Source organism: Oncorhynchus mykiss, chromosome 12, assembly GCF_057628025.1.
Source record: "Oncorhynchus mykiss isolate SJ-2025 chromosome 12, ASM5762802v1, whole genome shotgun sequence".
NCBI classification, from domain to species: Eukaryota; Metazoa; Chordata; class Actinopteri; order Salmoniformes; family Salmonidae; genus Oncorhynchus; species Oncorhynchus mykiss.
Genome location: NC_143033.1, coordinates 82,065,434 through 82,182,757, shown reverse-complemented (window position 1 = coordinate 82,182,757; position 117,324 = coordinate 82,065,434). Strand labels below are relative to the sequence as shown.

The window sequence follows — 117,324 nt, the reverse complement described above, 5'->3', positions numbered from 1 at the left end:
CATTATTTTCATTCAGCCTCACGTGTCCCTCTTACTGTGTTCCCTCATTCTTTCTCTGCTTGTTTTCCCTTAGCGCTCTCCTTATCATCTCCTTTCTCCATCAATACAAGTGGGCTCAGACAGTTTGGCAGGCCACTCAGACACCAGGATCATGTGAAGGGAATGTCTTGGGATTTAGAAACCTCTTCTCTATCTACCTGTATCTTCTCGCTCTCTCTTTCTCTCTCTCTCTGCTACACCTATACAGACAGCCAACAGTCACCATGCCACACACTTTTCCTAAAATCCAGACCACAGATGCTCTTCAGTCCTTCAGCAGCACCTGATTTACCACTGAGAGTGGCTATACCGTCTGTGTGTCATGCTGCTAGATCCCAGTCTATAAACTCTGTAATTGTGTGACCTTTGCAGTGACAGTGTGTCTGTCAGAACAGTGACAGATGCAGAATGAATAGACTGGTCCTGGATCTGCCAGTTGGCCCGAGCTGCACAGACTCACCTGCTGATGGGTATGTCTTCTGGCCTCAGCTCCTTTCCACTGTCAGTTAGCTAGAGCTCAAGCCGTAAAGGTGTGTGGAATGATAGCTAGAGCTCAAGCCGTAAAGGTGTGTGCTATCATTCCACACACCTTTACGGCTTGAGCTCTAGCTATCATTCCACACACCTTTACGGCTTGAGCTCTAGCTATCATTCCACACACCTTTACGGCTTGAGCTCTATCTATCATTCCACGCACAACTATTTTGGGTGGGTAGCATGCGTGCAGGATGGCATGCACCACTGAGCTTGCTTGATCGGATAGCATGTACCATAGTATATGTCAGTGACCAGGCTGAGTGACATCAACCATAGATGACAACAGAAGAGGAGTGAAAGGGCATTTTGAGTGAGTGGGCTGATATTTGAGGGCATTTTCTTGGAGAGCCTATTTCCTCAGCTCTGTAGAAGACTTTGCTGCCTCTCTAACTTTGGAAAATATGAATGTGTAAATATAATACATAAAGCCCAGAGAGAGGTATCCAAAATGAGAATGATTGGTGAATATCCCCTTCCAGATTAGTTTTAGCCCATCATTTCAGGCCAAATGAACTTTAACAGTAGTTGTGATTTGAAAATCTCTGCACTCGCTACCGAGTCAAACGCCTTGGATATGACCCTGAGCAGGGAAGCAATTAAGTCAGCCAGGATGGAGACTGCATTAGCCAATGTGATTACCACCTTACATATGAAAATAACCCCCATCCGTAGAGGTGAACTGCCCAAGTGTCTGGTGGGGTGACTGACAGATTGCTAATGAGGTGAAGAGGCAGAGACACGGTCGGGTCCAAACCCAACCTTCCTCTTTTCGGATGCCTCTGGGCAGACTCAGCACCAGTGGCCCAGATCTGGATGATACTACCCAGCTAGCACATTTGGTTCCTTGGGAGTTGTGGGAAAGTATGTTTTTGGTTTCATGTTGGTTCTGGGAACAAAGCCATATGTTTTCATATCATTTCTTCATTTCTGGGAGGTTAATTAACCCTTTGAGAACCGAAATGATAGATTATTTGGAGGTTATGAATAACTTTCAATAACACAACTAGCTTATTTCCTCAGGCATTAATAATGCAAACATTTATTTTTTTGTGACACGGCATCAGTGAAATTCAAACCTATAGTCATCTGTCCTCTATCCATGGAATTAGTCCACTGCACCACCAGGATGGAGCTAGAATGCAATTTTTTTTGTTGCATACAAAGCTGTTCCTTTTAGTCATTAAAACAGACCCCATTTCAAAGGGAAACAAGCATTCATTAAGATCAGGTGTGGCCAATTAGTGTTTTTTATGGAAAGTTTTCTTAACATTCTTGGAACAATTTGAGAACATGACTTAAAGTAGAACCATGAGGCAACCAGTAGGAAACGTTATAATGTACTGAAATTCCGTTGTTCCTTAACGTTCTCTAAACTATTTGAAAACATTCCCAATGTCAAACCAGTTGGAGAATGTTTCTAAAACATTACCAGAATTGAAATTAAATGTAACCATGTTTGAACCTTTAGGAAATGTTCTGTTAAACATTCTTGGCGCACCCATCCCGTAAGCGTTATCATTTTCGTCAACATCTGCTGAATTGCAGAGTGCCAAATTCAAATTAAATTACTAAAAATATTTAATTTTCATGAAATCACAAGTGCAATATAGCAAAACACAGCTTAGTGTGTTGTTAATCCCCTGGCGTGTCAGGTTTCAAAAAAGATTTACAGCGAAAGCAAACCAAGCGTTTATGTGAGGACATCTCTCTCAGCAGACAAAACATTACAAACAGCTAGCAGCCAAGTAGATTGGTCACGAAAGTCAGAAAAGCAATAAAATGAATCGCTTACCTTTGATGATCTTCGGATGTTTGCACTCACGAGACTCCCAGTTACACAATAAATGTTCCTTTTGTTCGACAAATATTATTTTTATATCCAAAAACCTCCATTTGGTTGTCGCGTTATGTTTAGTAATCCACAGGCTCGTAGGTCACGACGGGCAGACGAAGAATTCCAAATAGTATCCGTAAAGTTCAAAGAAACATGCCAAATGTTTTTTATAATCAATCCTCAGGTTGTTTTTACAATAAATAATTGATAATATTTCAACCAGACCGTAGCTTTTTCAATAGGAGAGAGAGAGAGAATGTCTGCTCCAAACTGTTGGCGCATGCAAAACTCTGCTGGTACTCAGCCATCCACTGGCGCGATGTGATCGTTCTCGCTCATTTTTCAGAATAAAAGGCTGAAACTATGTCTAAAGACTGTTTACACCATGTGGAAACCATAGGGAAAGGAGTCTGGTTGATATCCCTTTAAATGAAGGGAAGGCATGCAATGGAACAGGGAGTTTTCAAAATAAGAGTCACTTCCTTGTTGGATTTTCCTCAGGTTTTTGCCTGCAATATCTGTTCTGTATTACTCCCAGACAATATTTTGACAGTTTTGGAAACTTTAGAGTGTTTTCTATCCTAACCTGAAAATTATATGCATATTCTATTTCTGGGCCTGAGAAATAGGCAGTTAATTTGGATACGTTTTTCATCCAATCATCAAAATACTGCCCCCTACACTCAACAGGTTACAGTAATGAAATACCAAAAAAATATATATATTTTTGTCAAGTTCCTTAAATGTGCTGAGAATGTTCCAAAGCCAAGCAACTATCCTGCACCATTCCCAGAAAGTTGTGGGAAGGTTGTATGCTAAATAACCATAGAACATCCTGGCTCTCACCAAGCTCTAAGAAACATATGGTTCTCAGAACGTTACATGCTAGCTGGGTATATAGTCTAGAGCTGGTTCCCCCCTGTTTAGACTGCTCTCTCTCTACCTACCTGCCTGCCATGTGTCTTGCCTCTGGCAAATACAGACAGACAGGGATTGTGTCTGCATACTCTGGGTCCTGCATTTTTATACATGCTATAAATGTTTTGGTGAGAATCACATTACTGTATACGTTATGTACATATGTGGGTGTGCATGAATATGCAATATCCTAATTTGCATTTGGGGTATTTTTCTACACACTGACTTTTAATGAGCTCTGCCCCCCAAAAATACCAAATTTGGTTCATCAAGACTGGACCGAATCTGAATCAATCATATATTTCACAAGTTTGGACATCAAAGTACAGCACAGTAGACCTTAGTACAGGACAGCACAGCACAAAACAGAGTAGAGTTTAGTTTAGTACATTATAGTGTACTCAACTCTAGTGTTCTCTACTGTGTACTGTACTGAACTCTACTCTACTGTACTGTCCAATTGTGTACTGTGCTGTCCAAACTTGTGAACCCAACTGTGGTTTGTGACTACTATGATTTCCCATTGTAGGCCATTTAATTTGGAGTTTGAAGTGGTTAATAATTGCTTAACAAAATTGATATCAGTACAAACACTAACTAATTGATAGGTCTACTTTTACTTGTTACTTCTATGAACTTTCATTATCCCTCCTCATGAGTGAGGGAAATTAGAAAATATCTTGGTAATGGAATTTCAAGGCACAAGGCAACGTATACAGAAGGCAGAAACATTTCTTTGAAATGAAATATAAGTTTTGATATTAGTTGGGTATTGTTATGATGTATTTCTAATGCCTTTTTAAGACTTTTTCTGCTAGATTTTTCCATCTGTTTGACCAAAAATCAAAGGATTTGCTTATTCCAATTTTTTTGCATGGAAAATGGTTGAAAAATGTATATATACAGTGCCTTCCGAAAGTATTCGGCCCCCTTGAACTTTGCGACCTTTTGCCACATTTCAGGCTTCAAACATAAAGATATAAAACTGTATTTTTTTGTGAAGAATCAACAACAAGTGGGACACAATCATGAAGTGGAACAACATTTATTGGATATTTCAAACGTTTTTTAACAAATCAAAAACTGAAAAATTGGGCGTGCAAAATTATTCAGCCCCCTTAAGTTAATACTTTGTAGCGCCACCCTTTGCTGCGATTACAGCTGTAAGTCGCTTGGGGTATGTCTCTATCAGTTTTGCACATCGAGAGACTGAATTTTTTTCCCATTCCTCCTTGCAAAACAGCTCGAGCTCTGTGAGGTTTAATGGAGAGCATTTGTGAACAGCAGTTTTCAGTTCTTTCCACAGATTCTCGATTGGATTCAGGTCTGGACTTTGACTTGGCCATTCTAACACCTGGATATGTTTATTTTTGAACCATTCCATTGTAGATTTTGCTTTATGTTTTGGATCATTGTCTTGTTGGAAGACAAATCTCCGTCCCAGTCTCAGGTCTTTTGCAGACTCCATCAGGTTTTCTTCCAGAATGGTCCTGTATTTGGCTCCATCCATCTTCCCATCAATTTTAACCATCTTCCCTGTCCCTGCTGAAGAAAAGCGGGCCCAAACCATGATGCTGCCACCACCATGTTTGACAGTGGGGATGGTGTGTTCAGGGTGATGACCTGTGTTGCTTTTACGCCAAACATAACGTTTTGCATTGTTGCCAAAAAGTTCAATTTTGGTTTAATCTGACCAGAGCACCTTCTTCCACATGTTTGGTGTGTCTCCCAGGTGGCTTGTGGCAAACTTTAAACGACACTTTTTATGGATAACTTTAAGAAATGGCTTTCTTCTTGCCACTCTTCCATAAAGGCCAGATTTGTGCAATATATGACTGATTGTTGTCCTATGGACAGAGTCTCCCACCTCAGCTGTAGATCTCTGCAGTTCATCCAGAGTGATCATGGGCCTCTTGGCTGCATCTCTGATCAGTCTTCTCCTTGTATGAGCTGAAAGTTTAGAGGGACGGCCAGGTCTTGGTAGATTTGCAGTGGTCTGATACTCCTTCCATTTCAATATTATCGCTTGCACAGTGCTCCTTGGGATGTTTAAAGCTTGGGAAATCTTTTTGTATCCAAATCCGGCTTTAAACTTCTTCACAACAGTATCTCGGACCTGCCTGGTGTGTTCCTTGTTCTTCATGATGCTCTCTGCGCTTTTAACGGACCTCTGAGACTATCACAGTGCAGGTGCATTTATACGGAGACTTGATTACACACAGGTGGATTGTATTTATCATCATTAGTCATTTAGGTCAACATTGGATCATTCAGAGATCCTCACTGAACTTCTGGAGAGAGTTTGCTGCACTGAAAGTAAAGGGGCTGAATAATTTTGCACGCCCAATTTTTCAGTTTTTGATTTGTTAAAAAAGTTTGAAATATCCAATAAATGTCGTTCCACTTCATGATTGTGTCCCACTTGTTGTTGATTCTTCACAAAAAAATACAGTTTTATATCTTTATGTTTGAAGCCTGAAATGTGGCAAAAGGTCGCAAAGTTCAAGGGGGCCGAATACTTTCGCAAGGCACTGTATACACCTTATTTTCCGAAAAATATACTCTTAGCTTTCATTTGACACACACACACCACACACACACACACACACACACACACTGTGTATATATATAAAAAAAAATCTCCTTCATTTTTCCAGGTAAGTTGACTGAACACATTCTCATTTACAGCAACGACCTGTGGAATAGTTACAGGGGAGGAGGGGTGAGTGAGTAAGCCAATTGGAAGCTGAGGATGATTAGGTGGCTATGAGGGCCAGGACACCGGGGTTAACACCCCTACTCTTCGAGTGCCATGTGATCTTTAGTGATCACAGAGAGCCAGGACACCCGTTTAACGTCCCATCTGAAAGACTGAACCCTACACAGGGCAATATCACCAATCACTGCCCTGGGGGATTGGGATATTTTTGGGGGGATCATAGGAAAGAGGGCCGCCTACTGGTCCTCCAACACCACTTCCAGCAGCATCTGGTCTCGTAATTAGGGACCGACCAGGACCAACCATTCTTAGCTTCAGAGGCAAGCCAGCATTGGGATGCAGGGCGGTGTGCTGCTGGAATATGAACTTCACATGTTGGTGTTGGGTCTTTTTACATGGAAATGACCAGCAGCAAACCATAGCTCATTAAGTAACACTAAGAAAAACAGGCCAATTTCCCTCCCCCAATGCACGCTTTACTCAGAGAGAGCCAGACCAGTCACCCTCCATTAAGAAAAGGCAGGAAGTGAACCAATTTCATTGTAGACGCTTTGCCAATTAAAGTATGTGAGAGAAGACATACAGACACGTGAGTCAGATTCATTTTAGAGAGGAGGTGAGGAAGCCATTAGGGGAGTGTGTTGCATTAATCAAAAGGGAAGGCTGCTGGTAGGGGACATGAGGAAGCAGCTTTAACCCTACTGTCATGCAAAGAAAAGCACCACAGAAACCAGAGCGAGGAGAAGAGAGTGGGAGGCCTGGCCAGCAGTTTAGATAAAGGTGATTAATCCTAGCCTGTGACTCTCTGTGGGGAAGTTGGCCTCCCTCGCTTTGAATCATGCCGTTTCATGGCCACTGTATGGGCTAATTCACTGATGGAGAAAACACATTCAACTGGTTGACCGGTGGCTGTCCACTCTACTTTATACTGAGCTTACATATGGTTCCTTACCTACAGTGCAGCCAGTACACCATGTTCTGTATCTCTTTTCATTTATTTTATATTTCATACTGAAAGCCTTGGATTAAGGGTTCTGATTATTACTGATTACTATTACCATTATGTATTATCCTGTTACTAGTCACTTTCTACCTCTGTTCACATGTAGATAACACTCTCAATTGCCCCAGTACCCCTGCACATTGTAATAATGGTACTGGCGCTGACCTGGATATAACTTCCATTCTCCTGTTTTTTCTTCTTCTCTTATTTCTTGTGTGTTTTCCTCATTTATATTATTACTGTATTGTTGGAAAGAGCTGCAAGGAAGCATTTCACTGTGCTGTTATACACCTGCTGTATTCTGTGCGTGTGACAATACAACTTTGAAACTGAAGGCTAGAACAATTGTTTTTTTAAGGACGGGACACGGACGCATACAAGAAGTCCTGCTGCAACCTCCGTCAAGCCATCAAACTTCTGAGCTTCTGAGTTGACCTTTATATTTTCTTCTTATGCACACTCACATTCCAACACGCATACAAACTCACTCTATCATTTGCTCTCACACACATAATATGCACATACATTTACACTGACTTTACACATGCCCACTCACATACAATCATCACATACGCTGCAACTACTCTGTTTTATCACATATCCTGATGCCTAGTCACCTAGTGGAGCTAGGCGACAACTAACTGTAAGCTCACAGAACGGGACAGCCAAGTGCTGAAGCAAGTAGTGAGTAAAAATTGTTTGTCCTCGGTTGCAACACTCACTACCGAGTTCCAAACTGCCTCTGGATTCAACATCAGCAAAATAACTGTTCGTTGGAAACTTCCTCCAATGGGTTTCCATGGCCGAGCAGCCGCACACAAGCCTGAGATCACCATGCGCAATGCCAAGAGTCGGCTGGAGTGGTGTAAAGCTTGCCGCCATTGAATTCTGGAGCAGTGGAAACGTACTCTCTGGAGTGATGAATCAGGTTTTACCATCTGGCAGTCCAATGGGCTAATCTGGGTATGGCGGATGCCAAGAGAATGCTACCTGCCCTAATGCATAGTTAACTAGTCAACTGTAAAGTTTGGTAGTGGATGAATAATGGTCTGGGGCTGTTTTTCATGGTTTGGGCTAGGGCCCTTAGTTCCATTGAAGGGAAATCTTAACACTACAGCGTACAATGGCATTCTAGATGATTCTCTACTTTTAACTTTATGGCAACAGTTTGGGGAAGGCCCTTTCCTGTTTCAGCATCACAATGCCCCCGTGCACAAAGTGAGGACCATACAGAAATGGTTTGTCGAGATTGGTGTGTGGAAGAACTTGACTGGCCTGCACAGAGCCCTGACCTCAATCCCATTGAGCACCTTTGGGATGAATTGGAACGTCGACTACGGGCCCAATCGCCCATCATCAGTACCCGACTTCACTAATGCTCTTGTGGATGAATGGAAGCAAGTCCCCGCTGCAATGTTCCAACATCTAGTGGACAGCCTTCCCAGAAGAGTGGAAGTTGTTGTAACATCGAAGGTGGGACCAACTCCATATTAACAGTATATACATATGAGATTAATAATGTAGGGTATGTAAACAGCATATAAAGTGGCATTGTTTAAAGTGGCTAGTGATACATTTTTTACATCAATTTCTCCATTATTAAAGTGGCTGGAGTTGAGTCAGTATGTTGGCAGCAGCCACTCAATGTTAGTGGTGGCTGTTTAACAGTCTGATAGCCTTGAGATTGAAAAACAGCTTCTGTCTCTCGGTCCCCGCTTTGATGCACCTGTACTGACCTCGCCTTCTGGATGATAGCAGGGGGAACAGGCAGTGGCTCGGGTGGTTGTTGTCCTTGATGATCTTTTTGGCCTTCCTGTGACATACGGTGGTGTAGGTGTCCTGGAGGGCAGGTAGTTTGCCCCCGGTGATGCGTTGTGCAGACCTCACTACCCTCTGAAGAGCCTTATGGTTATGGGCGGAGCAGTTGCCGTACCAGGCGGTGATACAGCCAGACATGATGCTCACGATTGTGCATCTGTAAAAGTTTGTGATGGTTTTTGGTGACAAGCCAAATTTCTTCAGCCTCCTGAGGTTGAAGAGGCGCGGCTGCGCCTTCTTCACCACACTGTCTGTGTGGGTGGACCAATTCAGTTTGTCCGTGATGTGTACGCCGAGGAACTTAAAACTTTCCACCCTCTCCACTACTGTCCCGTCGATGTGGATAGGGGGCTGCTCCCTCTGCTGTTTCCTGAAGTCCACAATCCATTATTTTGGAATGATATAATCGATGAGCAGGTGTCCACATCATTTTGGTAATGTACTGTATCTACCTCGATCACTCAAGTATCCCTGCACATTGTAAATATGGTACTGGAACTGACCCTGTATATGGTATGCTTACTTACTTTATTGTGTTTGTCTTATCTTATTTTTATATCTTGTGTTTTTGTTGTACCTTGTTATTTTTAGTATTACATTTTTATTGATTACTGCATTGTTGGGGTTAGAGCTTGCAAGAAAGGCATTTGACTGTACTTGTGCATGTGACATTAAAACTTGAAAAATGAAAAACACAGCAAAAGGACAATACTGGAACAAAATGGAATCCTACTACAACGACTCCAACACTTGTCAGATGTGGTGTCACGCCCTGACCTTAGTTATCTTTGTTTTCTTTATTATTTCGGTTAGGTCAGGGTGTGACGAGGGTGGTATGTGTGTTTTTTGTCCTGTCTAGGGTTTTTTGTATATCTATGGGGTTTTGGTATGTCTAGGTAAATGTAGGTCTTTGGTGGCCTGAATTGGTTCCCAATCAGAGACAGCTGTTTATCGTTGTCTTTGATTGGGGATCCTATTTAGGTTGCCATTTTCCATGTTGGTTTTGTGGGTTATTGTCTATGTATCGTTGCCTGTGTCAGCACTAGTGTTTATAGCTTCACGGTCCTTTTATTAGTTTGTTTAAGTGTTATTTCTTTAATAAAGAGGAATGTATTCGTATCACGCTGCGCTTTGGTCTCCTCGTTACAACGAGCGTGACAGAATAACCCACCAAACCAGGACCAAGCAGCGTGAAAAGGAGGAACAGCGATTAATGGGGAAATGAGGAACAGTGACAATATGAGAATAGAGGAACAGTGACAATATGAAGGTACACGGCTAGCACGGAAGCCCGAGAGGCAGCCCCAATCATTTTTGGGGAGGCGGCACACGAGGAGATTGGCTGAGTCAGGTAGGAGACCTGAGCCAAGTCCTCGTGCTTACCGCAGGGAGTGTGTATCTGGTCAGGCACCGTGTTATGCAGAGATGCGCACGGTGTCTCCAGTGAGCTATTCTAGCCCGTGGTCTCCAGTATACTGTACCTCCTTGGACCAGGATATCCTGTGCCGGCTTTGCGTACTGTGTCTCCGGTGAGTCTGCACAGCCCTGTGCCAGTGCCCTGCATTTGCGGGGCGAAAAGAAACATCCAGCCAGGACGGGTTGTGTCAGCTCTACACTCCAGACCAGTACGCCTCCACAGTCCAGTACGTCCTGTGCCTTCTCCCCGCACTCGCCCTGAGGTGCGTGTCCCCAGCCCGGTACCACCAGTTCCGGCACCACGCACCAGGCCTCCAGTGCGCCTCCAGGGTCCAGTACTCCCTGTTCCTGCTCCTCGCACTCGCCCTGAGGTGCGTGTACCCAGCCCTGTACCACCAGTGCCGGAACCACATACCAGGCCTACAGTGCGCCTTGGCAGTCCAGTACGCCCTGTTCCTCCTCCCCGCACTCGCCATGAGGTACGTGTCCCCAGCCCGGTACCACCAGTGCCGGCACCACGCACCAGGCCTACAATGCGCCTCGCCAGTCCAGAGCGTCCGGTGACAGTACCCAGTCCAGAGCTTCCTGCGACAGTTCACAGGCCGGAACCTCCCACGACGGGCCACAGTTCGGAATCGCCCACGACGGTTCCCAGCCCGGAATCTCCCGCAACGGATCCCAGCCCGGGGTCTCCAGCGACGGTCCCCAGCCCGGGATCTCCAGCGATGGTCCCCAGCCCAGCCCTCAGTGTAAAGAAGGAGGGCGGCGTCCAGAACCTAAGCCGCCACCAAGGTTAGATGCCCACCCAGACCCTCCCATATAGGTTTAGGTTTGCGGCCGGGAGTCCGCACCTTTGGGAGGGGGGGGGGGGGGTTGCCATTTTCCATGTTGGTTTTGGGGGTTATTGTCTATGTATAGTTGCCTGTGTCATCACTAGTGTTTATAGCTTCACGGTCCTTTTGTTAGTTTGTTTAAGTGTTCTTCCTTTAATAAAGAGGAATGTATTCGTATCACGCTACGCCTTGGTCTCCTCGTTACAACGAATGTGACATGTGGCAAGGCTTGCAGACTATTACAGATTACAAAGGAAGACCCAACAGTGAGTTGCCCAATGATTCCTCCTTCCATGACGAGCTAAATGCCTTATGGCTCATGTTGTTTACCTCAAAGCGAGCATAGGTGTGAGGGTTCCCACTGTTCCAGGCGACTATGCCATCTAGCCCTCTATGGCGCAAGGGGGGTAAGACATTTAGAAGGGTTAACATTTGCAAGGCCAGGGACCAGACACAATACCAGGTCATGTGCTCAGAGCATCCACACCCCACGCCCATTGGGGCTGTAGTGGGAGTTCCTTGGTGTACACATATCTTAGTGAACATGGTCCATACACACCCACACAGTCGTGAAGAGGGCACAAGAGCACCTTTTCTCCCTCCAGAGGCTGAAAAGGTTTGTCATTGGCCACCAGATCCCCAAGAGGACTTACAGCTGCACCACCGCAAGGCTCTATAGAGAGTGGAGCGGACGGCCCAGTTCATCACTGGGGCCGAACTCCCTGCCATCCAGGACCTTTATACCAGGCAGTGTCTGTGGAAGGCCCAGAAAATTGCAAAAGACTTCAGCCACCCAAGCCATGGACTGTTCTCTCTGCTACCATCTGGCATGCAAGTGGTACCATAGCATGTTCCGAGACAGCTTCTGTCTCCAAGCAATAAGACTGCTGAACAGCCAATCAATGGCTATCCGGACTATCTGCACGGACTCTATGCGCACACTCACACTGACACACACATATTGACGCCACACACATAACACACACATACTGATGCCACACACACGATCACACATCATATACGCTGCTGCTACTTTTTACTCTTATTATTATCTATCCTGATGCCTAGTTACTTTACCCCTGCCTACATGTCCAAATCTACCTTAACTACCATGTATGCCTGCACATTTAGATGTTATTGGTACTCCTTGTACAGTGCATTTGGAAAGTATTCAGACTTTTTGCACATTTAGTTACGTTACAGCCGTATTCAAAAAAAGTCCTCATCAATCTACACACAATACCCCATAATGAGAAGCAAAAACAGTTTTTTAGACATTTGTGCAAATGTATTAAAAATAAAAACAGAAATAACTTATGTGCTATTGAAATTGATTTCCAATGGTCATCCTTGAGATGTTTCTAAAACTTGAGTCCACCTGTGGTAAATTAAGTTGATTGGACATGATTTGGAAAGGCACACACCTGTCTATATAAGGTCTGTTGAAAGTGCATGTCAGAGCAAAAACCAAGCAATGAAGTCGAAGGAATCGTCCATCGAGCTCCGAGACAGGATTGTGTCGAGGCACAGATCTGGGGAAGGGTACCAAAACATTTCTGCAGCATTGAAGGTCCCCAACAACACAGTGGCCTCCATCATTCTTAAATTGAAGAAGTTTGGAACCACCGACACTCTTCCTAGAGCTGGCCACCCCGCGAAACTGAGCAATCGGGGAGAAGGGCCTTGGTCAGGGAGGTGACCAAGAACCTGGTGGTCACTCTGACAGAGCTCCAGAGTTCCTCTGTGGAGATGTGAGAATCTTCCAGAAGGACAACCATTTCTGCAGCACTCCACCAATTAAGACTTTCTGGTAGAGTGGCCAGATGGAAGGTACCTAACGACTCTCAGACCATGAGAAACCACATTCTTTGGACTTATGAAACCAACATTGAACTATTTGGCCTGAATGGAGGAAACCTGGCACCATCCCTGCGATAAAGCATACCACCATGCTTCATCGTAGTAGAATGGTAGAATCATGCTTTGGGGATGTTTTTCAGCGGCAGGACTGGGAGACTAGTCAGGATCGAGGGAATGATGAACGGAGCAAAGTACAGACAGATCCTCGATGAAAACCTGCTCCAGAGCACTCCGCCCCAATCTAAGGTCCTAAGGTTCACCTTCCAACAGGACAACAACCCTAAGCACACAGCCAAGACAACGCAGGTGTCACGATTATTGTTTTAAGAATCGGACCAAAATGCAGCGTGGTTTCGCTTCATCATTATTATTTAACGTGAACCGGCAAAAAACAAGAAAGAAGAAAGAAACGAACGTGAAGCTATGTAGTGCTAACCAGCAACTATACACAAAACAAGATCCCACAACCAACAAGTGGGAAAAGGCTGCCTAAGTATGATCCCCAATCAGAGACAATGAAAGACAGCTGCATCTGACTGGGAACCATACCAGGCCAACCTAGAAATAAAGAAACTAGAATGCCAAAATGCCAAAACCCAAAATAGAGAATAAAGGATCTCTAAGGTCAGAGCGTAACAGCAGGAGTGGCTTCGGGACGGCTCTCTGAATGTCTTTGAGTGGCCCGGCCAGGACCCGGATTTGAACCCAATCTAACATCTCCGGAGAAACCTGAAAATAGCTGTGCAGCGACACTCCCCATCCAACCTGACAGAGCTTGAGAGGATCTGCAGAGAAGAACGTGAGAAACTCCCCAAATACAGGTGTGCCAAGCTTGTAGCGTCATACCCATGAAGACTTGAGACTATAATCACTGCCAAAGTTGCTTCAACAAAGTACTGAGTATAGGGTCTGTATATTTATGTAAATGTGATATTTCAGTTTCTCGTATTATAAATTTGCAAACAATTCTAAAAACCTGTTTTGCTTTGTCATTTTGAGGTATTGTGTTTAGATTGACAAGGGGAAAAAACTATTTAATCCATTTTAGAATAAGGCTGAACATTTAAAATAAGTCAAGGGGTCTGAATACTTTCTGAATGCACTGTACAGTGGTAAGAAAAAGTATGTGAACCCTTTGGAAATACCTGCATTTCTGCATAAATTGGTCAGCAAATTTGATCTGATCTTCAACAATAGACAAAATATAGTGTGCTTAAACTAATACCACACATTGTATTGTATTTTTCGTCACTATACTGAATACATCATTTAAACATTCAGTGTAGGTTGGAAAAAGTATGTGAACCCCTAGGCTAATGAGATGGGAGATGTTGGTTAGAGCTGCCTTGCCCTATAAAAAACACTTAGAGAATTTGAGTTTGCTATTCACAAGAAACATTGCCTGATGTGAACCATGCCTCAAACAAAGAGACTTCAGAAGACCTAAGATTAAACATTTTGACTTGCATAAAGCTGGAAAGGGTTACAAAAGTATCTCTAAAAGTCTTGATGTTCATCAGTCTACAGTAAGACAAATTATCTATAAATGGAGAAAGTTCAGCACTGTTTCTACTCTCCCTAGGAATGGCCTTCCTGCAAAGATGACTGCAAGAGCACTGAGCAGAATGCTCAATGAGGTTAAGAAGAATCCTAGTGTCAGTTAAAGACTTACCGAAATCTCTGGAACATGCTAACATCTCTGTTGACGAGTCTACGATACGTAAAACACGAAAGAATGGTGTTCATGGGAGGACACCACAGAAGAAGCCCCTGCTGTCCAAAAAAACATTGCTGCACATCTGAAGTTTGCAAAAGTGCACCTGGATGTTCCACAGTGCTACTAGGAAAATATTCTGTGGACAGATGAAACTACAGTTGAGTTGTTTGGAAGGAACACACAACACTGTGTGTAGAGAAAAAAAAGGCACAGCACACCAACATCAAAGCCTCATCCCAACTGTAAGGTATGGTGGAGGGAGCATCATGGTTTGGGGCTGCTTTGCTGCCTCAGGGCCTGGACAGCTTGCTATCATCGACGGAAAAATGAATTCCCAAGTTAGGCTATCTGTCCACCAATTGAAGCTCAATGGAAGTTGGGTGATTCAACAGGATAACGACCCAAAACACAGAAGTAAATCAACAGAATGGCTTCAACAGAAAAAAATATGCCTTCTGGAGTGGTTCAGTCAGAGTCCTGACCTCAACCCAATTGCGATGCTGTGGCATGACCTCAAGAGAGCAGTTCACACCAGACATCCCAAGGATATTGCTTAGATGAAACAGTTTTGTGAAGAGAAATGATCCAAAATTCCTCTTGACCGTTGTGAAGGTCTGATCTGTAACTACTGAAAACTTTTGGTTGAGATTATTGCTGCCAAAGGAGGGTCAATCAGTTATTAAATCCAAGTGTTCACATACTTTTCCCACCCTGCACTGTGAATGTTTACATGGTATGTTCAATAAAGACATGAAAAAGTATAATTGTTTGTGTGTTATTAGTTTAAGCAGACTGTGTTTGTCTATTGTTGTGACCTAAATGAAAATCAGATACATTTTTATGATCAATTTCTGCAGAAATCCAGGTATTTCCAAAGGGTTCATATACTTTTTCTTGCCACTGTATGAAGCTTCATTCTTGTGTGTTTAATTTCTCATGTGTTTTTATTTTCTGTGTTGTTGAGGAAGAGCTTGTAAGCATTTCACTGTGAGGTCTACCTGTTGTATTCAGCGCATATGACAAATACAATTTGTTTTGATAAGACCTGTACAGTAAGCTGAAGGAGGGAGTTAAGTGAGCCAGAACTACTGCATGGCATTCAAATGACCCTTTCTGCGTTTGGTTCTTGACCATGACCGTTGAACACTCTCCAGAAAACAACACAGGTATAAATTCAAAGACAGCCTCTTGAGAGTCAAGATGCTCCAACCTGTGCTGTTGGCTTTCTACAGTCTAATCCTCTTATCTCCTGACCAGCAGAGATACACTGTAGCTTATGAGATAACAATACATTATAGACCTCTCTGCTTTTTCAGTCCACTTTCACCTCGCAAAGTCATAGTTAGACCGTTGCTGAACACATGGAGTTACACCAGCTGGGAAATGTGAACTGGCTATTACCTGCAGCATTAGAGAAACATCTATGGTCTGTAAAATAGTTATGTCATTGGCAAAGGTAGTGTGAGGGGATGGGGTTTTTCTTTAGTGACTACAGAGTCAGGACCTCAGATTAACATCTCAATCAAAAGGACGGTTGAGCGAAGGGAGAGCCTCCCCACTGGGCACAGACGTCAGTCAGTCTAGTTTTGATTTACATTTGGTTGAATTGTCAACTAACATGAATTCAACGTGAACTCAACAAAAAATATCACCATGTCATTGAATTTAGGTTCAAAGTTAGGAACAGGAAAAGCTCATCGGCTCCCTTGCCCCGTTCCCATCTCTATCCTCTCCTCCTCGCCATCCTTCAGTTCTCACTCCTGTCTGTGCTTTTTCAAGATAAAGTTCAACTTGAGTTCACAGACAGGAAAATGATTAGAATGGGCTTAAATGTGTCTCTCCATTAAACTCAGGTGACAATGGAGTATAAGCACCTTCATTAAGCTGGCAAATTCCAATCATCTTCTCTCAACATATCTCATTAAAACCTCTCTTATCTTGGCCAAGAGTGTTCAGCATTTCTGGAGCAGGTATGATGAGAATGTCTTTCACATCACCTCAGCCATTTTGTGCATGTCAGGCTAGCGTGGTAGAAAAAGTTGGCGGATTAATTCTGGCACTATAAAATGTTGTCATTAATTCCCATATCACCTAAATCATGTGACAAAAACATACCGTACAATATGCCGCACCAAGTCAACAAAGCAGTGTACTGTAGTTGTGATTCAAGTCAGTAGTAGATATATGTACTGGACAAAACATTAAAGGAAGAAAGATCCAATTGGAAAAAGTTTCTCATTGCAGATTGAAATGCACTTCAGAATGCACATATTTCACCATTCCATTAAAAAATGTACACTGTTGGACAGAATGAGCCATTTTCCTTTTTAATATCTGATGGACTGCCACAAAACACTTGTGCAGACATGACGTTGGCGATAAAAGTTTGATATAGCTCTCAGGACTATGAATGGCCTGGTTCCCAACTCTGTATGGTAGACACCTGTTTGAAGTTAGAGCTTGCAGGTTTGCCTGTAGACATCTTCCCCCTCTCTTTTCAGCCCTGAAGGTAGGTTCATCTTTCTAATTTCTACCGTCTCTATGTTCCCCCTGCAGAGTTTGCGAGGCTCTCTGTTACCTCCAGAGAGGAGTGATACACAACCTGGTAATGGCATCTTAATCAGGACAACCACAGGAGGGAGAAGACCATTGGAGGACAAACAGGATTTTGGAACTAAAACTTTGTTTGGTAATCAGAGCAGATTGTCTGATGTGTCAGTTAATGTCATTCTCTGAAATGATAGAATCAGTTATGTGTTTCAGTGTCTTCCATGTGTTTTATGAAAGAGTGATCTACTTGTCTATACCAGTGGAAGAATCGTAAAATTCACATCAGATGTTGTAGAAATGTCTCCGTCAGTTTCCTCACTAAATCCATATTGGTGCCTCTATATCAAAATATATGTAAATGAATACGAGTACATTATTGGCAGCCTCAACAAGTCAATGATGACGTTCATTTTACACCCAGGTCAGGGAATGGGAAATACTGATGAGAGCCATCAACCCTGTTGATTGCAAAGGGATAATTGAATGATTGTCTACAGTATATGGGCTTTCTCAACATCTACCTCCAGCTCAATCTCCCTCAGACAGACTGGGGCATGGACCGTCTCCCCTGCAAACTCACTTTACTGGGTCTCATCATGATATTGGGGTATGGCAACTGTGGAGTATAAGTTTGTGTTTGACGGTTACTTCAGTAAATCATTGGTGTCTACAAGACTGAAAATCCTAAGTCAGACAGACAAAAATAGCAAAGAACTGTAGAGCTGCTGTTTGTGGTGAGATGAGTGAGAGGTGGGATCTATTGCACCAAGAGCCATGGATAAGCCAACACTACTCTCCGTCCCAACAGAACTCTGCACCATCTAAATGCAGCCTTCCACCCACTGGCAACCTTCTCACAATTTGTCTGTGGGTATTTAGGCACCACTCCATGAACTGAATGAGTCCAAGCCAACAGTGCCTGCAGAGAAATCACTAGCTCTGAAAGAAGTCATTAGAACATTATTTTCCATTTGGCTTTGTGAAATTGACCATAAAAGATGGATGACAGCTTTACACTCAATTGCTTTTCTAAATCTACAGACTCATTCATGTCTCAAGACGTAACCTGGCTCTGTTTTAGAGTTGTACCAGAGAAGAGTTGTACCAGAATGTTTCAATTGTCTTTTTTATTAATCAACACGTATGTACAAATATACTAATGTATGAGACATGGAAAATATTACATCTAGTAGTGCATCTACTGTACAAATATCCCAACTGCATTATGATCAAAGTATTTCACAGAACATTACATTCCATACAGTATCTGCATGTCACTTGAAGCAATGCAGATATTAGCAACTATAGCATTGCAGTACAATTATCAGGGATATCTTTTTGAATCCCCCCATTTCTGTGTTCCTCATAACTCCACCCCCTAACATTCCTGTTGTTGGACCCAATGTAGTCCATAAAGACTATTGTAAAACGTTCACCTTATAGCAGCGTCATCACTTTAGCAGGGTACAGTACAATCATGCATTTCCCTGAGATGCATTATGTCAGCCACACGTCTTGTTTGGCAGCAATTTTGTGGGTTTGGCGACCAGGTATTCTAGTCATTTCAGAATTGCCAATGCACTGAGCCTCCAGTCAGAGCAGCAGATAGGGAGTCTCATTGTAACATTATCCAGCTGTCCAGTTCCGTGAAGCATTCCCCCCTGTGCTATAATGATACCAGCAGTAATCTTTTGTACAGCTGCTCCTCTACCCCATGGCGACCGACCCTACTAGTTCCTCTGTGTCACCCACATTGACCTCCAGCAGGGGCCATCCTCCTCAGTGTCCCTCCCACCTATAAAAAGGGCCCCTGGGATGGCCAAGGCTGAGGGAGTGGTGGCAGGTCATCTTCCCCCAGGTGCTGGTCACAGTCATAAGCAGTCCCTGCACAGCGCCACCTGGCCCTTACGGTAGTCCCTGCAGGGACAGAGGCGGTGGTACTTGGTGTTGGCCCCGGCACAGCTGAACAGCAGAGGGTCTTTCTGGAGGCCACACTCACTACTCTCCACTGAGAAAGCTGGGAAGATGTGGTTGATCTCAGCCTCCACCCCATCACACTGCACCTCCAGCCTGGGCGGAGACACCAGAGAGATATTTCTTTATATATCATTATTCATATTAAGTGATGTGATTTACATTATAATCAATGTTTTAAAAAAGGCTTCATAAATGACTATCAATATTCATTACACCAAAGCACATTGGGTAGTGCATTAGAATGAGGGAGGATATTCATAAGAATTTAAGATGCTCATATTCATTGTTTGTTTCCTCAGTGATTGTGCTGTATAATATGCTGAATGTTAAATTACAAGATGAATGTTGTGTAACAGATGGTGGTGCGATCACATGGTGGTGGAGGGAGGAAGCAGCAGCTCACCCACTGAAGGCCTCTTTGATATTGACGAAGCGGTAGAAGGCGGGCTCACAGATCAGGCCTGCGCTCTGGCACGCATCTATACATGACTGGCCCTCCAGGGAGGCCAGCAGCCTCAGGGCGCTAAGCGGGGGCCAGGAGGGGGGATTGCTGATGTTGGAGGCCCAGGCCAGGGCACTGGAGTTGGGCAGCAGGACAAAGGGGCTGGGGGGGCTGCCTGGCCAACTGCTGGAGGTATTCGCTGAGGGAAATGGAGCTTCGGGTGCACAGAATTCCTGCAGAGTACAATACAACAGAATAACTACACAATCTGGCTATTGTGTAGTTAGTTAATCTGGCTATTCAGCATTACATTCATCAATCAATTCTACTGTAGCCTACATTCAGCATTGAAGCGGCAGGTAGCCTCGTGGTTAGAGCGTTGAGCCAGTAACCAAAATACCCAAGCCGACAAGGTGAAAAATCTGTCGGTGCCGTTGAGCAAGGCTTAACCCTAATTTGCTCCAGGTGGGCTGTACTAATATGACTGACCCTGTAAAACAACACATTTCACTGCACCTGTCCTGTGTGTAATTCAGCTGTGAACTATACATTCATTTATTTGCTATACATTCTGATGGGTTCTGATTTTTACAGAATAATAAAAGCAACATCACCATAGCTCTTATGACATACACATTGCCTTCCAGCCTCCTGGAATAATATGAATATACAGTACCAGTCAAAAGTTTAGACACACCTAATCATTCAAAGGTTTCTTTATTTTTACTATTTTCTACACAAGTAAAATAGTGAAGACATCAAAACCAGGAAATAACACATATGGAATCATGCAGTAAACAAATCAAAATATATTTTATATTTGAGATTCTTCAAAGTAGCCACCCTTTGCCTTGACAGCTTTGAAAACTATTGGCATTCTCTCAACCAGCTCATGAGGTAGACACCTGGAATGCATTTCAATTAACAGGTGTGTGTTGTTAATTTGTGGAATTTCTTTCCTTCTTAATGCGTTTGAGTCAATCAGTTGTGTTGTGACAAGTTAGGGGTGGTATACAGAAGATAGCCTTATTTGGTAAAAGACCAAATCCATATTATGACAAGAACAGCTCAAATAAGCAAAGAGAAACGACAGTCCATCATTACTTTAAAACATGAAGGTCAGTCAATACGTAAAATTAATAACTTTTAAAGTTTCTTAAGTGTAGTCACATAAACCATCAAGCACTATGATGAAACTGGCTCTCATGAGGACCGCCACAGGAAAGGAAGACCCAGAGTTACCTCTGCTGCATTAGAGTTAACTGCACCTCAGATTGCAGCCCAAATAAATGCTTCCAAGTTCAAGTAACAGACACATCTCAACAACTGTTCAGAGGAGACTGGGTGAATCAGGCCATTGTCGAATTGCTGCAAAGAAACCACTACTAAAGGACACCAATAAGAAAAAGAGACTTGCTTGGACCAAGAAACATGAGCAATGGACATTAGACTGGTGCAAATCTGGCCTTTGGTCAAATCCAAATTTGCGAGTTTTGTTTCCAGCCGCCATGTCTTTGTGAGACACAGAGTAAGTGAACGGATGATCTCTGCATGTGGGGTTCCCACCGTGAAGCATGGAGGAGGTGGTGTGATGGTGCTTTGTTGGTGACACCGTCTGTGATTTATTTTGAATTCAAGACACACTTAACCTGCATGGCTAACATAGCATTCTGCTGCGATATGCCATCCCATCTGGTTTGCATTGAGGGGGACTATCATTTGTTTTTCAACAGGACAATGACCCAAGACACCTCCAGGCTGTGTGAGAGTTATTTGACTAAGAAGGTGAGTGATGGAGTGCTGCGTCAGATGACCTGGCTTCCACAATCACCCAACCTCCACCCAATTGAGATGGTTTGGGATGAGTTGGACCGCAAAGGGAAATAAAAGGCCTCAGCATATGTGAGAACTCCTTCAAGACTGTTGGAAAAGCATTCCAGGTGAAGCTGCTTGAGATAATGCCAAGAGTATGCAAAGCTGTCATCAAGAATCTAAAATATATTTTGATTTGATTAACACTTTTTGGTTTACTACATGATTCTATATATGTTATTTCATTATTTTCTACATTGTAAAAACTAAGAAAAACTCATGAATGAGTAGGTGTGTCAGAACTTTTGACTGGTACTGTATATACACACATACCGGTATACATCATTTTGATAGCAGGACACTGTAAAGTCCATTATCCCTCTGAAGAGTATGAATCCTAAGCAACCTGCCTACACATAGTTTGAAGAACAACATAGCTACTGTAGTAGGTCGAAGCTGTATGCTGGAAACCCTAGGTAGAGCATGGGTGAAAAAGGCAATGTGGTGCTCATGGGAATTTCCTTTATTTTTTCAGCTTTCAGACCAATGCCTTTTCTCACTTAAAACCTTGTTTTTAAATTCCAAGGTTTTTACACTGGAAGGTGATTATGCAACATTATTACACAACATAATTAAGCAATAAGGCCCGGGAGGGTGTGGTATATGGCCAATATACCACAGCTAAGGACTGTTCAACATCTCATCCACTATTTGTATCAGTTTGAATCACTTTCAATGGGGGCATTTATTTGGAAGGTGAACCGCAAATTCCACTATTGTGGCTAGCTTCACACAGGTGTCCGAGACAGAGTTGAAAAATATCCAACACTTGGCAGAGTTGTTAGTTTGGCACTGTGTAAGAGTGTCCTGGAATGTATTATGGATATTAAAGTGATGAGTTTCTCTGATGCTAGCAAGAATGGATTTGCACCGCTTACATATTCTTTCAGAAATGCTACAAGAAGGTAGCATCTTTGGCACTTAACGGACAGAAATGAGCACATGAGAGCGATAAATGATAAATTGACAAAAAAAACTGTTACACCTACAAAATGTAGTCAATCTGGCATTTTTTAAATCCCGATGGTCGCTTTATGGACGCTATAGTCCCGTTTTAATCCAACGTCTAGAATTTTAGCTAGGTAGGCACAAGACATACTCTGTTATGTGGTTCTCAGTAATGGCTCATGACAAGAGGCGTGTTGAGTACCTCCAATCAAGTTGATTTGCGAATTTTCATTGAGATTGGTGTCATATTGGCTTAGATATGATGGTTGGGAGATTTGAATTTAACACTGAACTATCGTCATGTCTACAATACAGTTATGCCACCAATAATTAAATGAGTTTCAGGCAGGAATCAACCCTGGGAGAGCACCTCCCCCAGTCGGTCCTATTCATAAGAAACAGGTAATAATATTTCTGCGACATCTTCCTCTGACCCCCAGTCCGGTTTATTAAACAGGCTCCCAGCGCCCTGCTGCAATAACCAGGCCTCTTCCACTCCACCACACCACAGCCCCCCAGCCCTGGGCTACTGCTCAACAGGAAAACAGGGCGAGCGATCAGACACCTCATCCGGAATCTGTGTGTGTGTGTGTGTGTGTGTGTGTGTGTGTGTGTGTGTGTGTGTGTGTGTGTGTGTGTGTGAGAAAGCAGTATAAAAATTCTCAATAAAGAATCCGTGAGGATCATGGGGGTCAGTGCTGCCCACGGAGGAGGATAGAAGGGTTGTCGCTGATTGGGAGTCTGGGCTCGTACATGCCAGGCGGGCAGTCTCAGTCAGTCACAGCCCACTGAGCACACTACTCTGTGTGTGATGGACAGATGGGGGAGTGGATCAGAGCTGGGCATAGGCCACCCTATTTCCCCTTTTCTCCCACTGCCTTAACCAGACTGGAAGACAAGCCCCTCGGTGCATCGCACAAATCATCTCAGCATGATGAACGTACTGGAGCATGACAATGTGTGTAATTGTGCAAAGAAATATTAAAAGGCTTTTAGTGTGTGCGTGGTTGTGTGTGTGGACGTGTTTAACTATACTTGTGGGAAGCAGAAGTCCCCACAAGATTAATAAACAAAAACATTTGACCGACTGGGGACATTTTGTTCATCCCCACAAGGTCAAATGCTATTTCTAGGTGGTTTGGGTGTAAGGTTAGAATTAGTGTTAGGTTTAGAATTAGGTTCAGGGTTTGGAGCTAGGGTTAGTTTTAGGGTTAGGGAAAATAAGATTTTGAATGAACTGAATTATGTGTCCCCACGAGGTTAGTTAAACAGGACTGTGTGTGTGTGCGTTGGCTCTTTTATATGTATACAGTACAGTGTGACTTCATCTTGCCTGTGCATAAATAAATGTGGATGAGGTTGGCTGCACCATCTCCGGGGTAATGAAGGCCGGTGTATGCAACACAAACCCACCTGGTTCTGGATGTAAGCATGCACTCTCTCCAGCATCCCCTCACAGGTGTACTCATAGGGCAGATATGGCTCCACCTGCAGAAAGGAAATCATACACCGTCACACACCATCGGCTTTAGACCTCCAACACCACAGCCATAATAGTACTGCAACGGTTTACCGTTAATCAAAGCTGACGTATTCATTAAGGTCACTGTGAACGGCTTCATTATGAGCTGCTTCATATTATAACCAATGACCTCATACATCACAGGTGACAGCCTTTGACTTGATTTCATTACTCTATTAACATGGACTACATCAATATGACAAACAATGGATTATTAAGCTGACAATCGCCCACAGGTTATGTACGAGCTGCTAAACCGAATGTCTGAATCTTTTTAACAACTCACTGGGAGGATGTGATGACCATCCCACTTTTGACCTTTACCAGATGATGTGAAAACTTTCTCCAGAGCAGGCACATTTCATAGAGTTACAGGTGAGAACGTATGTTACATACACGACAGATGCTGTGACACTGCAGTGAAAACAGCACAGAGAAGGCATCTCTTTTCAATGCAGCAGCAAACACACGTTAGTCATCAGTGTCAAAGGATGAAGCCTGCAGGTCAATGCTTTCTATTTTGCTGTTAGCCAAAGCCTATTTGGGTTAGATTACATAAATAAGTATGATACATGGAGGAGTGGGAAATGTTCAATCAGTGTGATGGTACTGTAGTCCCATTCCACATCACCTAACCTAAGATGTCTGTGCCATTTAAAAGAGATCTCATTGTTTACCATCAGGCCTCTCAGAGGCACTTGGGCTTTTAAACTGATAAACGGTTCCTTTTAGCATTCACTTCCTTTTAGCTCTCACTTACTCGTTTATTTCATCTGAGTTTAATGAAATGTATCTGGCACCTCATCATCTATTCCAGAATGCAATTTGCCTTTTGGGCATCTTTATATAATGGAAAGAAAGGAACAGGAAAAAAACTGCTCTCCAGGGAGTCGGAATTGAATTCAGCTTTAGAATACATGAACATCTCTAAACCGACCGCATTTACTGCATACATACTTATCATGTCTGACCAGTATACCTGATTACAATATCTCCAGTGGTGTAAAGTACTTAAGTAAAAATACTACAAAGTACTACTTAAGTCGTTCTTTTATGGGGTATCTGTACTTTAATTTACTATTTAAAGAAAATAAAAGAATGTACTTTTTACTCCATACATTTTCCCTGACACCTAAAAGTACGAGTTACATTTCAAATGCTTAGCAGGACAGACATATTTGCCAATTCACACACTTATCATGAGAACAACCCTGGTTATCCCTACTGCTTCTGCCTCAGTAAACACAAATGCTTGGTTTATGAATTATGTCTGAGTGTTGAGGTGTGCCCCTGGCTATCTGTAAAATAATAAAACAAGAAAATCATGCCATCTGGTTTGCTTAATATAAGGAATGTGAAATTATATATAAGTATAATTAAAACCAAATCATTTTAGACTTTTACTGGGTGACTTTCACTTTTACTAGTCATTTTCTATTTAAGTATCTTTACTTTTACTCAAGTATGACAATTGGGTACTTTTTACACCAGTGAATACCACAGGGATTAGTATAGTTGTTCACCCACATTGGATCAAAGAGGGGACATGTTTTTCTTCACCTTCAGTGTGTACTGTATAGCACAGTGCATTTGGAAAGTATTCAGACCCCTTGACTTTTTCCTCATTTTGATACAGCCTTATTCTAAAATGTATTACATTAATTTCCCCTAATCAATCTACACACAATACCCCATAATGACAAATTAAAAACAGATTTTTAGACATTTTTGCAAATGTACAATTTTTTTTTTTTTTTTTTGGGGGGGGGGGGGGGGGGGGGAATATCACATTTACATAAGTATTCAGACCCTGTTTTACTCAGTACTTTGTTGAAGCATCTTTGGCAGTGATTACAGCCTTCCGTCTTCTTGGGTATGATGCTATAAGCTTGGCACACAAGTATTTGGGGAGTTCCTACCACTTCTCTGCAGATTCACTCAAGCTCTGTCAGGTTGGTTGGGGAGCATCGCTGCATAGCTATTTTCAGGTCTCTCCAAAGATGTTTGATGGGGTTCATGTCCGGGCTCTGGCTGGGCCACTCAAGGACATTCAGAGACGTGTCCCGAAGCCACTCCTGCGTTGTCTTGGCTGTGTGCTTAGGGTCGTTGTACTGTTGGAAGGTGAACCTTCACCCCCAGTCTGAAGGTCCTGAGGGCTTTGGAGCAGGTTTTGATCAAGGATCTCTCTGTACTTTTCTCTGTTCATCTTTCCCTCGATCCTGACTAGTCTCCCAGTCCCTGCTGCTGAAAAACATCCCCACAGCATGATGCTGCCATCACCATGCTTCACCGTAGGGATGGTGCCAGGTTTCCTCCAGGCTTGGCATTCAGGCCAAAGAATTCAATCTTGGTCTCATCAGACCAGAGAATCTTGTTCCCCATGGTCTGAGAGTCCTTTAGGTGCCTTTTGGCAAACTCTAAGCCGGCTGTCATTTGTCTTTTACTGAGGAGTGGCTTCCGTCTGGCCACTCTACCACAAAGGCCTAATTGGCGGAGCGCTCCAGAGATGGTTGGCCACTGTGTTCTTGGGGACCTTCAATGCTACATCATTTTTTTGGTATCCTTCCCCAGATCTGTGCCTCGACACAATCCAGTCTCGGAGCTCTACGGACAATTCCTTTGACCTCAGGGCTTGATTTTTGCTCTGACTTGCACTGTCAACTGTGGGACCTTACTGTATATAAACAGGTTTGTGCCTTTCCAAATCATGTCCAATCAATTTAATTTGCCACAGGTAGACTCCAATCAAGTTGTAGAAACATCTCAAGGATGATCAATGGAAACAGGATGCACCTAAGCTCAATTTCGAGTCTCATAGCAAAGGGTCTGAATACTTGTAAATGTAAAATGTGACATGTTTTTATTTGTAATAAACTTGCTAACATAAAAAACTGTTTTCACTTTGCCATTATGGGGTATTGTGTGTAGATTGATGAGGAAACTAATTTATTTAATACATTTTAGAATAAGGCTGTAATGTAACAAAATGTGGAAAAAGTCAAGGGGTCTGGGGCCTCCCGGGAGGCGCAAAGGTTACCCAAGGCATCACTACAGACCCGGGTTCGATCCTAGGCTGTATCACAACCAGCCGTGAACGGGAGTCCCATAGGGCGGCGCACAATTGGCCCAGTGTCGTCCAGGTTAGGGAGGGTTTGACACTTTGCTCATTGCACTCTAGTGACTTCTTGTGGCGGGCCAGGTGCCTACAGCCTGACTTCGGTCATCAGTTGAACGGTGTTTCCTCCAACACATTGGTGTGGATGGCGTCCGGGTTTAGTGGGCGGGTGTTAAGGAGCGTGGTTTGGCGGGTCATGATTCGCCTCTCCCGAGCTCGTTGAGGAGTTGCAGCGATGAGACAAGATCGTAATGGGATATGACGGAAAAAAGTGGGGTAAAAAATTCATATTACAAAAAATGTCAAAGTCAAGGGGTCTAAATACGTTCTGAATGCACTGTATATCAACATAATGAGAAGTGCTTGTGTCCTGTATTATTTTGTTGTTTTGTTTTCCTCCTGCCCTTCTCCTCCACTCCTAACCCATTACATGCACGTGTTCTACCACAGCATTACGTCAAGTAGATGCTCCATTTTGGTTCCCTCAGCAGCAAGTCTGGGCTATTTTTTAACCTACCATTATTCCCCGCGTGGTGGGGGATCGATTGGACGTACCTTGCATGTTGGCCTGGTGACAGATTGAGCACAGCATGATAGATTAATATCATCTCCAGTAGACAATGGTTAGTGCCTGGAGAAGACAGTATGGGCCCTCTGGAAGACTGCCATACTAACCCAGGTGTCTGCTGCCCAGTTTACCTACTAAGCAACTCCATCTCTGAGGCAATTAGGACTAAAGTCCTTGGAAGGAGCCAGCTATGCAGTTTGCAGTTACACTGGATCCTGTGACTAACAGCTCAATTAGCAATGTGAGAGAGAAGTGGGTCACAACTGGAAATACAGTCTGTGGGAGAGGAGATTATATACCTCCACGGCACCATTAATCATATGCGTAGGTAATGTTAATACTCAAGACTTTCTTTGACATGAGATGCAGTGAAGATAATACATCTGAAAGGTCATTTGTCTCTGAACAGCCACGCTTATCTCAGTGAAAATCATGTGGTCCTCTGTAGCCAGAATAGTGGGTTTGATTCCCGGGACCATCCATACTTAAAATGTATACACACATGACTAAGTCGCTTTGGATAAAAGCGTCTGCTAAATGGCATATATTATATTATCATCTCAAGTAAAATTAGCATACTAACTTTGGTCCTCATGATGTCCCGTATGGCAGACTCAAACTCTTGGGAGTTGTTGAAATCCACCGTGATGACATGTGGCCTGCCTATATACTGCTCAGCATAGGGATGCTGTGAGGAGACCTGATGGAGGAATTAACACAATACTATATCAGTCAATACAGTCTCCATCCAGACAATACATGGACACAGCCACGAGCAGAGAAGCACACGAATCAGGTTGAGGCCTACCTTGCACTAATTCACTGACTAACATTCATTTTCTCAACAGTATGGAGACAGTCCAATGCCACCACAGAGACAACCTGCTCACCTGTCTGGAAGTGGGCTTCCCTCTGAAGAACTCATGGTTGAGGGAACTGTGGGACGGCTTAAACTTGGGCTGCAGGAAGATGCAGCCGTTGGCTATGGCCTCTAAAGGGGCTGGCCCTTCGTATGGGAAGCCAAACCCAATGAAGAGCTTGTTTGAGAGAGGAAAAGAAAAAGATGAACCAAACTGCTGCTGTTTACTGGCAACTTGTACTTGAAGTATATTATATATAAAAAGGTATTGAAACCCTCCATACCTTGGCCTTTCTGAGCAGCTGCTGCAGCTCTTGTTGGGGCAGCAGGCCGTGGTTTTTGACAAAAGCAGGCACCTCTGGAGGGCGCTGTGTCTCATAATAGACAGTCCCATGGATATCCATGTAGCGGTGCAGAATGGCCAGGAACCTTTCCTTACCCTATGAGCCAATGGAACAAATGGTTAGGACGGACTGGGCACACAGTATAATCTACCTGTCAAATCTACCCCAAATATGCAGAATGTAACTCCTTTTTTGAACCAATTCTGTAAGAATTCAAAGGTCTTCTCAAACATAAAGTTATGTTCAGTGTGTTGGTTGCAGGCATAACCAAGACAGGGGCAAACATGTTATTCATGACATTGGCTGTCAGCCTCTTCCACTTAGAGATTCCTCCATATTATCTGTGTCACCCTCCTGGGACTGAAGAGCAAGGGAGAATGTGCTCAACCTGTGAAGACTACAGTAGCATGGAGGTCATCTCTCTAAAGAGTTTAAAAAAAACTTGACTGATAGGCCTCTCACCCTGGAGAGCTTCTGATTGGTGCAGGGCAGTGTGGACAGAAGCCTGTATGACTGACTGTTACTAGGATTAGTGGGGTGGCTACTGTAACCTCTGGTGCATATAGTCTGGCATAGCCAATTAGAGGGGTGATCTGACTTCCTACACCAAGCAACAGCAGCACCAGGGGCAAATGACACGAGAATGACCATAGAGTGTGAAGAGAAAGCATGGGTATCACCTTGGCTACAGCAGCACACTGGTCACTGATCATAGAGATGTATTGGGTGAGCATTATTTACATATAGTGGTGAGAATGTTGTATCCTTCAAATCTTCAGTGGCATACTTAGCCTAACATAGAACATTTGTGCTGAAAAACAATAGAAATAAATATGCATGAGCTTTCCCTCTGTAGACTAAGAACCCTTCTACCAACAGTTGTAAATAGAACCACTGATGTCATTGCAGATGCTCCATATAAAAGAGCACACAAAGTAAAACTATCATTAGTAGAGAGCTGACATTCTGAGTATTGATTAAAACTACACCTTTTGTATTTTCCTAAACCTGTTATAGGGCAGCAGTTTATTGATCTGACAGGGGGGTGACAGAAGATGCAGATAGACCAGGATGAACGCATAACAAACCTCAGGCCTTTTTATAAAAACCCTTGTCTCTTTATGGTAGATAAAGATGATTCACCTGAAACATCTTTCTGTGTCTGAAGAGCTAAAGCTGCTGACTCATTCCAAAATAATTGTAGTTAACTGTCTGGCACATTTAATGGAACATTAACGCATTCATTGTGCATGAACAGTATCAATCTCTATAATAGGAATCTGCAAGGAAACCAAACACCAGGGACAGTCCATACTACGGCTCAATGTAAAACAAAGTTTCAGAGGGTGTTCAAAATGTCAATCATTGACAGGAAGTGCAGGTATCCTTACTTGGAGCTGGAGATGATCCATCAACATGACATGAGAGCAGAATAGGAGGAAACCATGTGGGAAGGAGAAAAGACAAGAGAGAGTGAGTGGGAGAGATAAAATGATAGTCATGTTGTCTCCTTGTGGACATACAGCTGTAGTACAACACATAGCTGACAAGCATGTGAACCGGAGAGCTGAGGATGATGCCAGAAGCAGTGAGGGGTAGTCAGTGTCGAGGGAGGGCCAGACACAGATGGCATTCACACTCATAAATATTATACCTCGCACGCCGTACCTCAGACTGTTCAGAGTGAGGGGGAATTCAATAAGCGTAGAGAGTGAGAGAACAAATGCAGCTGATTCAACCACGGGGAGGCGGCCAGACACATGAATAAGTGATGCCTTTTTCCTGTAGCTTGGACGGAGAATTTACGCTAAACAAAAACAATTGCCGCTTCCACAACACTCACACCTCTCTGGGTGTACATCCATATACCTGGTGGATTGAAGTGTCATGCTTGGCAGATAGGAGAGAATAACTTAGGCACGTTTCAGCTTGTCTCTGGAAGTGGGGTGCACTCCATTTATCACATCATGACAGAATACACTGCAGTGTATAACAGACTGCTGACTGTTGTGTAAATATGTTGAGACGCCACCTCAACTGGACTGCACATCTTAGTAGGGAAAAAAGTCATTTGTTTGTTGATATCTTGTAGACAGGAGCAGGTGATACGCCCATTGGGGTGTCAGTCAAATGCACTCAGCAATATGGTTTTCTTTAGAGGTTCTAGAAATTGAACATTTATATCCATATGATCACCTTCCACATGCTGGCCTCTTTGCCGTACACCACTGCCATGCTGTCCACCTTGTTCCTCTGGATGCTCAGCCTCTCTGTGTCGTTCAGCTCCTCAGCCACAAAACCCATGAAGGAGTTGTCGGGAGTGTGCGCTGTAAGGGACGAACATAGCAAAGTGTCAAGCTCAATAAGTCAAAGTAACAACGTGCTCTGAGAGTCGGGAAGCAAGTGCAGGGAGTGAGTGTTTTAATAAAATAAACAGAACATAATACAAATACAAAACAAGAAAAACTAACTGCACACAGACATGAAACAGAAACAATAACGCCTGGGGAAGTAACCAAAGGAAGTGACATACAGTTGAAGTCGGAAGTCTACATACACTTAGGTTGGAGTCATTAAAACTCAAACCACCCCACAAATGTCTTGTTTACAAACTATAGTTTTGGCAAGTCAGTTAGGACATCTTACTTTGCACATGACACAAGTAATTGTTCCAACAATTGTTACAGACAGATTATTTCACTGTATCACAATTCCAGTGGGTCAGAAGTTTACATACACTAAGTTGGCTGTGCCTTTTAACAGTTTGGAAAACTCCAGCAAATTATATCATGACTTTAGATGCTTCTGATAGGCTAATTGACATCATTTGAGTCAATTGGAGGTGTACCCGTGGATGTATTTCAAGGCCTACCTTCAAACTCAGTGCCTGTTTGCATGACACATGGGAAAATCAAAAGAACTCGCCCCAAAAAATTGTAGACCTCCACAATTCTGGTTCATCCTTGGGAGCAATTTCCAAATGCCTGAAGGTACCACGTTCATCTGTACAAACAATAGTACGCAAGTATAAACACCATGGGACCACGCAGCCGTCACATCACTTAGGAAGGAGACGCGTTCTGTCTCCTAGAGATGAACCTACTTTGGTGCGAAAAGTGCAAATCAATCCCAGAACAACAGTAAAGGACCGTGTGAAGATTCTGGAGGAAACAGGTACAAAAGTTTCTATATCCACAGTAAAATGAGTCCTATATCGACATAACCTGAAAGGCCACTCAGCAAGGAAGAAGCCACTGCTCCAAAACCGCCATTAAAAAGCCAGACTACGGTTTGTAACTGCACATGGGGACAAAAGGGGGATGCTTGCAAGCTCAAGAACACCATCCCAACCGTGAAGCACGGGGTTGGCAGCATCATGTTGTGGGGGTGCTTTGCTGCAGGATGGACTGGTGCACTTCACAAAATAGATGGCATCATGAGGAAGTAAAATGATGTGGATATATTGAAGCAACATCTCAAGACATCAGTCAGGAAGTTAAAGCTTGGTCACAAATGGGTCTTCCAAATGGACAATGACCCCAAGCATACTTCCAAAGTTGTGGCAAAATGGCTGAAGGACAACAAAGTCAAGATATTGGAGTGGCCATCACAAAGGCCTGACCTCAATGTGTGGGAAGGAACTGAAAAAGTGTGTGCGAGCGAGGAGGCCTACAAACCTGACCTCGTTACATCAGCTCTGTCAGGAGGAATGGGCCAAAATTCACCCAATTTATTGTGGGAGGCTTGTGGTAGGCTACCTGAAACGTTTGACCCAAGTTAAAATTATTTAAGGCAATACACTCAATTAGTATTTGGTAGCATGTAAACTTCTGACCAACTGGGAATGTGATGAAATAAATGAAAGCTGAAATAAATCATTCTCTCTACTATTATTCTGACATTTCACATTCTTAAAATAAAGTGGTGATCATAACTGACCTAAGACAGGGAATTTTTACTAGGATTAAATGTCAGGAATTGTGAAAAACTAAGTTTAAATGTATGTAAACTTCCAACTTCAACTGTATATAGGGCAGGTAATCAAGAAAGTGATGGAGTCCAGGTGAGTCTGAAGACCTGCAGGTGCACGTAACGATGGTGACAGGTGTGCGCCATAACGAGCAGCCTGGTGATCTAGAGGCCGGAAAGGGAGCACACGTGACAGCCAAACACTAAACTAAATATTGACATTCAGTTTCAGATGAAAGTCAGAAGCATGTTGAGTAAGTTGTAGGAATATAGAGACAGTGGTTAAAGGAATTGATTGGGCCAGCTGGGACCACATCACCTAAGAGAAGGACAGTGGTCACTCTATAAACCAGGAAACAAAGCAAGGCCTGAGTATTCCCAGTAAACGTAAAAAACAAAATAGCCATGAGAATCATATATATATATATATATATATATATATATATATATATATATATATATATATATATATATATATATATATATATATATATATATATATATATATATATATATATATATATATAAATATATATATATAAATAACGTGTTCCTATTTCAAACCCAATATGAGTGTGGCTTGCAATTACAATGTGTTTTTCCAAAACGGCAATACTTCCACAGAAGCTATGCTCACTGAGTTAATTGGAAGAGCACAAACACAGCTGAAGTCTCCTCTCCTTCCACTGATCCCAGCTGGATGTTTGAGCTCTGCGTGCGTGCGTGCCAGTGAGAGCCTATGGTGCTAAGTTCTAGTGTCTAGCTCTAGGCATCTGTTTGGCCACAACTGCTGTTACCCTCCCAAGCTCCTTCTCGTCTCTCTGACCCTGAGCTTCCACTATGAGAGGCCAGAGGCCCACACAAGTGCCCCACAACATCTGTGCCCACACACACACACTCCAAAAGCCAAACCTCCACTAAAATCCCTATTACCCTTTCCTACTTTCTCTCTTTCTGAGGTTGATACCTGATAAACAAGCGCAACACCATTCCCCTCACATCCAGTGTCAAAAGAGAGATTATGCTCAGAGTTCACTCACGGAACATGGTCATGTACTGCCTGCAGTTGAGGTTCCAGTAGCCCCAGTTGGTCCTGTAGCCGTGCAGGGTGGCGTAGTCCTCATGGTTGTATGCCGGCTCTGTGCCAAATGTGTCAATCACACGGATGTGGCACCTGAGAGACAGAGGAAAGAGGTGGGAGAATGAATGGGTTCTGTATGTCAAAATAGCAGAACATAGATAGACATTGCCTCCTGTTGCGATGAAAATAATATTTATCTGGTAAAAGCCCATAACAAGCAGTGGTATGGGAACCAAGCCCAGGAGACTTGAACCGTAAAGTAGTCAAAGGTGATGGATGTCACCGTGCCTCTCCTCTCCCTCAGTGTGCTGGGCTCAGCCTGCCCTCCAGGTGGGGGGAAATTGACTTCAAATCACAAGCTGCTAGGCTACTATACACCACAGGGGAGATAAATGGAGAGCTCTTACTCACAGCAATGCAACCACCTCCAAACACAGCAAGGATACCTCCCTTCTTTGGTGGGTCTCTGACATTGCTGGGGCATAATGTGTGAGGGGCTGCTTCCTAATAGTCGGCTCTTAATAATGGCTGGAACAGAGCAAATGGAATGGCATCAAACACTTTGGAAACCGCTCCAGCCATTATCATGTGGTCATCCTCCCCTATTAAGGTGCCACCAACCTCCTGTGTTGGACAATGGATGAACATACTCCAAACTTTTAACATTTTTATAATCCATCAGATATTGACTGAATTATAGCTCATAAAACAGTATAGCTTCCGTCCCTCTCCTCGCTCCTCCCTGGGCTCGAACCAGGAACACATCGACAACAGCCACCCTCGAAGCAGCGTTACCCATGCAGAGCAAGGGGAACAACTACTCAAAGTCTCAGAGCGAGTGACGTTTGAAACGCTATTAGCGCGCACCCCGCTAACTAGCTAGCCATTTTACATCGGTTACACCTGCCATTAGGCTGATAGGCTTGAAGCCATAAACAGCGCGGTGCTTGCGAAGAGCTGCTGGCAAAACGTACAGAAGTGCTGTTTGAATGAATGCTTACGAGCCTGCTGGTGCCTACCCTCAGTCAGACTGCTCTATCAAATCATAGACTTAGTTATAATATAATAACACAGAAATACGAGCCTTTGGTCATTAATATGGTCGAATCCGGAAACTATCATTTCGAAAACAAAACGTTTATTATTTCAGTGAAATACGGAACCCTTAAGTATTTTATCTAAGGGTTGGCATCCATTAGTCTAAATATTCCTGTTACATTGCACAACCTTCAATGTTATGTCATAATTACGTAAAATTCTGGCAAATTAGTTCGCAATGAGCCAGGCTGCCCAAACTGTTGCATATACCCTGACTCTGCGCGCAATGAACGCAAGAGAAGTGACACAATTTCACCTGGTTAATATTGCCTGCTAACCTTTCTTTTAGCTAAATATGCAGGTTTAAAAATATATACTTCTGTGTATTGATTTTAAGAAAGGCATTGTGGTTAGGTACAGTCGTACAATGATTGTGCTTTTTTTGCAAATGCGCTTTTGTTACATCATCCCCTGCGTTGCATCGATTATATGCAACGCAGGACACGCTAGATAAACTAGTAATATCATCAACCATGTGTAGTTAATTAACTAGTGATTATGATTGATTGATTGTTTTTTATAAGATACGTTTAAATGCTAGCTAGCAACTTACCTTGGCTTCTACTGCATTCGCGTAACAGGCAGGCTCCTCATGGAGTGCAATGAGAGGCAGGTGGTTAGAGCGCTGGTCTAGTTAACTGTAAGGTTGCAAGATTGAGTCCCCCGAGCTGACAAGGTAAAAATCTGCCGTTCTGCCCCTGAACAAGGCAGTTAAACCCACCGTTCCTAGGCCGTCATTGAAAATAAGAATGTGTTCTTAACGGACTTGCCTAGATTAAAAAAATCTGCAAAATCGGTGTCCAAAAATACCGATTTACAATTGTTATGAAAACTTGAAATCGGCTCTAATTAATCAGCCATTCCGATTAATCGGTCGACCTCTAATCCAGAGCATCCCAAACATGCTCAATGGGTGACATGTCTGGTGAGTATGCAGGCCATGGAAGAACTGGGACATTTTCTAGGAAATGTGTAAAGATCCTTGTAACATGGGGCTGTGCATCATCATGCTGAAACATGAGAGGTGGATGAATGGCATGACAATGGGCCTCAAGATCTCGTCACGGTATCTCTGTCCATTCAAATTACTATCGATAAAATGCAATTGTGTTCTTTGTCCGTAGCTTATGCCTGCCCATACCATAACCCCATCGCCACCATGGGGCCCTCTGTTCACAATGTGAACAGCAAACTGCTCGCCCTCATAACGCCATACACGTGGTCTGTGGTTGTGAAGCCGATTGGCCGTACTGCCAAATTCTCAAAAATGACTTTGGAGGCGGCTTATGGTAGATAACATAAAAATGTATCTGGCAACCACTCTGGTGGATATTCCTGCAGTCATTGCACGGTCCCTCAAAACTTGAGACACCTATGGCATGGCATTGTGTGACAAAACTGCACATTTTAGAGTGGCCTTTTATTGTCCCTAGCACAAGGTGCACCTGTGTAATGATCATGATATTTAATCAGCTTCTTAATATACCATACCTGTCAGGTGGATGGAGTATATTTGCAAAGGAGAAATGCTAACTAACAGGGATTTAAACAAATTTGTGCAAAACATTTCAGAGAAATAAGCTTTTTGTGCGTATGGAAAATGTATGGGATCTTTAATTTCAGCTCATGAAACATTGGACCAACACTTTACATGTTGTGTTTATATTTTTCTTCAGTGTATGAATGCATCAACATAAAAGGTGAGGAACAGGGCTGCAACCACCAAACACTTGCTCTGTCTACCCTACCTGCTCTGTCTACCCTATCTGCACCCACCTGCTCTGTCTACCCTATCTGCACCCACCTGCTCTGTCTACCCTATCTGCACCCACCTGCTCTGTCTACCCTATCTGCACCCACCTGCTCTGTCTACCCTATCTGCACTCACCTGCACTGTCTAGACTGCCTGATTAATAACGGTTGTTGTCACATTCTCTTGCATAATTCAGCAAGTGTGTCAATAGCAGGTTACCCTCGGATAAAAGGGTATCAACACGATTACGCCTATCTAAACATACTTTACATTGTTTGCGAGATCAGACATAATATCACTATAATCTGAGTTCATTTTCAGAAATTGCTTTCATTTCAGTGCATCTAATTTGTAAACATTTCAACTGTATTAAATTAGAACTTTTTTCAATTCCACAAAAAAACGTACACCTATCAAAATAAAGTTATCTTCTCTTTCTTGTGATGTGTCGAGACGATACGTTCAATTCCAGATGAAGCTTTAGTGTTCTTCTCGATTCAACTAACAGCCAATGTATCCCATTGAGCCCATTTCAGCCATTACCGGGGTGTGTTTGACATGTCTTTACAAACATTTCCGTTGTCGTAACATTAACGGGGAAAAAACGACAGGTGCAAGCAAGAGTATGATCAGTCACAAAAAACAATCAGTCCACAGAGATTTATGTAACAAGTGGATTTTGCAGCCCTCAAACACAGGAAATAGATGGCTGAAAAAAACAGATCCTCAGATGGGTGGGGCATGCGCTTCGCTACTTTAGATTAGATGAAAAAATAAGAAAATAGGAAGGATAGGGAAAGAAAGAAGGACAAGGATAGGGAAAGGAAGGATAGGGAAAGGAAGGATAGGGAAAGGAAGAAGGGGGATAGGAAAAGGAAGGATAGGGAAAGGAAGAAGGGGGATAGGAAAAGGAAGGATAGGGAAAGGAAGAAGGGGGATAGGGAAAGGAAGAGAACGGAATGGGAAAGGAAGAGGAAGGATAGGGAAAGGAAGGATAGGGAAAGGAAGAAGGGGGATAGGGAAAGGAAGGATAGGGAAAGAAAGAAGGACAAGGAAAGGAAGAGGATGGACAGGGAAAGGAAAAGGAAGGATAGGGAAAGGAAGGATAGGGAAAGGAAGGATAGGGAAAGGAAGGATAGGGAAAGGAAGAGGACGGAATGGGAAAGGAAGAGGAAGGATAGGGAAAGGAAGGATAGGGAAAGGAAGAAGGGGGATAGGGAAAGGAAGAGGACGGAATGGGAAAGGAAGAGGAAGGATAGGGAAAGGAAGGATAGGGAAAGGAAGAAGGGGGATACGGAAAGGAAGGATAGGGAAAGGAAGAAGGGGGATAGGGAAAGGAAGAGGACGGAATGGGAAAGGTTGAGGAAGGATAGGGAATGGAAGAAGGGGGATAGGGAAAGGAAGAGGACGGAATGAGAAAGGTTGAGGAAGGATAGGGAATGGAAGCCATTTGAGAATACTGAGAGGGTGAGTCGAGCATGGAGCATTGTTTTATCTCCCAGCTTCCTCAGCTCTGCATATCCAGACTGAAGGAATCAAGGGATATTATCAGATCTGGTTGATTTATCAGTGTCCTGCATCTAAGCAGTCTGGGGGCCTGCAGAGGAAATTAAAGTATTAGCCTGGACAGTTGATACACATCGGCTAATCACGTGACCTTGAGTGAGCTTCATTGTGTGATCGCAAACAATAGTGTGTGCACTACAAATATTGTGCTGTGTTTGCCTCTATCACAGGAGGCTGCTGAGGGGAGAACGGCTCATAACAATGGCCGTGAAAAGGAGCAGAGGGTTAGCAGGTGTATGATGCCATTCCATGTGTTTGATGTATTTGATACTATTCCACTCATTCCGCTCCAGTCATTACCACGAGCCCGTCCTCCCCAGTTAAGGTGCCACCAACCTCATGTGGTCTCTATAATAATATTAGTGTGTTTGTGTGTGTGTGGGCGCGAGATAGGGTAGGGCAGTACCCAGATTTGCACACCTTCATACCGTTCCTGTACCATACCGGGGTATACTGTGCTACAGGCAGTGCACACAGTAGATGGAGCCCTGAGCTGTAGAAAATGCATTTGGCTCATCTTAGATAGTTAAAGGTAGACTGAGTGAAATTATGTTGCCACGAGCAGCATCGCAGATAATGCGATGAGCGAGATGCACGACTTTGCTTTCACACAGTCACACAAAGCATCTGTGCATGTGCACAGGTTCACCTCCCACTTTTGTAATGTGGTAGCCACAGGACAAAAAAGGAGAAGTTGAGACTCACGCTTCAAAGCTCTTAGTTGTCGTGGAAATTGACCACTATGCTGTATTCTTTCTGCATCTATGACATATTAATGTCTACTTTTAACTTATAGTTAATTATAAGCAGTGGGGTAGCTTTAGGGTTCACATGCAAGTGTGCTGATGTTTGAGTGCATGCATGTGTATAATGAGCTAAATGGAGGTTGTGGAACAGGAAATTGAATATGCAGCTAGGGACAAAACAGACTGGGACACTACTCCACAGTATAATGTAATATAACAGAACAGATTTATCACACCCCAGACATATTAGTTTCTCTCCAACCAAGAAATAGAAACATTATCATTTTCACTTTTACAATCCTATCACTTAAAATTGTCATGCAATAACTAGGACCAATAATTACATGTTTTATTTGCTTAGTCGACACTTTGTGGGCCTCGGGCAAATTCCTGTACATTGCAAAGTTCAAAATGTATCCAGAGAACTCAGGGGCTTTAAGCGGTGCCATTTCTCCACTGTGCTATTTCGCATTGCTATTAGTCAATCTGGGACTCATTATTTACCCAATTGATCACTGTGTGGGCTGCTCTCATGCAGATTCCCCCTGGAAGTGCTATGGTGACTCACAGGGGACCAACCAGCTGACCAAATACCAGCCAATAAGGGCATCAGGCCAATAAGCCAATGATTAATCAGCACAACAGAAATGCCAGCAACAAAGAAACACACAGACAGTTTAACTTACGCATCTTATGGACAAGTCTGTTCCTCCCCCAGAAGAGATGAATTCATATTTGATATGGTGCATTGTACATTCCATGCCTACACTCACAGTAAGCACACACCCACAAACACACATACAGTTGTGGTCAAATATTTTGGCACCCTTGCACGATTTACTAATTCTTCTAAAATAAGACTAATATTTCTTTGATTTAGAACTGCACAGGACCAAGAAAGAAAAAAATCTAAACTGAAATTGCGATTTTTCTCTTCAAGTAAAAAAAATAATGGCCTGGACTAACTTATAAAATATTCTAATTAATTTTGTGTGTGATTCTCGTTTTTGTGTAATCTATCTCACCTGTGGTAAGTTGCAGGTGCCTACAGGGTAAAAATTGCCATTCAACCAGTTTTGAAAAGAGAAATCAGAACATTCTGCTCCATTGCACTGCATTGTAAAGTGCAGATTTTTGACCGCAACTGCATATAAAAATATATTATAAAAACCCACTGACTTGTGCTTCCTCAGAGAGAGACCCATGTGCTGCCTCATCTGCTGCAGGCCATGGTAGTCTGTGTAGATGAGGTCAAAGGGCAGAGGTCCTGTCAGGGGGCAGCTTCCTCTTCCAGGGGGGACCCCAAGAAACCTGCACACACACACAGAAGCTCAGCTTAGACACCGCAAACACGTCACAACACAACTTCATCACTGTAGATACAGTACCAGTCAAAAGTTTGGACACACCTACTCATTCAAGGGTTTTTCTTTATTTTTAACATTTTTTCCATTGTATTATAATAGTGAAGACATCACAACTATGAAATATCACATATGGAATCATGTAGTAATTAAAAAACTGTTAAACAAATCAAAATATATTTGAGATTTGAGATTCGTCAAAGTAGCCACCCTTGGCCTTGATGACAGCTTTGCACACTCTTGGCATGTGTTACTTCATAGGTTTGATGTCTTCACATTTATTCTACAATGTAGAAAATAGTCAAAAGAAAGAAAAACCCTTGAATGAGTAGGTGTGTCCAAACTTTTGACTGGTACTGTATATCCACTGTCAATATGAGAGGAATGTATATTAACAATCGACACGGAGAATAACAACAGACTTGGAAAATAAATACTACACATTGTCCAGTTCCCTATAATATAAGTAAGACTGCATATCCACACAATGAAGGGAACAAGACACAGTAAAAAAGCAGCTGAAATACTCTGCTCCCGTAAAAAGCAGTGACATCCTCTGCTCCCGTAAAAAGCAGGGACATCCTCTGCTCCCGTAAAAAGCAGGGACATACTCTGCTCCCGTAAAAAGCAGGGACATACTCTGCTCCCGTAAAAAGCAGGGACATACTCTGCTCCCGTAAAAAGCATGGACATACTCTGCTCCCGTAAAAAGCAGGGACATACTCTGCTCCCGTAAAAAGCATGGACATACTATGCTCCCGTAAAAAGCAGGGACATACTCTGCTCCCGTAAAAAGCATGGACATACTCTGCTCCCGTAAAAAGCAGGGACATACTCTTCTCCCGTAAAAAGCAGGGACATACTCTGCTCCCGTAAAAAGCAGGGACATACTCTGCTCCCGTAAAAAGCAGGGACATACTCTGCTCCCGTAAAAAGCAGGGACATACTCTGCTCCCGTAAAAAGCATGGACATACTCTGCTCCTTTAAAAAGCAGCGGACATACTCTGCTCCTTTAAAAAGCAGCGGACATACTCTGCTCCCGTAAAAAGCAGGGACATACTCTGCTCCCGTAAAAAGCAGGGACATACTCTGCTCCTTTAAAAAGCAGCGGACATACTCTGCTCCTATAAAAAGCAGGGACATACTCTGCTCCTTTAAAAAGCAGCGGACATACTCTGCTCCTATAAAAAGCAGGGACATACTCTGCTCCTTTAAAAAGCAGGGACATACTCTGCTCCTTTAAAAAGCAGCGGACATACTCTGCTCCTTTAAAAAGCAGCGGACATACTCTGCTCCTTTAAAAAGCAGCGGACATACTCTGCTCCTATAAAAAGCAGCGGACATACTCTGCTCCTATAAAAAGCAGGAACATACTGTGCTCCTATAAAAAGCAGGGACATACTCTGCTCCTTTAAAAAGCAGCGGACATACTCTGCTCCTGTAAAAAGCAGCGGACATACTCTGCTCCTGTAAAAAGCAGCGGACATACTCTGCTCCTATAAAAAGCAGCGGACATACTCTGCTCCTGTAAAAAGCAGCGGACATACTCTGCTCCTGTAAAAAGCAGCGGACATACTCTGCTCCTTTAAAAAGCAGTGGACATACTCTGCTCCTATAAAAAGCAGCGGACATACTCTGCTCCTGTAAAAAGCAGGGACATACTCTGCTCCTGTAAAAAGCAGCGGACATACTCTGCTCCTATAAAAAGCAGCGGACATACTCTGCTCCTATAAAAAGCAGCGGACATACTCTGCTCCTATAAAAAGCAGCGGACATACTCTGCTCCTATAAAAAGCAGGAACATACTCTGCTCCTATAAAAAGCAGGGACATACTCTGCTCCTTTAAAAAGCAGGAACATACTCTGCTCCTATAAAAAGCAGCGGACATACTCTGCTCCTTTAAAAAGCAGCGGACATACTCTGCTCCTTTAAAAAGCAGGAACATACTCTGCTCCTATAAAAAGCAGGGACATACTCTGCTCCTTTAAAAAGCAGGAACATACTCTGCTCCTTTAAAAAGCAGCGGACATACTCTGCTCCTTTAAAAAGCAGCGGACATACTCTGCTCCTTTAAAAAGCAGCGGACATACTCTGCTCCTTTAAAAAGTAGCGGACATACTCTGCTCCTTCAAAAAGCAGCGGACATACTCTGCTCCTATAAAAAGCAGCGGACATACTCTGCTCCTATAAAAAGCAGCGGACATACTCTGCTCCTTTAAAAAGCAGGAACATACTCTGCTCCTTTAAAAAGCAGGAACATACTCTGCTCCTTTAAAAAGCAGGGACATACTCTGCTCCTTTAAAAAGCAGGGACATACTCTGTTCCTTTAAAAAGCAGGGACATACTCTGCTCCTTTAAAAAGCAGGGACATACTCTGCTCCTTTAAAAAGCAGGGACATACTCTGCTCCTTTAAAAAGCAGGGACATACTCTGCTCCTATAAAAAGCAGCGGACATACTCTGCTCCTATAAAAAGCAGCGGACATACTCTGCTCCTATAAAAAGCAGCGGACATACTCTGCTCCTATAAAAAGCAGGAACATACTCTGCTCCTTTAAAAAGCAGCGGACATACTCTGCTCCTATAAAAAGCAGCGGACATACTCTGCTCCTATAAAAAGCAGGGACATACTCTGCTCCTTTAAAAAGCAGCGGACATACTCTGCTCCTTTAAAAAGCAGGGACATACTCTGCTCCTGTAAAAAGCAGGGACATACTCTGCTCCTATAAAAAGCAGCGGACATACTCTGCTCCTGTAAAAAGCAGGGACATACTCTGCTCCTATAAAAAGCAGGGACATACTACGTTGCTGTAAAAAGCTGAAATGCCTTAAGGGGGGTAATTCTAATGCTCTGAAATGGCCTGGAAGTTTCCATAAATGTTGTGTGCCATCTCCCAAGTGGTGTGTGTGAGAGAGAGATGAGGAGCCCCAGCCGTCAGAGCTTCCAGCTCTAGTCACGTCAACTAAATGTGCCGGGTGTAAGGGAAATGATACCAGAAGTCTGATAGGTGGAGGTGCAGAAATGTTCCTAATTCAGCCACTGCTTTGCTACTCGCTCTATGTGCAATTAGTAGAGAAATTAAAAGGTGTATGTGTTGCCGTGAGCAATAAAACAAGCAATGCATCTCAGCTCACCTCAAGAGGTCTAAGCTTTTTAGACTTTCCACACTAAAAATGTATTTTCATGAAAACAATCACTTGCTTGCCAAAATGCAAACAAACACATTTTAATTTATTTCCCTTTGTAAAACCTTCTCTACACCACCCACCTGGCTCGGAAAAACACCTGCAGTCTTTGTAAAATGGCCAAAGGAATTTTAAATAAATGTTTCAAAACAGAGGGTGGACCCTGCCTGTTATTCACATATTCTGATGTCTGTCAACACAATATTACCTGACTCTCTCATAGGAGTGACTCTCTCAATAACCATTGATGTTGTTGATTATTAAGCCATATCAGTGACCCACAATCACCTCAGAGAGATAACGGATAGGCAGGCAGTATGTACAGGGATATCTAAATACTTGATTTACCATATCATTGCTGTCCGTAATGCATGGCTGAGTAGGGAGAAGCTTCCAAATGACACCGTGGGCAAGAGGTAGTGAGGCATTGGAATGAAAATGACAGCTATCTGCCTCCTATCCAGACTTTTATCTCTCTGGCTGTCAGAAATGCACACAGTTCTACAGCTACAACTTATGCTAATGACCGTAACACCAAGAATTGGAGTCCAGGAAATTGGCCACTCGTTACAATTTCCAGAAATAGCTGGGGGGAAACAATAATGACAGTCTTCGTGTTCTCTGACTGACTGTGAAACAGTCTAAGTTTTGCTATTCAGCTTAGGAGCCTCAAATCAAGCACCACACACACTGACATTAGTCCAGGATACAAGGTAAACATGTTAATTACAGGTCTTGATTAATTCCTCCAGATTCCACTTTACAGAGTGGCTAGGTTTCTAATGTTGGAGTGTTCTTCAGATGCAGGGAGATTGCACTAGTCAGCAGCCAGAGTAATTGCTTCCCTTTGCTAGAGCTGAAGTTTCAGGAGGTTGTCAGACACAAAATGGCCCCTGCAATCAAACGGTTTTCAGCTGAATTATGTCTGCCTCCAAATTATACGATTTTTTTGTGATTGCACAGCAGACGGGAATATTGTCAACACATTGCCTTTTTAAAGGGAGATGGACAGCCTCTGGGAGAGGAAATGTAATTGCAGGGGGAGACAGGGAGAGCAGTTCTGTAAATGACATGGTATAAGCAGAGGTAGAGATAATGGTAGCTAAAAGATGAGATGTTATCCACCTCAAAATTCAATGCAACTTATTTGTATACTATCAAACTAGTTGAGTTTGTTGAATAGTTGAATTTGACCCAGATCTGGTCCATACAGCACAACACATTTGTCCATAATGTGCATTCTGCACACAAAATCTTGTTAACATATTAACCTGATTGCACAATTTCCAGGCTAAGTTGTATAGATCTATGTAGATGAAGGATGACAGTGTTTGTGTGGTTGATTTAGATGCTTTGCTGTGTGGTCTTCTGAATGTGTTCATGCTCACAGCTGTTCTAGCGGGGCTTTGCGATAACAGCAGAAAGGCTTAGACTGCTATTGTATAAACAGTGTGAATAAACAGACACAAACAGTCAACACACACACACACACACACCTGCAAATAAAAGCTATCGATTTTGCTTTTGTTTGCTCAACTGATTTAGTCGGAATTGCAAACTGGTGGAAACAGGCACGGTAGAATGTTCCTCTGCAGTAGATTTGATAATGAGCAGAGAGTCTTTGTCAGCCATCCCTGCTTTAGACTAGAGCTTCATCAGTCAATTGTATTGTCATGACGTTGCCCTCTTTGGACACAGTGAGCACCACCCCCCTACCTCTGCACCATCTCTCTCTGTCTCCTTACACCCAGGCTGCTGTGGTCAGAGAGGTCGTAAATTCCTGGAGGAGACTATCTCCTCATGGCCACCGTATAGAGAGTGCGTTTTCATAGAGAGAACAAAGGAATTTCTTCCACCTCACAGAACTGGAGGTCCAAACAATATTTATGTGCCACCAGAGACTCTGGGTTCGCGCCCAGGCTTTGTCGCAGCCGGCCGCGACCGGGAGGTCCGTGGGGTGTCTCATCGCGCACTAGCGACTCCTGTGGCGGGCCAGGCGCAGTGCACGCTAACCAGGTCGCCAGGTGCACGGTGTTTCCTCCGACACATTGGTGCGGCTGGCTTCCGGGTTGGATGGGCGCTGTGTTAAGAAGCAGTGCGGCTTGGTTGGGTTGTGTTTTGGAGATCGCATGACTTTCGACCTTAGTCTCTCCCAAGCCCGTACGGGAGTTGTAGCAATGAGACAAGATAGTAACTACTAACAATTGGATACCACGAAATTGGGGAGAAAAGGGGGGTAAAATTCAACAACAAAAAATATATATATTTATGTTCTGGAGAAGGTATAAAAGATCAGTGAAGAATCCAGCTACGAACTGGTCCGTTTGGTACAATTTTGTGAAACTCATGAGAGACTGCCACATTACCATAACGCTGTTTATACAATAGCCTCAGTTATGAGGCTTACATCTCGTTGTTGTACAACATGAATGAGTAAAGATGATACTATTTGTGAAATGACGGGTGCTATGTAATGATGTTAATGTGAGAGAATTGTATTTCTGTTTAAAGTTTCACTAAGTCATTGACACACTCCCAGGGGCACAGACAGGACCTGGCGTCATGAGACAGCCCTTTTCGATGTTCCGAATAAAACCCCCACCTGGGTTTTCTATCACTAGACCAGCTTACCTCGATAACGAGAGGGCCAAGGTTTGAGACCATACCAGTACCTCTACCACAGAGGGAAATAAGGGTTTGAATAGATTGCTGAATCTTTTAACCATCCCACATGGTTAAACTCTTAGACTATCGATAGCGACAGAATAAGGACAAGTCTTTGATATTAATTACTAGTCTGCAACTAGGAATTCGGTAGCATTGAACGCGAAGACCGACAACCGCCGAAACAACTATTCTATAACGACATGAATGAATGTCACTCTGAACTAGCCATTATAACCAGGGCAGAGAGAGAGAGCGAGAGAGAGAGAGAGGACAAACTCTCCAACAGAAACAAACTTTTCAACAGAGATCCCGACGACACACTGAGCGTAAATATATATATTGATTGCAATTATTCCCGAATGAGTGAGCGTTCATGTGCAAAGGATTAGCATTTCAATTGTTATAATTATCAACTGTGTGTTGTCTCATCTCAGTTGACCCCCACTTCCCTTTTGTCCACCAAGCCGCGTTACCGGTTTATCCCACTAGGGAAACTCCGTTATCATTTCCTTGTAACTATCTACTGTTTGTTTATGCATTTCTGTGAATTACTTAGTTAGGAAATAAATGATTTAAGACAATTGATGTATTGATGACTCATAGTGAAGACTGGGTTCGTGCAGATAACCAACAATTTACAACGTTTGGAATGAGACTAACGTGAGGTAAAGAATAATTCATTAATTCGAGGATGAATTGATCAGATAATAAATATCTTAAAGTTATATTAGGAAAATGATAACTTTGTAATCTGAATATTTTCTTTGGTGCCCAGACGTCCTAGTTATTTACAGTTACATTATTAATCAGCTTAATCGTGTAACAATAATTACAGAGAGTTATTTGATAAATAGTTTTAGTGATGGCAAAGACACGACAGTATAAAGGCGTACAAAAACAAAAAGGGGTCTTCACTCAAGAGTGGATTCAATTCTCTTTGCCTGCACCTCACTCAGGAATACAGAGCACTAGTCAAGCCACTTGTATGGATGTATGCCTGTGTGTGCATCCAAACAGCACCCAAACACAAGCCTTGTACACTTCACCTGACTGAAATTAATCTTATTGCAGTGTGGGCCTGCATAGTAACCCAAAGACCTACAGTAAAATCATACCCTGTGTCTGGCATTCAAATAACTCAACTTGGACAGTTTGCATTTTTGTCGGGTAGTGGCATGTTTTACTATTGGAAATGAACACGCCAGGCTTAATTTCAAGCATGACTGCTCCTAAATGGGATGATTTGCCCCCACTATGGTCTACTGTGGCAAACTTTCACTCCCAAAATGGCATTGGCATTCCTCACCCTTCTTTGTGTGTGTGTGTGTGTGTGTGTGTGTGTGTGTGTGTGTGTGTGTGTGTGTGTGTGTGTGTGTGTGTGTGTGTGTGTGTGTGTGTGTGTGTGTGTGTGGAGGGATTTGCTCTGTATTTTATTAAGGACAGATATACTGTAGCAAAGTCAGAATGGTCAATCTAATACACTCCCGCAAGGGAAGTGAAGGAGCTGCGAGACATTCTCTCACCTTGAAAAGATAGAGAAGTCATTTAACCTCACCATGGCTCAAGCAGTGGCATACCTACCTTCCCTGGGGGCAACAGTAGATTTAACAATATACAGCTTTCTATTCTATATCATTACACATGTAGTGTATCTGACAGCAACATACTGTTCTAAATACTGTGGCTTCACCTGTGTATAGGGCCTTGTGTCATGTAAAAATCTCCCCTGCATGAAAAAGTTCCCAATCGTTCTGATTGTGACATCATGTTGTAAAATTCCGTGCAGCGTCAAAATGTTCCCAGTTTAAGAATTAAAAGGCTGAGCTCGTTTCTGATGTCTCTCTAACACACCCATGATACCTTGCAGCAGTTCAGACAGGTGGAACTCATCTAACCCACTGAAAAGTGGCATTTATAACCTTGAATATCACATTTAATTTAATTGTATTAGTCACATGCTTTGTAAACAACAGGTGTGGACAACAGTGAAATGCTTACCTTCCCAACAACGCAGAGAGAAAGAAAATAGTGAAATAATAGAAAAGTTAAAACACGTAATAATAAAAGTATTAATAAATACATAACGAGTGACAACTTGGCTATATACACAGTACCAGTACCGAGTCGATGTGCTGGGGTATGAGGTAATTGAGGTAGATATTTAAATATAACTAGGAATAAAAAACATATAAACAGTAGCAGAAGCATATGTGATAAGTCAAAGTTCAATGCAGATAGTTAAATAGTTAACCACATCGCTACCCGGACTAACTATTTAGCAGTCTTATGGCTTGTGGGTAGAAGCTGTTCAGGGTCCTGTTGTTTCCAAACTTGGTGCATCAGCACAGCTTGCAGTGCGGTAGCACAGAGAACAGTCTATGACTTGGATGTCTTGAGTCTGACAATTTTTAGGGCTTTCCACTGACACCGCCTGGTATAGTGGTCCTGGATGGCAGCTAGCTCGGGTCCAGTGATGTACTGGCCAGTAAGCACTACCCTCTGTAGCGCCTTATAGTCAGGTGCCAAGCAGTTGCAATACCAAGTGGTGATGCAGCTCTAGAACTTTCTAAGAATCTGAGGACCCGTGCCAAATCTTTTCAGCCTCCTGAGGGGGAAGAGGTATTGTTGTGCCCTCATCACGACTGGGTTGGTGTGTACATCCTTAGCTATGTGGACACAGAGTAACTCGACGCACTCTACTACAAGCCCCGTTGATGTGAATGGGGGAGTGTTCGGCCCTCCATTCCCTGTAGTCCACAATCAGGTCTTTTGTCTTGCTGACATTGAGGGAGAGGTTTTTCTCCTGGCACCCCACTGCCAAGTCTCTGACCTCCTCCCTATAGGTTCTCATCGTCGTCAGTGATCAGGCCTACCACCGTTGTGTCACCAAAAACATAATGATGGTGTTGGAGTTGTGTGCAGCCACACAGTCGTGGGTGAACAGGGAGTACATGAGTGGACTAAGCACGCCTCCCTGAGGGGCCCCCGTGTTGAGGGTCTGCGTGGCGGATGTGATGTTGCCTACCCTCACTGCCTGGGGAGGCCTGTTAGGAAGTCCAGGATCCAGTTGCAGAGAGAGGTGTTCAATCGCAGGGTCCTTAGCAATGAGCTTGGAGGGCACTTTGGTCTTGAACGCTAAGCTGTAGTCAATGAACAGCATTCTCACAAATGTGTTCCTCTTGCACAGGTGAGAAAGGGCAGTGTGGAGGGCAGTGTGGAGTGCAATAGAGATCCCCTCATCTGTGGATCTGTTGGAGCGGTATGCAAATTGGAGTAGCTCCAAGGTGTCTGGGATGATGGTGTTGATGTGAGCCATGACCAGCCAAGCATTTCATGCCTACAGATGTGAGTGCTACAGGGCGATAGTCATTTAGACAGGTAACCTTGGCGTTCTTGGGCACAGGTATGGTAGTCTGCTTGAACATGTACAGTATGTATTACAGACTGGGTCAGAGAGTGGTTGAAAATGTCAATGAAGACACTTGCCAGCTCGTCAGCACATGCTCTGAGTATGCATCCTGGTAATCCATTTGGCCCTGCGGCCTTGTGAATGTTAACCTGTTTAAAGGTTTTACTCACATTGGCTACGGAGAGAGAGATCACACAGTCGTCCAGAACAGCTGGTGCTCTCATGCATGGTTCAGTGTTGTCTCCTCGAAGCAAGCATAGAAGGCATTCAGCTCATCTGGTAGGCTCGTGTCACAGAGCAGCTCTTGGCTGGGTTTCCCTTTGTACTCCGTTATAGTTTGCAAGCCCTGCCACATCCGACAAGCATCAGAGCCTATTCGATCTGTTGTATTGACGCATTTCCTGTTTGATGGTTCATCGGAGGGCATAGCGGGATTTCTCATAAGCGTCCGGATTCGTGTCCCGCTCCTTGAAAGCGTTAGCTCTAGCTTTTAGCACATTGCGGAGATTGCCTTTAATCCCTCTTCTGGTTGGGATATGTGCCTACGTACATGCGGTCACTGTGGGGATGTCATTGTGCACTTATTAATGAAGCCGGTGACTGATGTGGTAAACTTCTCAATGCCATCAGATAAATCCCGGAATATATTCCTGTAGCTTAGCAGCCACTTCACGGACCACTGGTACTTCCTTTTTGAGTTTTTATTTAAAGCATGAATCAGGAGGATTAAGTTATGGTCAGATTAGCCAAATGGGGGGTGAGGGACAGCTTTGTATGTGTTTCTGTGTGTGGAGTAAAGGTGATCTAGAGTTTTTTTGCCTCTAGTTGCACAAGTGACATGCTGGTAGAAATTAGGTAAGAGGGATTTCAGATTTCCTGCATTAAAATCACTTGCCACTAGGAGCACCGTTTCTGGATGAGCATTTTCTTGTTTGCTTATGGCCATATACAGCTTGTTAAGTGTGGTCTTAATGCCAGCACTGGTTTGATGTGGTAAATAGACAGCTACGAAAAATATAGGTGAAAGCTCTTGCTAAATAGAGTTTACAGCTGATCATGAGGTATTCTTACTCAGGAGAGCAGAATCTTTAATATTACAGATCGCGCGCCAACTGTTGTTAACGAAGAGACACGCACCTCCCTCTGAGTTTACCCGACACTGCCGTTCTGTCCTGCCGATGCATAGAAAAAAACAGCTAAATGTATATTGTCCATGTCCTAGTTCAGCCACAACTCAGAGAAAGACATATTACAGTTCTTCAGGTCCCGTTGAAAGTATAGTCTCAAATGGAACTCATCCAGTTTGTTCTCCAGCGATTGTACGTTCGCCAATAGAACGGAGGTACTGTATTTATTAGAACATATAAAACAATGATTTAAGGGATAGATCAGATAAAAGATGTGGTGTGATAATGTGAGAACAAATGTATAATAATTGCATTATGTGACCCCATGAGGCAGTATTGCACACAAATGCACTAAAATATGCTGTGTTCAGGGCTTTAATTGGATATATGCAAATCCCTGCACACATTTGTAGAGAACAGGGGGATTACATTTGCAGTTATGGAGCTGAAAATGAGCAGCAGTTGAATAAGAAGCAACACATGCACGCACGTGCACACCAACAAACACACACACACTAGAGTCTGACGCACACACTAGAGGAAAGACATCTGGGGCTGACTGTCCTGCTGTGAGTTCGGCAGGAGTGGAAGAGAGTAGGTGAAGAAAGGGGGAGGGAGGGAGAGAGAAGGAGCGGAAGAAGAGGAGGGGAGGATGGACTGGCACCCCATGAGAAAAGAACCAGCTACATGCACCAGGCCATCTTGGTGTATCCCACGGAGTGGACTGGCAACCTGCACCGTGCTGCCAGATATCAGAGCGAGAACCTTATACTGTAGCTGAGCAGAAGTCTATCTCACAGAGAGGAGGAAGTCAGACGGTGAGGAGAATTGGCCGTGGCAGATGCCGTGCCACATTCACAGGAAGGAGGCCGGGGTGAGGCCATGGGGTGCAGAGGGCTCAGTGTGGAAGAAAAGAAACAGGCAGAGAGAGGGTAGTGGCAGCGTGGAGACCTGCTTGGCAGAGCAGAGCCAGGCATAGTAATGAGCCAGTTGCGAGAGTTGGGCATAAGAGACTGAGAAGCTGCCTCCTTCAACAACAAAAGCACAGCTTCCTCTTAATGTGGAACACCCACTTGTTATGCTATTTCCGCACTTTTATTCACTGATTGCTTATTGTTAGTGTTGAATGTCGACCGCCCACTTGTTGGCTCTGCACAGTCAGTCCAGTCAAAACCTAAATGTGGAGAAGACTGAGTGGAGCTAGCAGACACTACTGCAGCTACTGTGAACTGTGTTTGAGCTCTCCTGCTCCATGTCGACTGCAAGATGTATACAGTATACAACGGCTGTTCATATTTGGTCCAATTTTTCAAAATACAGGGTGTGTCCAATTAAATGTCACAATGTTCAAGTGGAACAAATCAAAGAGCAATGTTACAATGTAAAACTCAGCAAAAAAATAAATGTCCTCTCACTGTGAACTGCGTTCATTTTCAGCAAACTTAACATGTGTAAATATTTGTATGAACATAACAAGATTCAACAACTGAGACATAAACTGAACACGTTCCACAGATATCAAAATCAATATCTGGTGTGGCCACCAGCTGCAAGTACTGCAGTGCATCTGCACCTCATGGACTGTACCAGATTTGCCCGTTCTTGCTGTGAGATGTTACCCCACTCTTCCACCAAGGGACCTGCAAGTTCCCGGACATTTCTGGGGGGAATGACCCTAGCCCTCACCCCCCGATCCAACATGTCCCAGGCGTGCTCAATGGGATTGAGATCTGGGCTCTTTGCTGGCCATGGTAAAACACTGACATATCTGTCTTGCAGGAAATCACACACAGAACGAGCAGTATGGCTGGTGGCATTGTCATGCTGGAGGGTCATGTCAGAATGGGCCTGCAGGAAGGGTACCACATGAGGAAGGAGGATGTCTTCCCTGTAACACACAGCATTGAGATTGTCTGCAATGACAACAAGTGCAGTCCGATGATGCTGTGACACACCACCCCAGACTATGACGGACCCTCCACCTCCAAATCGATCCCGCTCCAGGGTACAGGCCTCGGTGTAATGCCTCCTTGCAGCATGCCATAAGGTATGTTCACGCAGATGAGCAGGGACCCTGGGCACCTTTCTTTTGATGTTTTTCAGAGTCAGTAGAAATGCCTCTTTAGTGTCCTACGTTTTCATAACTGTGACCTTAATTGCCTACCGTCTGTAAGCTGTTAGTGTCTTAATGACCGTTCCACAGGTGCATGTTGATTAATTGTTTATGGTTCATTGAACAAGCATGGGAAACAGTGTTTAAACCCTTTACAATTAAGATCTGTGAAGTTATTTGGATTTATACAAATTATCCTGAAAAAGGGACTTTTCTTTTTTTTGCCGAGTTTACAATACAGCATATAGTAGAGGGAACTAGCAGCGATTGCAAAATCTTGCATCCATATGTTGCTTACTGTAGCGATTCAAACTGGATGAAAACTGACATGCAACACTCAAAAACACACCATGTAGTCCTTTGCTCTCAATCTCATTTAGGCATCACGCTACGACTCTTGGATGAAGTCGAATCCCTCTCGCTGCAGCTAAATCAAGTCACATGATTCTATCATGTTATCGTGCCGTGACCCAAATGCTTTGATCACTGCGAACGATAAAACTCTGCCCTCAACTCTGATTCTGTAAAAGTGCTGCGCACTGCAACATATTGTAAACACACAGCAATCTGTTTTTAACAGGGATGCTTTAGATTGGCTTTTCAAAGCTGAGAAACAAAAGCACATCCTTGGAAAGGCTGGAGGGTGAGAGAGCGCAGTAGCACTTGCAGGCACACACAGCAGCCCCCATTCTGGAAGCCTAATCAGCCTCAAAGGGTGATTTGATAGGGGTAAAACGACAGGGAGAGTTATGTTTCTTAGTGCCTCCTTCCCAAACACATAGTGGCTGTGCTCTTATCGATGCTATTTCTGATTCCAGATCAGTTTGAACTCACTCGTAATTTATTGCACGACTCTATCATGCTTCTGATTGGACTCGTGCTGAAGGTTCAAATGATGTATGTTCCTCATATTGTGGAATCACCCCCTCCCTTTCCCCCTCTCTCGCTCCTACTGGTCTCAGAGAGCTGCTGTAGCAGGGGGGTTCTCAGTATTCTCCTGGCCCTGTCGTCACTGCAGAGCCAGCCAGCCAGCTCTGTCAGGCTGTTATCCCCTCCCTCTCTCCTCTCCCTTTCTCCTCCTCGGGTGTTGATAAGCCATGCTCTGGTGCTGGCTCATTACTCACGTCGCACTGGGAGGAACAGGGGGGAGATCCCCTAGAGGAAGTGACAGCTGTCTGCACTGCTTGGCTAACCGCCGCCGGGCACCTTTAAGCACATGTGATGCTGTTCCCGACAAATATGATGCCACAACCACTGAGGCTCCCCCTTCAATTAACCTCACCTCCCTTGACAGAGACTGGAGCCTCATCACTTCCTCCCATCCCCACTCTCAGCCCAGTGACTCATCTGCCCGTCAAGGCAACACAGCAGAGGAAGAAGGTGACCAATAATGGGATGTTTCCATTTTTTTTAATGTTAGTCATTTAGCAGAAGCTCTTCTCCAGAGTGACTTACACTGTAACATAGAAAAACACACTGCGCCATCCCCAACTACTACCACAACGTGACCTACCGCAACAGAAAAATGGGCTTACATTAATCATGGAAATATACAGATGGAACAGTCCTTGGAGAATGTCTTTTCCAGCTGTTTTTCTGTGCGAAGGCGGACTTGATGAATCTGTCTGCATGCAGAGGAGCGTCCTCCTCTCTGTCCCAAAATATCACTCAAAATACACCAAAGCAGCTTAGTTAAGCATCCGCAAGCGACGTGAGCCAGAAGCTTAAACCGAGAAAACAGACCCTCAGCTGAAGTAGCGAGTGGAACGGAGACGTCTGAATAAAAAAGATTGTATGAAAAAAAGAGAGCCAGAGGACTAGTCCATAAAGCTGGCAGGGGAAGTGACAACCACTCAAGCAAACTGCTGGTTTCATCCAAACCGCCAGGTACTGTAGCTACTACTAATCTATATCTAACTTAGAGTAGTGGTAGCTACAGTATCTGGTGGTTTGGATGAAACCAAGCAACCCATGATCTGCAAAACAACAATATCAACCATCGTCCTCTCATAACAGCCGCTGCAGATCATGGGCTATTAGGATGACATGTTTCCCAGGCTGAGTGGGGGAGATAGGAGGATGAAATCTAAATAGATACAACCCTGGGGGAATCTGTGGGAGCTCAACCCATATAGCAATCTGTCAACTTAATAGTGGAGAGAAATGTCAGATTTTCCTATTCATTAATGATCCTGGAAAGAAATGTATTGGACATTCAGCATCTCTTCTATTGGCCAATTTGAGAAGATAGGATCATAAAAAGAGTGGGAAATGTACTGCGTCTCTTTTCTCTGCAAGAAAAAGGGGGAAATGGTCTGTCTGATAAATCCAATAGGCTCCAATTTCAACCTTCTATTATATTTTCTCTAAGGCTGCACATTCCATTTCCTGACAAATAGAGAGCTGCATGGGCCTTACAGTAGACCATCACATTCACATATACCAATAAACAAACACACTAGAACACATGAACACACACACACACTTTCAACCTTTGGAAACAGAGCCTCTTGGCTTTAGCACAGCTCCAATTTGTTTCTGATTGACAATTACTGTCAGTCTCATGCGGTTTCATCAACATTCACAAGACACATTCCCTGTGGTGACTGAATGCAGTAATTCAATACTCCATGACACCAATTAGTGAGGTAAATAATAGCGTGGGCAGAAGAGGCAGAATCCCATCCGCTCTCACTGATCTCTAGTCTACCCTTATCAAAGCCGCTTTCTTCAAAACTCCAATTTGAGATCACAGGGAAGCTCTAACTCTGACGCTTCCCCACAGTGAGGAATATGTGTTCAATAACAGAAGCCACACCATATGCTGCTGCTGCTTGTCCAATTTCTCTCAGCCTCACGTCTGCACTGGCAGGAATCGACAATATCCAATATCTCCAGTCCGACTTAAACACTGCAATTTAGACCAGGCCGGGTGAAACTGGGAAAGGGTAAAAGATAAAAGGAGAGGCAGGGACTGGGTCCTCCAAGACGTTTATGGCATTTACTCCCAGATTGAACCATCTGCTCTCTTAACTCCAGCAGTCACACCTGGCCGATTTGAAAATCAATAGCGTTATCTTTTCAGATGGATAAATAAAGCCTTGGTTAGACCGGATGTTGCTCTGTGGCCCAGCCAGCCACTGCTATCAGTCTAGGGTCAGTGAGCTGGGAGAGGAACACATAAACGCTGTCTGTCTGGGGTCAGTGAGCTGGGAGAGGAACACATAAACGCTGTCTGTCTGGCTGGAACTCCAGTCCACAGGGAGACAGGTGGCTTATCAGGGTGAGACCAAACACACTGTGTGGAAATGAACCCTAAGATGGGCTGCCTTATACATGGTTACACATCACCTAAAAAGGTAAGACGGTATAAATAGATGGGTTTATGAGATATGTATGACATGAGTGCCAGATAATTTAAGCTTGTTTGTTCATGCAAAAAAACATCTCAAAGTGGGAAAAATATCATGATGTCATGACAAATCACATGACTCTCAATAAATATATGTCACAGGACTAGAGCATTCGTGAGGGGATTAAGAATTGACAGAACAGTTTGAATTGCCACAGTAAGGTTCTCCCTGGAGCTATCCATGGTGCTGAAAAAGTCCTCTCTCATGCATGACTTTATATAATCTGAGCCAGAGGAAGAAGTTCTGAACCACTAGACTCAGTCTGAATACTGTGATAGGTCCCATCCTTACATATTGATATAGACATAGATAGAACATGACATCATCTGACTCACCCCTGCAGCTCCTTGAGCGAGACAGAGATCTTGAGGTTGTGTCCCAGGATGTGCAGGGCTGTGAGGATGTCGGCCCACTGGACCATCTCCCCCAGAGGACCTCCCTTCAGGACCTTGGGGCTGAACACGTCCCCTGACTCCTCTGTCAGGAAGCCTACGTGCACCAGGATCTGAGAAAAAAACAGAGGGTTGAGGGGTTGGAACCATAGGATTGAATTGTTTTCAGTCTCATTCTGATGAGCTCCCAACTAATAGGACTGATCCATGGTTCTTATCCATAGCTATCTATATTAGCTTCATTCATGTCTGTACATCTCAGATCCCCCCCAAAACCATTGGTCTTTGAATAGAGATAAGAGAAATGAATTGCAACAAACTGAATATTTATACTAAAAAGACAGGAAGAGCCATGAAACATTCATCCCCAAGCAAATCTTGAAAAACACAATTTCTGAATCTGAATAGTGATTGATCTGCTGAAGATAATTAATATGCCTAATGGTACAAGACTGTTTTAATTGCTGATGGGAGAGGATGGGACTTCCAGCCTGTTAACTGTGTAATGAAATCAGGCTGTGTGATTTCTCAACAGATGGCAGCGTTTAATTCTTCCCCAGTTACTTTTGACTCACAAAACTTTCTCATCTTACTTCTAAAGAGTAAAGTAGCTAACCTCTCTGGGTTTCGTGCTCCAAACTAGTTTAACCATTCTCACTAAAGATGGAAGAAAACGAAGGACTCAGTGAAGGCAGCCAACACAGACCCATTGAATATTGCACAATGCAGGGAAATTGCTAGAGGACAAGATGACTGCACAGTGCACGCTCAATACAAAGAGGGAAATCGATGACAATCAATTGCGATTTATTGCTCTGCTTTCGTTAAGAGTGGACGCAACACAAATGCCTCACCAGGCAGAAGTACCGCAACAGGCCCCCTGCATCTATGATGCCAGTGAATCCTCATGTCACTGTAGTGCCATGGTACTCATGCCAGCCACACAATACTTGTCACATCACCATAACTACATGAAATAATTCATTTTCAAATGACTGCAAAAGGAATTGGAAGTTTAAAAAGTTGTCTACAGCAATTTTGCCTTTATGAAAGTACAGTTCAGTGTAGAGAGAAAAAGACAGAGAAAAATCAAGGTTGCAGACAGAGAGGAGAGAGACAGGTGGGGTAGACGGCTGCTGTCTAGTTCCACTCCTCCGTGAAGTCTCCCTTCAACGAGTCTATTTCTATCGGCAGATTATCGTTCTCTCATCTGCGTTTTCACAGCAGCGCAGCAGTTTCTCCTCTTCTGTTTTCTAAACACTGTTCTGTCAGAGACGCTGCAGCCCAGCCCAGAGGGGCCAGTTAATGGACAGAAACTATTACTGTTGAACACACCGTTAAAAAAAGAACAAAGAGACTCTTCTTTTTGGAGGCTGATCAAGGAACAGGCTTGGGAAGGATGCTGTGTGTTGACAGCGCTGGTGCTGGCTTATCCAAGCTAATAGTTCTCTAAAGAGAGACTGATGAAAAGAAGAATCCTATATGTTCTGAAAGCATCTCTTGGCCAAAGACCAGACTGGCCTGCTTTCCCAAAGCAAAGCAAACACCTATCCATCCCTGCGTCTCATGTTCACTCAGGCGTTTGAAGTTATGAGCCTCTTTTTAACTAGAGAAGGATTAAAGGAGTGGGGTTTGCACAAAGAGAATGCTCGGAGTGGTAAACTCAAAGAATACTGCAGTCAATCTATACCTTTCCCAGCCTTGGTTTTGTGAATAATTCAAGCTTCAAGTTTTTAACGCCATGTGCACAAGTACAGTGAAATGCCTTTCTTGCAAATCCAGCAATATAGTAATCAATATCATTATAGCACTAAAAATAACAAGGTAGAACAGAAACCCATGAGAAATAAAAATAGAAAGAACACAGTTTATAAAGGGTCAGTTCCAATACCATATTTCCAATGTGCAGGGATACTGGAGTGAAATAGGTAGATATAGAGGTAAGATGACTAGACATCAGGATGATAGAGTAGCAGCAGCGCAAATTATGATTGTATGTGAGTGTGTGTGCATGTTGTGTGTGTGTGTTGGAGAGTCAGTGTGCATGAGTGTGTGGAGTCCTGTGAGTGTGCATAGGTGTCAGTCTTGATGCCCCGGTACCGCTTGCCGTGCAGAAGCAGAGAGAACAGTCTATGGCTTGGGTTGCTGGAGTCTTTAATGATATTCCGAGCCTTCTTTTCATACTGCCTGTAGAACCTTTTGAGGATCTATCATGAGGGCCCATGCCTAACCTTTTCAACCTCCTCCCTTCTCTCAGCACACATCCAAGCTGCAGGTTAAGGTTAAATCTAGACTTGGTTTCCTCTATCGTAATCGCTCCTCTTTCACCCCAGCTGCCAAACTAACCCTGATTCAGATTACCATGCTACCCATGGTAGATTACGGAGATGTCATTTATAGATTGGCAGGCAAGGGTGCTCTCGAGCAGCTAGATGTTCTTCATCCATCAGATTTGCCACCAATACTCCTTATAGGACACATCACTGCATTCTATACTCCTCTGTAAACTGTATACCCGGCGCAAGACCCACTGGTTGATGCTTATTTATAAAACCCTGTTAGGCCTCACTCCCCCCTATCTGAGATACCAACTGCAACCCTCATCTTCCACATACAACACCCGTTCTGCCAGTCACATTATGTTAACGGTCCCTAAAGCACACTCATCCCTGGGTCACTCCTCTTTTCAGTTTGCTCAAGCTAGCGACTGGAAAGAGCTGCAACAAACACTCAAACTGGACGGTTTTATCTCAATCTCTACTTTAAAGACTCAATCATGGACACTCTTACTGACACTTGTGGCTGCTTTGTCTTCTATGCCTAACAAAGTTTGTGCTTCTGCTATGTTGTTGCTAGGTTGTGTTATGTTTTTTTTTAACCTTTTACTTAACTATTTAAATAGGCAAGTCAGTTAAGAACAAATTCAGTCTACCGGAGAACAGTGGGTTAAACAACCTTGTTCAGGAGCAGAACAACATATTTTTACCTTGTCAGCTCTGGGATTCGATCCAGCAACCTTTTGGGTACTGGTCCAACGCTCTAACCACTAGGCTACCTGCCAGCCCTGCTGTGTTGTTACCATGTTGTGTTGTCGTCATGTGTTGTTACCATGTGTTGTTACCATGTTGTGTTGCTGCCATGTTGTGTTGTTACCATGTTGTGTTGCTGCCATGTTGTGTTGCTGCCATGTTGTGTTGCTGCCATGTTGTCTTGCTGCCATGTTGTCTTGCTGCCATGTTGTCTTGCTGCCATGTTGTGTTGTCTTAGGTCTCTCTTTATGTAGTGTTGTCTCTCTTGTCGTGATGTGTGTTTTGTCCCCGCAAGAGGCCTTTTGCCTCTTGGTAATCCATCATTGTAAATAGGAATTTGTTCTTAATTAACTTGCCTAGTTAAATAAAGATTCAATAAAAATATGTAAATAAAAAGGTGGAAGAGGCAATGTTGCGCCTTCTTCACGACTGTGCATGTGTGAATGGACCATTTTAAAGTCCTTAGTGAGTTGGACACAGAGGAATCTGAAGCTCTCGACCCGCTCCACTGCAGCTCCATCGATGTGTTGATCAGCTCCTTGGTCTTACTGTCGTTGAGGGAGAGATTGTTGTCCCGGCAACACACTGCCAGGTCCCTGACCTCCTCCCTGTAGGCTGTCTCATCAACGCCAGTGATCAGGCCTACCAACGTTGTGTCGTCAGCAAACTTGATGGTGTTGGAGTCGTGCATGGCCACGCAGTCGTGGGTGAACAGGTAGTACAGGAGGGGACTAAGCACACACCCATGTGGGGCCCCCATGTTGAGGGTCAGCATGGCAGAGGTAATGTTGCCTACCCTCACCACCTGGGGGCGGCCCGTCAGGTGTTCAGTCCCAGGGTCCTTAGCTTGGTGACAAACTTTTAGTGGACAATTTTGAACGCCGAGCTGTAGTCAGTGAACAGCATTCTCACATAGGTATTCCTCTTATCTAGGTGGATGAGGGCAGTGTGGAGTGCAATTGAGATTAAGTTGTCTTTGGATCTGTTGGGGCGGAATGCAAATTGGGGTGGGTCTAGGGTGTCTGGGATGATGGAGTTGATGTGTGCCATAACTAGCCTTTCAAAGCACTTCAGGGCGGTAGTCATTATGGCTTGAAGCCTTAGAGTTCTTGGGAACAGGAACGATGATAGTGAATATGCCTGCCAGCGGATCTGCGCATGCTCTGAGAACATGCCCTTGAGTACTGTCTGGCCCCGCGTCCTTGAGAGTGTTGACCTGATTAAAGATCTTACTCACGTTGGCCTCGGAGAGTGAGATAACCCAGTTCTCTGGGATGGTCGGGGGCCCTCGCGCATGAAACGGTGTTGTTATGGTCGAAGCGTGCATAAAATGCAATGGGTTCATCTGGAAGAGAGGCATGGTTGGACAGAGCACGTCTTCCTTTGGAATCCGTAATGGACTGTAGCTCCTGGTGTCGGAGCCTGTGTAGTATTATTCCACCTTATAGTCCTTTTGATATTTTGTGTAGCGAGACTTCTTGCACTTGTTCCTTTCCTCAGCCGTAGCCTCAGGGTTGTAGCCGTAGCCTCTGCGATAGCCCTGTGTGCGGTATCCTTTGTCCCCCATCCTTTCTCTTAGCGCCAACCTCCGTGTTAATCCAGGGCTTTTGTTTGGGGAAGCAACGACCCTTCACTATGGGGACAACGTCGCCGATGCATTTCCTTATGAAGCCGGTGACGGAGGTGGTTAGCTCGTCAATCTAATGTTATTCACTTCACTGTGAAAGGAAAATCTGCACAGGTACTGTTTAATCCATCTAGTGCACTGCAGACAAGCACAGACATGTAAACACACACGCCAATATTATTCTGAGGTTGATTTATAACCTTTTATGACATTACGAAAAGGTTTTCGACACAAAGGGCAGGCTTGGGGAGGTTTTACAGTCATTGCCATTTCATCAGTGATGGTAAAGCAGTGTTCCTCTATTCAGGCTCCTCCACCACTCTTTGAAAATGTCCCTATAAATGTTAGGCTGGTTAAAGAGCACTAAAGACAATATTTCCCAGGCCTGCTCTTCTGATAACGGCTGGTAAGTCTCCTCCTTACAAATCTACTTCTCTCAGCCATTCACAGTAACACCACTCACAGCAAATGGGTCCGTAATCGCTAGTGGAGAAAGACGTCACCACTGTAATGTTCATGAAGGCCACCTCGTCTTGATCCATCTTTTGTCAACCTTCCATCTTGTTGTTGTCAGTTGTGTGTCTGCCTACTTTTTCGGGAATCAAATATAGCAAACCAAAATGGGCACCTACCTGTACAACATATTACTGGCCTGCACTGTCATGGGAAGAGATATGAGTTAACTGTCAACCTTTTGACTCATAGCAGAGACACAGAAACTCTCTCTCCCTCCACAGTCACCACACACTCACCCTCTTCTGCTCCCTCCATTGACTCCTCAGACGGTCATCTAGCCTGCGTGAAGCCGAGGCCCACTGTGCAGCCAGCCTGCGCATCCTTCTCTTCATGAAACTCAGAGACTCCTTCCCCGTACCCACCTGCTCCAGGAGGGCCCCGATGTCTGACCGGAATGCCGCCTGGAGGACAGGAAAATCGGAAAAAAAAATTATCCCCTTACTATGTTAATCACTTTGAGCACATAGAAAAAGCTATGTATTAGTCCAATACATTAAACACGTAATACATTAAACACCTCCCCAAACCTGTACAAAACAGCCACATGGTAACCACTAATATCCAGCAGCCCTACTTGGAGTTGAGTGGAGATGGGTGTTATAGGAGTACAGCTCTCCCTGTCATACCCATTCCCCCTGGAGGCAGGGCTCCCAGATAGTGTTGCCTGAGGGACTCCTGCCTCATGCTCATAAACAGGCTGCCTTCATTTCACTCCGCGTGTTTCCCAGCCTTTTATAATCGCTGGATCACAGTGCAATCCGAGCAGCCAAGTGCTAATCAATGTTGTAACTGCATAAGGGAGCACAGAGGACTTATAAATGGCACACAGACAGTCACACAAACCTCTCTGTCGCTCTCTCTCACACACACAGTGGGGACACACAATCCCTCTTTCCTTCCACACACATTCTCTTGCTTAGGCACCCATACAAAATCAATATGAGATGCATTACGTTCGCACTACAAGTTAATTATTGTTTGGAAAGCAACTTGTAGGTGCTTCTGTGAACGCAGAGGAACACCTGAGAGAAGTCACAGGATTAGTCCAGCTGGATCCAGGCAGGTAATTAGAATCCATGATTAAGCTGCACAGATCATTCAAATGAGCAGCCGACCCATTGGTGTGTAGTGTACAGCGCTCCGGGGAGCAGCAACTAACTAGAACACCTGGCCCTGGTGGACCCAGAAATAACTGGAATGCTGCTCTCACAAGAAAAACAGCAACAGCCATGATTCAAGGCAGAGGGAGACTAGACTCTGTGAGTGACTGTATATCCCCACTCCCCTCCCAGGAGACTGTGTGCCAGTCGGATACAGGGAAATTAGAGTGGAGATGAAATACAAAGACTAGTATCATAGACACAAACTCTGTACACACACACATACACACTATAGCAGCCCTGTAAACAGCCCATGCCAACCCAGCTATCCCACCTGTCTCTTGGGGAAAGGTTTGTGCGTGGGTGTGGTGGTCTGGTTCCTCCAGGTCAGAGGGGGGCAGAACCACTCCACCTCACTCAGGTAGATGAGGAAGGAGCAGTCGGAGCCGTCCACCCCATAGAAGGCATAGCAGGGGTCTGAGGTCCAGCGGGCACGCATCCACTGAGGGAAAAGGTCAATGGAGACTCAAGTAATGATACATATATACAGTATCTCTATGTATCAAAGGAGGTCAAAGGGGTCAAATGTCAGTGTAGAAATGAATGTATTATAGCTAAGGAACCCATGAAATCTGACTTGGACTTGGTCAAGGTCCTTTCATTGATCTGAACACGGCACTAGACATTGATCCAGGGTTGATTGAAGCTGATCGTAAAGCTGGAGTTGCAGGGTAATAAACAGTCCAAGAGCAAAAGGACATAGGATCAGGAAAACCACTGTGAAATTGCATGACATGCGGACTTACATCCACCTTGCTGGGGCAGTCTGGGTAGTGAGGGTCTTTGGGCACCTCACACTGTCCTGTTGCGCCATCCTTAACTGTGGGACAAAAACACATGTATTAACAACAAACACGTCCCTATGGGCAGAATCCTTAAAATACCTACTTTGCTATTCAGCCCTATGAGGATAGTGTGGAGCAGTTGGGGCAGAAACCAGACAAGCTTTTCAACGGGTCATACCTAAAAGGGAGCATATATTGACTTTAGCACGAGTCTCTTGTATTAGAACAGAACTCTCATGGCCATGGGGTTTGAACAGAGCGCTAGACAGACTGTTGGGTTAGTTAACTCTCCTGGCCATGGGGATAGAACAGAGCGCTAGACAGACTGTTGGGTTAGTTAACTCTCCTGGCCATGGGGATAGAACAGAGCGTTAGACAGACTGTTGGGTTAGTTAACTCTCCTGGCCATGGGGATAGAACAGAGCGTTAGACAGACTGTTGGGTTAGTTAACTCTCCTGGCCATGGGGATAGAACAGAGCGTTAGACAGACTGTTGGGTTAGTTAACTCTCCTGGCCATGGGGATAGAACAGAGCGTTAGACAGACTGTTGGGTTAGTTAATAGCCACTTCTGAAAGCCTGGCTTCCCTTGCTGATCTCTGATCCCTACTGAGAACAGTGGATAGACAACACTGCGTGGGCTTGATTGATAAAATCCCCTCTCTCCCCCACGTTCTCACTCCTTCGCTCCCTGTCTCCCTCCTTCGTTCCCGCTCTCCCCAGTCTCACTCCTTCGTTCTCTCTCTCCCCAGTCTCACTCCTTCGTTCCCTCTCTCCCTAGTCTCACTCCTTCGTTCCCTCTCTCCCTAGTCTCACTCCTTCGTTCCCTCTCTCCCTAGTCTCACTCCTTCGTTCCCTGTCTCCCTCCTTCGTTCCCGCTCTCCCCAGTCTCACTCCTTCGTTCTCTCTCTCCCTAGTCTCACTCCTTCGTTCCCTCTCTCCCCAGTCTCACTCCTTCGTTCCCTCTCTCCCTAGTCTCACTCCTTCGTTCCCCCTCTCCCTAGTCTCACTCCTTCGTTCCCTCTCTCCCTAGTCTCACTCCTTCGTTCCCTCTCCCCAGTCTCACTCCTTCATTCCCTCTTTCCCTCTCTCCCTAGTCTCACTCCTTCATTCCCTCTTTCCCTCTCTCCCCAGTCTCACTCCTTCATTCCCTCTCTCCCCAGTCTCACTCCTTCATTCCCTCTCTCCCCAGTCTCACTCCTTCATTCCCTCTCTCCCCAGTCTCACTCCTTCATTCCCTCTCTCCCCAGTCTCAATCCTTCGTTCCCTCTCTCCCCAGTCTCACTCCTTCAGTCCCTCTCTCCCTAGTCTCACTCCTTCAGTCCCTCTCTCCCTAGTCTCACTCCTTCAGTCCCTCTCTCCCTAGTCTCACTCCTTCGTTCCCTCTCTCCCTAGTCTCACTCCTTCGTTCCCTCTCTCCCTAGTCTCACTCCTTCGTTCCCTCTCTCCCTAGTCTCACTCCTTCGTTCCCTCTCTCCCTAGTCTCACTCCTTCGTTCCCTCTCTCCCCAGTCTCACTCCTTCGTTCCCTCTCTCCCTAGTCTCACTCCTTCGTTCCCTCTCTCCCTAGTCTCACTCCTTCGTTCCCTCTCTCCCTAGTCTCACTCCTTCGTTCCCTCTCTCCCCAGTCTCACTCCTTCATTCCCTCTTTCCCTCTCTCCCTAGTCTCACTCCTTTATTCCCTCTCTCCCCAGTCTCACTCCTTCATTCCCTCTCTCCCTAGTCTCACTCCTTCGTTCCCTCTCTCACCAGTCTCTCCTTCGTTCCCTCTCTAACCCAGTCTCACTCCTTCATTCCCTCTCTCCCTAGTCTCACTCCTTCATTCCCTCTCTCCCTAGTCTCACTCCTTCGTTCCCTCTCTCCCCAGTCTCACTCCTTCATTCCCTCTCTCCCTAGTCTCACTCCTTCGTTCCCTCTCTCCCCAGTCTCAATCCTTCGTTCCCTCTCTCCCCAGTCTCAATCCTTCATTCCCTCTCTCCCCAGTCTCACTCCTTCGTTCCCTCTCTCCCTAGTCTCACTCCTTCGTTCCCTCTCTCCCTAGTCTCACTCCTTCGTTCCCTCTCTCCCTAGTCTCACTCCTTCGTTCCCTCTCTCCCTAGTCTCACTCCTTCGTTCCCTCTCTCCCTAGTCTCACTCCTTCGTTCCCTCTCTCCCCAGTCTCACTCCTTCGTTCCCTCTCCCCAGTCTCACTCCTTCATTCCCTCTCTCCCTCTCTCCCCAGTCTCACTCCTTCATTCCCTCTCTCCCCAGTCTCACTCCTTCATTCCCTCTCTCCCCAGTCTCACTCCTTCATTCCCTCTCTCCCTAGTCTCACTCCTTCGTTCCCTCTCTCCCCAGTCTCACTCCTTCATTCCCTCTCCCCTGCCTCCCTCCCTCCTTGTCGGCAGCCAGCTCCAATTAGCCTAATTAAAGAGAGCAGAAGCTGTTCCTTTACCAGCGTGCCGCCAAGCCTGGATGAGCGCAATCACAGAAAAAGGATTAGCAGCCATTCTGTTTGATTACCATTATAACTACAGCAGTCACAGTGTGGAGCGCTAACACTAGCGGTGTCACTAAATTAGCCAGGGGATTAGGTTCTGGTAGCAAAAACAGTCTCTACAGAATAGGACATGTCTGCTTTACTCAATGACAAGGCAAATAATGACAATATGCAAAGTCTATAATTGGCTTTCTAATGTGTCGGCTAGTGGAGTTGGTCTCGCTTTGCATGTAAGTAGCCTACTGTATCTCTTGCTCAAACAGAACAGGAGCACAATGAACTGAGCAGAGGACAGCTAATAGAAGAAAGCTGACAGTCTCAGATCTTCTTAACTTAGAGGGGAATTCATCAGCATACACTGAACATCATGTAGCGTTATTTATAATTATGCTGAGACAGGGAGATAGAGCCCTCCTGCAGCGTAGCTCTCTTCACAAAGACATGAATGGAGACTCATCATTTGAAGTACTGTCATAAATGCTGCCTGTCATGTTCAATAGGGTCTTACAGTGTGTCAGACATACACAACTACCTTTCAAATGTGAAGAGTGGTCAGTTGTGTGTGTGTCTCTTGTACCTCTGTTGGTGGCCTGGCTGCGCTGTAGGATCTGCTCCACCCTCACAGCCATGTCAGACAGGTTCTGGGCGATAGCCTGGATCCTCTCCACCAGACCAATCGGCTGGATCCTGCCAACACACACACACACACACACGACCATCAATAGGGCAGGCACAGGTGAATTAAGTGTTAGGCATGTCTTCTCTTTCTTGCTGATCATTTCTGCCATCTCTTTCCCCATGACAACCCACCGGGCACACACTGGTTGAATGAATCGTTTTTTTCTAGTCATTTCAATGAAACTATTTTGAAATAGATGTTGAATTGATGTCTGTGCCCAGTGGGAACGCACATTTAATCTGTATCCTTTATCTCAATCCTTAAACTCCCTGGACACATCTAGAAAAAGAAACATAGAAGGCTACTTCTTTCATCTAAGTCCACCCTCCTACAGTATATGCTTACTGTTTCCTCCCAAAAGAGAATTAATTTATTTATTTTACCTTCATTTAACTAGGCAAGTCAGTTAAGAACAATTTCTTATTTTCAATGACTGCCTAGGAACAGTGGGTTAACTGCAGAACGACAGAGTTTTACCTTGTCAGCTCGGGGATTCGATCTTTCAACCTTTCGGTTACTAGTCCAACCCTCTAACCACTAGGCTACCTGCTAATTGAGCTTCAACAAGGAGAGGAAATGCTGATTGTGTGGAACTTGGATGGAGGGTGAAAGAAAAAAGCTTTTAAACTCTGACACAATTTATTTGTTGAGGTGAAAAAGTGACTCAGCACATTAAAACCAGTCCCTGGGAGACTGAGAACAGAGCGCAATTAGGTTGTTAGCAAATGCCTTTTATGGCAGCTGACTGCCATGGCTTGTTGTTGCCATGTTAGTGTTGGCAAAACAAGCAGAAAAAAAGAGAGTGAGAAAGAAAGAGAAAAGGAGACAGCAATAAAAAGAGGGAGATAGCTGTGAGTTCAGGGCTATCTCAGGCACTAGCAGTGAAAACTGGAAGGTGCCCAGGGAACTCCAAGCTGAAGCATTATGGCAGTGTGAACATTTTGAACTTGCTTTGGCTCCCTTCCGATAAAGACAGAAATCTCAGCCCTCGCTGATGTAGCATAAAGGTCCAAAGAGGCACAGAGATTTCCAGCTGTCTTTATGGAGCCATGATGATTGTGTATAATCTCAATGCAGTCAGTCAGCCGCCTGGGCCCCACAGTATAAAAGAACAGTGCTCCTGTGTGTGCTGTAGAGAACTGAGGACTAAACGTTCTCACGGGCATAGCCATGGTTAAGCAAGGCCTCCGAGACAGAATCATCAGCCAGCCTCTATCTGTTACTTCTACACTGGGTCTTCCCAAGGCTGCTGTGACCTGGTCAGGGAAGCTGAGAACCCTACAATAGGAAGGATGCTGGTCTTAAGGAGTACTACTGTACTACAGATGGACTCTGCAGAGCTGAAGACACTGTTTATCAGGGAGTATCAACCAGAGCCAAATCAATAGCTGGGGTCTAACAGCCCTGTCATATCAATGAGACGCTGACTGTACACAGTGGTCAACACTGGCCTTTTGCTTTTGTTCAAACTGTACAGCTTTATCTAACATATGCATTTACATGAATGGTTGGGAGTTTTCTGTTGTTGATGAAATGGGCAATGGTCTAGACCAGTGCTTCTGGAATAAGTGTATGAGCATGGGTGTGGTATGTGTGTCTAAAATGCTGCATTACTTTGTGTAAAATCCCCCTCTAATATCACTTGACCCTACGGGCAACTGTTAGCCATCACTTCCTATTCCCTCTTATGAGGCAGCATGTCAGAACAGATGAGAGCCAGACACAGACAGAGCGGTCCTCTGCACAGCACCAGACTGCAGCACAGACTGATCAGTATAGGAAACATTCCTGTGGACAGACAGAATCCTGTCCTCCCTCTATAGAACACCACTAATACATTTACAATGGGTGTATGGCCCTGGAGAACCATATACAGCATTAGAGAGAGAGAGAGACGGCTGATTCCTTTTTAAAGACCTAACAGTGGACTCTGAATGGCTCTGGGTTCTTTGTTTGTATCTGTTAAACTGCACCTTGGCTGAATTCTGAGCAGGTCACCAAGCAGACTAGACTTTATTACCAGAGGCAAACTACTGAAGCCTAGAGATGCTCCCCCTTTTTCATAATCGCTTACAGTTAGGCTGACTTATTCAGCAATGAATGGCCTCTTTCCGGCAACATTTAGGAAGAAAATGCGCATAATTTCTATAGTACCTTCCAAAGAATGTGAATAGTGGGAGTAATTTATGTTCTAACAATACTGTCTACTCTGGTGTTTAGAATCCATATCAAACATCCACAACTCTGCATCCTGGCAGTTAGCGCAACTCTCAGGCATAGTTTGAGCAGGGATTATTTTCCTGGTGTGAGACGGTGAGTGTAGGAGCAGGGACGTCCAGAAGGGATGGTCAGAGTGTCAGACACGGGCAAACCTCGGCAGGAGGGAGCCTCTCAACCCCCTGTACGAGAGAGGTCCGTTGCCATGGAGACGGAAGAGCAAACTCCAGGTTGTTAGCCTCTGCATGTCTGGCAGCGCAGCATCCCTGTCTGACTGTCCATGTCCACCCAATAACAGGGCAAATAGATAGGAAAATGTTGAGACTAATGAGACAACGTCTAGTTTAAATATCCTCCAATTATTTGTTTATATGCAGACAAATATATGCATACACCATACAGTATGTAATGGCAGGCCTGCTACCAAACCCCAGAACCCTACCTGTCCAGTGCTGAGCTGAGCTCATCCAGTCTGTGGGAGTCTGTGGTGGTGTTGCCCAGTTTGGACAAAGTGTCCATCCTCTTCATGATGACCTCCAGCATATCACTGATCTTCCTCAGCACCCCGCGAGACTCTGGACCTCCCAGCACTGCCATCACACAGACACATACAATAGGTCAGATTATAAGAGCACAAGGGCAGGGGTCAATTCAATTTGAAGGCTGTCAATTCAGGAAGTAAACTTAAATAACAATTCAAAATGTGGAAAAACTGCATATATTTTTAATGACTTCTCAAACTGAGGAGTAGAGCTACTTTTTTTCAAAAATGTTTTGTTTTTTATTTTTAAAACCACTTCCTGAATTGACTGCCTTCAATTCATCCCTGAAGAGCTAAATACAGTTAAATCGAGTACAGGCGTAACTGAATGACAACAGAGACAGAATACAATATGGAATTTTATTGAATATTTTTGGGTAGGATAGTTTGTGGTAGGCCTCGTCTCAGAGGAATGTTCCTCAGAGCCAGATGCTGATGACAGGTTGCCCTATGCTGGGCAGCTGGCATCCAACCCCCTCACCCACTGGGAGAACGGGGATCCGATGACGGGCCTTCAGTTGGTGGTGGTGGGGAGGTCGTTGGAAGACTGTTGCTGCAAAACAGCAAGTGGGAGACGCAAGGTTTGAGATTCATGCCCATAGACCCTTTTCCAGTACACGACACACCGACTTCACGCACAGACGCACGAGACGCTTGGCTGCAATAAGAAAGCCATCGCCATCTGCGCCTATTCAACATAGCCTAGATTTTTTTTATTACTTCCAAACAAAAAAAAACATTTTGGGGTTCTCATATGCTTACAATGATGTGTTGATTCTTGCTTGAACAGCCGCTAAGATTATATTTGGTTGTCGTCTTTGCAAAATAACTATTTTGGATGCATCAGTTGTTAGCTAGAATCCTAACGCTCATAGATATAGGCTGTAGCAAAAGCTAGCCAATTGTACTGGTTACGGTTGAAGTGTTTTCTAAGTATAATGCGGTTGATTTGCGATGATGACACAAACATTATATTAAACAGGACATTCATACAAGCCTTAAAATCCAATTATAATCCAAAAGTAGTGTGAAATGCACTCATAGGCAACATGTAAATCTAGGCTTTTTTTTTGCTGGCTTTCTATAAGAACCCCATGTTCTGCAACCAACTTGCGCACATCGCCCTCGTGCGGCAACGTTTGCAAACACAGAAAGGGGTCTACTGGTTGAAAGAGATTAAAGTAATTATTACACGAGTGAGTCCATAGGTTAATCAGCAACCGTGGTGGAATTGCCTTAGTGTGCCATGATCATAGGGTGAAGTTAATAGGTGAATGACATTCCACACGCTTGCTAATAGTAAAGGAGAAGGAGAGACCTGACGCTATGCTGATGAGGTAAAATTGACACTACCCTATAAATACCGGCTATACTGATGAGGAAATGTTATAGGCACTAACCTATAAATACCAGCTATACTGATGAGGTAATGTTATAGGCACTACCCTATAAATACCGGCTATACTGATGAGGTAATGTTATAGGCACTACCCTATAAATACTGGCTATCCAGGCCCCCGGCCTGATTGGTGTCACACTTTTCCCCCCATCTCTAGCAAACACACCTGATTTAAACTAATTGCATTTTTAACTGAAGATCACGATTAGTTGATTATTGGAGTCAGGTGTGTTAGCTGGGGCTGAGGCAAAAGTGTGACACCAATCAGGCCCCCGAGGACTGGAGTTGCCCTGGGCTATGCTGATGAGTGAGATAGTGATGTGAATTATGTGAGTTTACTCGATGAATGAAAAGTGACAATCCATTCAGTCCAGCCTTACTGATTGAATGTTCGTAAACTACATTACTTTACACATACACAGAGACAGACAGACAGACAGACAGAGAGAGAGAGATAAGTGATAGAGATCTGTTGTGTGGTTAACTGCTATATTGACAAAGAGAACTGCCAGTTAAATCAGACACGTTGGAAGTACAAGCACCATTGCCTCTCTCATCCATACCGTCAGAATATCAGCATCATCCAAAATAAGTTAAACTAAACAATCAATCCCTGGGCTAAGTACAACACAGAACCTAGGGGACAAACCTGCTTCCCCACTCCCACGGCCTATCCATTCTCCAATATGAAATCGGCTTCCTATATCGCAACAAAGCATCCTTCACTCATGCTGCCAAACATACCCTCGTAAAACTGACCATCCTACCGATCTTCGACTTCGGCAATGTCATTTACAAAATAGCCTCCAACACTATACTCAATAAATTGGATGCAGTCCATCACAGTGCCATCCGTTTTGTCACCAAAGCCCCATATCTGGAGCCAAACCTACTGGCTCCAGGTCATCTACAAGTCTTTGCTAGGTGAAGCCCCGCCTTATCTCAGCTCACTGGTCACCATAGCAGCACACATCCGTAGCACGCGCTCCAGCAGGTATATTTCACTGGTCACCCCAAAGCCAATTTCTCCTTTGGCCGCCTTTCCTTCCAGTACTCTGCTGCCAAAGACTGGAACAAACTGCAAAAATCACTGAAGTTGGAGGCTCCTATCTCCCTCACTAACTTTAAGCACCAGCTGTCAGAGCAGCTCACAAATCACTGCACCTGTACATAGCCCATCCAACTACCTCATCCCCATACTGTATTTATTTATTTTGCTCCTTTTTGCACCCCAGTATCTCTACTTGCACATTCATCTTCTGCACATCTATCACTCCAGTGTTTACTCGCAATATTGTAATTACTTCGCAAGTATGGCCTATTTATTGCCTTACCTCCCTTATCTTACCTCATTTGCACACACTGTATATAGACTTTTTCTACTGTATTATTGACTGTATGTTTGTTTGTTTATTCCATGTGTAACTCTGTGTTGTTGTATGTGTCAAACTGCTTTGCTTTGTCTTGGCCAGGTCGCAGTTGTAAATGAGAACTTGTTCTCAACTAGCCTACCTGGTTAAATAAAGGTGAAATAAAAAAATTATAAAAATGAAGCTCAATGCCTTTTCAAAGGCTGCGTCACAATACAGATTCACTCAAGATTGAATTAAGATTGAATTATGAATGCAATGTACTGCAGACAGATGTTCCATGAATATCTCAGCCAGGCCCCAGGTATTTTCGGTGCACCTTGACAAAACAACATGCAGGAGTTTCTCTATTGTATTTATTTAACCTTTACTTAACTAGGGAAGTCAGTAAGAACAGATTCTTATTTGCGATGACGGCCTATCAAAAGGCCTCCTGAAGGGGACGGGGGCTGGGATTAAAATAAATAAAAATCACCTTCATTTGACCTTCATTACTGAGGCAGAGAACACTGGGACCAACAGGAAGGGAACAAATTAGGCTAACATTTTTGCTTTTCCCTTCTTTCTCGGCTCCAATTACCCATGACCCAGAGAGAGCAAGGGAACCAGAATGATGCTGTTAGCACTCACCTGGTCAATGAAAGAGCCCATAGCTATTAGACCAGGGTCAACTCAGTTCTCCACCACACCACACTCACATGTTACAGCCATGCTCTCCCTTATGTTTACCTAATTACTCTGCTCTAACTCCACAATGGAGATTTTACAGTGAGGGAAAAAAGTATTTGATCCCCTGCTGATTTTGTACGTTTGCCCACTGACAAAGAAATTATCAGTCTATAATTTTTTTTTTTCAATTTAAAGTTTTATTAAGTTCTCTTGTTTTTCAATCAACCAACAAAACACATTCACAGATGTGAAAGGCTTAAAAAAAGAAAATAAAAAAAGGAAGTTAAAATATATAATAATAATAAATAAATAAATAAATAAAAATACAATTAAAATAAAAGATTAAGAAAAATACGTTTTTTTGTTGGTATATATATATATATATATATATATATATATATATATATATATATACATATACACACACACACACACACACACACACTGCTCAAAAAAATAAAGGGAACACTAAAATAACACATCCTAGATCTGAATGAATGAAATATTCTTATTGAATACTTTTTTCATTACATAGTTGAATGTGCTGACAACAAAATCATAAATGGAAATCAAATTAATCAACCCACGGAGGTCTGGATTTGGAGTCACACTCAAAATTAAAGTGGAAAACCACACTACAGGCTGATCCAACTTTGATGTAATGTCCTTAAAACAAGTCTAAATGAGGCTCAGTAGTGTGTGTGGCCTCCACGTGCCTGTATGACCTCCCTACAACGCCTGGGCATGCTCCTGATGAGGTGGTGGATGGTCTCCTGAGGGATCTCCTCGCAGACCTCTGGCGAGCACATGGAGGCTGTGCGGCTCCCCCAAAGAAATGCCACCCCACACCATGACTGACCCACCGCCAAACCGGTCATGCTGGAGGATGTTGCAGGCAGCAGAACGTTCTCCACGGCGTCTCCAGACTCTGTCATGTCTGTCACGTGCTCAGTGTAAACCTGCTTTCATCTGTGAAGAGCACAGGGCACCAGTGGCGAATTTGCCAATCTTGGTGTTCTCTGGCAAATGCCACAAACGTCCTGCACGGTGTTGGGCTGTAAGCACAACCCCCACCTGTGGACGTCGGGCCCTCATACCACCCTCATGGAGTCTGTTTCTGACCATTTGAGCAGACGCATGCACATTTGTGGCCTGCTGGAGGTCATTTTGCAGGGCTCTGGCAGTGCTCCTCCTTGCACAAAGGCGGAGGTAGCGGTCCTGCAGCTGGGTTGTTGCCCTCCTCCATGTCTCCTGATGTACTGGCCTGTCTCCTGGTAGCGCCTCCATGCTCTGGACACTACGCTGACAGACACAGTAAACCTTCTTGCCACAGCTCGCATTGATGTGCCATCCTGGATGAGCTGCACTACCTGAGTCACTTGTGTGGGTTGTAGACTCCGTCTCATGCTACCACTAGTGAAAGCACCGCCAGCATTCAAAAGTGACCAAAACATCAGCCAGGAAGCATAGGAACTGAGAAGTGGTCTGTGGTCCCCACCTGCAGAACCACTCCTTTATTGGGGGTGTCTTGCTAATTGCCTATAATTTCCACCTGTTGTCTATTCCATTTGCACAACAGCATGTGAAATGTATTGTCAATCAGTGTTGCTTCCTAAGTGGACAGTTTGATTTCACGGAAGTGTGATTGACTTGGAGTTACATTGTGTTGTTTAAGTGTTCCCTTTATTTTTTTGAGCAGTATAATATATATATATATATATATATATATATATATATATATATATATATAATATATATCTATATATATACATACGTGTGTGTGTGTGTGTGTGTGTGTGTGTGTGTGTGTGTGTGTGTGTGTGTGTGTGTGTGTGTGTGTGTGTGTGTGTGTGTGTGTGTGTGTGTGTGTGTGTGTGTGTATATATATACTGCTCAAAAAAATAAAGGGAACACTTAAACAACACAATGTAACTCCAAGTCAATCACACTTCCGTGAAATCAAACTGTCCACTTAGGAAGCAACACTGATTGACAATACATTTCACATGCTGTTGTGCAAAAAAAAAATTATATATATATATATATATATATACACACATACATACATACATACATACATACACACACACACACAACATACCAGTCAATAATTTTAATGGTAGGTTTATTTGAACAGTGAGAGACAGAATTACAACAAAAAAATCCAGAAAAACACATTATCAAAAATGTTATAAATTGATTTGCATTTTAATGAGGGAAATAAGTATTTGACCCCTCTCAATCAGAAAGATTTCTGGCTCCCAGGTGTCTTTAATACAGGTAACGAGCTGAGATTAGGAGCACACTCTTAAAGGGAGTGCTCCTAATCTAAGTTTGTTACCTGTATAAAAGACACCTGTCCAAAGAAGCAATCAATCAGATTCCAAACTCTCCACCATGGCCAAGACCAAAGAGCTCTCCAAGGATGTCCAAATAATTTTCCCCCTCACTGTATTAACTGAAAAGCACACCCAAGTCAAACAGAATGTTGAATCAATATAACCAGCTCTGCAGTTAAATGAGATGTCACGTCCTGACCATAGAAAGCCTTTATTTTCTATTGTGGAATAGGTCAGGGCGTGACTGGGGGGTGTTCTAGTTCATTATTTCTATGTGTAGTCTAGTTATTGTATTTCTATGTTGGCCTGGTATGATCCCCAAATAGATATCTCTATCGTTGTCTCTGATTGGGGATCATATTTAGGTAGCCTTTTCCCACCTGTTGTTTGTGGGATCTTGTTTTTGTATTGTTGCTTTTGAGCCCTACAAGGCTGTACGCTCATTTGTTTGTTTCTCTTTATTGTTTTTGTTGCTGGTTCACATTCAAATAAATTATGATGAACCCAAATCACGCTGCGCCTTGGTCTACCCATTTCGATGAGCGTCGATGAGAATAGTACAGCATCTGGTTAACAAGCTGTTGAAAGAGGAGTGTTCCTTTTAGGTGATTGTACCAGAAGTCTAGATACAAAACTAAATAACAGCCTTATCCTTACCCATGTCTGACAGTCTGAGTCGTTAAGAACACTGACACTGACCGACAACAGCCCCAAAATGTTGTGATTATGGTGTGAATGAAATAGAGCTTAACCTTTATGTGGTCATTCATCAAGCATATTAGGCTCTTAAAAATGCATTGTGTGCAGACTTTCACTGTCAGACTTCATTTGTCACCGTCTACGAGAAAGTCACCTTCGCCAGAAAAAACTAAACTGACCATAAATTAAACCACACAACAAAACAAACTCAGGAGTAAACACTTAATCAGGGGGGGGGGGGGACTGATTAGAATGGAATTGATCTTCCTGCACTGGAGATCTACTGTGTGTGTGTGTGTGTGTGTGTGTGCACAAGTGTGCCCGTGTGACATGTGTGTAAATATACAGACACGCTTTTGTCTAAAATGTCTTCCTTTCATTCTGTCATGGTTACATCTTCCATACCGGTCTAGAGTGAATAAATAAAACAGGCTAGATAGGCTTCTCTTCATTCACTAAAGCTGACAGCAGGGGCTGTTCATACAGTTGAAGTCGGAAGTTTACATATACCTCAGCCAAATACATTTAAACTCCGTTTTTCACAATTCCTGACATTTAATCCGAGAAAAAAATCCCCTGTCTTAGGTCAGTTAGGATCACCACTTTATTTTAAGAATGTGAAATGTCAGAATAATAGTAGAGATAATTATTTTTTCAGCTTTTATTTCTTTCATCGCATTCCCAGTGGGTTAGAAGATTACATACACTCAATTCGTATTTGGTAGCATTGCCTTTAAATTGTTTAAATTGGGTCAAACGTTTCGGGTAGCCTTGCTTCCACAAGCTTCCCAAAATAAGTTGGGTGAATTTTGGCCCATTCCTCCTGACAGAGCTGATGTAACTGAGTCAGGTTTGTAGGCCTCCTTGCTCGCACACACTTTTTCAGTTCTGCCCACACATTTGCTATAAGATTGAGGTCAAGGCTTTGTGATGGCCACTCCAATACCTTGACTTTGTTGTCCTTCAGCCATTTTGCCACAACTTTGGAAGTATGCTTGGGGTCATTGTCCATTTGGAAGACCCATTTGCGACCAAGCTTTAACTTCCTGACTGATGTCTTGGGATGTTGCTTCAATATATCCACATCATTTTACTTCCTCATGATGCCATCTATTTTGTGAAGTGCACCAGTCCCTCCTGCAGCAAAGCACCCCCACAACATGATGCAGCCACCCCGGTACTTCACAGTTGGGATGGTGTGTTCTTTGGCTTGCAAGCCTCCCACTTTTTCCTCCAAACATAACGATGGTCATTATGGCCAAACCGTTATATTTTTGTTTCATCAGACCAGAGGACATTTCTCCATAAAGTATGATCTTTGTCCCCATGTGCAGTTGCAAACCGTAGTCTGGCTTTTAATGGCGGTTTTGGAGCAGTGGCTTCTTCCTTGCTGAGCGGCTTTTCAGATTATGTCGATATAGGACTCATTTTACTGTGGATATAGATACTTTTGTACCCGTTTCCTCCAGCACCTTCACAAGGTCTTTTGCTCTTGTTCTGGGATTGATTTGCACTTTTCGCACCAAAGTACATTTATCTCTAGGAGACAGAACGAGTCTCCTTCCTGAGCGGTATGACGGCTGCGTGGTCCCATGGTGTTTATACTTGCGTACTATTGTTTGTACAGATGAACGTGGTACCTTCAGGCGTTTGGAAATTGCTCCGAAGGATGAACCAGACTTGTGGAGGTCTACAATTTTGTCTGAGTTCATTTGATTTTCCCATGATGTCAAACAAAGAGGCACTGAGTTTGAAGGTAGGCCTTGAAATACATCCACAGGTACACCTCAAATTGATTCAAATTATATCAATTAACCTATCAGAAGCTTCTAAAGCCAGGACATCATTTTCTGAAATTTTCCAAGCTGTTTAAAGGCACAGTCAACTTAGTGTAAGTAAACTTCTGACCCACTGTAATTGTGATAGTGAATTATTAGTGAAATAATCTGTAAACAATTGTTGGAAAAATTACTTGTCATGTACAAAGTAAATGTCCTAAACAACTTGCTAAAACTATAGTTTCACAAACCAACATTTGTGGAGTGGTTGAAAAACGAGTATTAATGACTCCAACCTAAGTGTATGTAAACTTCCGACTTCAACTGTACATGCATAGAATGCACATCAATTTAAATGAAATTCCCAGACTGGACCAGTTTGGCAACAACATGCCTCAAAGGAGAGGGAGGGAGATCTGTAATGTACAGAAACACTTCAAAGAACATCTCCCTTATTTTCCTGGCCCTACAGTAATGCTGGGGATTGAAATAATTAAACAATAGGAAAAAATTACTACGTAGAAGTCATTCATAATTTTCAATATCAAGAGTAATTCTATTGATGCATTTGTTCAACAGGGGAGCATGAGGCGTACAGAGACGGTCTCTCAACCAGAGTCGAGGCTATAAAGCAGGTGCCACGTTCCAGGGAGGCTCTCCCTGCCGCATTGAGGCTAAACACTGCACCTGGGCTATGAGTCTAGGTGGAACTGGAACGTAGCTTCACAATAACGACGTTTCTCACACGTTCCGCCCATAAATCATTATAGAAACGAACACCCCTCCCACACAGTACATTTTTGAATGATTTTATATATGTTCGCAATCTATTGTTCATCAGCTACCTCTATTTATTGCTCCAGCGACTAGCCTCCCCTGGAGGTGAACGAGCTAATGTGTTTTCACCAAGTCCTGCACTGTTAGTGGTTTCAGCAGCCGGTTTGCCGATAGTATCTGTGTGCTAATGTGGGCCGTTGCCATGTCATTCCTCATCTACTGGTTAATAAAGGGCCCATTTAACAAGAGCTAATCTCCTTTAACGACTCCATTTCGTAAGTGCCACAACACAATCGATTTTATGAACAAATTCTAATTAGATAGCCATACCGTAGCAAGCTGAGAGCGGTGCACTGGTCGGCTAGTCTCATTTCACAGTCACTGTGCCTCCACCACTGGTTTGAAATAGCTCGCCCCAAATGGGACTGGTCACGTAGATGGACAGCAAACAGACTTTCACTTTATTTTAGTTTTTTATGGCTCGCTGTATAATGGGTTGTTAGAAACGGGAAAAATAATTTGCTTACATTCACCACTTTTTCTCATAACACTGTGTTATGTTTCTTGCCAGCTAGGATGAGAAACATCTGTTCATAGGAAGAATTAATTAGATCAGTGTAGTACCTTCCCGAGCAGCTTTGCATGAACAGTTACTAATGGTCTGCTCTCTCATTGACTTTTAGTAGGGACACATATTAACGTTATAGGTCCTGAGAGTCTGGCGTCTGAACTACAACGGTTTCCTGCAGCCCGTCATCAAAGCCTCCGAGGTGAGGACAGATAATAAGTTCAGGAACCAGAGGGGCTCCCAGTAGGTTAATAAGGCATGTATGACTCAATGGTGTGCAGTGAATATTGCCCTGGTTGGTAATATAACGTCATAGTACTAATCAAATTCCAACTTGGTTTATTGATCACTCCAGCTAAGATTCATTTAGCCGAGAGCTCTTACTGCCTGGACACTGTTAGATCTGAATCTGAGCCGCATGTAATTTAGATTGAAATACAAGTGTTCAGATAGATGAAAGCCTTGCCAAAGGGCACTCCCACATAAGTTATTATTTAGCGTTTCATCTAGACCTTTTCAGAAAAGAACATGTCCCTCTCTGCGAAGCATTGTAAGAGCCTGTGTACTTCTTCTTTCTGAAAATAATATTAACCTTTTACTGCAGTGGGCTAAATCAGGGTCACACAGAGTGTTTCTTGGTAGTCTTAAACAAATATACTTTGAAACAAAAGTATACACCTCACACAGATAGTTATGGGCTTAAAAAAAAGAAGACACCTGTATGTACCATGTCAGATGTAGAGTTGAGATGTATAACATTTTGAGTTTACATCCCAATATTACACTTTATATACAGCAGACTGAAATATAGCAACATTTTTTTTTAAATAATGTTTATTAATTATGGAATTATGCAAATATTAATAACATTCCACTTGTGAAGCCACTAGAGGGCGATTTGGTCATTTGACTGCAGGAAACTACAAGAGCATGAGGCATGCTATGCGTCATTGCGAGCTAACATAACAATCATGAGCAGTCATCCTCCTAGTTTTTGGGCAGTAATGCTCATCAATGAAAAATTGGCAAAAGATAGAAAAACACGGCCACCATTGTGGAGTAGACAACAGTAAAGCATCATCCATGCCCTGTGCATGCATACAGTACGCTGTAATCCAGTAAGGCTTCAGACACACAAACATGATACAGTTTAATGCTTGCGTTTGCCAAGCCATGCTTTGCCTAATGTCAACCTCTGTGTTGCCTTTGCTACTGTGGCTGTCTGTGGGCATCCTTTCCTCAGCCTCCTGTGGTGGGTGTGGACTTGGGCTGACACTCCAGCAGCATCACAGAGGGATGGCTCTGTATTGTGTCTCATCACACTGCGCTAATCCTGCAGACACACTCGCTCCAACATCCGGATGATGGTTTTATTAGCCTTGTGAAAATCACTCATTTGTTCTTTAAACCGCGGGTATATGTTTGGACTGATTAAGTAAATTCATGACTTAATCGTGAGACGAAATCAATACCTGCAAAGTATGTGTACTAGATGGCTAAGTGTGTGTGTGTGTGTGTGTGTCTGTCTGTCGTGTGTGATGAGATGCCAGGTGAGGGGGGAGTAGAGGAAAAAGGACTGCTGCTGAGGAGAGAGAGAGTAGGATGAGAAAAAGAAAGTGCTAGTTTAGGGTTGGGAACTGCCAGGGACTTCATGGTATGATATTATCACCATACTTAGGTGCCAATAAGACATGTATTGCAATTATCACGATTCTACAGTATATATACTGTGTGAGAGCAAAATTACAAGATTGTTATAATACTGTTATTGCATCAAATGGTTGTTTTATGCAACAGAATAGAGTTCTTAGAACTCTATTGTGTCTGTGAACTGAGAGTGGGCCTCTGGGGCTTAGTGCTGACAGTAGATTTATGATGCCTTAGGTGATAAACCTAACCAAAATCTTTCTATTTGGATCTGGATCTGAATTCCTCAACTGAAGCTAGCCAGCTAACTACCTACAAGCTATCAGTTAGGAAACCATTGCTAGCGGTCATCAGCTAACCTTTAGCCCGGAAAGCTCTCGCCAGTTCGAACAACGTGACTCAAAGCAGAGCATAACGGACCTATTTCTCTCCATATCCCCGGATTCCTACCGCAAACTCTGAATATTTTCATCTGGATCTTCGCAACTAGCTAACTGCAATCCCAGGTGACCACTCCTGGCTAGCATTTCCATCCCGGAGCAAGCACCAATTAGCCTGAAGCTAGCCCGGCCAGGGCTCCTGTGCTACCACCCCTTCTACTGCCGGTACGGGTTGACTACAGGCCCCTCAGGCGCGACGCCCGCTGAAGGCCCATTCTGCTAACCTGCTAGCTACCTAGAGCTACTTGGAACCCTACTAACTCCACGACTGGTCTATCAACGTCACCGCACGAAGAGGCAAAAACAAATATGCCCCCATCGCGACGTCCCCCAAAGGCTAACTTGCTAGCCCTGGTCTACAAACTGCTAGCTTGCCTGCTCTGGTCTGCTAACTGCTAGCATCTGCTAACTGCTTGCTTGCTAACCCGGTCTGCTAACTGCTAGCTTGCCAGCCCTGGTCTGCTAACTGCTAGCTTGTTTAACTGTTAGCATCGGCCTGTAAACTGTCTGAATCGCCGTGTTCCCAGTCAGCCCAACCACTCACTGGACCCATATGTTCACTTGGCTACGCATGCCTCTCTCTAATATCAATATGCCTCGTCCATTACTATCTTGGTTAGTGGTTGCGGCAGGGTAGCCTAGTGGTTAGAGGTAGAAATCTGTCGTTCTGCCCCTGAACAGGCAGTTAACCCACTGTTCCTAGGCCGTCATTGAAAATAAGAATTTGTTCTTAACTGACTTGCCTAGATTAATAAAGGTAAAATAAAAAAATTACTGTAGAGCCTCTAGCCCTGCTCAATATGCCTTAACCAACCATGTTGTCCCACCTCCTACATATGCGATGACATCACCTGGTTTAAATGTCTCTAGAGACTATATCTCTCCCATCATTACTCAATGCCTAGGTTTACCTCCAATGTACTCACATCCTACCTCACCTTTGTCTGTTCACTATGCCTTGAATCTATGCTATCGTGCCCATAAACCTGTTCCTTTTACTCTCTGTTCCGAACGTGCTAGACGGCCAGTTCGTATAGCCGTACCCTTATCCTACTTCTCCTCTGTTCCTCTGGTGATGTAGAGGTTAATCCAGGTCCTGCAGTGCCTAGCTCCACTCTCACTCCACAGGTGCTCTCATTTGTTGACTTCTGTAACCGTAAAAGCCTTGGTTTCATGCATGTTAAAATTAGAAGCCTACTCCCTAAGTTTGTTTTACTCACTGCTTTAGCACACTCTGCCAACCCGGAAGTCTTAGCCATGTCTGAATCCTGGATTAGTAAAACCACCAAAAATGCTGAAATATCCATCGCTAACTATTTTCCGCCAAGATTGAACTGCCAAAGGGGGCGGTGTTGCAATCTACTGCAAAGATAGCCTGCAGAGTTCTGTATTACTATCCAAGTCTGTACCCAAACAATTCGAGCTTCTACTTCTAAAAATTCACCTTTCCAGAAACAAGTCTCTCACTGTTGCCGCTAAAGACTCCCTCTGCCCCCAGCTGTGCCCTCGATACCATATGTGAATTGATTTCCCCCCATCTATCTTCTGAGCTCGTGCTACTAGGTGACCTAAACTGGAACATGCTTATCACCCCGGCCATCCTACAATCCAAGCTTGATGCTCTCAATCTCACACAAATTATCAATGAACCTACCAGGTACAACTCCAAATCCGTAAACACGGGCACCCTCATAGATGTCATCCTAACTAACTCGCCCTCCAAATACACCTCTGCTGTTTTCAATCAAGATCTCAGCGATCATTGCCTGCATCCGTAATGGGTCTGCGACCAAACGACCACCCCTCATCACTGTCAAACACTCCGTAAAACACTTCTGCGAGCAGGCCTTTCTAATTGACCTGGCCAGGGTATCCTGGAATGACATTGACCTCATCCCGTCAGGAGATGATGCCTGGCTATTCTTTAAAAGTGCCTTCCTCACCATCTTAAATAAGCATGCCCCTCAAAAAAATGTAGAACTAGGAATAGATATAGTCCTTGGTTCACTCCAGACCTGTCGGCCCTTGACCAGCACAAAAACATCCTGTGGCGTTCTGCATTAGCATCAAATAGCCCCTGTGATATGCAACTTTTCAGGGAAGTTAGGAACAAATATACACAGGCAGTTGGGAAAGCTAAGGCTAGCTTTTTCAAACTGAAATTTGCATACTGTAGTACTAACTCAAAAACGTTCTGGGACACTAAAGTCCATGGAGAATAAGAGCACCTCCTCCCAGCTGCCCACTGCACTGAGGCTAGGAAACACTTTCACCACCGATAAATCCACTATAATTGAGAATTTCAATAAGCATTTCTCTACGGCTGGACATGCTTTCCACCTGGCTACCCCTACCCCGGCCAACTGCCCGGGGCACCCTCCACAGCAACCCGCCAAAGCCCCCACCATTTCTCCTTTCTCCTTCGAATCCCACCGTACCTTCTCCGCTATGCAATCTGGTTTCAGAGCTGGTCATGGGTGCACCTCAGCCACGCTTAAGGTCCATTCTAACACCTGGATATGTTTATTTTTGAACCATTCCATTGTAGATTTTGCTTTATGTTTTGGATCATTGTCTTGTTGGAAGACAAATCTCCGTCCCAGTCTCAGGTCTTTTGCAGACTCCATCAGGTTTTCTTCCAGAATGGTCCTGTATTTGGCTCCATCCATCTTAACATCAATTTTAACCATCTTCCCTGTCCCTGCTGAAGAAAAGCAGGCCCAAACCATGATGTTGCCACCACCATGTTTGCCAGTGGGGATGGTGTGTTCAGCTGTGTTGCTTTTACGCCAAAGTTTTGCATTGTTGCCAAAAAGTTCAATTTTGGTTTCATCTGACCAGAGCACCTTCTTCCACATGTTTGGTGTGTCTCCCAGGTGGCTTGTGGCAAACTTTAAACGACACTTTTTATGGATATCTTTAAGAAATGGCTTTCTTCTTGCCACTCTTCCATAAAGGCCAGATTTGTGCAATATACGACTGATTGTTGTCCTATGGACAGAGTCTCCCACCTCAGCTGTAGATCTCTGCAGTTCATCCAGAGTGATCATGGGCCTCTTGGCTGCATCTCTGATCAGTCTTCTCCTTGTATGAGCTGAAAGTTTAGAGGGACGGCCAGGTCTTGGTAGATTTGCAGTGGTCTGATACTCCTTCCATTTCAATATTATCGCTTGCACAGTGCTCCTTGGGATGTTTAAAGCTTGGGAAATCTTTTTGTATCCAAATCCGGCTTTAAACTTCTTCACAACAGTATCTCGGACCTGCCTGGTGTGTTCCTTGTTCTTCATGATGCTCTCTGCGCTTTTAACGGACCTCTGAGACTATCACAGTGCAGGTGCATTTATACGGAGACTTGATTACACACAGGTGGATTGTATTTATCATCATTAGTCATTTAGGTCAACATTGGATCATTCAGAGATCCTCACTGAACTTCTGGAGAGAGTTTGCTGCACTGAAAGTAAAGGGGCTGAATAATTTTGCACTCCCAATTTTTCAGTTTTTGATTTGTTAAAAATGTTTGAAATATCCAATAAATGTCGTTCCACTTCATGATTGTGTCCCACTTGTTGTTGATTCTTCACAAAAAAATACAGTTTAATACATATCTTAATGTTTGAAGCCTGAAATGTGGCAAAAGGTCGCAAAGTTCAAGGGGGCCGAATACTTTCGCAAGGCACTGTAGGTGTCTGGTTAGACAGTAAACTCTCCTTCCAGACTCACATTAAGCATCTCCAATCCAAAATTAAATCTAGAATTGTTTTCCTATATCGCAACAAAGCATTCTTCACTCATGCTGCCAAACATACAGTCGTAAAACTGACCATCCTACTGATCCTCAACTTCAGTGATGTCATCTATAAAATAGCCTCCAACACTCTACTCAACAAACTGGATGCAGTCTATCACAGTGCCATCCGTTTTGTCACCAAAGCCCCATACACTACCCACCATTGCGACCTGTATGCTCTCGTTGGTTGGCCCTCGTTTCATACTCGTCGCCAAACCCACTGGCTACAGGTTATCTACAAGTCTCTGCTAGGTAAAGCCCCGCCTTATCTCAGCTCACTGGTCACCATAGTAGCACCCATTCGTAGCACGCGCTCCAGCAAGTATATCTCACTGGTCACCCCCAAAGCCAATTCAATTCCTCCTTTGGTTGTCTTTCCTTCCAGTTCTCTGCTGCCAATGACTGGAACGAACTGCAAAAATCTCTGAAACTGGAGACTCATATCTCCCTCACTAGCTTTAAGCACCAGCTGTCAGAGCAGCTCACATATCACTGCACCTGTACATAGCCCATCTGTAAACAGCCCATCTATCTACCTACCTCATCCCCATACAGTTTTATTTATTTATTTATTTATTTATTTATTTATTTATCTTGCTCCTTTGCACCCCAGTGTCTCTACTTCCACATTCATCTTTGTGTCGGGGCTCTCAACAAATCATCTAGGGGTGGTTCGTCGACCAGGCATCGTTATTGCAGATCACTCACATCATTCACTTGTGTGTGTGTGTGTGTGACCTGCTTTCCTTATTAATAAGTGAATAAAGACTAAGTAGAACTCTGACTTGTGTGATAAGTTTGTCTCTCCTCATTTGATAATAAAGAAATAACCACCACAATTGTGATTTAATACTTGCGATTTTATTGCGATTTGATGTTCCAAACATAATGCCCATTATATGTCTGCTGCAGAGGAGGCTGGTGGGAGTAGCTTCAGGAGGACGGGCTCATTGTAATGGCTGGGATGGAACAGAGTCCAACATGTGGTTTCCATATGTTTTATGTGTTTGATACCATTCCAATAATTCCATCCTAGTCTTTACAATGAGCCGGTCCTCCTATAGCTCCTCCCACCAGCCTCCTCTGGTCTGCTGCAGAGAGACAAGAGAGAGCATGAGAAAATTAGTTTTGATCAGTCAGGGAAATAAAAGTGCTGAAGGCATGTTGGCTCACCATTTAAAAAGGAGAGAACAAGCTATAAGATTAAAAATATAGGTTTTAGCATAGGTACAGCCAACTAATGCTATCTACAGTAGCAAAAAAAGAGACAAATATTGATTAAATCTATTCAATGTCTTGGCTATAACATGCATAGGCAGACACACATACCTGACCCTGCACATACCATACTGTATTGAATTGTTGGTGGTTTCCGCATAAAACATTATATTTATGCATATCCCTATTGACAATTAGCCTTCAGTTTTTCATACGGTTTTGTACAAGATTGTGTACAACTGAGAAATGTTGGTACATATAACTCGAGAGTACTGTGTGTGTGTGTGTACGTGTGTGTGTGTTGTTTTCCTGGTTGAGGACCCTTGGGGTGTCAGACCCTCCCCACTTCCCCTCTCACCTGCTAGATTGGTAGATTCACACTCCTCCTATCCCTGCTGCTCTCACTCCTCATACGAATATTCATTAACAGGAGGACTGATTGAGATTGAGTTGCTCTAGTGTACCCGGCAGCCATGGGGGAGCTGACAGAACCAGAACCTATTAGAGCCGACAACCTCTGTCACTTATCCTCTCTCTCATTGCACCTGACAGCCCAGAAAGAGGAAACTGTCTGTCTATGCTTCTCCACGGCTTCAATTAAAAACCTACCTCTTCCTCCTATTAAGCCTCCCTCTCCCTACAGACAATATACACAGACACAAACAAACCCAAAACACATTTTAGGAGAACCACAAGCAAGTTGAAAGCCAGTCTTCTTCATTGGTATGAATGGCAGACATAAGGTGGAACTAGATGGGGAGCTTTGATGTAGATACTAACAATGTTTACATTCAGCATTCAGTTCACATTTGACCTCCCACCCCCACCATTCTTATGTTATGATAGAACGTGTGCCCCGGTATTTACAGGGTAAATAAGAAATCGGACCCCACCAACAACACAAAGAGGGGAACCGCTGAGTCAGGGACTCTGCACAAGGACCTCTGATAGGTTTCTGATTCAATGTAATGTACACACATCCAGTTCTCTCACACACACACACACACACACACACTCCTTCAAACAATACAATACATACTGACTACTGTGTTCAGCATTAGGCATTCATGTTTGCCATTCAGAGGGTGAATGGGCTAAACAAAATATTTAAGTGCCTTTGAATGGGGTATGGTAGTGGGTGCCAGGCGCACTGGTTTGAGTGTGTCAAGAACTGCAACGCTGCTGGGTTTTCATGCTTAACAGTTTCCCCTGTGTGTAGCAAGAATGGTCCACCACCCAAAGGACATCCAGCCAACTTGACACTTGGGAAGCATTGGAGTCAACATTGGCCAGCATCCCTGTGGAATGATTTCAACACCTTGTAGAGTCCATGCCCCAACAAATTGAGGCTGTTCAGAGGGCAAAAGGGATGCAACTCAATATTAGGAAGGTGTTCTTTGTATACTTGAACACTCCAGAGAACTAGTTCATCATTTAAATTTTACATTTTAGTCATTTAGCAGGTGCTCTTATCCAGATAGACTTCCAGTTAGTTATACAACTTTAAAAAGGTTTGCACTGTAATTTTACATATTAGTTTCTCTTCTAGAAATAATGTTTGTAAGAGCACAAGGAAAATCCCTTAATGACTGTGACAGTGTTTTCACTGGATGAAGGTTTGATCAATCAACACAGAGTCAAGATGACTAAATCCTTTCAGCTGCTCAAGATGAAGAATCTTTGAGGTTTCTCTCCTCTCTCCTCTCTCCTCTGCAGAACCCCATGCCTTCTTACCCTGGTGGATGCCATCAGATCTGCTAGGTATCAAAAACATTTGTACAGCCTCCCTACCCGTAGAAACATAGTATTTTCCTTCCGCAAAATGTCACTGTCTATCATGGAAAATAGAGTGAGAAAGATATGTACAACATGGCTGTCGTGAGCTTTTCAAAATCCAACAGAAAAGCATCCGTCTCTGTCTGGCCACCCTGATGGAAGCTCATGTCTTCTTTAGTCACAGCAGCTCACCTCAGTACAGCCTGCTGGACCTCCTGCAGTGTCTCTCTGTCCGTGGGGACTACACAGCCTGCTGGACCTCCTGCAGTGTCTCTCTGTCCGTGGGGACTACACATGCATGCTGTAACAAAGGCCAATTCTTCCCTTTTTTTCAAAACCACTTCTGAGAAGACCGCCCTCTGTTTCAAGCGTGCCATTTTACTTTCACTGAGGCAATTGATGTTTTTTTTTAGAGACCTGTACAGTAAAAAGCCATGTCTTCACTTCAGTTAATTGCTCTACTTTAGGTAGTGATGACTGCTGAGCTGCACAATACATGGTTTATCGTTGTCATGAAAGCGTCACTGAACATAGCTGCAGTGGAAGTCCTTGCACTTTTATGGATTTAACTGCATTATTAGCATTTCATTGAAGATAGCCATGACATTGAATGGAGTTCAAATTAGATTTTCACTCGTGTACATCCTGCAAAATAGTTCATGAGCTCTCTCTGTTTCATCCTCACCTTAGTGGCTCCTGCCCAACCACTATGTTTTCTGACACAATACATGACCTACTATGGGTTACAAGATGTAGGGGAAAACAACATATGTGGTGACAGTTCATGAGTTATTACCCCTCACTTGGCCTCCGGGCCTAATACGTGTGTGAGCCAGTCTACTTCCCTGGCCCCATATTAGCGCCAGACTCCTCCTGTTAATTAGATGTGTTCCAAAATCCATCAGTGGCATTTTGCTGAGAGAACACCTTAGGCCTAGTACACAAACACACTGTTACAGTGACAGCTTCATAATGGGTGGTTCCTTAAAGGATGCTACAGTACTGTAACCTAGCTCTGATTGAGTGCGTATAGCGAGTCTGATAGAATAGCTACTCAGATTGAGTCTGTGGAACAGCACAATGGAACTTCTGCCTCTCATCTCTCAGCAGTACAGGGGGGATAGACAAAATGTTTACATCCAAACTACTGTATATCAACCATTTAAACAGCATCAGCCTGCCACGGGAATCTTGGAGCTCATGAACTTTACCCTTCCTCCATCTACCCAACAACCAGGCAGGGCCACGTTAATAGCCCCTATGGAAAAATGGGTATCCGTGAGGGAGAGCTTCAAAGACATAATTAGAAGCCCCTGGAACACCTCTGCAGCCTTTAAGATTGATCCTCTCTAACGTTTCCCTCTTTTACGCCTTCGTCCTTTCCAGGAAATAGTCCCCCACCACATCATTAGTTTCACGTTCCATGAAAGACCACCTGCATAATGCAGGAGAGCATTTATTGGGATGACTCATGTGCTGGAGGCAGCTCTGCTCAGTGGTCACTAGCTGGCCCAGCCACAAAGTCATACAACCCCAACCACACTGCTAAGCCTAATGCCTAACACTAACCTACATTTTGTTTTCATTCATTTTTACAATATAGCTAATGTTGACCCTGCAGCTGGCACATCTAGTGGATATCACTCAGTTCTGCGTCACGGACAAGACTCATCCCCAAAAATGTTAACCTGCACCAATAATGGGGTAAACGTTTATACAGACACATTATTTCAGTGGCCTACTGGGTGTAGCCAGGTGAAGCAACGGGACAGAAAAAGCAAATGGTACAATATTGTACTATCAATAAGAAATGAGCAACAGCAGTCACTGAGAATAGGCTACAATATATTGATTGGCATTGATGTTGAATCAGACAGGTCTGAATTGAGACATATCAATAAGTGGAGGTAACTGAAATGCAAGATTCAAACACGGTCTGTATGAAACCTTAGGAATCTATTCTATTTCATTGTTGCGTATCAATTCTGTATAACATTGTGTATATCCCCAGTGTGGTCACTAATCCGACCAGGGAGAATCCTACAACAGAGCCGGTATGCCTGCTAATTATCTCCCTGTCCACACAACAAGCCCATAAAGCCCTAGACAAACAGATCATCCAATGTAAATAGCATCAAAGCTTGCATAGTTGGATACTATACAGACAGGATCTGGGAAGAATCTACAAACGATTCATTGATTTGTTGCCCTCCCACTAGCCTACAGCAGCATCATTTATTGTATAGTAGTATACCGTATCTACTCAAATTTTATTTAGACTTCTCTGAAAGAACATTATGGACAACATGTTATGATAGGCTCCGGCTGCCTCTAATGACTGTATTGTCTATAATGAACAGAAAAATAGTGGACTGTCCTAACAGTTTCGTTGAGGCTTTATCTTGTGGTTGTAAGTGAGTCCCTCTTTGCCATGCAAATTAACTGAATCCCCTAAAACCATTTACACTGCATTTCAGCCCTGCCACAAAAGGACCAGCTGACATCATGTCAGTGATTCTCTCGTTAACACAGGTGTGAGTGTTGACAAGGACAAGGCTGGAGATTACTCTGTCATACTGATTGAGTTCAAATAACAGACTGGAAACTTCAAAAAGAGGGTGGTGCTTGGAATCATTGTTCTTCCTCTGTCAATCATGGTTACCTGCAAGGAAACACGTGCCGTCATCGTTGCTTTGCACAAAAAGGGCTTCACAGGCAAGGATATTGCTGCCAGTAAGATTGCACCTAAATCAACCATTTATCAGATCATCAAGAACTTCAAGGAGAGCAGTTCAATTGTTGTGAAGAAGGCTTCAGGGCGCCCAAGAAAGTCCAGCAAGCGCCAGGACCGTCTCCTAAAGTTGATTCAGCTGCGGGATCGGGGCACCACCAGTAAAGAGCTTGCTCAGGAATGGCAGCAGGCAGGTGTGAGTGCATCTGCACGCACAGTGAGGCAAAGACTTTTGGAGGATGGCCTGGTGTCAACAAGGGCAGCAAAGAAGCCACTTCTCTCCAGGAAAAACATCAGGGACAGACTGATATTCTGCTAAAGGTACAGGGATTGGACTGCTGAGGACTGGGGTAGTCATTTTCTCTGATGAATTCCCTTTCCGATTGTTTGGGGCATCCGGAAAAAAGCTTGTCCGGAGAAGACAAGGTGAGCACTACCATCAGTCCTGTGTCATGCCAACAGTAAAGTATCCTGAGCCCATTCATGTGTGGGGTTGCTTCTCAGCCAAGGGAGTGGGCTCACTCACAATTTTGCATAAGAACACAGCCATGAATAAAGAATGGTACCAAAACATCCTCCGAGAGCAACTTCTCCCAACCATCCAAGAACAGTTTGGTGACGAACAATGCCTTTTCCAGCACGATGGAGCACCTAGCCACAAGGCAAAAGTGATAACTAAGTGGCTCGGGGAACAAAACATACAGATATTTTGGGTCCATGGCCAGGAAACTCCCCAGACCTTAATCCCATTGAGAACTTGTGGTAAATCCACAAGAGGCGGGTGGACAAACAAAAACCCACAAATTCTGACAAACTCCAAGCATTGATTATGCAAGAATGGCCTGCCATCAGTCAGGATGTGGCCCAGAAGTTAATTGACAGCATGCCAGGGCGGATTGCAGAGGTCTTGAAAAAGAAGGGTTAACACTGCAAATATTGACTCTTTGCATCAACTTCATGTAATTGTCAATAAAAGCCTTTGACACTTATGAAATGCTTGTAATTATACTTCAGTATTCCATAGTAACATCTGACAAAAATATCTAAAGACACTGAAGCAGCAAACTTTGTGGAAACTAATATTTGTGTCATTCTCAAAACTTTTGGCCACGACTGTAGATCTAAACTCCTCCTCTATCAACTATTGGTCCATTCATGAGCTCTACTAAAAGGCTTATTACCATCACAGTCAATCTGGGATATATTTCTATGCTCAGTTGGTCTAATACGTAAAACGATCCCCCATTTACTTGGCCCCAAGCCTTTTTACTCCCGCTTGCAAAACACAAATTGTGTGTGCGCGCGGGTGCACTAAAAGACCCTCATCACTAAAGCAGATTGCACAGTCAACAGGCTCTCTGTGTCACTCCTGGGGCCAGAAGTAGCTGACCTGGTGTCTACTATCTTGGTGCTGCTCCAATGAACAATGACCTCCATCCTGCCCATTCATTACACACAGGCTCAGGGTTTACTTAGCCTGGCTTTCCCTGGTTGGGTAACAGGCAGTTTTTAATGAGCTGAGGGCCAAATGCCTTCCCTAGACTGCAGCCTGTGAGTGGTTAATTTATCAGGCAGCGTTCCAGCCTTCCTCTCCCTGCCCACGTCCCTCTCCCTATCTCTGCTGGGGTTGGCGTGCAGCACGGAGGATTACATTGTATGAAGATTATCCATCACTTATGGATTTTAACCACAGTTTGGAGGACAGAGAGGGATTCTGCTTTAGATCAGGCTTTCACACAGACAAACAAACGGTCACTAGAGATTCCTACTGTACTGTGTATTATCACTGCACTGCAGCAGCATTTTAGTCTACAAGCATGCATCACTGCTGAACAAACCATAAAGCAAATCATCTGTAAAACAAAGTTCTCATGACTTTCTATTGTTCTGTTGGGTGGTTGTGTCACCTGCTAATGCCCACATTGACCAATGAGGATGAGACAGTGTCAGAGTGTCAGGCTGTAATAAAGCTGAGAGGCAACAGAGCCCAAGCTAACATTGACTCTACTAAATGATCTGTGCACTGTGATATAAATGCAGGGGCACATAGAACAAACACAGATAACGTGCTCCGAAAATTAAGAGCCTGCTTTCCCAGAGCACGGAACACTGACCAGGGTGAATTCTAAAGACCTGGAGGGGGTGACATCTTAGCAAGACTACAGGGAGGTGAGGGGAGAGTAACAAGACCCAAGCCCCCTAACCCCCACCTGGTGAGCAGCAGACTGATGAGGTCTGTCAGCCGGCTGCCTGCAATCAAGGGCTTCTGCTGCACTGAGCGTGTTCTTCCATGTTTATTGTGTGCAGAGAACGTATGTAGTCAGAGGCTGCCAGGCTTTACCGAGAGAGAGAGAGACGCTGTAATGTCTGTATTCTGGAGCTTACCTTCGGCCCGCATGGTGAAGGGAGTGTCTCCGGGTCGCTTGGCCGAGAACTGTCCCCCCAGGGAGGTCATTAGGAAGCACAGGCTGAAGAAGCCGATCCCCGCCACAAAGATCCTGCAGGGACAGTGACCAGGGCAGCCAGGAGACAGAGAGCAAGACTCAGGGTTAGAACTCAGGGGGAACAATAAGAGAAAAACGAGGGAGTTAAGGCAGGGGAGAAGAGAAGAGGGGGGGGTCAACTGTCAAAATGAAAGCAAAAGAGCTGTACAGTACAAAAGGAATGGGGCACAAGAAGATGATGCAAAATAACAAACAAACTTAAAGATGACAAGTTTGAATTCGATGGCCATTGGTCTAATGCGTTGCAATTCTTTTCATGGGGTAGTCAGGTGCACCTCGTATAGCTCGGCAAATGGGAGCTGACGGCATCATGAAAACAAATGATTTTACTTTGTTTTTTTTAGTCCACTTAGGTTTCACTTAGTGTTTTGATCCCATCACTGCATTTCCTGCCATTTAACAGAGTGCAGAGAATCCAATTGTCAAGACTGATTGATAATTCATCCATCTCTAATCATCATTCTTAACTAATCTACCTACGGCAATGCTGGGGATCTGGTTGTGGACAAAGGATAATGGCATATTACATACAGTACATGGGTCTTGTGTACAACACAATGCATGTAAAGTCAACTGAAAAATGATAACATTAAGGATTACAGTTGCATATGTGTGACTGCAACCACAATCCCTGTAGACATTTTCAAATGTTCAGAATGGTGGGTGGAAATGAATGCTCATAACAGATGCCTTTCAAACTGTAGATGACATCCTTGCATGAGAAAAGTGATCCACTGAGAAATGCTCATGCAAATGTTGAAATATTTTAAACCATTCCGGTCCATTCCTCCAGAGGAGAGCTGCTGGATGGAGAGCTAGATATACATATCACACACCACAGCTCCTCATCACTTGCTGCTCATTTAACACAGGTTATGATATTGCTTTCTTTCTTCTCATCCTGTGCTGTAAGGGTAGCCCTTTAAAAGAGAGCTTCATTTAATTCAGAGGATATATTACACTCTTACTGCCTAAGAGCGATGTCATACTCCATCACTGTCCAATATTTGGGCTAATGGTGAAGAGCTGAGTGTTGTGCTCATGAACGCTAAAACCAGTGTGTTCAGAAATACAGAAAAATAGTTGATATCACCTACTGTCAGCTGATCTGATCTTTGTGTGTTTGCATGCCACTGAACACATTCTACACACCAATGAATTCACTCACAGTAGACACTAGGCACAAGCCTAACTGCCTTTAGAGTGCTGGCAGAGTTCAGGTTTACCATAGTGATCAGAGTATGCCCAAGAGCTCTGAAACAATGCACTGATCTATATTGACTCAAGTGTCAAGTGCATAGGCCTTCTGTATAGGTACATGCATGTCATTCTGTGTACAGGGGAAAATACATGCAAACTACTGTAGAAATATGTAGTTCATATTCAGTCTTGTTGTGCACTATCTGCAATGCACCTTGATCCGTCATGCAGTTAGCCAACTCCTTGCTTTTATGAGGATGTCATAACATATTTCTGACACGACAGATCCATTTTCACACTTCTATGACATCACAGGTGTGTACTTCTGTCAAGGCAACCTGACCACTGTGAGTTTGTTGTAGTCTACTCATGACGTTCCCATTTTCATGTGAACTCATTTTTTTCAACTCAATTTGAGACTTAGGCTACACAGAGAGAGAGAACACTGCCTGTACATCGAGACCACGAGAACAGTAGCCTACATGTAAATGCTTACCTGAATGGTTTGAACGTCAGAAGACATCTTCTCACCATAGTTGAATAGTCTGTGTTCACAGCACTCATTTTCCGGAGAAGGAGAAAACGCAAAGAGCCCACAACATTGTGTATATTTCACAAAGTGTCCTAAGCGCAAACATAAATAGTAACTATGAATGAATAGAGCTTTAAAAATATCGATACATCGACTTCGGAATCGGATAACCAATACTGCACGTGCTTGGTTTAGTAAAGTTCGGACGGAATACACTCCGCTTGCCCAGCTGCATACAATAGTTTGCTTCCGCTGAGTTTAAATTAGTCCGTAAATTAACCCTGACTCCGGAGTCCTAGCCGTTCTGTTGGAAAAACACAAGTAAATTTGTTCACTCCTCTCATTGTTAACATGGTAAACGTGTATGTGTTTCAAGTTGGGAAAAGGGTAGCAGAGTTATCGAGCATAAAAGTCCATTGCTCACCAGTGAGCACACAACGTGTGCTAGGCTCCATTCGCTTTCTGGCTGTGTATTTCCAGATTGTGCAAGTAGCCTAGATCTGTCTTCAGTGCAGCGCCATCTAACGAGTGATACATACAATCAAAAGTTTCAGTATTGCAGGACAAATGACTCCTGTTTTCATAAAAAATGTCCCAGTCAGCTCTGCACAGAAGCCTAAATCAAAATAGCAGTGAATTAGTCTCAATAATAGAAAGCCAACATCATAGATAGCCTAGTTCCTACAGTTTTCATTTAAAAGCACACAAGCTATTCAATAAAACAAATACATGTTTAGTCTTTGGACAGTGTAATTTACCTTAAATTTACATACCAGATTTTTTCACATCCGTTGACGCTGTGGCCTACTTTTTTACTTTCAGCACCATGGCCAGTTCCCCTTGCCGTCAGCAGCTGAGCAGACATAAACTCAGCAAAAAAAGAAACGTCCCTTTTTCAGGACCATGTCTTTCAAAGATAATTCGTAAAAATTCAAATAACTTCACAGATTGTAGTAATAACTTCACATCATTGTAATAAACGCAGTTGACAGTGAGAGGACTTTTTTTTTTTTGCTGAGTTTATTAACAGCAGCACTCAATGGTCTGAATGGGAGGACACTCAAACCAAGTCTCTTATCGAGATCAAGTCTCTTAGCTGCAGTGTGACTGGTAGGACTAGGACCTCTTCACTGACTAGGATCAGTGAAGAGTTTGCACCTGTTAGACTAGCCTGCTTTGGCCCATTCTATGAATCCAATTGCTAAGAATCTACTCTACTATTCTAATCTATAGCAAGGTAACTATGGGCAGAAGTTACTCACAAAGTTGAATGATCTCACCTTTCCACAATGTATCCTCTATCCTCCCTCTGGCTTTTTGTAACCTAGTGAAAATGTTTTATATAAAATATGATAACTAATGATATGAGACCTGAAAACTGGAGGAGAGATAAATGAAACCGATTGTCACAATTCCCAGATTTCATCCAGACACCCATGAAAATCAACATGTCTGTGACCAGCCTGACCACTTGTGCTCCTGCACCTGCAGGACTAGTCAGAGAGGAGAGAGAGAGGAGTATGTCATTGGGTTAAGGCAATAAATCACAGAGAAGAGACAGAAAGACAGAGAGGAGGCAGCCATTCTTGAGGTCACCCAGGGCCATCCCTACTATGACAGAGAGCAATCTACATCCCTGCTGCTATGGAAACCATTTTCATGCAGTCCTATGAGCCCTGAATCAGACTGACACGATAGGGCTCTCTGGCAGGCCTGGTACGGTCATGGTGTGGAGAATGGCATTATACCCAAGCTCTGGCTTCAAAGGCATTGACAGTCAGCTCACATTCATTTAAGATGACAAGTTCAACCCTTCACATTATTTTGTAAAAAAGGAGGAAGGGAGGCCCTGCTAAGGTACACAATAATAGGTGTTCATAGACAGAAGCTGCTAAGGTGCACAATAGTAGGTTTTCATAGACAGAAGCTGCTAAGGTACACAATAATAGGTTTTCATAGACAGAAGCTGCTAAGGTACACAATAATAGGTTTTCATAGACAGAAGCTGCTGAGGTACACAATAATAGGTTTTGATAGATAGAAGCTGCTAAGGTACACAATAATAGGTTTTCATAGACAGAGGCTGCTAAGGTACACAATATTAGGCTTTCATAGACAGAAGCTGCTAAGATACACAATAATAGGTTTTGATAGATAGAAGCTGCTAAGGTACACAATAATAGGTTTTGATAGATAGAAGCTGCTAAGGTACACAATAGTAGGTTTTGATAGATAGAAGCTGCTAAGGTACACAATAATAGGTTTTCATAGACAGAAGCTGCTGAGGTACACAATAATAGGTTTTGATAGATAGAAGCTGCTAAGGTACACAATAATAGGTTTTCATAGACAGAGGCTGCTAAGGTACACAATATTAGGCTTTCATAGACAGAAGCTGCTAAGATACACAATAATAGGTTTTGATAGATAGAAGCTGCTAAGGTACACAATAATAGGTTTTGATAGATAGAAGCTGCTGAGGTACACAATAATAGGTTTTCATAGACAGAAGCTGCTAAGGTACACAATAATAGGTTTTCATAGACAGAAGCTGCTAAGGTACACAATAATAGGTTTTCATAGACAGAAGCTGCTAAGGTACATAATAGTAGGTTTTCATAGACAGAAGCTGCTGAGGTACACAATAATAGGTTTTGATAGACAGAAGCTGCTAAGGTACACAATAATAGGTTTTCATAGATAGAAGCTGCTAAGGTACACAATAATAGGTTTTGATAGATAGAAGCTGCTAAGGTACACAATAATAGGTTTTGATAGATAGAAGCTGCTGAGGTACACAATAATAGGTTTTGATAGATAGAAGCTGCTAAGGTACACAATAATAGGTTTTGATAGATAGAAGCTGCTAAGGTACACAATAATAGGTTTTGATAGATAGAAGCTGCTAAGGTACACAATAATAGGTTTTGATAGATAGAAGCTGCTAAGGTACACAATAATAGGTTTTGATAGATAGAAGCTGCTAAGGTACACAATAATAGGTTTTGATAGATAGAAGCTGCTGAGGTACACAATAATAGGTTTTGATAGACAGAAGCTGATAAGGTACACAATAGTAGGTTTTCATAGACAGAAGCTGCTAAGGTACATAATAGTAGGTTTTCATAGACAGAAGCTGCTAAGGTACACAATAATAAGTTTTCATAGACAGAAGCTGCTAAGGTACACAATAGTAGGTTTTCATAGACAGAAGCTGCTAAGGTACACAATAATAGGTTTTCATAGATAGAAGCTGCTGAGGTACACAATAATAGGTTTTGATAGACAGAAGCTGATAAGGTACACAATAGTAGGTTTTCATAGACAGAAGCTGCTAAGGTACACAATAGTAGGTTTTCATAGACAGAAGCTGCTAAGGTACATAATAGTAGGTTTTGATAGATAGAAGCTGCTAAGATACACAATAGTAGGTTTTCATAGACAGAAGCTGCTAAGGTACATAATAGTAGGTTTTCATAGATAGAAGCTGCTGAGGTACACAATAATAGGTTTTGATAGACAGAAGCTGATAAGGTACACAATAGTAGGTTTTCATAGACAGAAGCTGCTAAGGTACACAATAGTAGGTTTTCATAGACAGAAGCTGCTAAGGTACATAATAGTAGGTTTTGATAGATAGAAGCTGCTAAGATACACAATAGTAGGTTTTCATAGACAGAAGCTGCTAAGGTACACAATAGTAGGTTTTGGTAGACAGAAGGATAACATTCATTTTCTCGACCTTGACATCAGTAAAAATGACAAAGTTTGTTTGCACACATCAATCTTAAGGAAGCCTACCGATGGGAATACAATTCTGAGGGCAGACAGCTTTCACCCCAGAAGGCTAAAAGAGAATATTCCATATGGCCAATTCCAAAGAGTCCGCAGAATCAGGAAACAGACTACAGCTGAATTGGAGAATCGCTTCTTGAACCAGGGTTACAGCGCTCAGGTCCTGAAAGATCCAGGTATAATGGCTAGACGACTTGATAGAGAGAACTTGTTGCAAAGGGGAGGGCCTCGTGATGCACCAGAGAGTGTACTTTGGTACAAAATACAGCACTGAAGCAGAGAACATTAAAAGAAACATAAAAAATAATTGCGGAATCATCCAAAGTGATACGCTACTATGCAAAGTCTTCCCAGAGCCACCAGTCATAAGCTTTAAGAGATGTCCCACCCTAAATGACAAACACAAGTATGCCATACGGGTAGGCAACGAAGATTACCCCATGGCAAGGCACTACAAGTCCTTACACCATGGCAACCCTGCCTCCCTACAAGCTACGGGTATTGATCATGTTCCGGCCTCAATTAGAAAATGGGACAGCTAAACCAAAGGGAAAGTCTTTGGATTTACAACTACAGGCCATTAGGTACCCTGGTTTAAATGAAGATATGGATTTCTCACCTTTCCTGCAGGGTCGTAGGAGGTCCCTTTGCTGTCATCTAGTGGACATATTGCTCTATTTCCCTCGGCTATGTTTAGACTGCGGTGGTCCATGTCTGCTGTGATCTAGTGATCTAGTGTCATCCTCCTATTCTTATCACTTTGCCCAGTCATATTCAAGGTTAGAACTACTTTTCTAGAGGTTCTGATGCTTCTAGCTGTGATTTGCATTTTGATAACATATCTACACTACTTCACTGTTTTATGTGTATGTTATTGCTTACTAGGTGTTGTCCCATGAATTCTGTAACCACTCCCTCTTCCAATCAGGGTTTACATTGCATTATCATATTTTTGTACTCCCTGACGAAGGCCATGCAGCCAAAACATGTCAGAGTTTTTCATCTTTGTTTGCATTGAACATGCCATACAATAAATGCATTTTAATTAATTACATGAGCAGTGCATTGGTCCCTCTTTTAATTTATGATTACCTTCAAATTATTTGTTTGGGTAGGAAGGAAACTCATTAAAGAGCAGACTGACATTTGTAGCAGGATATGTCAGGACGAGATACTGTGTGTGTGTGTGTGTGTGTGTGTGTGTGTGTGTGTGTGTGTGTGTGTGTGTGTGTGTGTGTGTGTGTGTGTGTGTGTGTGTGTGTGTGCATGTGTGCATGCATCAAAACTGGCTTTAAGGCATAACATGTTAGTACTGCACAACCTTCAGGACCTGGTGTGCTCAGTCACAGCGCTCAGCACAAACCATATAGTAGAAACAATAGAGCCCTAGCTAACTCTCTTTGTTCTATCTGCTGCTGTTGCTCACTACTCTGTAGTTTTATCTCAGTCTGCTTTTCATGCGAGTTCACAGAGGAAAAACCCCTCTGGGAGGTCAATAGAACTCTTAAAAGTGACTACTTTATGTTTAGCTGTGACTGTGTTAACTAGAAAATATACTATGTTTGTGTTGTTTCACACTCCCGATCATGTATCATCAAACTCCTTAGTTTCACTGTCATTAACAAAGATGAAAAATCAATAGCTCTCTTTCACTGAGACTTTCTAGCTCTGATCAGAATGGAATAAAACACAGTTTAGTGGTGAGTGGCCTACAGACAGACTGTAGCTCTGATCAGAATGGAATAAACACAGTTTAGTGGTGAGTGGCCTACATACAGACTGTAGCTCTGATCAGAATGGAATAAAACACAGTTTAGTGGTGAGTGGCCTACATACAGACTGTAGCTCTGATCAGAATGGAATAAAACACAGTTTAGTGGTGAGTGGCCTACAGACAGACTGTAGCTCTGATCAGAATGGAATTAAACACAGTTTAGTGGTGAGTGGCCTACATACAGACAGTAGCTCTGATCAGAATGGAATAAAACACAGTTTAGTGGTGAGTGGCCTACATACAGACTGTAGCTCTGATCAGAATGGAATAAAACACAGTTTAGTGGTGAGTGGCCTACATACAGACTGTAGCTCTGATCAGAATGGAATAAAACACAGTTTAGTGGTGAGTGGCCTACAGACAGACTGTAGCTCTGATCAGAATGGAATTAAACACAGTTTAGTGGTGAGTGGCCTACATACAGACAGTAGCTCTGATCAGAATGGAATAAAACACAGTTTAGTGGTGAGTGGCCTACATACAGACTGTAGCTCTGATCAGAATGGAATAAAACACAGTTTAGTGGTGAGTGGCCTACATACAGACTGTAGCTCTGATCAGAATGGAATAAAACACAGTTTAGTGGTGAGTGGCCTACATACAGACTGTAGCTCTGATCAGAATGGAATAAACACAGTTTAGTGGTGGCCTAGATACACATTATCTGGCCTCCGTCCAGCATTTCCCCCCACAGCTCTTCTGCCAGACATCTGGGAGAAGAGGGGAGCAAGATTGGAGAGTTGCAGGGCATCCCGTCCTATAGGGAAACAAAAGCTGTGACTAACCACTGTGACACAAGAGGGAACCAAACCTCAACAGACTCAGCCTTATTATGAGTAGAATTTTATATTGAGAAAGGCTGAGTCTTTTTGACAAGGTTTGTTGTTTCACAGTAGTGTAGTTCATTTCACCCCTCCACTGTGAATAATTCTCAGATAAATGTCTGGTATGGTATGAGACATCATTAAATTCATTTTCCAAACACTTACATATTTCCACTTGTCTCAAAAGCTATTCAACTTAACTTTCTTTGTGACCTACACTAAAACCAATTGATTGAAATGACAAAACTGCTGAAGCACTTCTGAAATGGGCCGGCAAATCATCACTCTGGTTCTCAAGTGCCATCCTCAGGGTTTTCCATTTCCTGGCGATTCTATACTTTTAAAGTCAAATTACACCCCCTGACTTGATATCTCAGACAATTAAATTTCCTCAGTGGGAGAGTTGAGAGTAACAGAGCATGACAAGGAACTATGATGTTCTAGGTGCAATGACAACAGAAGTGGCAGTCAGACATTTGCATATGGTATAAACACCCTGGGACAGGCTGAAGCTAATTCAACTGAGACAGATTGGAAGAAAAATACCTCTGATGTCCTAATGGCATCGTAATGATGACTAACCTAGCTGGTGAGGGCATATGATGAAAATTACATCTCCTGTCAACAAATAGTCAACACCAAATATATAATTTCACCAATAACAATTAGGCTATAGAAATCCCATCACAGCTAATGTTTGTAACTTACTTCCATTAAAGTTGGAAAATAAGTAGAAATTACGAGATGAAGTGAAGAGTCAACACATTGACCTACTGTAATTAATTCTGGGTTTGATTCCTTATTAAGGGAACTTACTAATACAAGCTAATGACACTAATAGACAGCCAACACAGTGATGTGCTGCCAGTAGCATGATGACTCATGCTGACAGTCAGAGGGAGGCCTTTATTCTCAGGGGCTCTATCGCCTCCATCACCTCTATGGGCTGATTCATCATGTACACAGTGGTCGATATGGCCACACGCAACTGGACAGACAGCACTCTGTCTGCAGTGGCTCAATGAAGACAATATGTTTCAGTGTAGTAACATCCCACTGAGCACACTACGTCATTTCAACGTGGATAACTGATTGGGTCCTATTTGGTTGAGACATTGATAAATGAGATTACAAACTATTTTCACCCACTAAAAAAAGACAGACAAAAGTTAGTTGAATTTCCAATGTGTTATCACTATGCTTTCAACCATCTTAAAGCACAGAAAAGTTCAAATGGGAATACAATGTCAGATATTTTGTATATATATCTAATAGCAGAACCAAATGACCTGGGCCCAGTTTCCCAAAAGCATCTTAAGGCGAAGTTCGTAGTTAGAACCTTCGTAGGAGCATCGTCCCAATACCATCCTTACTAAAGTTGCAATTGAAATATACCAACTGCCTCAGACCACTCATACTGCCTCAGACCACTCAATTTACTAACTGCCTCAGACCACTCATACTGCCTCAGACCACTCATACTGCCTCAGACCACTCATAGAACAGCTAAGTCTGTCGTTAGACACGTTTTTTTCCCTACCTTGTCACTTTATTCACAGAAGATCTCCGCTAAACAAATAACCAAGATGTTTATCTGAAGCTCTGTGACCACTAATAACTTCACAACGAAGTTGACCACAAGTATAAAGTTGCCAATGTCTTTGCAATTGTTGCAAACAAGCGAAGGATAAAAATCAGCTTAAAATGAAAGCCGAGATGACTGCATTAAAATACAAACAGCCTACTTACTGTAGGCTACATAGACCCAGTGACGTGTATTCATGGATGCCAAGGAAAGCCAGGCTTCCCCCAAAACACTTACAACAACAACAAAAAACATACAAAATCATTTATCTTTCGTCTATGTATCTTTCGTCTGTCTCAGTCTGTGTATGGTATCTATCTGATGCTGTCTGGTCAGAAAGGGTATGACATTGTTGCCGCCAGTAGCATTGAATGCAAGGGAAGCCAGCGAGCATTTGGCATCCCTTGATAAAAAACAAATAAAATAATAACTAATCAGCATTGAGCTAAACTGAGTGAGCTCAGTTGTGTATGGTGCTGGCGCACAAAAAAACGTGTCAAGGGAAGCCAGTTTGGATTTGCCCAATCCAAACTTCATTATTGAAACCAAACTTCATTATTGAAGCCAAACTTCATTATTGCAGAAAAAAATGTATGGTTGTGTTGTTTTCCTCTGGTGGCTAGCTAACTAGCTAGCTAAAATCGCCCCTATCCTAAATTAGCCATCGATGGAGATATGGATTTGGACATGTGGTTTTACTTAATTCTCCGTACTGGCCAATGATTAGAATGACGATTCTGATCTAACCTTAAATTTAAACATTGTGCCCCTGGCCTGAGAGGATGGAAGTTCAATATGTAGCTAGATGTAGATTGCTAGTGTTAACAAGCAGGCATGGCGCATCGTTGCCCACGAAAGGAAGTTAGGCTAGTGAGCAAGTAGAGTTGCATACAAAAGTATGTGGACACCCCTTCAAATTAGTGGATTCGGCTATTTCAGCCACACATGTTTCAGCCACACAAAATCAAGTTCACAGCCATGCAATCTCCATACACTAACATTGGCAGTAGAATGGCCTTACTTGTTACATCTGCTCCTGCCATGCCCTCTACTGCTCATGCTGTGTCTCAGTGCTCTTTCCCTCTGTGTGTGTGTGTGTGTGTGTGTGTGTGTGTGTGTGTGTGTGTGTGTGTGTGATTGTGTGGGCGGAGACAGGTGTGCTGGAGTCAGAGCAGATCCCCACCAGCTGCAACCTGTTCCATAATCAAGACCTCTACAAATACTCAGTCCTGCCATTTCTACGCTGCCAGATTGTAATCTCTGCTCAGTCAGTCTACGGTTCTAGCCGTTTGTTACTATTTAGATCATGTTGTGCATGGTTTCTTTGCCTGACATAGTTTTCCTCTCTGCTACAGTTCTGCCCGCTCTGACTCTGGTCCCTGTCTCCTCATCCTGCTACTCTGTCCTGGATTCTCCACTCTACTGTTCCCTTGGATTCCCCTCCAGACCTGCTTACCCTGTCCCAACTCCTCTCACTCCAGCCTCAGCCTCCGCACCTGGTTTCCTGCAACCTGCCCAAGCTTCCCCTGGCCTGCACTCCGTCTTCCCCATGTTTCAATAAATACTTTGGTTACTTCATCCCTATCTCTTCATCTGAGTCCGCTCTTGGGTTTCCCTGTTCCACTCCGCGTAACATTACTGAAGAGCTCAGTGACTTTCAACGTGGCACCGTCATAGGATGCCACCTTTCCAACAAGTATGTCAGCTTAGACCCCCAAGGTTTTAACTTGTCAATTAGTTAATATGCTATTCATTGTATTTCTAAAGTTATTTAATTCCACTTTGTCTACAAAATAATCATTGATATGTTGGATTCACATCTCCATCTCAACCAACAATAAAAGTCATAGTAATAAATTAGGAATAAATTAAATTAAACTTTAAATGTATTTTATGTCAAGATTTAGTCATATTCTTTAACTCTGAGTTTTGGATGAAAATATACATGTTTTATTTGTAGACCAACTGGAATTAAAGCCAGTGGCAGAGATGGAACTATCCAAGCAGAAGATACATCTCACTTGCATTGCTTGCTGTTCGGGGTTTTAGGCTGGGTTTCTGTACAGTACTTTGAGATATCAGCTGATGTACGAATGGCTATATAAAATACATTTGATTTGATTTGATCTCCTTCAAATGTTGATATTTGGTTGCATTGACAACAAAACACAATTCAATATCACTATCATTACATTTCAAATCAACCAGAGCTTGAAACCCTAGGTCTATTGTATTGTCTATTTTTAGTTGAATTCTGGGTTGAATTCAACCAATTGTTGTTGATGACTTTGCAAATCTATACAGGCGTAAATAACATCCTTGATGATTGATTAAGTATGGTCACATTTAATTTTCTCTGTTAAACCTTTCCTGTGGAATAACTTCAATAGCAACAGTGAATCTATTTAGTTTTTAAGTAGAGATCTCTCAACAATCATTCTCACGATAGCACATTGGTAATAGTCTGTGAAACATATCATAGCTGGGCTTGGGTATAACCTTGGATGGTAGACCTAAAGGTAGCTGTAGATACATTCATTCTCCAGCAGGAGGTGCTGCCCAGCCTACCTGCACAGGTACAAATTCAACATATTTTATACACGGTATGATTGTTTAAATTTGGTTACCATGATAACATAATCCTGTGGTTGAAATTTCACCGTCAAATTGTTTTTTAATCCAACTAATTTTCCACATAGATTCGTCACACCTCATTGACAAATTAAAATATATTAGTCACATGCGCTGAATACAACAGGCGTGTGTGTACCTTACAGTGAAATGCTTACTTAACAAACAATGTAGGATAAAAAGATACGGATAACAAATAAAAGTAACAAGTGTTAAAGAGCAGCAATAAAATAACAATAGCGAGACTATATACAGGGGGGTACCGGTACAGAGTCAATGTGCGGGGGCACCGGTTAGTTGAGGTAATATGTGCAGTAGGTAGAGTTATTAAAGAGTAGCAGCGGTGTAAAAGGGGGGCGTGGCAATGAAAATAGACTGGGTAGCCATTTGATGAGGTGTTCAGGAGTCTTATGGCTTGGTGGTAGAAGCTGTTTAGAAGCCTCTTGGACCTAGACTTTGCGCTCCGGTACCGCTTGCCGTGTAGTAGCAGAGAGAACAGTCTATGACCAGTGTGGCTGAAGTCTTTGACAGTTTTTAGGGCCTTCCTCTGACACCGCCTGGTATAGAGGTCCTGGATGGCAGGAAGCTTGGCCCCAGTGATGTACTGGAATGTTCGCACTACCCTCTGTAGTGCCTTGCGGTCAGAGGCCTAGCAGTTGCCATACCAGGCAGTGATGCAACCAGTCAGGATGCTCTCGATGGTACAGCTGTAGAACCACTTGAGGATCTGAAGACCCATGCCAAATCTTTTCAGTCTCCTGAGGGGGAAAAGTTTTTTTTGTGCCCTCTTCACGACTGTCTTGGTGTGATTGGACCATGTTAGTTTGTTGGTGATGTGGACACCAAGGAACTTGAAGCTCTCAACCTGCTCCACTGCAGCCCCGTCGATGAGAATGGGGGCGTGCTAGGTCCTCTTTTTCCTACAGAGACAAAAATCATGCCTTAACTTGTATTAAATCAAGACCAACACCAAGGTTCAGGTCAGTCAGGGTTTATTCTCCATGCTACTGTTGCTCCTGGCTGTGCACAGAGTGGAAAAAGACCTCACTTAATTCAATGCCAATAAACATTTACCTCAGGTGGAAAAGGAGGGGCACTTGGGATAGCACAGATCAGGGCCAAGAGAGAGAGAGAGAGAGAGACATATACAGTTGAAATCAGAAGTTTACATACACTTAGGTTGGAGTCATTAAAACTTGTTTTTCAACCACTCCACAAATTACTTGTTAACAAACTATAGTTTTGGCAAGTCGGTTATGACATCTACTTTGTGCAAGACACAAGTAATTTTTCCAACAATTGTTTACAGACAGATAATTTCACTTATAGTTCACTGTATCACAATTCCAGTGGGTCAGAAGTTTACATACACTAAGTTGACTGCCTTTAAACAGCTTGGAAAATTCCAGAAAATGATGTCATGGCTTTAGAAGCTTCTGATAGGCTAATTGACATCATTTGAGTCAATTGGAGGTGTACTAGCTTTAAGCACCAGCTGTTAGAGAAGCTCACAAATCATTGCACCTGTACATAGACCATCTGTAAATAGCCCGTCCAATCTATCTCATCCCCATACTGTATTTATTTATTTATCTTTATCCAGTATCTGGGGTGCAGAGAGAATCACTGACATGAATCACTAACGAGAGAATCACTGACATGATGTCAGCTGGTCCTTTTGTGGCAGGGCTGAAGTGCAGTGGAAATGTTTTTGGGGATTCAGTTCATTTGCATGGCAAAGAGGGACTTTGCAATTAATTGCAATTCATCTGATCACTTCATAACATTCTGGAGTATATGCAAATTGCCATCATACAAACTGAGGCAGCAGACTTTGTGAAAAGGAATATTTGTGTCATTCTCAAAACGTTTGGCCACAACTGTACTTCCAAAGTTGTGGCAAAATGGCTTAAGGACAGCAAAGTCAAGGTATTGCAGTGGCCATCACAAAGCCCTGACCTCAATCCTATAGAAAACGTGTGGGCAGAGCTGAAAAAGCGTGTGCGAGCAACGAGGCCTACAAACCTGACCTAGTTACACTAGCTCAATCATGAAGAATGGGCCAAAATTCACCCAACTTATTGTGGGGAGCTTGTGAAAGGATACCTCAAAACGTTTGACCCAAGTTAAACAATTTAAAGCCAATGCCACCAAATACTCAATGTAAATGTCTGACCCACTGGGAATGTGATGAAAGAAATAAAAGCAGAAATAAATCACTCTCTACTACTATTCTGATATTTCACATTCTTAAAATAAAGTGGTGGTCCTAACTGACGTAAGACAGGGAATTTTTACTCTGAATAAATGTCAGGAAATGTGAAAAACTGAGTTTAAATGTATTTGGCTATGGTGTATGTAATCTTCCGACATCAACTGTATATATATATATATATATATATATATATATATATATATATATATATACAGTGGGGCAGAAGTATTTAGTCAGCCACCAATTGTGCAAGTTCTCCCACTTAAAAAGATGAGAGAGGCCTGTAATTTTCATCATAGGTACACTTCAACTATGACAGACAAAATTACACAAAAAAATCCAGAAAATCACATTGTATAATTTTTAATGAATTCTTTAGCCAATTATGGTGGAAAATAAGTATTTGGTCAATAACAAAAGTTTATCTCAATACTTTGTTATATACCCTTTGTTGGCAATGACAGAGGTCAAACGTTTTCTGAAAGTCTTCACAAGGTTTTCACACACTGTTGCTGGTATTTTGGCCCATTCCTCCATGCAGATCTCCTCTAGAGCAGTGATGTTTTGGGGCTGTTGCTGGGCAACACGGACTTTCAACTCCCTCCAAAGATTTTCTATGGGGTTGAGATCTGGAGACTGGCTAGGCCACTCCAGGACCTTGAAATGCTTCTTACCAAGCCACTCCTTTGATGCCCGGGCAGTGTGTTTGGGATCATTGTCATGCTGAAAGACCCAGCCACGTTTCATCTTCAATGCCCTTGCTGATAGAAGGAGGTTTTCACTCAAAATCTCATGATACATGGCCCCATTCATTCTTTCCTTTACACGGATCAGTAGTCCTGGTCCCTTTGCAGAAAAATAGCCCCAAAGCATGATGTTTCCACCCCCATGCTTCACAGTAGGTATGGTGTTCTTTGGATGCAACTCAGCATTCTTTGTCCTCCAAACACGATGAGTTGAGTTTTTACCAATAAGTTATATTTTGGTTTCATCTGACCATATGACATTCTCCCAATCTTCTTCTGGATCATCCAAATGCTCTCTAGCAAACTTTAGACGGGCCTGGACATGTACTGGCTTAAGCAGGGGGACACGTCTGGCACTGCAGGATTTGAGTCCCTGGCGGCGTAGTGTGTTACTGATGGTAGGCTTTGTTACTAAGGTCCCAGCTCTCTGCAGGTCATTCACTAGGTCCCCCCGTGTGGTTCCGGGATTTTTACTCACCGTTCCTGTGATCATTTTGACCCCACGGGGTGAGATATTGCGTGGAGCCCCAGATTGAGGGAGATTATCAGTGGTCTTGTATGTCTTCCATTTCCTAATAATTGCTCCCACAGTTGATTTCTTCAAACCAAGCTGCTTACCTACTGCAGATTCAGTCTTCCCAGCCTGGTGCAGGTCTACAATTTTGTTTCTGGTGTCCTTAGACAGTTCTTTGGTCTTGGCCATAGTGGAGTTTGGAGTGTGACTGTTTGAGGTTGTGGACAGGTGTCTTTTATACTGATAACAAGTTCAAACAGGTGCCATTAATACAGGTAAAGAGTGGAGGACAGAGGCGCCTCTTAAAGAAGAAGTTACAGGTCTGTGAGAACCAGAAATCTTGATCTTGATTTTTAAGTAATTAATTTGCATTTTATTGCATGACATAAGTATTTGATACATCAGAAAAGCAGAACTTAATATTTGGTACTGAAACCTCTGTTTGCAATTACAGAGATCATACGTTTCCTGTAGTTCTTGACCAGGTTTGCACACACTGCAGCAGGGATTTTGGCCCACTCCTCCATACAGACCTTCTCCAGATCCTTCAGATTTCGGGGCTGTCGCTGGGCAATACGGACTTTCAGCTCCCTCCAAAGATTTTATATTGGGTTCAGGTCTGAAGACTGGCTAGGCCACTCCAGGACCTTGAGATGCTTCTTACGGAGCCACTCCTTAGTTGCCCTGACTGTGTGTTTAGGGTCATTGTCATGCTGGAAGACCCAGCCACGACCCGTCTTCAATGCTCTTACTGAGGGAAGGAGGTTGTTGGCCAAGATCTCACGATACATGGCCCCATCCATCCTCCCATCAATACGGTGCAGTCGTCCTGTCGCCTTTGCAGAAAACCATCCCCAAAGAATGATGTTTCCACCTCCATGCTTCACAGTTGGGATGGTGTTCTTGGGGTTGTACTCATCCTTCTTCTTCCTCCAAACACAGCGAGTGGAGCTTAGACCAAAAAGCTCTATTTTTGACTCACCAGACCACATGACCTTCTCCCATTCCTCCTCTGGATCATCCAGATGGTCATTGGCAAACTTCAGACGGGCCTGGACATGCGCTGGCTTGAGCAGGGGGACCTTGCGTGCGCTGCAGGATTTTAATCCATGACGGCGTAGTGTGTTACTAATGGTTTTCTTTGAGACTGTGGTCCCAGCTCTCTTCAGGTCATTGACCAGGTCCTGCCGTGTAGTTCTGGGCTGATCCCTCACATTCCTCAGGATCATTGATGCCTCATGAGGTGAGATCTTGCATGGAGCCCCAGACCGAGGGTGATTGACCGTCATCTTGAACTTCTTCCATTTTCTAATAATTGCGCCAACAGTTGTTGCCTTCTCACCAAGCTGATTGCCTATTGTCCTGTAGCCCATCCCAGCCTTGTGCAGGTCTACAATTGTATCCCTGATGTCCTTACACAGCCTTCTGGTCTTGGCCTTTGTGGAGAGGTTGGAGTCTGTTTGATTGAGTGTGTGGACAGGTGTCTTTTATACAGGTAACGAGTTCAAACAGGGGCTTCTTAAAGAAAAACTAACAGGTCTGTGAGAGCCGGAATTCTTACTGGTTGGTAGGTGATCAAATACTTACTGTATGTCATGCAATAAAATGTTAAAAAGTTAATCACTTAAAAATCATACAATGTGATTTTCTGGATTTAGATTCCGTCTCTCACAGTTGAAGTGTACCTATGATACAAATGACAGACCTCTACATGCTTTCTAAGTAGGAAAACCTGAAAAATCGGCAGTGTATCAAATACTTGTTCTCCCCACTGTATATATACGTTTGGCCTGAGGGTTTCTTTTGTCAAGCCTCCCCACTGATAAGAAAAGGGCATCTTTCTGCACCTCAGCACTGTTAGCTGATTTATTGTGGTTCCAGGCGGTGAGGGGGAGATGAACAAAGCCGTTTCCAGAGATGGAATGCTCTTACTCCCCTTAGACCAAGTTAAGGGGACCCGGGAACACTTCTACCCATCAGCGATATTACCTGCAGGCAGGGAGAGAAGAAACTCACTGAACTGTGTACTCAAAATGCCAACCCTCATTTTCAAGTTTGATCTCAATTCTATAGTTATGAATCATAATTCAAACAAAGGGGGAAAGGTTTTTTCTTCATTCCATAATGATATGATGGTGCTGTGATTTGCACCAAAAATATTATCATGCAATATGATATGAGTATTCTTTATGTTGTTGATCAAATTACTCAATGGTTATTGGCATTACAATACATTTCTGACCAAAACATAATGATTATGTTATTCCTAGGTCATACTGTAAGTATCATACTTCTGCCTTCCTAGAATATATTGTACTGTGCTATATATGAATCCCTGTATAAAGGAAATGCAGATCAATCAGCCAGGCTTCTGCTTCATCTGTCATGCTTTGGACTATGGCTGGTGGATGGGGATTTGTTCACTACTCAGGTACAGATGTAGGATCTTAATTTGAGCCAGATAGCTAGAGAAGGAAAATAATCCTGCAGCAACAGTTATGTGAATTGTTATGTGGATTATATGGACATTTTTTGCAGGGGTTGATACATTGTTCATTAGGGCAAATCAAGTCTGACATTTTAAAGTGGAAATATGAAATTTAGAAACATTTTTAAAACTCAAACACACTACAAGTTTACAAATTCTCAGCAACAAAAAAGTGATCAAATGAAGATCCTACATCTGTACACTGCTCGGCACAGTGACACATGAAAGGGAAATGGCTCTGAAGGTTTGGAGTCTCTTTCCTTCCTCTTTTTCCTTTGTATTCCACCTGTGAGGAACAGGCTGGTTTATACCCCAGAAGAATACCTGCCGAATGCGGTGCTGACGTCTGTATAGACTACACTAAGTAAGAAGCACTGTGCTGTACTCTGACACATATATTGAAAAACAGAGATGTCTGAGATCTGACAGCACTACTTTAACACAAGTAACTTCTTTATTTACACCAACTTGTCTCTCAAGAGAGTGTAGGACTGGATGGAAATGTGACATCGCTAACTGAACCTCTCCCCTCCTCCTCACCAAAAGCACTCAGAGTGTAAGATTCCTCAATATTCAACCAATACACACTTGTCCTCATTTGCACCTGGTTCTGGTTCCTCTGGTGTGGCTATGTTGCATTGATTCACACCAGTCTAGAGATGTCAGTTTGCTTCACCTTGAGAGGAGAGTCTTTAATGCTGTGATCGAGCCTGTGCCAGGACCAAGCTGTTTAACCCCAGTCTAGTCTTAACATGCTGTGATAGAGCCTGTGCCAGGACCAAGCTGTTTAACCCCAGTGTAGTCTTAACATGTTGTATACTCCCCTTGTTCTAAGGTTAAAAAAAGACCGCCTTAACTAAAACCCTAAAATAAAGCAGCTTAATTGAATTTTAAACCCCAAATCTATTTTGCATGAAGAAACAACCTGTCATTCATCACAATCTTTGTGAATATGTGGGTTTCCCCTCTTCACAATGCAGAAAGGCTGCATTTAATCAGTGGACAACACTCGTTTTTATTATAACACATCTGTCATAATTGTTTTCTTTACTAAAGTAGAGGTTCATTATTATTATTATTATTATTGCTAAAGGTATTGCATAGGTGTAAACATACATTTTTTAGCAAGAGATAGCACTTGTATAGCCTAAGAAAGCAGAAATGCGCAGAAAGTAGCTTTGAAAGCATTTTATTGAAAGGAAACAATAATAGTCTTGAACTTTTATGTCAACATAGTGATATTTAATTTATTTAACCTTTATTTAACTAGGCAAGTCAATTAAAAACACATTCTTATTTACAATTATGGCCTAGGAACAGTGGGTTAACTGCCTTTTTCAGGGGCAGAATGACAGAGTTTTACCTTGTCAGCTCGGGGATTCGATCTAGCGAATCCTTTCGGCTACTGGCTCAACGCTCTAACCACTAGACTACCTGCCGCCCCATATATTCTTATATACTGTACAATGACGAATTCAACTACAAAATACTAGTCTTCTCACATTTGTTTAACCATTGCCCCCACCCACAAGGTGTATAAACAACAACAAATAATAGATACAAAACAAAAACGTGAAGAGCATAAATCAATCAACTCTAATTAGCAAATGTAGGACAGTATGCAAGTGTGTGTGCATGGACTTGGCAGATGTATTTCTCACATGTTCAGCACATACTATTTGTTCTACAGTCCTTCTTTGGGGGGCACAATTGACATCTCCTCCTCTTGCCTGCCCCAGCTGCAGCCTCAGGTGGATCAGGAAAAGCTGCAGAGGCTGCTGTGCGGGGGAGGCGCTCATTTATTTGAATGTGTGGGGTTACAAGTGCCTTTCCCAGCTGCTCCAGGAACACCCTCCTCTTGTTCAACTTACCAGGCATCCAGGTAGGGTTGATCTTGTTCCATATCATGAAGGCATTGTATGAGGACACATCAATGATGTTATGGAAGATGACCAGGCACCAGCGGGCAGTCATCCTCCTACAGCTGTAAGTTCCAATCACCTTGTCTAGGTTGTCCGCGCTCCTTCTACCCCTCTATCATCTGTCTCTCTCTCTCTCTCTCTCTCATTCTCCTTCAGTCTCTCCACCCCCTTGACATTCTGGCCTCTCCTTCTACCTGGGTGTAGTCCAGGATGATGTCTGGCTTCCTGTCCTCACGATCACTGAGCTCAGCCGTTTTGTGCAGTGTGCTCAGGAGGACCACATTCTTGTTCCTCTTTGGGAGGTAGGAAACTAGAGTGGTGGTGGGGGTGAAGGCAAACTTTGATGAGAAGGGGGAAGCTCAGGAATGTTCTTTGTAACTGTGCCAACCATGGGGATCTTCCTCTTCAGGAGCTGCTGGTTGAGTTCAACCAGTAGCACATACAGTGTGGAGAACAAGTATTTGATACACTGCCGATTTTGCAGGTTTTCCTACTTACAAAGCATGTAGAGATCTGTAATTTTTTATCATAGGTACACTTCAACTGTGAGAGACGGAATCTAAATCAAAAATCCAGAAAACCACATTGTATGATTTTTAAGTAATTAATTTGCATTTTATTGCATGACATAAGTATTTGATCACCTACCAACCAGTAAGAATTCCGGCTCTCACAGACCTGTTAGTTTTTCTTTAAGAATCCCTCCTGTTCTCCACTCATTACCTGTATTAACTGCACCTGTTTGAACTCATTACCTGTATAAAAGACACCTGTCCACACACTCAATCAAACAGACTCCAAACTCTCCACAATGGCCAAGACCAGAGAGCTGTGTAAGGACATCAGGGTCAAATTGTAGACCTGCACAAGGCTGGGATGGGCTACAGGACAATAGGCAAGCAGCTTGGTGAGAAGGCAACAACTGTTGGCGCAATTATTAGAAATTGGAAGAAGTGTCCAGTCCAGGCCTGTCTGAAGTTTGCCAATGACCATCTGGATGATCCAGAGGAGGAATGGGAGAAGGTCATGTGGTCTGATAAGACAAAAATAGAGCTTTTTGGTCTAAACTCCACTTGCCGTGTTTGGAGGAAAAAGGATGAGTACAACCAAGAACACCATCCCAACCGTGAAGCATGGAGGTGGTAACATTCTTTGGGGATGCTTTTCTGCAAAGGGGACAGGACGACTGCACCGTATTGATGGGAGGATGGATGGGGCCATGTATCGCGAGATCTTGGCCAACAACCTCCTTCCCATGACAATGACCGGAAACACACAGCCAGGGCAACTAAGGAGTGGCTCCGTAAGAAACATCTCAAGGTCCTGGAGTGGCCTAGCCAGTCTCCAGACCTGAACCCAATAGAAAATCTTTGGAGCTGAAAGTCCGTATTGCTCAGTGACAGCCCTGAAACCTGAAGGATCTGGAGAAGGTCTGTATGGAGGAGTGGGCCAAAATCCCTGCTGCAGTGTTTGCAAACCTGGTCAAGAACTACAGGAAACGTATGAGCTCTGTAATTGCAAACAGAGGTTTCTGTACCAAATATTAAGTTCTGCTTTTCTGATGTATCAAATACTTATGTCATGCAATAAAATGCAAATAATTACTAAAATCATACAATGTGATTTTCTGGACTTTTGTTTTAGATTCCGTCTCTCACAGTTGAAGTGTACCTATGATAAAAAATTAGACCTCTACATGCTTTGTAAGTAGGAAAATCGACAGTGTAACAAACACTTGTTCTCCCCACTGTATGTGCTACTGGTTGAACTCAACCAGCAGCTCCTAAAGAGGAAGATCACCATGGTTGGCACAGTTACAAAGAACATTCCTGAGCTCCCCCCTGCACTCCTCACAAACAAGGGGGAGACAGGCCTTCTCAAAGTTTGCCTTCACCCCCACCACCACTCTAGTTTCCTACCTCCCAAAGAGAAACAAGGTGGTTTCTCATTGTGTCATTGTGTGTGTGTGTCTTTGTGGTGTGTAAATTATTTTATATCTGCCAAGTCAAAAATGACCCTAAGACAATCTTTGTACTCTGGTGGTGTACACCTTTCATTGAAATATGAAAAAAGGTTTGTAACGCTCAATGAGTGAATGGGTGTGGAATCAGATGCAGAGAGCAACGGATGTGGGAAAAAAAACACCCTTTAATGTCAAATCAAAAGAACAAAATAGTATACCCAACACAGGCATAACTATTAAAACAAATAGTACCCTTAAGTAAAATACCAGGACAGCGAGAAAACCCAACACTAACACCTCTCACAAATACAGAAGAACAAGCCCGCACAAACAGAAGCGGGCTAAACGAACTTAAATAACCCCACCCTAACAACCAAACAATGAACAGGTGAAACCAATTAGACAAAACCAAACGAACATGGAACAAAGGATCGGTGGCAGCTAGTAGACAGGCGACGACGACCGCCGAGCGCCACCCGAACAAGAAGGGGAGCCACCTTCGGTAATATTCGTGACAGGACCCCCCGTGGCGCAGGGCGATCCGGATGGAGGCGATGGAACTCTCTCAACATAGATGGATCCAGAATATCCCCCACCGGGACCCAGCACCTCCGGACCATACCCCTCCCAGTCAACGAGGTACTGCAGGCCCCTCACCCGGCGTCTTGAGTCCAGAATAGCTCGTATCGTGTACGCCGTATCGGGGACCCCTCGATGTCCAGAGGGGGCGGAGGGACCTCCGGAACCTCACCTTCCTGCATGGGACCAGCTACCACCGGCCTGAGGAGAGACACATGAAACGAGGGGTTAATGCGATAATACGAAGGAAGTAATAATCGATAACAAACCTTGTTTATTCTCCTCAGGACTTTAAATGGCCCTACACACTGCGGACCCAGCTTCCGGCAGGGCAAGCGGAGGGGCAGGTTTCGGGTCGAGAGCCAGACCGTGTCCCCCAGTGCAAACACGGGGGCCTCACTGCGGTGACGGTCAGCGCTCTTCTTCTGCCATCCATTCGCCTGACGTAATGACTCCTGGACGGCCCTCCAGGTCTCGATAGAGCGCTGCACCCACTCCTCCACCGCAGGAGCCTCAGTCTGGCTCTGATGCCATGGTGCCAGGACCGGCTGGTACCCCAACACGCACTGAAATGGTGACATGTTGGTAGAGGAGTGGCTTAGTGAATTATGGGCCATTTCAGCCCAGGAGATGTATCTCGCCCACTCCCCTGGCCGGTCCTGGCAATACGACCGCAGAAACCTACCCACCTCCTGGTTCACTCTCTCCACCTGCCCATTACTCTCCGGGTGATACCCTGAGGTCAGGCTGACCGAGACCCCCAGACGTTCCATAAATGCCCTCCACACTCAGGAGGTAAACTGGGGACCCCGATCAGAAACAATATCCTCGGGCACCCCGTAGTGCCGGAAGACGTGGGTGAAAAGAGCCTCCGCAGTCTGCAGGGCCGTAGGGAGACCGGGCAACGGGATAAGACGGCAGGACATAGAGAACCGATCCACAACGACCAGGATCGTCGCGTTTCCCTGAGAGGGGGTAAGGTCAGTAAGCAAATCCACCGATAGATGGGTCCACGGCGGTTGTGGAACGGGGAGGAGTTGTAA

General features: G+C 43.6%; 1 protein-coding gene across 2 annotated transcripts; it reads right to left on the bottom strand.

Annotated features, from left to right (window-relative positions):
* Nucleotides 1–18,357: 18,357 nt before the first annotated feature.
* On the bottom strand, nt 18,358–95,755 carry LOC110538520 (alpha-1,6-mannosylglycoprotein 6-beta-N-acetylglucosaminyltransferase B). Of its 2 annotated transcripts, XM_036938602.2 has the most exons (17): nt 95,210–95,316; nt 93,395–93,507; nt 69,710–69,857; nt 66,949–67,058; nt 63,856–63,929; nt 63,384–63,551; nt 62,186–62,350; nt 56,721–56,890; nt 40,284–40,415; nt 33,901–34,034; nt 31,088–31,218; nt 28,832–28,987; nt 28,579–28,725; nt 28,272–28,388; nt 23,897–23,971; nt 19,625–19,896; nt 18,358–19,314 (listed from the first exon to the last, which is right to left on the bottom strand). In XM_036938602.2, exons 1-17 carry the CDS (start codon nt 95,275–95,277, stop codon nt 19,116–19,118), a joined length of 2,379 nt encoding a protein of 792 aa, XP_036794497.2. In that variant the 5' UTR covers nt 95,278–95,316; the 3' UTR covers nt 18,358–19,115. The 2 variants fall into 2 exon arrangements, with proteins under 2 accessions (XP_036794497.2, XP_090049810.1); XM_090193684.1 differs by lacking the exons at nt 18,358–19,314; nt 19,625–19,896; nt 23,897–23,971; ... (2 more) ...; nt 28,832–28,987; nt 95,210–95,316 and adding an exon at nt 95,670–95,755 and having other exon boundaries at nt 30,484–31,218.
* Between the last annotated feature and the right edge of the window lie 21,569 nt (nt 95,756–117,324).

Excerpts from the sequence above, each read along its gene's own strand:
- LOC110538520 (XM_036938602.2), bottom strand. The coding sequence starts at position 95,277 with ATGAGTGCTGTGAACACAGACTATTCAACTATGGTGAGAAGATGTCTT. Across the intron at positions 63,930-66,948 it reads CAGCCAGGCCACCAACAGAG|TTAAGGATGGCGCAACAGGA; the intron begins GTACAAGAGACA and ends TTTGTCCCACAG. Across the intron at positions 19,315-19,624 it reads ATCAAAGAGGCCTTCAGTGG|GCTGGAGGTGCAGTGTGATG; the intron begins GTGAGCTGCTGC and ends GTCTCCGCCCAG.